Source organism: Marmota monax, unplaced genomic scaffold (genome assembly GCF_021218885.2).
Source record: "Marmota monax isolate L192 unplaced genomic scaffold, Marmota_monax_Labrador192_F-V1.1 WCK01_AAM20220418_F8-fsc00001, whole genome shotgun sequence".
Lineage (NCBI taxonomy): Eukaryota > Metazoa > Chordata > Mammalia > Rodentia > Sciuridae > Marmota > Marmota monax.
In genome coordinates, this window is record NW_026693777.1 from 28,295,349 (window position 1) to 28,439,527 (window position 144,179).

The following is a 144,179-nucleotide window of genomic DNA, read 5'->3' on the forward strand; positions in this document are numbered from 1 at the left end:
AAAATATCTTTAGAAGAGAAAGCACTATTTAGTTTGAAACTTAAAATATTTTGGAGATAGTTGAAAAACAAGTTTAAGGCACTTATTTAAAGTGTACAAGTGACTCATTTTTATTATTACTCATGCACTATCATAGTCTGGAGAGCAGCAGGTTGCTTGAAGATGCCACAAATATTCTTTGAACACTTCAATAAACACAATGTAAACACTCACTTTAATAATGTTTCCTTTGTCAACCAAAACTGAGTGCATTTTTTCCCTGCCCCAGGCTGAGCCATGACTAGCTGTGTAGCAACAGCAGAGTGCTAAAAGAATTTTTCAACAGTAATTTGCTTGTTCTAATTTACTTTTCAAGGTTGATGATCAGAATCATTACGCTGCTTGCAAAAAGATCTATTTCTATTAATTTGATCCAGTCATTCCTCTTGTTCTCATCATATTTAGTTTCCCTGGCAGCTTCACCAAGTAAGTTAATTGAATCAGAAGTGCCACCAGCACTCCAGTTCTAGTTTCATATACAAATGAATTTCTATGTCCTTTAGAAACAAATCTGCTACTCCCATTGAGAAAGTATGGGTTTCACAGACATGAATGACTCAGGTACTTCCACACTATGGCGATGAAAATGTTGCTTTTTGCTCTTCAAATATAAATATTCTTTCTAGTTGGTGGACAATAATACCAACAATAATATTGAAGTGCTATCTGTTCAATCCTTTTAAAAAAATAAGATATTTTAAGATGTTTTTTTAAGCCTGAACACAAACATCACTCATAAACCCAATCAAGAAACTGAAGTCTCACATAATTTTACATGATGCATGTGGACAAAGCAAGGCTTATTCCAATGTACACTATTCCAAATGCAACAAGAAATAAACTAGCCTCAAAATCTTTAAAACATTTCAAAGTACCTAAATGTTTTCCCAATCTTCTTTCTGTGAGAGAATGTGTTATCATCAAATATTTATAGGACCCTAGTTAAGTGACATGGAAAGCTCACAAGAATCACATTTACACTAAACACAACAAAACATGTACAGAAAAGAAACTCCTCCTTCAATCACTGGCAAATTAAGGGTTAACAATATAAATTGGATCATGCTTGCTTTGAGATTAGACATAATGGGCTCTGCAATTTTGAAAGGGAAAAAAATCACAGGCTCAAAAATAGACATAGTCATTAATTATCTCTTTATAACCTGCAGAGGGCACTCAAGTCCCTTGAAGGAAAAGGTAAACATTTTAAGAGGGATAATAATAATTTGAACATTTTCATCATTATGTATTTACTAAATAATTTTTAGAGAAACCATCATTTAAAAGAAGGTCATATAAAGGAAGCATACAGTTTGACTTTAAAATTTTTTTAAAAATTTTTTCTAGTTGTAGATGGACAGAATGGCTTTGTTTTATTTTTACATGGTTCTGAGGCTTGAACCCAGTGCTTCATGAATGCTAGGCAAGCGCTGAGCCTGAGCCACAGCCCCAGCATTTAAATGTTTAATGCATTATTCAACATGCAGATTTTCACTTCCTACTGGAAAAATGGCAGCAGGTAGTTTCCATTCGTGCACATTCATCAATCTGTAAATGCTTGTGCATGTGTTCTGCCACTACACTGACGTCAATTACATAGATTAGCCAGGTCCTTAGAGAAATCAACCTGGATTCCAAAGTAACCTGCTTACAAGGCAGGACACCAGTGAGATACTCATGCCAATTTTTTTGCTCCAAGCAATATGTGGACAATAATATTAACTCTATAAAACAGTTGATGAGGAAAATTAGAAGCTAGTTGAAAAGCTTTTAGCTCTTAAGAGTTTTAACCAATTTGTAAGACTAATCTCATGAGATCCTTGACAATTTTCATTTTAATGAAATTTTAGTTAATTAATGAAATCCCTTCATTAATTAACTAAAATTGTGTTTGGGAAGATATTTAGATATTTTACTTTAAAATATGTTTCTTCTTCTGACATAACATTGAAATGTTTCACAGGGAAACCTGCCAACTCAGACACACTAGCATTGAATGCATTATATAAATACATACACTCATACATATATGTGTACATAAATATATTCTATGAAGGCATATTTTAAAATACACTGCAACGTTTTATTAACTAGATACTTAGAGCATGAAATAGTTAATTATTAAAAACACTTGTTTCTCAGAAACAAAGCCATGGGATCCTGTATTCCTAATGCCATCTTATTATTTTTTCTGATCCCCAATTTTGTTGTGATTCAATAACTTGCTACCAAAAGGTATTTAGAAACTGGTTATTAAATTGAAACTAGAGAAGGTTGGTTTGGCATAAACTTAGATATAGTTTTTTTTTCTTGCATCATTGCAATTTATAAATTAGAACACAAAAAGGTTTAAACCAAAAAAAAAAAAAAGTGTTAAGAAGCGGTCTGAACACAACTTGTGTTGCAAATTGCTATTAGGATGATGAGCAATTATAAAACATTTCTAAAACTGCTTTATTTATAAAAAGAAAATTTATCATTAGTAAAAATTTAATCCTTAAAAATAAATTTGTTACAAAATACATAAATACATTTAAAGGTCTTGTAATATACTTCGATAAATCCTCTAATTTAACATCTTGCAAAAAAATACTAATGTTAATAATAATTTAAAAAAGTGAATTGAGAAACATAGCATGAAAAATCTTGACACTTTTTTGTCAAATTTCAGAGAATATTTCAAAGTTTACATTTATGAGAGAAGAGGTGTCCAGAAAAATGAGAAAAAGGCAGAAAACATTTAAAATAATTAATATATAGTATTTTGGCAATATTATTTACCTTTCTTTTTGAAAAAATCATTCTGAAAATGAATGCAATTTTTTAAATGGGAATATAACAAACTCTCCTAAAAGAAGAAAAATTTAATAAGGATAGCTTTCAAATCAGCAGTCTTAAGATGGATCTATGTATTACAACGTTTTCCCCAACTGGATTTCTTCACCACATACCATGACATTTTCTAGTGGCGGTGGAGGTGATGGGAGGGGTGAGAAACTATGCAGTTTAAGGAAAAAGAAGCATTTTCCTAACTGCAGTTGTAGCCACTCCTTTGATTTTTAAGTTATCTCAGGGCCAGTAAGTATACACTCTTAATACATGAAACAAAATAAAAAGCTATACTTGGAATGTATTCTTTGTTTCTTCTTTCTTCAAAGCCTATGCTTCCTAATATCATTGTTAGGTAAAGCAAAAAGAAATGTTTGTTCTATTACGTAAGAAATAAACTTCATTTGGTATTCAATTGACTTTCTAACTTAGCAGACAGGACTTTACATCTTCAAATACTGAAAATAAATTGCATTCTTGGCCCTTGCTTTAAAAGGTTATAGAGAATAAACGCACACCCTGGTAGTGTTCTAGTGATCTCCCTAATCTCAGTTGCACTTTGTCAGAACGAGGTAACTGGTAGTTAAGTGAAATACCCTAGATCAAAGGGGGATTAATCACCAACTGAATCCTTGCTGAATAAACCTGTCATTCAAGAAAATTATTTCCACTGAACTTAGCAGAGGATTGAAGGTATTTGCATAACAGGGACCAACGTACTTCAGCCAGGTTAAAAGGTTCAGAATTCATCCCATGTTTAGCTTTTTGCCTCCTTTTCCTTTCAGCAGCCTGGTACAATGGTTTCTAATCTGATAATACAGCTAACTATCTAAATGATGTCAGAACAGGAAAGTATTGCAAAGTTTGGATGAGGGATGGATCAATTTCACTTTCAGTAACTCCTAAATCTGATTTGTTGGAATTTAAGATGTAATCCTAAAAAAGTCCCTTAAACCTGAGGACTGTTTATTAACATCCCTTTTTTGACCTTTGTCTTAGGAACAACTATTCTGCTGTGGCAGCAGTCCCTGAAGGTTTTGGATAATTCCACCTACCTACTTCCCAGTGGTAGCAGAGAAATCTATGAATGTATATGAAGTATTAAAAATACTAGAACCAAAATGAGAAGACAAATATTAACACTTTTTTACTATGCACAATGTCTGCTGTTAAAAATCTTAAATCACACAATGTATAAAACTATAATAATTTAAATATAGTGGAAGTATTGAGTCGTCATGAAAAATTTTAAATATTTTATTAGGCAGAAAGTTTAATAAAAATAATAAAACATTCTCATAAGAATTCCTGATGAGCCTATTTACTTCAAACTTGAGTTGATTATTTTAAAAGTATAAAATACCACCAGGATATTGCCTAACTTCAATATTGCTGACTTTAAAAAGTTTTAAAATATTGTTTAGTAAGAAAAGTTTTTACCAGAATCACGAACCATCTTTTCTGGAGTTCATTTTCAGAAATTTAGCTATTTTTCCTTTTGCCTTTGGGATTTAGGGAAGAATAATTACCCATATGATAGACATCAGATTTCGTAATCATATTTTGGCACTAAAAGGGAATTTAGAAATTTTCTATCTAGAGCAGGACTGACACCATCCAAATCTTTCACTAGAAGTAGTTGCTCATATTCACTGCAAATGCAAAGCATCTTTCGAGTTAAAAAATGCAAAGAATAGTTATCAAAGAAAATGAATAAAATCCGTAGTGAGATAATTTTTTAGAAAATGATTGAAGTTTTAACCCAAGAAAGGACTCTTAGAGTGTCTTATAGCTTAGAATAAGAACATGTCAATCACGATTAAGCTTCTGGAATCGGAATCCCTTTGAAATGCAGCTGTTTCTTCTTTAATTGTGGCAGAGGACTCTGAAGAAAAGAAAGGTCCAGCCTTAAAGATGAGTAAGGAATACAAAATAGCTCAGGATTAGTTGCGGAGTTCAAAGGTCGCTAATTACACTAAGGAGTTCCCAGACACAGGGAAAACATTAAACAGGTCACCTACCAAACGGGAAACAGACTTTGTCTTCAGAAATTATCCTGAAGTGACAGGTTCCTAGACAAAATCAAAAGCATCATAGTGTGCCCAGCTGATCTTGAAGGGATGAAAACATGAGTTGGTTTAGTTCTGTAGTCTTGCTGGAATGGAATGGCAACAGATGGCATGGGGTTCTCCATCATCTCTATACTTTTCCAGTACTCCTCAGATTTTCCTTAGTTTTCTATAAATGTCAAATCAAAGTCTATTGGTTTTTCTAATTTGTTCACGAAGAAAGTTTTGCTTAAGGAATTATTATGTTGAATCTCTGCCTACTCACTAGATAAATGCCTCTTGCCTACCTTAGTGTACTTTGCTAATAAGAATTTGAATAATTGAAATTTCCAAATGGCTCTATTAACACAAGTACAACATTAAGCCTTGAGTTGAAGAGACATAAATAACTTATGGGGAAATGTTCTTTCAAAAGGAAAGTTTTTACTACTGATTATCTATGATTAAGCTACAATAATAAGTTAAAGTCCTGGTCAGACAGTTATTCTTCTTTGTTACTTGGGATAATTTTGAACATAGAACTTTATGTATGATAATGCTTTGCAGAAAATGAGGGTTTATAATGAGTAGGATTGACCTTAATTAAAAAATCAAACTTCAAATCCTAAGTTCATATGCACTATCCCTTCAAATTATTATAGCTCTCTTTTGAGGAGTTAGCAGCTTTTTCTAAGCCTTTTCTGAGAAGATTCATTAAAAAACAGAACCCAGAATATAGTTGAATTGAATATTAATCTGTAATGCATATTTTTTATAATGCTTTTAAATTCTATTCTGTAAAAGAACTTTGACATGAACTAAGTTCTTAGGATCTTGAGATTACTTTTTTCTTGGTCATTTGGAGTCCAACTTGACAATGAACTGCTCTGAAAACAGAATGTCACATCTAATTATAGAAACAGGTAGAGAATAAAGAATATGGCTAATGGTTTCTGAAAAAATAAAAAAAATTATAATAAGAAAATGAGAAAGACAAATTTAAAGAAAATACACTATTATGTAAGACCAAGAGTAAATAATACTCTACCCACAGAAAGGTTTTTGAGTTTTTACATGAATTTATTCATTAATGGATTTTAATTTAGTAAAATAAGGAAAAAGCAATATTATATCTACCTTTATTTTCAGAAATTGGCTGAAGACATTATATAATTGCAAAACATTACATTATTCTGCAGGTATCCCACCCATCTTTATTTTTTAAAATATACTTATAGACATCCTAAGCAAAATGTTATTATGGCAGATTAACAAGCTTACTTAAAAATAAACTCTAGAACAGGGATAAATAGAATTATGCAGATTCTTTATTAGTCAATGGGATAGTTCTGATTAACAACAGGTTACTATTTAAGCAAGTCTCCTTTGTCTACATTGGCTGATTTTTCAAGAGATTTATAGTTGTTTATAATTTGGTTGCTGATATTCTATACCAGCACAATGTACTGGGAGATAAGTTTTTTTTTTTTTTTTTTTTTTTGTACTGGGGATCAAACCCAGGGACACTCTACTACTGAGCTACATCCCCATTCTGTTTTATTTTAAGACAGAGTTGCTCTAGATTGCCAAGACTGGACTCAAACTCATGATCCTCTTGCCTCAGTCTCTCAAGTCTTTGGGATTACAGGTGAGTCCCACCATGCCTGGCTTAGTACATAGGTTTGAAAGAACAAATAGTTATCTTACATGTCAGGTACAAACCATTGGAATGGCTGCCTGAAGCTCTGCACTGAGAAGCCTGAGCTCTTACCCAGGAAGGCTCACAGTAGGAAGAGGGTTGTGATTGATTAGCAGTTATCTGCTATAGGGGTGGGAAGGAACATGTACAGCATGTTGACCCAGGATGAGTCTTCAATAAGTCAGAGTGAATCACGAATTCTTTGTATTCTGAATCACAGTGACAGAAAACGAAAGGGTAACAAACACAGGAGATATTAGCCTTTACAACAATAATATTATATAACAATAATGATATACTATAATATAATATATAATTATATATTAATGCTATGATATATAACATAATATGCAATATATTATAATAATGTTATATGACAAAAATATCATAATATATTATGACATTCTTTCAAACTATATCAGATTAAAAAATTTCAAGTATGAATATTTTATAATTAAAATCCTTCAGATTTTTTCACTTACAGGTTATATGAATACACAATAGATATAAAAACTATGATTTCATTTATGCTGTGTTACTATTGTATAAATCCCATTTAAATATTAAAAAAATCACAGTAATAATGATCCATAGGTTACTGGAGCAGGGGCTTTAGAATTCCAGATGTAATAATCAGAAGACACTAGTTTCCGGTCTAAAAAAGGAAAAAAAATAAATAAACAAAAAAATAAACTATTTCATCTTAGCAAAAAAACAGGAGAGCAAAGTCATGATTTTTTTGACATTGTTCAGTGCAATCATTTCATGGCAATCCTTTGAAATATTCATTTTAATTTTATTTTATCAAGGCTTTATTATTAATTTTTACCACTTAAAAAATGTAAGCTCTTTAAATCTTTGAACAATCCATCTTTAAGCTTACATAAAATATCTCTTATTGATGCCAAGTCTGTAAATTTTTTCCTCACATTTCTCCTAAATACTATTTCTTATGAATCATTAATTGTAAAATATTTAATTTTTTTGTTGGTTTCCCTTCTCTAACTTCTTCACCACTGTCCTGATTCTGGTCATCTTATTCTTTATTAATTCAAAGTGTCAAAGATGTAAACCAACAATCAACTTTCTAGCAACATGATAAAAAAAGTGGCTTTGCTGGGTTTTCATTATAGTTCTGATCAAATGTAAATAGCTTTGCAACTTTAGTGAAATGGCAATCTCTTTGAACTAAACTTTGCTGATATGTGGAATTGAGATAGTAATGCTTCTTTGGATTTAGTCTCAGGCAAATTATTATTATTGTGTATATGTATATCACTAATTATTTAATTCAGCCTTTTCTACCTTTCTTCTTAATAATGCAAAGAATAGTTTGATCCTCATTTCTGCCATCATTACTAGCTACGTGACCCTCTGTTTCATCAGTGTCCTTATCTGTAAAATGGAGATAACTCTATATAGGATGCTGTGAGGAGTAATGAGTTAGTACACATAAAATAGAAACTATGCTGAGCACCTAGTAAATAAAAAATATTAGCTATTAATGAAATTAGCATTATTACTATACTATTTTCAGAACAAAGCTGTTAATTGTGAATATAGACTTTATTGCCAAGATGATGGCAAAATAAAGATTTCACATGGCTGCACAATTTGGCTGTCACTGTCTGAAATAACCAGAGTTAGGAAATAAAGACTAGTTGTAATGATCCATTTAAAATGAGCTCTTTCAATATTTTGCATTAATAAGCAGGTGTATTAGTGAAACTTATTCTGTATTATGCTCTCTGAATATTACATGTTTAGTTAATCCTGACAAAATACTTAAAATGTTCTAATTATTAAAAGACAATATATTTCTCATAAATATTTTAAAACATCGGTCTATTTGTACTTAGGCAAAGATACTGGTTGTCCAATATTATGCTTTCATAAAACATAAATGCACTATGAATACTCTTCTATGAATTCATTTAAAAAATACAAACAACAACAAAACTGATGAAAAAATGAGGGAAACGCCAGGGAGGTGAGAAATGAGCTTTTTCTGGTTTTACTAGATAGAATATGTTTCTGAAATTCACAAGAAATTGCTTAGATTCCATAGTTCCAAGTTCTTTAATTCTTTTGAAATATTCAAATACAAAGTCTTGTCCTATTCTTTTTATTTTAGGGACCTTAATTCTTAGTTTAAAAAATATTTATTTAAATACAGAAATAATTTTTATAAATTAGCATCATTGTTATCTAAATATATACATATAATAGCTTTATTCTCCTCAATTTATAAGGCAAAAGGTTCTCCTTAACTTTATCTAATTATACCTCATTCTAGCTACTTTTCTATATCAGCCATGTGTATTTGATCTGAATGAAATAATTTTGAATTCATTTATAAATTTCTTTTTGTCTAGCTATGTTTTCATATAAAGTATACATATATGTATGTATAAGATATATATACATATATATATTTCACAACCAGTAAATCCATTGAAGACAGGAAATCATCTTTACAACTTGCCTAGTGGTAGACTAGAGAAGGTGGGAAATAGTGTTTATTGATTATAATATTTGCTAAAAATTACTTAAGTTTTTAAGTAATAATCATACTTACCATCTATTGAATCTATATTATATGCTAAGGCTTGATCAGTATAATCTTACTTAAAGCTCATAACAATTCTAAGGTAATTTATTTCCACTTTAAAGATAAGAAAACGAAAACGTCAGAAAGTTCATTGAAGCAACACAGTCAATAAAATGTTGGAGCCATAGCCTGAATCCTTGTTTGTCCAATACCAAAGTATATAACCTTGTGAACCACCTTTAAATAAGAGTTTATTATAACCAGAACAAAGCAAATCTAATTTTATACTAAAGCCCATCCCATCTTAATCCTTGCTATTCCAGATTCTATTTTAAACTGGAAAAGACTGAGGGCCATACAAAGTTCACAAAGTGTTACGCTGGGGTGGATAAAGTCAAAATTTTTACAAATTGGGATTATTCTCCAATTTCTAAATTCTGTTATATTTTAATTTTACCTTAGGTAATAACAACACACCACCATTTAAATCTCATTAAGTTAGTTTGAATCTGTACAACTTACATGAACTTATTTTTGGTTTTCCTGATGCGAAAACTTGAACTGAATGTTGATCCACATAACATCCGGTGAGTGTGTAATCTAAGATGCTAAAATGAAGCTAGGAAGAGAAATGTACTAAACTGAAGTGATTAGTTGGTAAAAATGATGATCACATTTTTTTCTCTTGATATGACTTTAAAAAATTCATCTCACACAGTTCATAAAATAAAAATCATAAAATATTGAACTTCAATTATGAGTATACATATGTTTAAATATGTACACACATACTCTCTTTCCTTTGCTCTGAAGCCATTTCTTTGTAAGTCTTCCATTATAAAGTGCTTAACACAAACCAGGCACTTCACCAATATGGACTCTAATCCATACAGTATCATTTTACAAATAAGGGAACTGAGGTTCTGAGATGAAAGCAATTAATATCCCAATATGTAAGCAGCAGAACTGGCATCTGACCTCAGACACGGCTGACTACAAAAGCAGATGTTCCTTCTGCTAGGTTGTCTAGTAAACTACATACTCTCTTCTATCCCAAGGGCTATGTGATTGTGATATATTTTACATCATAATTCTTTTATAGGTGGGAATATATATACCTTTTAGTGAAATAAGAATGTAATTACTAAAACAGAAACATTAGCTTATCTGGTCTTTGGAGAGAATGAGCTGCACTACTTAATTTTCTAAGAAACTGAAATTTAACTCTTACAGAATTGAGCTTAGAAATTTTCCCTTCCCTCACATAAAAAAACTTACAAAATGTAATCAATAGTTCCTAATTTCATTGATAATGTGAGGTTATCACTGTAAATGCCAATTATTATACTGTACTATAATAGAGTGAGGCAGTAGCTTCTTTGAAGATATGATGCCTGAATCAAAATCACATTCACAGAAAAAGGTTTATATCTTACATAGTTCTAGTCTCCTTTTGCTGTGGTTCTCTTCATCTCTGCTGTTAAATGACCCTGATTTTGCAATACCATGTTATCTTTTCTATGCTTTTATTTTTGGCAGTGCTGGGGATCAAACCCAGGATCTCATGTGTGATAGGCAAAAGCTCTACCTTATATTGATTTTTTTTCCTTTCTTGCCTGTAAATTTCTCCCATTTTTCAAGTTTCTTCTTTAATTGCTAAACTTACTGATCACATGCATATGATGTTATTTTTAAATCTTAACATATTATTCCTGCTGCAACTCAAATAATTTTTTATATGTATTTTTTAGTTGTAATTGAACACAATATCTCTATTTTAATAATTTATTTATGTGGTGCTGAGGATCGATCCCAGGGCCTCTCACGTGCGAGGTGAGCGCTCTATCACTGAGCCACAACCCCAGCCCCTCAAATAATTTTTGATAGTACGGGGTTTATGCTTGCTTGTTCAGTGTAATTCTGAATGCTGGAAGTTATTTATGACAAGGTTGACTTCCACACGACTAAGATAACATAAAACACATTCAGTTCGTTCACTGAAAATAAATATGAATTGGAAAGTGGTTAAGTGATGGAAATTAACAGAAAAATGATAATATCTACCTTTGAAGAACATGCAATGTGGTAATACCCCACATATTTTTTTCTGAAAAATTAGGACCTTTTATAATAATCTTTGAAACAATGCTAATAGATGTAGTTGAAGACAACATGGGGAAAAAAACCCAAATTATTGCCAATATTTTTCTGATTTCATCACCAATTCCTCTAATTGCCTTTATGGTCAGATTTCAATCTCCTTTGATAGCATTTTACTTTCTTGTTACCTTTTTAATCACCCCATTAATTTTCCTCAATGGTTTTTCTGAATCTTTACCATTTTTCTTATTTTTTTCTGATCTTAATCATTTCCACTACTTCAACTATTTCTTCTCTGTAGGTAACTCCTAAATCCTTATATGCAGCTGAGCTTTTCCTTGAGAAATCAAGTTTTAGGTTTTTAGCTATCCACTGGACACTTGAATTAAGATATGTTGCTATTATCCAGTATCATATATATAAAGCTCACTCTTTCCCAATGTTTTCAATATCAATACTTTAATTCATGTATATTCACCCATTCAGAAATATTTATTGGTAGATAATGGATTAGGTCTTAGGGATAAAACAATGGATAAATGAAATTCATATCGTCACTGCCCTCTTGAAGGTTCAAGTCTGGTTTAAATGACATACTTTTTTGAATAACACCATCTTTTTAAAAAAATTTTTTTCTTAGTTGTTGATAGATCTTTATTTATTTTTTAAATTTATTTATACGTGGTGCTGAGAATTGAACCCAATGCCTCACACATGCCAGGCAAGTGAGCTACCACTGAGCCACAGTCCCAGCCCATAACACCATCTTTTGACTTGTTATTTTTTTCTTGTCTCTATATTAGTGACTGAGATTTTACAATCAGTATGGCTTAGAGTAGCCCATTCTTTTTCTTTCTACTGATACAACACTAGTTCAACATCAACTTAGTACCTTTCATGTGCCACATTAATGTAACTATAAAATATTTTTGATGTCCTTATTTTTTCTCACTTATTTCCTTCACATTCATTGCAGATTAATATTCACAAAGTATCACTTTGTACAAACCACTCCTCTATTAAAAAAAATATCCAAAGTTTTTATAAAAGAGTCACACCTTCTACATTTCAAACCTAAATTATGCAGTCAGTCTTATACAGTATGACACTTTTTAGCACTTGATCCTAAGTGTGTCTTGCTTATTCTTCACCCCTTTAAGTCTTTTTAAATTAAATAAATACAGTCAATCTTCAAGTTTCCTTATTCATGCTTAACTAGGCCTCAGAGTTTGCTTTAACTCTACTTTCCCTTGACCACCTTGGCCAGAAAGGCTCACTTCTTCCTTCAAACACCAAAAGCAGTTAATTGATGTGCATTATTGAAAAATCCATAGAGAGTAAAGACTATATTTGACATTTTTCATGAATAAATTTTTAATTTGATGATTAAATGCTGGGTAGTTTAAGTTGGGTTATTTAGATGTATTTAATGATCTTAGTTAAGTTGGGGTATTTAAGTATATTTAATGTTCTCCCTTAAAATTTATATTAATCAAAATAGAAAAATGACTAGTACTAACCAAAAAGAATAAAACAGAATCTAAAAAAAGCACTTAGGCAGTCAAAAAGCACAGAATTAAAAACAATTTGCTGTAAAACACTAAAAATCAATTAGGTAAATGCAATTTAGAAACAAAGGAAGAAGTTCTGATGTAGTGAATCATGCAAATATGTTTACCTTTACATATGCTGTATCTCCAATACAAATCTGGTCAAATGGTTGTTTGTCATGGCTCTTGGCTCCAAAGGTTATAGTTCCAGAAAGACTAATTTCCATTGATTTGGGGAACTTCTGGCCTAAAAACACAAATTAACTATTTTAAAAAAAGTAGAGCCTATAGCAAATGAAAGGGAAAAAAGATCAACAAACAAAATCTTGCTCACCAATAATCCAGATCAGTAAGCTTTTCTCTCGAAATACTTCAAGCTGGCCAAAACTAACTTTGTATTCTAATTGTGTAATTGGACCTCTTTACAAAGAGAAAATAGAAAAAAAAATGATCACAAATATAACAGCTTTAAATCAAATCTTGTTACAGTTACTTAATACAAAGACAGCAAAAAGGCAGATATGAATTCAAATTTGTAGAATAAAACAGAATAATAAATACCTCAGAAAATACTAGAAACTGCATAAACACTTATGATATACATTTCATTGCTATTGACTTGTATGCAAAGTACAGTGAAATTGCTAGAAATAAAGCCAGTAGTAAATAATCTTCATGGAGGTTAACTGGTTTCTTTATAATTTCCTAACAAGTTTAACCACAAAAGTAAAGACACATTTAAAGGTATCTATTTTTATGATTATGTTTTGGTTCAGAATCAGCATTCATTTGAGTAACAAAATTATTTAGTTCTTGAAAAAATAAGGTAAAAAGCAAATACAATTTGCTAAACACAATTAGGGGACAGTGGGAATCTACTACAGAAGGCAGACATCACAACATCATGTTATTTATCCCTACCTATTGTAAAAAGGTATATGAGCTTCACAGAATTCAAAATTATTTTTCACACTTTCATGAAGTTTTAAATTAACTTTTATTTTTAGTTGTATTTCTTCTTCTTTCATTTGATAGAAACCCAAAATTGGTGGTACAGGGACCTGAAAACAAACATAAATTTTTATGAAATTCTCAGGTTAATGGGTCTAAAATACTAATGGTAATGGGGGAGGGAGTTCTTGTGTATATTATACACATTACATTATGTGAATGTGCATATATACACACACATATACAAACCTAATCATTATATACAGATCTGTCTATGATACATAGTGAGTTACTCCAACTGTTTTGACAATAGCAATAATGGGTCTATAAAAGGACAGAGATTCTTCTACCCCTTTCTGTTCCTAGACGAGAAAAGATGCCTTATAAAGGGGTACAATATATTCTTCCTCCTCTTGCTCTTCCATATTCTCCTCTCCAAATTAATTGACCTAGAGCACAGAACATGTACTAGACATACTGATAACTGCTGCCCTGCCCACAGTTCCTGATGTTCCATCTGTATTCTGTAATTGCATTCTTCCCACGTTCCTCAACTCAGGAGTAACTCAGAAGTAGCTTGACTGGTCATCAATAACTGACTAAAGGAAAAAAAAAATGTAGCCTGGAGTAAGCCAATCATTCCTATTAGTACATCAGAAGTAAGACATTGAGACTCTGCTTATATAATGTGGATCTTAGAGCTTTAAAATCTTATACAAGCATAGAAAGTTGAAAGAGGAGACAGAAGCAGAGATAAGACGATGTGGACTTTCAGTATAAAGTGATTTTAATTTTTCATATCCAATATGGTCTGGGTCTACCTCTTTTCTTGAATGACAATGAAGACTGCCTATTGTCTTCTCAAAATAATTTTTCCTAACTAAGGTCTACTAACATACTGATTGATAACTAGGGCAGAAACAAATAGCACATTATAGTAAAAAACAGTTTGGACTTTGGGATTCTGGAAAATCTGGGTTTAAATTAAAGTTCTGCCATTTATCAGTTACATGTAAAACATGACTAAATCATATCAAAATCTATTCTGTGAGTGTGGACTTCCTCTTAGGAATAATAATAAAAAAATTTCCCCGTCAAAAGAAGAATGGATAAAGAAAATGTGGCTTCTTACAAGAAGAAGAATGTAATTGTGGCATTTGCAGGTAAATGGATGGAGTTGGAGAATATCACGTTAAGCAAAGTTAAGCCAATCCCACCAAACCAAAGACTGAATGTATTGAGATGTGAATCTAATTCACAATAAAGGTGAGGTAGCTAGGGATTAAACAGAGGGGAGTAAATGGGGGGGGGGGATGGAGGTAAGAAGAACAGTAGAATGAATTGGACATTATTACCCTATGTGCATATATGACTACATGACCAGTGTAATTCCACATTATGTACTACCAGAAGAATGAGAAGTTATATTCTATTTATATATGTTGTGTCAAAATGCATTCTACTGTCACGTATAACTAATTAGAACTTACTAAAAAAGTAAAAAAGCTTTTTAATGTTGTTACAGACACCAGAGATTAACAGGTAGTCTATTTGAAGAAATGAATCTTCATCTTCATCTTCATCTCTCAATTATTGTCTGGTAAATAACTTCTGAAAAATTCTTGTTTGCACCAAGTGTACAAATGATTGCTTATCAATAATATTTATAAAGATCAGGAAAGTCTCAAACTTTTCCAAGATTATTTACCTGGGAAGTATAGTAGCATAAATTGAATGACTCTAAAGGTGGAGTGAATGGAAATTTATAAGGCCCACTAAATGCAGAATCATTCACTGCATCAATGCTGCTAGAGGTCAGAATGGCAGAATCAAGAGAAGTCACACAAGGATGAACTAGAATATCTTGAAGTGGAGATCCATTGGTGGGGAGGTTCAAGCTGATGGTGACATTTGGCATGATTCCTTCTAAATCACACTGTAACACAAGCAGAAATGGATATTACCAAGATATTGGAAACATACACCTTCTATTTGAGGCTTTTCTGAATTTATCAAAGTAATTTCCCCCAACTGAACTAACTTTTTTTTCTGCAGGAACTAATCTATTTGCTTTCTGTTTTCTGATACTTGTAAGATGCTACAGTCAGGTACCAAGAGAGCCTTCATATACCCCTCTGCTTATCACTATATCTCTGAGAAAGAAATGTTAAAAGGATGGGGATGTAGAATACTTGCTTAACACCATGCACAAAGCCCTGGATGCCTTTCCTGGTATGGGGAAAAATGTTAAATCTATTCACTACTCTACATTCCTTTTGTAATCATATTTTGTTCAGGGCTTCAATTTGTTATACCTCTAAAAATGTATCCATTTGTTTTCCTTTCATCAATCCATCTTCCATCAATGTCAGAGCTATCTTAATGAACCATAATTTTTATTATATTGTATCCATGCTCAAAATGTTTCATTGTTTGGTCCCTGTCTAACTCTTTAATCATTTTCCACCCTATGAACTCTGTTGTAGACATAGAGGATTCTTGCATTTCCCTGAATAATTCATATTGTCATACCTTCATATGTACCATTGCATGTGCTGTTTCCTTCAGTTAAAATGTTTTTTTTTCCTTACTATAAACTTTAACTCTTCATGTCTAGCTCATTTTGTATGATGCCTTACATTCTGAATCATCACGTCTACAGCCCACCTGTGCCATGTAGATGCCTAGAACCTTCTTCCATACATGACTTGGGTTAGACTATCAGTGGGAGTTAGTAATGAGACACACAGAAGAAAGAAGGGAAAGGAAAGCCATTATTCTTAGGAGGTCGTGGAAACCAGATATGACAGTTTCACAGACCTCTCCCTGAACACCAGATGTAGCACATTCACAGATCTTTTCATGAATTCCACTTTGTGGTTGTAACAGATTGTGACATGGCAGCTTCTAAGACTTCTCTGTGAATTCTGGTTTCTCTACTTATTCTAGTCTCCAGAATGAAACTGTTACTCTTTCTGGAAGGTTGCAACCAGAGGAAGACTTGTATTTCCCAAGCTCCTCTCATACTTGAATAAGCACTAATATCTTTATTTCTAGATATCTTATAGTACACACTGGCCAATTAAACCATATTGTGCCAGGCACAGTGGCACAGCACATATCTATTATCCCAGAGCTTCTGGACACTGACGCAAGAGGATCACAAGTTCAAAGCCAGGCTCAGCAACTTAGGGAGGCCCTACGCAACTTACTGAGACTCTGTCCCAAAGTAAAAAATAAAAAGGGCTAGGGATGTAGCTAAGCATTAAGTGCCCCTGGGTTCAATCCCTGGTATGGGGGCTGGGGGAAAGGCCATATTAATATCTTTTTTTGGCTAGATGTACACAATATTTTGAGAGTTAGTGGAACTCAGCAGGCAAAATGCTTAGTTCCAAATGCACTATCATATACACCATCTGCACCATGCATTAATTATCTACCGACAATAGGTATTTCTCTGTACCTCTTTGTTTCCCCTTTGAAGCTAGTTCTTTGAAAAAACTATTTTTATCTCTAGTGCCAACCCCACTACTATGCATAGGAAATACTAAAAAATGTTTATGAGTTTATATCTTTTTCTAATTATTGACCCTACTTTAAAAAATACTAGGGGGGAGGGGGGAGGATGGGAAAGGCAGCGGAGCACAACAGACACTAGTATGGTAATATGTAAATCAATGGATGTGTAACTGATGTGATTCTGCAATCTGTGTATGGGGTGAAGGTGGGAGTTCATAACCCACTTGAATCAAAGTGTGGAATATGATATGTCAAGAAATTTGTAATGTTTTGAACAACCCACAATAAAAAATTAAAAAAAAAATACTAATATATTTCTTTTCTAATGCTATACCTAACAATATGTGAATTCATTAATGTACCTGTTATATTTAAGAATTATACTTAAGAGAGAAAGCAGGCATTATGAATAGTATTAGATAGAATGAGTGTCTTATAAAGGTCTTTTGGTAACAATTACATTATGTCAAACTCAATTACAAACAGAAATGCTAAATAATCTTACTAAAATGCTTAAAAATATGTTACTGTTTCAATTTTTTTTCCTCCTTCAGTGCTGGAGCTTGAATCCAGGGCCTCATGCATGCTAGGCAAGTGCTCTACCACTGAGCTACAACTCAAGTCTCTCCAGTGTTTCCACTTTGAAATTATCTGCTTCTTTATTCTCTATATGTAAGCTAATAAGAATAAAAAGTAGTTGTGGTTTTTGATGGATATTTATGAAGATAATAAAAAAACATTTGATAATAAGTACTATTAAAATTATGTTCAGTTTTTGATTATTAAATTATCCTGTAGCAGTCTAACACCCTTAAAGAGGTCAGAGAACCAGCATCTTATAAAAACCTCCAACGAATTATCCACTCTTCAAGCACTTAAAAGACCAGATTATCAATCATTTACTATAGGATGAGGATATCCTTTCTAAAAGGGATGTGTGTATTACCCTTTAAATCAGTCAGGCTTATATAAATGTGAATTTTAAAAATACATGTTTTAAAAACAGAAGGCATCTAAGTGCTTGTCTCATTTTAAAAATGACAAATGATTCACAAAGTTGTGTGACGTTTCTGAAGATACATAGAAAAATAGTGGCAGAGTAAGAATTAGAACTTCAGAATTAGAACTTAATTAGTTCTAATTAAGAATTAGAACTACAGGCTTTCAGTGCATCAGGTTTTCTACTAGACTAAGATAAAACGAGGATAGTTATTTCCATTTATAATGGACTTCATAATAAAAATCTTCCTTTAAATATTTCTTTAATCTTCCCCATAAGCAATCTACTAGGGTCAGCTTATCAATCAGTGGAGACATTTAAATATTATTATATTAATTAGCATTTCATTATAAACAATTTATTCCTTGTTTATTGAAACAGGATGAAAAACACAGAAATGGTGAATTATCCTATTTTCATTATACCAAACTTACAAAAAAAAAGAAAAAAAAAGATTTTTGACTATTTTAAGATTTATGAATGACATAGTCCATGATTTTATGACTATTTACAATAGTTCTTTCTAATAGAATGAATATATTTTGACCTTGATAGAAGTACATTTAACATAGACAAAAGTTTTCAGTCACTTTTTTTTTTTTATGGTCCTGGGGATTTAACCCAGGGACACTTTTACTACTGAGCTACATCTCCAGTCTTTTTATTTTTCACTCTGAGACAGGGTCTTGCTCACTAAGTTGCTCAGGGCCTCACTAAGTTACTGAGGATGATCTGGAACTTGCAATCCCTCTGTCTTACTCTCCTGAGCTACTTTCATTATGATTAAAAGGGAACTGAAAAGAAATACCCAATTTCCCTGTCAGGACTATTCTGATTCTCTGTTCTTGAAATCTACTTTAATCCACAGGATCTACCTAGCCACTTAACATTAAAGGATGATGGAAAAATAAAGACATCTGAGAAAATTATTAATACATACTGATAAGAGTTTACTTGGAGGATTTTTATTTTTGGTCATTATTCAACATGGCATTAACCACCTGCTAACTCTATTAATATTTCCATTCTTTCCCCATCTTCTAACTTTAAACCACAGAATCTGATACTGATCTGTTACTTGTTTAAATAAAAAAAGAGCACTTCAAAATGATTTTAGCTATCATATCAGAGAATTAGTCAATTTCATGTGTTAGAGAAAATGGAAAATAGGGGAATTTTAAAATATGTTCACAAATTCTCTCTTTGTTCCAAAAAGTGGAACAAATCCCATACCTCTTATGATCAGACTTAGTGACTTGCTTTTAAACAAACAGAAAATAGTGGAAGTGATACCATGTGATCTTCCAGTCTAAGTAATAAAAATAATTATCTTCTGATTCAATCTTTTTCTCTCATATCATTTGATTCAAGGGGAGCCAGTCCCCAAATTGTGAGGACACTTAAGCAGCCTGTTTAAAGGTTCACATGTAAAGGAAATGAAGCCTCCTTCCAATAACCAGCACTAATTTGCCAGCCATATGAGTGAGTCAACTTGCATGTTCCAGCTTTCAAATGACTATAGACCCAACCAAAATCTCGACTCTTATCTCTTGACTTCTTCTACATTAGAAGTTCCCAGCTAATCCCCAACACCACAAAACAAAACAAAACAGAAGTTCCCAGCTAAGCTACTCCTGAAGTTATGACCCACGGGAACTATGAGGATAATAATGGGGCAATTCATCACATAGTTATAAGTAACTAAAATAAGTGGTAAGAAATACAAATAGAAGACATCAAATTTCATATGTCTATCATCTAATTATACCCTAAAGATTAAAAAAAACAAAGATATCACTTAACAATGTAAAATACAAGTAATAGAATTTTACTTTCTCCATATATGTTAAATGGTATGATAAAGCAAATACCCAAGAAAATCTCACCTTGCAAATGACTGCTCCAACAACTTGCCATGTATCTGCTATATCCTGTTTATCATATTGCATGGATTTTACCTTTTCAGTAATAGAAATAGAAACCTGTGGTTTTCCTTTGTATGTTCCAGCTTTCCAAGCTGGCTGTTTCTGTGGCTGTGACACAGAAGCAAAATTAATATTATCCAATGAATTCTGTAAGTTGGCATCTAATAAAGTACCAAATGGACAAGCCTGAAGAAGCAAATTAGGCAACTGGCTCAATTTTGTATTTAGCTCAGTATCATTTTTTTGACTAGAATAAAGAAAATCCTGTATACCAAAAAGAAGTTCCAAGCCTTGTGAAATTCCACTGATGCTAATTAATGGTGGATGAGGGGAGAGAGTTTGTTCAACAAGTGGAACACTAGCATATATCATGCCATTCTTCAGAAAAGCAACCACTGGCCAGAGTTCTTCACCTCCGAATGAAAGTCTATAGATGGTTGTTTTATTGATGTGTGTACAACTATCACGACGCTCTACAAAGTCCTTATCATCATCCAATAATCTAAGTTCAAAAAGGAGTGCTTTAAGAAAGGGACCATCTTCAGGAATAGGCACATAACTTGCTCCATTGAATACTTTGGCTCTCTTTTCAACGGTTGGATATCGTCTGCATTAGGAAAACAAGAAACATTATAAATGATTCTTTCAAATAAAATAAAAATGGAGGAATTAAGAAAAAACCCTAAAACACAAGCAAACAGGAATAACAATAAAACATAAAATAACAAATATACATACCCATAAAAGCCAAAATCCCCAAAACATGTTAAATTCCTATCAGAATAACTGTTTTACATTTGAGGTTGTTCCAAATGATAAAGTGTCATCTATTACTGAAAATGCTTAGTTATTTAATTTTTTAAATAGGTAAAGTACACCAATTCTAATTTAAAAATTTGTCAGGCACTCAGATTCCTTCTTGGTCGACAGAGTATATACCTAGACCATTCTAGGCATTCATAGAATTTTTTTTTTTTATTCCATCCTAGAGGAGTAGGACTAAAGAAGTTATTCAATTTACCCTCCGAAATTTTGGATCCACTAGTTAAGATGATATGATTAAAGAAATGTTCTATTCTACTTAGTCTATAGTGAATAACACCCTGAGTCTACTTGCTAAACTTTTTAAAAATACGGAACATTGTTTTATTAATAATAGTTTAACTCTATGGCTCTGGAAAACACTATTAAAAAAAGAAGTCTGAATATTCCTTTATGGTTTGCATGTCTGGGTTAAATGGTAAGTTAGTAATTTATTTTCTTTTTCCTTCTTTCAGGAAACAGAACAAAAGATGTTTTTGCTCATTTATAGAAATCTGTTAGTCGTATTTTCTTAGTTTAAAAAAATGTATTTTTCCCTGTTCTTTCCTGCTCCACTTCAAAGTCTAGAATGAAGCTGTCTGTTAGCTACTGACTTTTGAGTAAATCATCTAACTTTCCTATGCCTATTTTCTTATTTATAAAATAAATGGGAGGCTTGGGGGTGTAGCTCAGTGGAAGATCACATGCTAGTGTGAGGCCCTGGGTTCAATCCAGCAAGAAAAATAAAAGGATGACAAAAATCAGCAGTTTTTAATCAAGAGTCAAAAACATACTTACATAAAAGTTTTTTCCACTAATAAAATTCTGATGTTGCTAATAATTTTTAAAAGAAAAATAAGTTACATTCAAAGTTAACCATTTATGAACAAACCTCACTTTTTAAAATTATAATGTATTTTCTTGACTGAGGAAGGGGAAGATTCAGCCAGCATATCATTTGTGATGCATCTTATTCTCTGTTTACCTAGAGGACAAAGTTTTTAAGTGTAAAAATTTCATGACTGAATGTAAAGATGGTTAATATGGGATCTTATACATGTCTCTCTATGTGTTCAATAAATATTTTGTTGGGTTACTTGACCTGTCATTTCAAATTTATTCTGAGCTACTTGTAAAACATGACTCAAACCTTAATTGGCTCTAAAATTAGGGATACAATAGCAACTGAAGCCAGACTTAAGCTGATACCATTATTATCTGGACAGCAAACCTTTCCAGAATCAAAACTAATTTTTGCTGTGGGAAATAAATGGTTAGATAGAGGAAAAATCACTTTTCTTATTAAATCTTAAACAATAGTTATTATCCTTTGTTGTACTAATTAATAATATGCCAAAGCATATCTCTTTAGTCCTAACAGTAATCCCAACAGATCAGGAATCTGAATAATACAACGTTACCAATTCATTCAAATAATAGAGAACTAAAGTCATAGATGTATTATTTGGTCACTTTGCTGCTTCCATGGAATTGTTGAGAAGCTCAATCAAATATATCTGAGGTTTCTTCTAAAATAGTATTCTGAGCACACTGAGAAAACATTTTTTGCATGACTTCTTCAAGGAACATATTTTCTTAAGCAATAAAAACTTTCACTTCTATATTAAAATACACTACAAAGCCACAGACATAAAAACAGTATGGTACTGGTACAAGAAAGACAAAAAGAACTGAGATAGACCAATGTTTTTATGGGGGAACATAATAACTATTATTAGTAATTTCATCACTCAACAAATAAAAGATATACTGCTTTGAAGATGTTAGGAAAACTGGTCCATGATAAGAAAGAAATAAAATGGGATTCCTGCCATCTCTAAAGATGTTCTACAGATGGATTAAACTTCTAAATATAAGAGATAAAATTGCAAAATTCAGAGGAGATAATGTGGAATGATATCTTTGGGAAATAAGGGTAGAGAAATAGTTCAATAAATTCCTGAGGAGCTTACTACTCCAATTGCATTAAAATTAGTGATCTGTTTAACCAAGAACAACATTAAATTGACAAAAGATAAATTTAAAAATCTATACTAACAATGACATGAATTAGTATCAAGAATACATAGCAAACTCCTACAAATCAACAGAAAAAAACAGTAACTTTCAAAGGAAAACAAGGACGGGCATATATATGAGGCTATTCACAGAAGAGGAAACCCAAAGGACTAACCTTTATTGCTACACAGAGAAATGTCAATCAATTAGAATAAGTGTCAAGAAAGAACAGATATAGGAACCCTCACTAATCATTGGTGAGTCTCGATGGGTGCAATTAGCATTTTGAGAAGCAAATTAATTATTTGGAAATATTTATTCAAAATCAGCATATGTATGCACTATGGACCTGTTTGATGATGTCTACTTGAGAATTGTTCAGATGGCTATGAATTGGAAGCCACTTTGTAGATTATCACTAGGGAAAGGAGATAGGTAAAATGTGGAGGTAAATCATGGAGTACTACAGAGCAAGTAGAAGCAACAGCCTAGATCTAGGGTACAATAGAGACACTAAACACATGAAGTTATTTAAACTTATATTAAAACTAAGCAAAATTAACAAGTGAGTTTCTCAGATCAGCCACAGTTCAAAAGCTCAATACCTACACATGCATGTGGCTATATTAGCCAACTCAGGTTTAGAACATTTCCCCTTTCCATCAATAGTAGAAAAATTCTATAGGATAGCGCAGCTCTAAATGAACACAAAGTAATATGATGTTTCTAACAGCACTGGGAAGTCTGACAAATGCAACAAATGGAAATCTAAAGCACAATTAATTATATAATTTGACAAATACATATAAACAAAAGGATAATACAGAACATGTAAGAGTTACCTGCTGGAACAGGAGAATGGCAGTTAGAAACAGGTAACCAAAGGGAATATATTAGTAAAATGAAGATATCCTGGATGAATAATGAGGCCGATGAACCATGGACCAAAGAATAATACTAATTTCTTGTGTTTGAGGTCCAACAACAATAAATGTAAGCCAAGTGTTCTGAAAGAAAATGGTAAACTCCAACCCTGATGCCCTCAGTAACAAAAATTGTTTAGGCTGCAAAAGCAATGTCTCATATCTACATTGCCAATTACTTTAAAATTACATCCTTCTTTATCTGGCTCAATCTCATTTCCATCAGGCTATGTCACTATAGATGGAAGAATGAATAAATAGCAAAAAAGAACTCTAAGTGGTCACCGAGAATAAAAGGTGAAACAGATTACTTTCCCTAACATTTTACAATGAATTATTGTATACAGTTTTCTTCATAAAACTATCTTGATAAAATATGGAGAGTTGTAAAAGTGGGACCAGATCGCTTACACGATCTAAGAAAAAAGTGAATGCAATTTTTCATACTTCCTTTTCTTCATCAACCGGAACTAGCAATGTGTTTAGTAATGACACAAAATAAGATGAAAATAAGTCATACTGCTTAGCAAGGATTTTTTATGAGTTAAAATGTCCTTGATTTTATCAATGAGAGTCGAAACTTTTAAAACGTGTTTTTTTCCTTTATCATCTCTGTATCAAGCCTAAGCAGATGGAGTTAATTTTAAGATGCAATAATACTTATACTAGAAAACGCATGTAATAATCTGTCAGGCAACAATTCGTTTTATTTTTACAACAGTATAAAATATTCACTTAATAGGCAAAACAGAGGTTAAGTAACTTGACCAAGATCATTCGTGGCAGACCTGGGATACAATGCATCACAAAACAATGCTATATCAATGAATCTTCGATTGATCATTCCTGGGGATTCAGATTTGCATTTACCTGGAGAATCTCACGGTGCCACAAAGTGGAGTTCCTGGTTCGTGGCGTATAAGCCACACTGCTCGCTGGGCCATAGTAAGCCACTAAAGCATAAGCTCAGCTCCTTACCAAAGTCGCCACCAAGGAACAGCGCAGACCGGCTTTCTCCGCGGGATTCTTAATTGAAGTCCCGAGATTCGCCCTGCGCCACACACGAACTCACTAGAGATGCTGGCTCTTTCAAGGGAGGCGAAAAAAATCTCTGATTCTATCCTGGTCAAAACATATCACAAAAAGTTCTAAAAATCCGCACCTAGAATCTTGAGAAACTTATCCCCAGCAAACCCAGTATTTTCTTCCTCTAATTTCCACTTCCGGGATGGTGGCCCGCAAGGATCAAGGTTCCTCACTTGCCCAAGCACCCAGCCTCTCTCCCGTTCGCCAGCCGCTAGCTTCCCTCGCCTGCCCCTCCCGATTCCTTTCGGGCGCGCGCAGCTCCACTTCCGGCGTATGAGGCGGTGACAATGGGAGCGGCGCGGGCGGCGCCGGGAGGCAGCTGACAGGCGTCTGCGGCTCCGCTTCATGGCCGTTCTCTCGCTCAGCCTGGGTTCTGTAAGGACTGGGGAAGCCCGCGGCGGCTCGGAGTTGGAGCTGACCAGCCAAGCAGGGAACTGTGCGCGGCGCCGCTGAGGCGCAGCATGTGAAGAGGAGACGGCATCCAGCGCGGGGCGAGCCTCTCAGCCGGCCGGGATGGCCACGACGGCCGAGCTGTTCGAGGTGGGTCCCGCGTCCCTTCGGGGAGTGGCAGGCCCGGGGTGCGGGCCGCGAGGTGCGCGGGCGGAGAAGCGGGCGTTCTCCCGCCGCCCGGAAGAAGCCCTGGGAAGGAAGGTGCGAAAGCCAGGGTGGGGTGGCGTCTTCGGCGGCGGACGGGCGGAGCGTGCGGTGGGGGAGGGGAGGTTTGGGACCGCGGGAGGGCGGTCGGTCCCTGGGCGCTAGCCGGTTGTCCCAGGAGAGGGTTGGCTTGGTCCGCGGGGTCTGAGGGGCGTCTCGGAGGTCCCTCCTAGTGAGGGACGATGTCCATTCGGAATAAGTCGTGGGAAGGGCTGACTCCGGAGGCGAGTAGAGGAGCCGGCAGCTCCAGGTGGGGCGAGCCTTGTCTTGTCGCGTGACTCTTCGTGACAGTATTTCAAGGGGACCACCTGAGACTGCGACTCTTGGGGGCTTCTCATTGCGCCATTAGTAATACCAGAAGTGGCACTCATGTGCTTACTCTTAACATTTGGTAAAGCTGGGAGTCTTTTTTTTTTTTTTTTTTTTTTAAGGACAGTAAAGGCCTGTTTAGCCTACAACTGAAGGGAATCAAAACTGAAATGATTATGTGTTGGAATCTTAAGAAATTTAAGGGTGTTATAAAAACCACCTAACTGCGAGCTGGAGCATCGTGAACGTGCGCTTGACAGTGTGCATTCTAATGTATTTCCTTGAATATATTCAGTCTCCTAAGCCTGAAAATTTAACTTTTTGAAGTCCAGTGTAAAAGTGTGTCTTGTTTGAAAGGATAGGAAAGCCGCAACTGAACCACGAAACAATGAAACATATAAAATATTTCCTTGTGTGAAAGAAAGCGGAGATACGCGTGAAAAGAAAGGAAAGACCCTTATTTGGTGTGGCTATTCTTTATTGAGTTACAGAAGTATAAGCAGTAGAGCACAATGCCATTCACAATTGAGAATTTCTCATCAGGGAAAATTGTATCCCTTTTCTACCTGAGATTCAGCAGTTTGTGTGGCTTAAAATTTAGATGACACAGTTTTTGTTACAATTGGAACTTTTCATTATTACTTTTGTGAGTATTATGTCTTGGCCTTCAGTCGTCCCTTGCATAGATAACGCTTTTTTTGAGGGGGATGACATAATATTATAATGAATTGTAATAAAACAGCAAATTTTGAGTGAAGCATTATAATTAGATGAGATTTAAGAAGTATTAATTGTGCCTTCTCAAATTTAATTGTTGGAGGATACATTACATCAGTTTGTCCAATTATAAAATTGTGCCATCTGCTTTTTGACACCAGAGCAAGGAGACATTCTTGCTGAGAACTTTTACTGTGTACCTGGGCAGAATACTAGGTAGTTCTGTAGTTACTTGTTTTCTTTTTCACATCTTACAAAATTTTGTGAAGGTGTGAGATTTTTAATTAATGTATTTTGTGACAAACCAGCTGTTAACAAAAATCTGTTATATTGTCGTACAGTTCATAAGACACTTTTGAATTAATGGATCCTCCTTGACATTCTCAGTTGTGTCTTGGACATATTTTAAATATATCTTTTCTTTAGATGAGTGACCACATGAGTTCCGTAACTTACTTGAAAATATATTTGGGTACTACCTTTTTCCCCAGGGGGAAAAAAGGGGGTTGTGGTGAAATATATATTTTGTTCTCTAGGGTCTTGCCATTTAGTAAAGTAGTTAAGCCAAATTAGGGTTTACCTTATCTTATTGTCTCCAGTTAAATGGTAGCTGGTGAGATTTAGTGGTGGTGACAGAGACAGAACCTCTGACCAGAGGGTTCTTAGACCAAACTTAAACATATTTATAGGTCTTAACTCAAGTGACTTTTCCCTGGATATATGTAGCTGTTGCATCATCAAAATCAAAGGCATGTTGTAATAATAGTTATAATTATTAGTTAAATGTAATTAAGAAGTATATTTATCTTTTCCTGGATGCCTATGAGTCTAGCTCTATAGTGGACTCTGCTGTTGAGGAAGTTTTCATTTTCAAGTGAAAAGTTGACCTCTTAAGATTTTAGAGGGAAAAAAAAAAAAAAGATTTTAGAGGGAGAAGAAAGAAAAAATCCTCAGTCACTTCTGCCATTTCCTGCTGTTACTACCGTTGATCTAGGTTGCAGAATAAATCAGGGAGTGTCTTTTTCTCCTGCTTCCCTTTCTTAGTCACAACTGGGGAACTGTGGAAAACAGGGCAGGATGTAGTCAAGGATATTTTGTTTTTATGCATCCTGGTTTTCATGTACTGTTAAATAGAATTGTGCTTTCATTTTCCACATTGAAGAGATTATAAAAGGAAACAACATTAAACTGTTAACTGTGCTTTTAAAAAAAAATCTCTGACTTTTCCCTTTTAAACAAAGACAACGTTATGCAACAAAATCAAACTGCAGGATATTTCCTCAGTTGGCAGAAATGATTTATTAATAGATGATTCATTTATTGTTATAATGTATATCATAGAAATCTCCCAGTTTCAACTCTTGTTGACAGATCTTTCTGAAGGTATCATCTGTAGTGTTTTTAAATGATCACCTCAGGATGAACTTTCTGAACAAGATTTCTCTGGTTTGGATTCATTATGTATTCTACACATAAATAATGACTGGAGTGGTAAAGTGCCTCTGGGTTCAATCCCTAGTACAACTCCCACCCCCACCCCGACCCCAACAAAAAAGAAAAGAGTAGAAAAGAAAAAAGATGGTGAGTTAAAATTATAGTTGGGGTAGAAAAATGTGTTAATATGGTGCAGTGGAGTCCAGGATCTTTTCCTGGGATGATTAGGAATGCTTTCATATAGTAATGACATTTCAGGGCAGACACAGACGCTAACTCCAATTTGTAAGGGGGTGTGTGTTTAGGGAATATTGAGATGAAACAAGGTGTGTCTGTGCATGGTTTAGAAATAGGGAGTGTTGTGGCTGGTGGTTCATAGTAAGATATTGAAATTGAGACCATGGGGGTTTGAGGAAGATTTGAGAAAGCTTTTTGTAGACCATATTAAGGGGCTGAGCTGACTCCCCTCCCCCCACCCATCTCCTTTTCTTCAGTACTAGGGATTGAACCCAGGGGCAGTTTACCACTGACCTACATCCCTAACCCTTCCAGCACTTTTTATTTTGAAATAGGATCACCCTAAATTGCTGATGCAGGCCTGAATTTGTAATCTTCCTGTCTCAACCTACCAGAGTGCTGGGATTATAGGTGTGTGCCGCTGTGCCTGGCCTGATATGCTTTTTTAAAAAGGGGATGTCGGGGGAGGCAGGGAATCTTAATGTTCATGTGAAGAATGGCCTTCAATGGATAAGAGATTTTTAGCTAGGAAAACAGGGGTCATGGGCAATCTGCCTTAGTTCTTGTCATTTGGTAATTATTTCACAATTGTCTGTTGATTGATTAATCAAGGCAGGGAAAATTTTAGCATAATTTAATGGAAACACAGAAGCCAAGAAATCTGGAAAGATGTGTTGGAGGAAGAATCAAGAGTTCTGTTAATGAGGAGTTAATTCCAAGTTTATGAACTTTGGAAAATAGGTGGTTGATGATGTACTAACTTGTGACACAGAAATTGGAAGAACCCTTCAGGGGTAAGGAATAATGTGCTCATTTAAAAATATATATATATATATATATATATATTTTAAATTTGAGTTTTTATTAAAGTATTTTGGTGAAGAAGTCCAGAAGGCAATTGTAAATATGAATTGGTTACTCGAAAAGAGGGCATAGCTAGTTAGGAGTTTAGGAATTACTATTTTAATTGGATGGTTATTTAGACCTGGGAATGAATGACATCTCTTAGTTCTACTTTTTAGTAGTTATGTGGTCTTGGGCAAGTTACCTAACATCTTTGTGCCTCAGTTTTTGTGTTTGTAAAGTAGGGAAAAATAGTTTCTACCTAGAGAGTTATTTTACTTAGATGAATCTCAATTAAAACATTCTCAATTTAATTTTTAAAATTAAGTAGTAGTCACTTTCAATTTAGGTGGATTAAGAAAATGACATCTATCAGAGAGGAAAAGTCTTTCAGTGCAGACTGAGAAGAAAACGATACAAAAGATAGGAGATTATGCTAGGAGAGAATTAAAAAACGAGACTGGATGCCCAACAAGATCCGCAATCCTACAGTGTGACTGACACTCATCTCCTAGAGAAGAAGGGTATTTATTTCTTGAACCTGGCCAGTAGAAGTGATACTACATAGTGTTTTCCAAGGTGGTATCCTGGTTCTCTTTTAATACTCTTTTGAAATCTAGCAGCTGTTCCAAGTAAAAGCCAAAGCAGCCCTTTCAAAGAACCAAGGCCCTTGGCCCTCAACTCTGGCTGAACTCCCAGCTGACAGTAAATACCAATTTTGCCATCCCAAGTTGAGCAGCCTCAGCTGATGTCACATAGCCTCAGCTATGTTTCCTTACTGAGCCCTGCCCAAATTGCAGATTTGTGAACAAAATATTATTGTTTTTTTGTCACTAAGTATGGGGATGGTTGTTACATAGCAATAAATAATTGGAACAGAGACTACATCATTAATAGGCTTCAACCACTTTTAATATTAAGAATGGTAGAAGCAGAGGTAGATGATTAAGAGTAATGGGTTTACGTTTAAGTGTTATGCCTTGAGTTCTCTAGTCAAATCAACTTGGAACTGAACTTCTGGAAGAACAGTCCTCAAATTGAGGATGATTTTAGACTGCACTTGTGTGTGATTAGTGTAAAAATACTGACTCCTCCGGATTCTCAGGAAATTGGATAGATGTGTGTGTGTGTGTGTGTGTGTGTATTTGTTAGATTTAAAATTGATTTGCCCTGTTCTCTTAATAGTGGATTGCAGTTTTATATAGTACTCTATAAACAAATAAAAACACACAAATTAATTGAAAATTCTAGCTAGTTAAGTGGCATGTTTTTTTTTTTTTTAAGTTTTTATTGTTAAAAATTTATGTAAGCCGAGTGTAGGCCTATAATCCTAGCAGGGAAGCTGAGACAGGAGAATCATGAGTTCAGAGCCAGCCTCAGCAACAGTGAGGTGTTAAGCAACTCAGTGAGACCCTGTCTAAATAAAATACTAAGTAGGGCTGGGAATGTGGCTCAGTGGTTAGGTACTCCTGCGTTCAATCTCTGGTACCAAAAAAAAAAAAAAATAAAGTTTATGTAAAAAGTATTTTGAAAACCTGACCTAACTTTTCAGATGCTGTTTTCTTTTCTTGGAATTGCAATATGAAAAGAGAGAATAGTTTAATATATATGCATATAGGTATATACACGTATGTACATGCATACATACACAACACACACACACACTTGCTTACTCTGGATACAATAAAATGTATTTTACAGGAACATCCAAAGAGATTAATGATCCTTGAATTCACTTGTTTAATTTCATCCCAGAGGCATTATTAAGTGCATGTAAATATATTTAATGTCTTAATTTGCAAATACATTTGATTTTTGAAATACTAATGGTAGATTTTATTAGACATTTTCAGTAACCACTTCTAAGCACTTTATCAACTTAAGGTAATCTTCAAATTAACCTTCTGAGCTAAAAAACTTAATTTTCCCCACTTTACAAATAAGAAAACTGGAACATAAAGATGTTAATTTGCCCAGAACCACACAACTACTGGGAGATAGAACTGAGAGATGTCATTCATTCCCAGATCTAAATAATCATTCATAGTTTTTATTTTAAAACACTCATAGTAGAGTGAGAAAAACTTTTTTTTTTTTTTTTTTAAAGAGAGAGGGAGAGAGAGACAGAGAGAGAGAGAATTTTTTTTTTTAATATTTACTTTTTAGTTTTCGGCGGACACAACATCTTTGTTTGTATGTGGTGCTGAGGATCGAACCCGGGCCGCACACATGCCAGGCGAGCGCACTACCGCTTGAGCCACATTCCCAGCCCCAAGTGAGAAAAACTTTGTGTTAGAATGCTGGTTTAGTTCTTTGACAAATTGCATTATTTTCTTCAAATGTTAAAAATAAGATGATAACTAAAGGCCATTCTTGCTTTAAAAAATTTTGAAATTTGGGCTGGGATTGTGGCTCAGCGGTAGAGCGCTCGCCTAGCACAGGCAGGACCTGGGTTCGATTCTCAGCACCACATAAAAATAAAGGCATTGTGTTGTGTCCATCTACAAAAAAAAAAAAAAAAGATTCATTCTCTCTCTCTCTTTTTAAAAAAAATTTTGAAATTTAATTCTGTTATTTCCTGAATCTTATGCAAGGTACTATAACATACCATTATCTCTGAGGCATAGAAATCAGATATTTATTGTCAGAAATTAGATATTTTCTCTGGGAAAAATATTTTACTTCAGAGAATGAAAGAAGAATATTCTAAAGTACGTATTGAGATCATCTTCAAAATAGTTCTAATAATATGAAGACTTATTGGCTAATTATCTCAGTTTAAAGAATCAACATTTCCTTCAGGATCACATTTTAAAATAGCCTTTATTTTACTTATTGTTTTGGGGCGGGGACACGGGGATTGAACTCAGGTACACTCAACCCCTGAGCCACATCTCCATCCCTATTTTGTATTTTTAGAGACAGGGTCTCACTGAGTTGCTTAGAACCTTGCTTTTGCTGAGGCTGGCTTTGAACTTGAGATCTTCCTATCTGAGTCTTCAGAGCTGCTGGGATTACTTTCAGACTTGTGCCACCATGGACGGCTCAGCCTTTAATTTTAAAAAGAGTAAAATTATTCATCTTGTACTGTTGCAGGTAGTTTTCCCAGATACTTTTCCAAGTTTGTTTTAGTTTCAATATGCTTTATCTTTCTATTTCCATGGAAAATTTAATATCAATTTTGCTGGCTTGAGACAAAAGATTTAGTAGTGTTTTATGAAAAAAAATCAAGTCAATAATTATAATTTATTTATTGACTTATAGGAAACACAAAGAATCTCATTATCAAATCAAATATGGCTAAAAAGAGAGGACAAATTTGTTTATTTTCAGTACTAGAATTATTAGACTCCTATATGGTTTCTGTTAGAATCTCAGCTTAATAGCACTATGTAATGCCTATTTTTTATCTTTGTGTTATGGGTGGTGGTCTTGTCTTTTTGGTTTTGGATATGTGAATCAAGGCATGATGTTTCAAGAATTTTTTCAAGGGATTCAGCCGTATCCCCAGCTGGTTAGTATTTTGTTTTGCGCAGCATTGGTCTCTTCATAGTTGGAAAGCAAGAGCAACCTAGGATAGCTTGCCCTGATTGTCAATTAAAGTGTGAAACTTACATAAATTATTATAAAACAATAAGTGACAATTAGGGATATATTGCTCTGCATAGGGATATGAACTTTGAAAGTTCATAGTGGGGAGAAATCGGTAGAGATTATGTAGAGAAGGAACTCTTTAAGGAAGAACTGAACCAGGTTTGGAGTAATGGTACAGTGGTATCCTTGTCTCTTTTGTATTATTGTCCAGAACACCACAGAATGGGTTATTTATAAGGAAAATAAATTTATTTCACATAGTTTAGGCGGGGGTTGAGGAATTCAATATCAAGGTGCTAGAATCATTTGAGTTCTAGGGGGTCTTTTAGCTACAGCATCCCATGGTAGAAAGCAAGAGGTGGAGGGGACAGTGGGAGAGTGAGGATACCCTTGATGCAAGGAACTCAGTCTCAGCCCCTTTTAATTGGCATTAATCTAGTTATGAAATTTTTGTGACCTAAACATCTCCCATTGAGCTGGAACCCCCCAACACCTACGTTGTGGAATTAATTTATTTTATTTTATTTTTTTGCCGCAGTCCGGCTGCAGCAAAATAACCGGAGGGTGACAAGCAACTTGTGTAGATTGATACAGCAGGAGTAGGAGCCGTTTATTGTAGGACCGGAGGGGTATATATCCATTCCACACAGCTTATCTTAATTAACATAAACTAGATACAGCAGTCAACCAATAAGGAATCTCCACACTTAATGGCTCACTGGCGTCACCTCACAAACCACTCCCCCTGGCAAAATGCCAGGCGCCATCCTGACTTGTTTACAGACTCTAACATTTCCCCCTTTTGTTTAATTTAAATAACGACCATAGTGGTTTTTACACAAACACCACAAATAATCTGCTACAAGCTGAAGGGGAGGATACAAAATGCCACAATACCAAGCCAATTGATGGCTCCATGCAAGAAGCCCTTGGAAAAATTATACCAGCAATGACACCGTTAGCAAAGATACCGAGTTACAATTTGTTGTAGATTACAGTTTGTTGTCTCAGTCCAGGTAAAGCAGTGTCTCAATAGATTAACTCACAGTCCAGGTAAATCACAGTCCGGGTAAGTTCTGCAGGCAGCTAGCTTAAATCACAGTCCAGGTAAGTTCTGCAGGCAGCTAGCTTGATCCGAAGTCTCGTCCGGTTCTCAGCAACACTGGAAATTCTTCCACCCTCGTTTTCACTGGCACTGGGACGAAGGCAGGAACTCCGGCAATGTTGGCTAAAGAAAATCCTGTAGTATTCCAGCAGGCACTAAGAAAACAACCTTCTGAACAATTTAGTACATTATCTCAAGGTTTTTTTACATTTGAAATAAGCCTTAATGGTGCTCATTATTCATCAGCCTCCAGGTGTGGGAGAACCATTGTAGCTACTGGCCTTGGAAATGATCAAACTTCAGGGACACTTTAGTTATACATGACCATATAAAGTATTTTGATATACATACAGGTAGTATAACTTCCCATTCTTGTGGTTGTACATGATGTGGAGTTACACTGGTTGTGTATTCATGTTCACATAGGAAAGTTATGTCTGATTCATTCCACTGTCTTTTCTATTCCCATCTGTCCTTACTTCTCTATTCCCCTGCTGTCCAATCTGGTGATCCTCCACCCACTACCCTGGACCTGTTATGAGTCACAACACATTAATTTTTAATACATGCTTTTGGGTGAATATACTCAAGCCAGTAGCAAGTGGTGTTTGGATTTGTTGGAGGAGAAAAGGTATTCTGTAGGGTGAGTTTTGTGATCATAGGCTACGAAGCAGGAATAGCATGTATTTGAAGAGTATACTGGAATAGGCTGTTGGAAGTATGGCTGTTTATATTAGGGTACAGAAAAATTGAGGTAGGTAGAGCAAGATAAGAACCTTATGACATATATATGTGTGTGTGTGTGTGTGTGTGTGTGAACTTGGTAATGTAGGAATTGCATAGGGAAGTTCTAACTGAAGAGTTTTTGACAATATTCCTAATAAAGGGAAAATACCTTATAGATAGTACTAGAACCCATGGTTCATTTGGTTTAATGGGATACAGAACACCTCTCTGAAATTCTCTAAGTTTTATTCTTTTTCCTTGACTGGTGAAAATATTGTAGGTTCTTTGAGTTTGTGGGTGGTTCTAATACATTGTTTTGGATGTATTTTGGGGAATAACTATAGGAAAATATAAAAAGTTAGTTGAAATTTTCTCAGAAACTATATTAAATTAGGAATTTATGTTCTTGTGCAAAGAATTGGTGTCCAAGAGATTTTCAGTGGGAATGACCACAAACACCATGTTTTATCTTACAGTTGGTAACATTTACAAAGAAGTAAAAACAGTTTGACACATCATGGCAGTAACCTAGTATGTAAAGGCCAATTTAATGTGATAGTATCTTAGTGCATAGTTTGTATCAGTTTTGGTAATTTTTGTTTTTACTTAACTATAGTAAGTTGGGTTTCATCTTAGAGGAAAATTAGAATATTAGTGGAATGAATTATGGCTCCCAGTCCTATAACTGCCCTCAGGGTTGAAGTTGATACTGTCTCCCTCCTGTACTATCCATTCTAATTGTACCTTACCTTCAGCTAGTTGCAGTGTTTATCTGTGTATTTTCAAGAGTTGATTGTGGAGTTGATCTCCCAAGATCTCTTGTGTGTCAGGCATACTGTTCTTTGCCCCTGCTATGTAATAGTAGCATTGCCTCATGATGTTCAAGGTCAGTTGTCCTTACCAAAGATAGTCATTCTTTTTACCTTTTATTCCCTGGATATAAGTGGCCACTGTGACCAGGAAGTATTGGTAGTTTTAGGTTAAAGGGACTTTTATATGTGCCTACACAAAAATGTTCCCCTTCGGTTGACCAACATCTCTTTCATTACAGACTTCAAAAGTTGCAGGGAGAGTATGCACAAGTTAGGCATCATGATAAGTAAGGCCATTTCTGCTTTTACTCCTTGTTTCTGACTCATGTGTTTTTCCTGTAGGGGACACAACATCATATAAAGGTTTTTAAGGTGAGAATTTACACTGTATCTTGGAAGATAGTGCTTCAACTTTATAGAGTACCGCTTCTGAACTGCTGCTTCAGCTATATCTTCAACATAGATCTAGTTATTTTACTATGTTAAGTCTTCTGTTTTCTTATTTATTGTCTGTCTCTTGTTCTATCCATTCTTCAGAGTTAGGTTTTGAAGTCTCTGTTGTTCTAGGACTGTATGTCCATTTAGTTCTGATAGTTGGCCATATATTTGGATGGTCTCTTATTGGGTGCATTACATCCCATGGGAGAAGGGCTTGCAGAAGTGTGTAGAGGTGTAACAAAAATGATGGCCACCAAGCTCTGTGTACCTCTTTGATCAGAAGCTATAGTCAGAGATTGGATGATATTTTTTGTGTCCACTCTGGCTTCTGCAACTGAGTGTGGGTTGTTTAGCAGTAAATGCACAGCTATCTCCCAAGGGCTTGGAGATGGAGCTTGGGCAGTTGCTGTGCCAAGAAGCCAAATGTTTATACTTTATTTCTTGCATTACTTTGTTCTTTTGTGTTTAGTTCTTTCTTTATTTTATTTTTTTTTGTAGTGAACATTTAAATTCCTTTCTTATTTCCTTTTGTTGTTACCATGGGGATTGTATTATAACACCCTAATACCATAACTTAATTTATAACACTCTAACTTGAATTTATAACAGCTTAACTTTAATAACTTGTAAAACTGCTCTTCTACTCCATTCCAATTCTTTTGCTTGTTGATAGCACTAAGTTTCATCTTCATACATTGTATGCTCCATAGCACAAACTGATAGTTTTTAAAAATACATTATCATTTTAAATCATGTACAAAATCTGGAGTTAGAAAACAAAGTTTCAGTACTACTAGCTTTTAGACTAATAATTTTTAAGAGTTATTCTCTTAAATAATGTAGGGGGGAAAGTATAGTTAAAAACCATTGTTACAATATTAGCTTTTATAATTGCCTGTTTATTTCCCTTTGTTAAGATCTTTATTTCATGATATGGCTTTGAGTTACTGTATAGTGTACATTCATTTTACCCTGTACTACTTCCTTGAACATGTCTTGTAAGGTAGGTCTAATGATAATGAATTTTCTCAGCTTTTTTTTCTGTGAATACCTTAATTTCTCCCTTGCTTTTGAAATATGATTTTTGTGAATATAGGATTCATGTTTCACTTTCTTTTTTTCTTTTAGCACTTTGAATTTATTAACCCTCTAGCCTTGAATGTTTCTGAAGAGAAACCTGCTGATAATCTTATAGAGGATCCCTATTATATGACAAGTCACTTCTTTTGTGCTGCTTTCCTGAGTGGTGTTCTTCTTCTTCTTCTTCTTTTTTTTTTTTTTTTTGGTATTAGGGATTGAACCAAGAGGCACTTTACCACTGAGCTACATCCTAGCCCTTTTTAAAATTTTTTTCTTTTGAGACAGACTCTTGCCAAGTTGCTTAGGCACTCACTAAATTGCTGAGGCTGGCCTTATTATCCTACTGTCTCAGCCTCCTAAGTTGCTGGAATTACAGGTGTGTGCCACCTTTTTTCTTTTGAAAGATTGATTGTAATCTGTCTTGATGTGGATCTCTATGATTTCATCTTATATAGTTCATTAAACTTCTTGTGTGTTTATATTAATGTCTTTTAGTTGAGAAATCTTCAGCCATTATTACTTCAAATATTTTCTTGACCCCGTTCTTCATTTCTTCTCCTGAAACTTCCACAATGTGTATATAGGTCCACTTGATGGGGTCTGTTCACTTTTCTTCAGTCTTTTTTTCTTTTTGTTTCTCAGACTCAGTAATTTCCATTGTACTATCTTCAGGTTCCCTGATTCTTTCCTTTGCTTGCTGAAATCTGGCTTTGGGTCCCTCTACTTAATTTTTCATTTCAGTTATACTCTTTAGCCTCAGAATTTCTTTTTAGTTTTTGTTTTTGTTAATCTATGGGGATTTTGTTTATGTATCATTTTTTGACTTTCTCCACATTTGTCCTCATTTCCTTGAATATCTTTAAGACAATTGTTTCAGAGTTTGGGTCTTTCTCAAGGACAGTATCTGTTGATATCTTTTTTCTTTGAAAAGTCCTTGTTTTTCTATTACTTTGTATGCCTTGTGATTATTTTGTTTAAAACTGGACATTTGAATCTATTTTTTTTTAATTTTTTTGTTTTTTATGTTATTTATTTATTTATTTATTTATTATTTATTTTTTTTGGACATTTGAATCTAATAGTCTAACAACTCTGGAAATAACAGTCCTCACCTTTCCCAGTTTTGCTAGTCCTTGTTACATAGTTGTTTTTGTTTGTTTGTTTTAATTATTGTAGCTTATGAGGGTCAGCCTGAGAAAAACTTAAGGTCTTCTTAGATTTTCTCTTCATGTACTTTTCCCTGGGAACATTTTCTAATTTCCCCTGTAAGTGTGGTTGTTTTTGAATGTCTTGGTCCTTAATGTCTTGCTGCAACATGACTAAATTATTCAGGGTCACTCCAGGTCAGTTTGGGTTAGCATGAAATAATTACACACAGACACAGAGAGTACCTTTTTCTTAGGGTCAAGTGACAGCTCTCAACCTTAGGGGTCTGTTGGAAAGAGAGAGCTTGCATGGGGATTCTTTATTTTTTATAGGGGGCATACAAAGGGAGGGTTTGATGGAATGTTCTTTCCAAATAAGGCAAAGGGTCAGGTTTCAGGGGGTTGAGTCTAGCTTTGTGGTCAGTAGAATGATTTTTTGTGGTCAGTAGAATGATTGACATCTTGGCAAGTCACACCCATCTCAGGTGCTGTGTGGGATCAAAAGGCAGAGCGAGCCAAAAGGACACATACGTGCACAGCCCAAACAGAGCAGCAGCGTCAGCCCAGTCCGCTCATGTTCTCAAAATGCCCACAGCTTACACACACAACCCATGGCTGCCTTGTGACTATGTCTGACTCCACAAAGGAGAGAAGAGAAAAATGAAGAAAGGAATTTTAAAAAGAGTGCCAGCCATTTAAATCCTCTGGAAGTCACTCCATCCCGTGGGAGAAGGGCTTGCAGAAGTGTGCAGAGGTGTAACAAAAATAATGGCCACAAACTCTTGTATACCTCTTTGATCAGAAGCTATAGTCAGAGATTGGATGGTTTTTTGTGTCCACTCTGGCTTCTGCAACTGAGTGTGGGTTGTTTAGCAGTAAATGCACAGCTATCTCCCAAGGGCCTGGAGGTGGAGCTTGGGCAATTGCTACTGTGCCAAGAAGCCAAATTGACAGAAATTAACCATATTTTGCTGTCTAAACTTTCTCTTGGGAAGTTATAAGCTTTCAATAGTCTCCTCCAGAGTTCTAAAATAGCACCAGACAGATTCTGACAGTATATTTCTTGTCTATGTATGGAAACATATTTCTCTTGTTTCCTATCCCACTATCTTCCCAGGAACCTCTTTCCTTGTAAAGTGGTAATGGGACATATTCATGCGTGTTTGTTTATGTATTGACTGTGATTGCATTTATACCACCATGGCAGAGATTAATGATTGTAACAGACACTGTGGTCCACAATCTTAAAAGTATTTACTCTCTGGTCCTTTAAGAAAAATGTGTTAATTTGTGCATTAGATTCTTAAGGGTAGCATTAATTTCTGCAGGACAATTTAATTAACTACTTTTGCTGGAGAGAGACAGTGTTATGGACTTTGACTTTGGCTTCCTCACTATCGTAACTCTTACTGTATAGACCAAGTACACACTGTTAGAGTTGCATCAGCCATCCAATATATCTATTCCTGTTATACATTTGGAGATTGGGAAAATGGTCTGTAGGTGGGTCATGGGCCTGTTGGACCAATGGACTGTTCAACCTTGGTCAGGAATCTACTTATTACTTAGTATCCATGTGGCCTCACTCAAACAAGATCCATGATGCTTTAGGTCAATCAAGTATTATTATCCACTTGGCCACTGAATCCAGCATACCTCAAAATGTTCATTTTCCCATTCCTTGGTGTACTAGAGTAAATGATTGTAACTCCTTTTGGGAGAAAGAATAGAAAAATCATTACTGTATATATTTGCCAACATATTTCAGGGTTCTTTCTCTTCATAATCTGGACTTTTCTTCATTTAACAATAGAGAATATATCATAGGATATCCTAAGATCTTAGTACAAACTCTGGACCCTAGCTCTTGATGTCATTCACACCTCTTCTCCCCTTCAATCACTCAGTTTTAATCACACAGGCTGTTTGTCATTTCTTGCATACTCCTGTGTATGGTGTATTCTTCCCTTGATGGCTTCTTTCTTAGCTGCATACAAGCTTTTGTTCAAAATTTATTTTCCTATAAATTTTTTCCTTGATACTTCTAGCAAAAATAATCCCATGCTTATCCATCATTCTGTGTCCCTTTTAGTTTTCTTCATGGTTCTTATTGCCTTATCATTTTTCTGTTCGTTTGTGGCTATCTTCCACTAGGAGCAGAAATTTTCTGTCCTTGTCTACCATTTTCCAGGTATCTAGAAAAGTCTCTGACATATAATAGGCTCTTAACATTTATTGAATGAAGAACTACTTTATTCAAGAGACTTCAAAGTATTTATGATAAAAATGTTATTTTTTGCGGTCAGTAACATTTGTTGATTTATAAGTTTTGGGGTGTATATCATTTATAAAACTGACACAAAATTGATGAACAGTATAAATTTGTTTAATTGAACTGTAACTACTCAATAATATAAAATTAATAATACATAAGAACTTAGATTAGCTAGACTCAATGGCACATGCCTATAATACCAGCAACTTGGGAAGCTGAGGTAGGAGGATTGCAAGTTTGAAGCCAGCCTCAGCAACTTAATGAGAACTTAATTTAGCGAGATCCTGTTTCAAAATAAAATATAAGGGCTACAGTGGTAGCTCAGGGTGGAGTGCTTGCCTAGCACGTAGGAGGTTTCTATCCTCAGCACTGCATAAAAATAAATACATACATACATACATAAAGTAAAGGTATTGTGTCCATGTACAACTAAAAACAAGATTAAAAAAGAAATAACACATAAAAAGGTTTGGGGATATAGCTCAGTGGTAAAGTGCCCCTGGGTAAAATTATTAAGTATTGATACAAAAAATTATAACCAGGAAAAGATAGGGCAAAAGAGCATGATTTTTTTTTTTTTTTGAGAGAGAGAGAGAGAACATTTTTTAATATTTATTTTTTATTTTTCGGTGGAACAACATCTTTATTTTTCTGTGGTGCTGAGGATCGAACCCAGTGCCCCGCGCATGCCAGGCGAGCGCGATACTGCTTGAGCCACATCCCCAGCCCCAAGAGCATGATTATTATACGAAGTTTTTTAATGGGAGTATTGTGGACTGTTGGAAGCACTGACTACTTCCTAAAGTAGTTTAGCTTCTTTTAAAGAAAAAGCTCTTCATTTTGCCTATAGTTAAGATTTGGGCCTTGGAATCTGGTAAGTCACAGTGGTTTTGTATTAAATTACTTTTTTGTATCACAGTTATAAAATAATCAGTATTAGTAGGATTTACTACTTATCATGGTATTGAATGCTATATAGTGTGTAAGTACTAAGCACATGCCCAGCACATAGTAAGCACTTAAAAATTTGAGCTATCATTATCATTTTATCATCACTGTGTTTTATGTGCTGTTAAGGTTTTCTAAAATTATTTTTTTTGTGTGTGTACTGGGGATTTATCTTCGGAGTACTCTACCACTGAGCTATATCCCCAGTTCTTTTTATTTTTAAATTTGAGACAGAATCTCAAATTAGCTATGGCAGGCCTCAAACTTGTAATCCTCCTGCCTCAGCCTCCAGAGTTGCTGACATTACAGGTGTGTGCCCAGACAGGTTTTTCTGAAATTTTTTGATTAGCTTACTTTCTAAAGTTCTGAGTAGCTTTAAACATAAATTCCTTTATCCTGAGTTAATACTTCTCAATTTATATATGCAAAATAAAGATTGTTAGACACACATCAAATTTTTGACTTCAGGAGAAGTAAGGTAAGCAAGAAGTGTGATTATCTAAATGATTATATGTTTCCTAAATAAGGTCATTTTAATTTAGGATATCAAAAAGTTTATTTTGGATGAATATCTAATTCATTCTTATTAATTAATCTTATTAATTTTTAATTAATAAGATTCTTATCATTTTTAAGCATGTCAGTACTTACAGATAAACTGAATTTTTATTTTTAAAGTAGCTAGTAATTTCGTTTACAGGTTATGTCTTGATTATATCAGATAGTGTTTTGGTCAGCTTTTTCACTGCCCTGACTACAACAACCAACAAGAACAATATTAGAGGAGGAAAAGTTTATATAAAAGCTCACTGTTTCAGAGGTCTTAGTTCATAGAAGGCCAGCTGCATTCCCCAGGGGCTCCAGGTGAGGCTGAATCTCATGATGGAAGAGTGTGGTTTGAGGGAAGCAGCTCACATGGTGATCTGGAAGCCGAGAGAGATTTTACTCTCCAGATCCAAAATATTTACCCCATAGCTACACCCCTAATGGATCACTTTCCCCAGCGCCACTCCCTCCAGCCACAACTCAGTTAATCCCATCAGGAATTGATTAACTGATTAGGTTCAGGATGTTTCCCAATCATTTCTCCTCCAAAGCTTCTTGCATTGTCTCACATGTGAGCTTTTGGGGAACACTTCACATCTAAATCGTAACAGATAGTTTTCCTATAATGAAATTCTTTTGAGATAACTGGATTAATATGACTATTCATTTTCAATTATTTGACAACTCTTTAAAAAGGCTTTTATAGTAAATTTTAAAAACCTTTTCTTAAAAATTTTAGTATCTTATATTGATTTCTGTTTTTTTGGGGGGGTTGTTGCCTATTTTTCTACTGATTGATGATATGAATAGTCATAAAGGTAAGATGGTTTTCTAACAGAATGTAACACTTTATCAGATGTCTGAAAAATTACTGGTTTGCATTATGGATTTCACATATGATTAATATTGATTATTGTAAGTAGAAAATGTTAAAGGCAAAATAAGTAATGTGTATATGCCTTCATATGGCAGTTTCCATTATTTTAGCTTCACCACTTATTCTCACTGACCTAGCTTTCTAGGTGCAATTAGCTAATTATAGTTTACCAAATTTGCCATTTAGTTTACCCAATAATACTAGAGCACAGTGATTTTTAAATCTCACCATATGTTTGCAACATACAGTGTGGGTTTTCTTGGTCAAGTATTTAACCTCTGGGCTGGGGATGTGGCTCAAGCGGTAGAGCGCTCGTCTGGCATGCGTGCGGCCTGGGTTCGATCCTCAGCACCGCATACCAACAAAGATGTTGTGTCTGCCGATAACTAAAAAAAATAAATAAATATTTAAAAAAAAGTATTTAACCTCTCAAAACCTAAGTTTCCTCATCATAAAGTGGGGATAAAATAAGACATTTCTTACAGGTCCTATTGAAAATAGTAAATGAGATAATGCTGGGTTACACCTCCAATACCATCATAGTGGATCGAAAAGACAATGGATGTGAATGGTTATTCTTGTATCATTCCTATCTTATACTGATGGTTATTCTTATTCTAACTGAAGTTCATCCTCTTATTCCTTCTTATCACATCAAACTGGTGAACCATTCTCTCAAGTTCCAGTGTGATGATGGTAAGAACATGCTTGTAATCTATTCATCTTAATTGTCATCCCCCCTCAAGATTTTACCAGTGATCTAGTCTGTGTTTACTTCTTAGTTCCTCTAATGAGTTGAACTGTCTTACTTTTTCCTTTTTCTCAATGCTCTAGAAAACTATTTGTTCCAAGTTTGTCTGGCTGATTTTTCTTTTTACTTCATGTCTCAGTTTAAACATGGCTTCCTCAGAGTTTGCCTGTCGTAACACCTTTTCTGGCCAATCTTCTTTGGTCCTTCCCCATAGTCTCATTACCTCTGTTCCTCTTTTATATTCTGTTACAGCATCCAGCACTTTTCTAGCCATGATTTTTATCCTAGTTTCTTCTGAGTTACTTCTGTGATTGCTTGTTTAGTTGGCATTCCTACTTAGATCATTTCCATAGGGCTTTGTAGGGTATCCTGGCTATTGAATTCGTATCTGTATTCTCAGTGCCCAGCATCTTGTGTTTAGTAAATGTTTGTGAAATTAATGAACAACTTGCTTCTACCCCCCAATCTCCCTATTGAGCTAATAATTCACTTAGGGGTATTAATACTAAAGTTTATAAACATTTTATTTATCATTCATTATTTCATTCTTTATATTCCTTTCTCCAATTAGGCCATGAGTTAGTTTCCTCAGGGTACATTCTGTGTTTTATATATCTTTTTATTCTAAAGCCTGACAGAATGCTTGGCATAGGAAATTTTTTTGTTTAATGAATGCTTATCAGTGAAAATGTTTTTATTTAAAACATTTTATTTAAAACAATGAAATTTAAAGTACAATTGAAAAATGAAATATTCAGGGGTTAGAGTTGTGACTCAGTAGTAGAGCACTTGCATAGCATGTGTGAGGCACTAGGTTTGATCCTCAGCACTATATAAAAAGAAATAAATAAAAATAAAGCTATTGTGTCCATGTATAACCCAAAAAATATTTTAAAAATGAAAAATTTTACAGATACTATCTACTGCTACAAGTTTAAGTTATATGCTAAAGGGGAAGCAATATATATGATATTTTCATGAAAAAGGTAATGTGAAAGTGTATAAGTTAATGTGGAATAGTCTAAAAATTGTTGTCTGCTAATAATAAAAATTAGAGTGTTTATTTTTTGACTGTGCCTTCTGTTCTAATATTTTTTGCTAAAAATAATACATGTTTATTAAAATATTGAGTATTCTGCTTTTTCATCAGATATTGTGTTAGGATTTTTTTCTTATTTCATTAAATGTTATTTTACATGATTTTAATAGGAGCATAGTTTTTCTTCCAAGAGGTTTGCCAATAATGGCTTTGTTGAATATTTATGTAAACAGTTTTTTAGTATTACATATAATAATGTACAATGAACAACTTACCAAAGATTTTTTTTCATATATGCTTTTCCCTTAGAATTTTAAAAGCAAACTTGCTTGTCATTCTTAGCATTGATAATATTACCAAATACTAATAGTCCTCCAAAAAGATTATACCTGTTGACATTTCTAATAATAATGAGAGTACTGATTTCAGTTCACCTTTTCCTGCATTGTATAATGTTAAAAGTGAAGTTTAAAAGAAGTGATGTTTGACTTTATTGATTATTAGTAAAGTTGCATATTTCATTTTTTGGCCTATAAAATTGCCTGTTTATGTCCTTTGCTTATCTTCTGTTGGGTTGTTCCAATTGATTGTTAATATTGCTCTAATATTTTAATATTTTAATTTTCATTAAGCAATTTATTCTAATTGTTGAAGATTTTTTTTAATTAAAAGAACTTGGTGCATTTTTATAATATAGACAAATACTAATGCAATTCCATTTTAAGTTCTAACATAGTGGAGTCTTTTTTAGTATGTGTAAGTAATATTGTCATTTTCTGTGAAACTTTATTAAAACATATTTATTTTATAAACCAGGAGCCTTTCGTGGCAGATGAGTATATTGAACGTCTTGTATGGAGAACCCCAGGCGGAGGTTCTAGAGGTGGACCTGAAGCTTTTGATCCTAAGAGGTGAAATAAAAAAGTGTTTTTCTTTTTTGCATAGCCCCAATCTAGTACTACAAATTTGTATTTAGATAGAGATGACTCTTGGAATTCAGCACTTATATAAAAAGATATTAATTAGTTAAAAGATGCCCCTACCATTCTTTGCTAAAAATAATACATTTTGACAAAGAATTTGTTATGCTGGTGGTGCATGTCTGTAATCCTAGCTCCTTGCGAGGCTGAGTCAAGAGGAATGCAAGTTCCAGGCCAGCCTGGGCAACTTAGTGAGATTCTGTTTCAAAATAAAGATTAGAAAGAGCAGGGGGATATAACTCATTGGTAGAGTGTCTCTAGATTCAATCTGTAGTACCACCACTACCACCACAACAAAAAAATTGGCCTCCAAAAGATACATCAGAAATTGAAATTGTGTTTTTCAAACTTTTATATTCCTTTTATTTTAGGGAAGTACTTTAACTCTCATAAGGGAAGGAATTTTATTGAGAATACAAATTTAATATTCTCTTTAATTAGTAATAAATTAGAAAGGATTGTTTTATATTTATTTATAAATAAAAACATGATCAACATGTTCTTTTAAGTAAATTGGAGAAACAAAGTAACTGAACTCTGGAATGAATAATAGTATTGTGCAATTACCTTCTTGGATGTTGTAAATAAGCTGTAAAATTTGTTTCTGTTCTGAAAGCTTAATGGGGATCTGAGTAAGGTTTGCATTCACCTCATTGAAAAGTTAATAAAAACTGACTATATTTTCAAATGTCTTGTTTTTTGGAAAGTTATGTGACCTAGATAAAGCAAAGAAGAAATTATGACATTGCAGGAAGACTCCATCTATAGATTGAAGAAATTCCTGCCAAGATATGTTAAGAGAAAATTAACATGATCATTCCTGTCAAAAAACTCTAAAATTTTCCTTAAAATTATAAATGAATCAGTCATTTCCTCTTGATTGATAATAGTAGATTGATTCATGTTCTAATTTTCTCTATTAGATTATTAGAAGAATTTGTAAATCATATTCAAGAACTCCAGATAATGGATGAAAGGATTCAAAGGAAAGTAGAGAAATTAGAGCAGCAGTGTCAGAAGGAAGCAAAGGAGTTTGCCAAGAAGGTACAAGAACTCCAGAAAAGCAATCAGGTAAACATTTAGCTACACAATGAATCATTTATATAGCCCCAAAATCTTTATTTCCTTTCAGCTCTAAGCTCTTAAACAAGTCAAATTGAATTATAACAACTGTTGATGTTTCCTTCTACCTGTGTGGTCCCACTGAGTAAAATATTCATGAATTGTTATCATATACTCTCGACATTGGCTTGCTACTGAATGTTGGTTTGGGATCACGGTATTCCCTTTTCAAGATGGAGTGGTATACAGTTTAGTGTACTCCCTTGCTCTACCTTTGATAATGTAATCAACAATTACTTCTTAGTAGACCTGTACTTTTGGAGACTCTTAGAATGGATATTTAGGTAGTCATTTCTGTTCTCTTTAATTGCAAACCAAAGTAATACCACCAAACAAATATCAGGCCTGGATCAGGTTTTTCCCTGTAGAAACCCGGTCTAGGAAGTATCACAAAAATAATGAAGTGTATGCCTCAGTGAGAATTCATTGGAGTAATTATGGGAGAAGGGGGTAGGTGGAAAACTTTTCCTCTATCCATTTTGGAGTAAAACCAAAGCACTAGACTGGCCTTAGGGTTAAGGAATCCAAGCTGCATCTTTTTGGGGGAGTACTAGGAATTAAACCCAGGGGCACTTAACCACTGTTCCACATACCCAGCCCTTTTAATTTTTTATTTGGAGATAGGGTCTCCCTAAGTTGCTCTGAGCTTCACTAAGTTGCTGAGGCTAGCTTTGAACTTGTAATCCTCCTGCCTCAGCCTCCTGAGCTGCTGAGGCATCACTGCGCCCAGTCAAGCATCTTAATCACTCTTAGGCCTTTGAATTAATATGAAATCTCTGAATCCCTTTATAAGCTGGGCCTAATTTGGAATTCGATTTTCTTTTCCAAGTGCATTTTGAGGAACATTGTTGAACTTTGCTGCCTCCCAGGGGTCGTTTGGGCATTGGGATTAGCAAACTGATTTCTGGTAAAATTTCGTTTATTTAGATTCTATCACTTATGTATATATGGCTGTGAGAAAATAATTAATAAAGTCAGTAACTTAAATCAGATAGGAAATGTGTTTTTAAGTAGTTTTGGTGGCAGTTTCCAAATATTCTTAATGTAGTTTTCCTTTAGTAATTGAAATAGTTTTAATAAAGCACACAATTTTGTAACCAGTCTCAGTTGCAGCCTTGATACTTAGCTGTGTAATCTCAAGAAAGCAGTTTAGTTTCTGTGTCCCTCCATTTTCCATTTATAAACTGGGTTTTGAGGATTAAATACATAAATACATGTAGTATACTTAGAATAGTATCTAATACAGAGAAAGTCCTCAGTAAATGTTTAAAGCTTTTTTCCCTTGAATGTTAGCCTACAAATGAAAGTACCACATTGAGTTATCAACAATTCTACTTTTGGCAGTTTAAAGACATTCATTGCACATAGTTTTCATCTGCCACAGGACAATCAGTGTACCCTGGGGAGAAGGGAATCAACATTCTGGGAAGTAATTTACCTTTGCCTTAAAGTAATTGCTATAGTCTTTCATGTTTTCAGAACTGAAAAGGACAATTTTACTATAGATATTAGTATCACTTTTTTAAATATTTAAAGTTAGGTGTTAAATATTTATTTATTTATTTATTTATTTTTGGTGGTGCTGGAGATTGAACCCAGGGCCTTATGCATGCGAGGAAAGTGATCTACCAGCTGAACTATTCATTCGTAGGCTAACATTCAAGGGAAAAAAGCTTTAAACATTTACTGAGGACTTTCTCTGTATTAGATACTATTCTACGTATACTACATGTATTTATTTATTTAATTCTCAAAACCCAGCCCCTAAATATTTTATTTTTAACCAATATCTTTTACCCCTGACATATTTTTTAATCTTTTCAAGAGGGTTTTTTCAAACATCTGTTCCCTTTTGTACTCGGTTCTTTTTTTTCAAAATCATTACTTGATAGCTTTATATGATATCAGGTGCTCTGTTAAATAGGATGAATAAGTGGATTTGCTTTTGTTAATTAACTAGTATATTTATAATAAATATGGTTATTATAATAGTAAAAGGGTAAAAGTTTGCAACATGGTTTAAAAAAACAAGATTTTCAAATCATGTCATGATAATGAGTATGAATTGGTTTTGTAGACTTCATAATTTCTATGTTATCTTTAGTTACATAAGTTAGAGAGTAGTGGTGAGATCGATAATTTAGTTTTTGTTGGCTTTATTTTTATAAATAAGTTCATAAATTGTAAATTATATTTATATAATCAATACATGATTTATATTATTTGTTGTTAATTTAATTTTTCTTGGTTTTATTTTTATAAATAAAAATTTATTTATTTACCGTGGTGGGGATCAAACCCAGGACATTGCACTATCCAGGCAAAAACTCTTACCATTATGCCATTAGCTGGTAGTTTAGTTTTGATATGTCTTAACTTATAAAGTGAGTTCTCTGATTGTATTTTATGCTTATGCACATTTTTCCTAGGTTGCCTTCCAACATTTCCAAGAACTAGATGAGCACATTAGCTATGTAGCAACCAAAGTGTGTCACCTTGGAGACCAGTTGGAGGGGGTAAACACGCCTAGACAACGGGCAGTGGAAGCTCAGAAATTGATGAAATATTTTAATGAGTTTCTAGATGGAGAATTGAAATCTGATGTTTTTATAAATTCTGAAAAGGTAAGCACTATCAGAGGATAAAAGCACATCACCACATTAGTTACAATGCTCTAATTATGAGCTAGAGTTAGTATAGTACTTCTTAGATTCATACTTCAAATCATTGAGTAGTTTGTTTTTATTATTCTGAAATATATATGTGTGTGTGTGTGTATTTTTTGTGGTGCTGGGGATTGAACCCAGAGCCTTGTGCATGCGAGGCAAGCACTTTACCAACTGAGCTGTATTCCCACGCTGATATCTATATTCTTAATTGGTTTGCTTGGTATTTTGTTTGTGAAATTTTATGTGGTTTAGAAAAGCTGAGGTAATTATGTTCATTAGTGTTTCCTTATCATATTTGACTTTACAAAGTTATATGCCATTGGGCAGTGGTAGAGTGATCTGACCTAAATTGTTGATAAACTGAAATATCTTTTGTAAAAGAATTCAGAACTTCTAATTTTTATTGCTGGAATAAAGACCTCTTATAAAGAATTAAAGCAGTTTGGATCAAGGAGAATTGAAAAATCGGAATTGTATATATTATTCCCTTTTATAGCAATAATCATTTAATCCTAGTCTTAGAGTATCTGGTATTGGCTATTGTATAATCTTAAAAGAAGGTAATTTAGCTTGCTTTCTTTTCTTGAGGGGAAAAATTTGAAATGCATGAAAAGTGGACATTTTTATAGATCATATATGCCCATTCATATTGAATACAATCTTTCTGACTTGTTCTACATTTACTCTGTGAAGTATCAGATAACAGAATATTAAAAGCTAAGTATTATTGAAGCTAAGTATTATCACTTTGAATTAAGCAACACATTTTTTGTTTGTATAAGTTAGATTCTGTATGGTTATAGAACTTACAATTTTTAGAGATTTTTGAAAAATGGTTATGAAGGTAGAAAAAATTTCTCAAAGAAAGATACTATTTTAAAGAATGACTTTTAAGAATTGTATTTGTGGTAGAATTTAACACTACTAAAATTAATGTCCAGAAAAATGTGATACTTAAGAATTTGAAAAATACTCGTAGAATCTTTTGTATTTATATGTGGTTTATTTATAAGAACATATGTACAAATGGAACACCAGTGTGAGTTTTGGATAGTTTATGGAATATTTTACTTTTTGTTTTCCAATTATAAATATACATTTATCATATATTATGAAAGTGCTTGCTTGTAGAATATATTATCCAAATTCTGTTTATAAGCCAGGCATGGTGGCTCATTCTTGTAATCCCAGCAACTCTGGAGGCTGAGACAGGAGGATTATGAGTTCAGAGCCAGCATCAGCAACATCGAGGTGCTAAGCAATTCAGTGAGACCCTGTCTCTAAATAAAATACAAAATAGGTTTGGGGATGTGGCTCAGTGGTTGAGTGCCCCTGAGTTTAATGCCTGGTACCTCCACCAAAAAACGTTTCTGTTTACATATTAAAAATTGGATATAATTAAACCCTGGGTACTTTAGATTACTTTGCATTAAATCTGATGAATGGTGTAGTGTAGTTATGCCCTGTTATATACAAAATGCAGATAATCGTACCTACTGTGATTTAGTGTATTTATTTGAATGTAGCTGAAGGTGGTCATTTAAAATCTAGAGAAAAGCACATGTTTTTAGATTGATTTTATTTATTTTTAACATGATTTATATTATTTCTATGTTTATACATTAAACTTTTTTACTTTAAAATTTTTAATTACCCTCAGGTAATTAGGTAATTCTTGATTTTACTGCTTCTCTCAATTTTTCACATCCTAATTGAAAGAAAAATGTCTTTATATACTTTCTAGTTCATTCACTTAGTTACATAGACATCTGCAATGTTGGAGGGGCAAACAGACTCACAGAATTTTTAAGTTTTTTTCTCATCTTTTATTTATTTCAATTCATAGTTCACATATAGAGCACAATTTTTCTTGTCTCTGGTTGTAGAGTTACACCATTCGTGTCTTCATACATATACTTGGGGTAATGATATCTATTGAATTCCACCATCTTTCTTACCTCCCTGTCCACTCTCTTTCACTCCCTCCCCTTTACCCTATCTAAAGTTCCTTTATTTTTCCCATGCTACCCCTGCACATCCCTATTATGGATCAGCATCCTCATATCAGAGAAAACATTTCCCATTTTTTTTGGGGGGGGGGGATTGGCTTACTTCACTTAGCATAATATTCTCCAACTTCATCTATTTACCTGCAAATGCCGTGATTTTATTTTTTAATGCTGAGTAATATTCCATTGTGTATATATACCACAGTTTCTTTATCCATTCATCTATTGAAGGGTATCTAGGTTGGTTCCACAATTTAGCTATTGTGAATTGTGCTGCTATAAACGTTGATGTGGCTGTTATATTTTAGTTTGCTGTTTTTAAGTCCTTTGGGTATAAACTGAGGAATGGGATAGCTGGGTCAAATGTGGTTCCATTCCAAGTTTTCTAAGGAATCTCCATACTGCTGTCCATATTTGTTGGATAATTTGCAGTCCCACCAGCAACGTATGAGTGTGCCTTTCTATCCATATCGTCGCCTACACTCTTTGTTGTTTGTCTTCTTAATAGCTGCCATTCTGACTGGAGTGAAATGAAATCATAGAATAGTTTTGATTTGCGTTTCTCTAATTACAAGAGATGTTGAACATTTTTTCATATATTTGTTGATTGATTGTATGTCATCTTCTGAGAAGTGTCTGTTTAGGTCCTTGGCCCATGTATTGATTGGGTTATCTATTTATTTTATTGATTGGATTATTTGTTTTTTTGGTGTTGAGATTTTTTTGTTCTTTATATATTCTAGAGATTAGTGCTCTATCTGATGTTCATGTAATAAAATTTTTCTCCCATTCTGTAGGCTCTCTATTTACCTCACTGATTGTTTCTTTTGCTGAGAAGAAGCTTTTTAGTTTGACTCTATCCCATTTATTGATTCTTGATTTTATTTCTTGCACTATAGGAGTCTTATTAAGGAAGTCGGGGCCTAATTCGACATGATGATGATTTGGGCCTACTTTTTCTTATCTTAGGCGCATGGTCTCTGGTTTAATTCCTAGGTCCTTGATTCACTTTGAATTGAGTTTTGTGGATGGTGAGAGATCGGGGCTTAATTTCATTTTGTTGCATATGGATTACCAGTTTTCTCAGCACCATATTTTGAATAGGCTATCCAATATGTTTTTGGTGTCTTGTCTAATATAAGTGTATTTTTTTAAAGCTTTTTTTAGTTGTAGTTGGACACAATATCTTTATTTTTATGTGGTGCTGAGGATCGAACCCAGTGCCTCACAAATGCAAGGCAGGCACTCTACCAATGAGCTACAGCCTTAGCCCAAGATAAGTGTAGGTTTGTCTCTGTGTCCTCTATTCTGTACCATTGGTCTACAAGTTGATTTTGGTGCTAATACCATGCCATTTTTGTTACAGTTGCTCTGTAGTATAGTTTAATGTCTGGTATAGTGATGTCACCTGCTTCATGCTTCTTGCTAAGGATTGCTTTAGCTATTCTGGATCTCTTACTTTTCCAGATGAATTTCATGGTTGCTTTTTCTATTTCTGTGAGGAATGTCGATGGGCTTTTGGAATTGCATTAAATCTGTATAGTGCTTTTAGTAGTATGATCATTTTGACAATATTAATACTGCCTATCCAAGAACAAGGTAGATATTTCCATCTTCTAAAGTCTTCTTTAGTTTCTTTCTTTAGCATTCTATAGGTTTTGTTGAAGAGGTCTTTCACCTTTTTTGTTGATTCACATTTCATTTTTTTTTTTTTTTGAGGCTATTGTAAATGGAGTAGTTTTCCTAATTTCTCTTTCAAAGGATTTGTCACTGATGTACAGAAATGCCTTTGATTTATGGGTGTTGATTTTATATCCTACTTTGCTGCATTCATTTATTAATTCTAAAAGTGTTCTGGTGGAATATTTTAGATCTTCTAGGTATAGAATAAACATTTGCAAATAGTGCTAATTTGAGTTCTTCTTTTCCTATCCATATCCCTTTAATGTCTTTCACCAGTGTAATTGCTCTGACTAGAGTTTCAAGAACTATGTTAAATAGAAGTGGTGAAAGAGGGCAACCCTGTCTTATTCCAGTTTTTAGAGGGAATGCTTTGAATTTTTCTCCTTTTGGAAAGATGTTGGCCTGAGGCTTATTAGCATAGATAGCCTTTATGATGTTGAGATATGTTCCTATTATCCCTAGTTTTTCTAGTATTTTGAACATGAAGGGATGCTGTGTTTTGTCAAGTGTTTTTTTTTTTTTTCTGCATTTATTGAGATGATCATGATTCTTACTTTTAAGTCTAATGATGTCATGAATTACATTTATTGATTTTTGTATGTTGAATCAACCTTGCATCCCTGCGATGAACCCCACTTGATTATGGTGCACCTGTCTATTTGATATGTTTTTGTATTCTATTTGCCAGGATTTTATTGAGAATTTTTGTATCTATGTTCATTAGAGATATTGGTATGAAGTTTTCTTTCTTTGATGTGCCTTTGATTTTGTTATCAGGGTGATTTTTTGGCCTCATAGAATAAGTTTGGAAGTGTTCCTTTTTCTATTTCATGGAATAATTTGAGGAGTATTGGTATTAGTTCTTCTTTGAAGGTCTTGAAAACTCAGCTGTGTATCCATTTGGTCCTGGGCTTTTGTTGGTTGGTAGGCTTCTGATGGCAACTTCTATTTTATTGCTTGAAATTGATCTATTTAACTTGTAGTATATCATCCTGATTCAGTTTGGGCAAATCATGAGACTCTAGAAATTTGTCAATACCTTCGATATTTTCTATTTTATTGGAGTATAAATTTTCAAAATAATTTCTAATTATGTTTTCTATTTCTGTAGTGTCTGTCATGATGTTTCCTTTTCCATCATGGATGTTAGTAATTTGAGTTTTCTCTCTCCTTCTGTTTGTTATCATGTCTAAAGGTTTGTTACTTTTATTTATTTTTTCAAAGAACCAACTTTTTGTTAATTTTTTTCAATTGAATCTTTTGTTTCAGTTTTATTGATTTCAGCTCTGATTTTAATTATTTCCTGTCTTCTGCTTTTGCTGTTGATTTATTCTTCTTTTTCTAGGGTTTTGAGATGCAATGTTAAGTTGTTTATTTGTTGACTTTTTCTTTTAAGGAATAAACTCCATGTAATGAGCAGCCTTCATAGTGTTCCAGAGTTTTCGATATGTTGTATAAGTGTTCTCAATTACCTCTAAGAAATTTTTAATCTCCTCTTTGATATCTTTTGCAACCCATAGTTTACTCAATAACATATTATTTAGTCTCCAGTGTTGGAGTTGCTTCTATTTTTTATTTTGTCATTAACTTCTGATTTTATTCGATTATGATCTGATAGAATTCAGGGTAGTAGCTTTGTTTTTTTGTATTTGCTAAGAGTTGCTTTATGCCATAACATATGGTCTATTTTAGAGAAGTATCCAAGTGCTGCTGAGAAGAAAAGTGTATTTTGATGGATGAAATATTGTATATGTGTCTGTTAAGTCTAAGTCATTGATTGTATTATTGAGTTCTGTAGTTTCTTTGTTTAGCTTTTGTTTGGCAGATCTATCTAGGGATGAAGAGGTGTGTTAAAGTCACCCAGAATTATTGTGTTGAGGTCTGTTTGACTCTTGAACATAAGAAGAGTTTCTTTGATGAATGTAGATGCTCCATTGTTTGGGGTACATATATTTATAATTGTTATGCCTTGTTGATGTATGGTTCTCTTAAGCAGTATGAAAAGTCTGTCTTTATTCCTTTTGATTAACTGAGAATGGAATAATTGCTTGTTTCTGCAGTCTATGTGAGTGGTATGTTTTTTTCCCTGTCTTTCACCTTCAGCCTGTGGATGTCTTTTTCTATGAGATGAGTGTCTTGGAGGCAGCATATTGTTGAGTCTTTTTTAAAAATCCAATCTATGTCTTTTAATTGGTGAGTTTAGGGCGTTGACATTTAGGTTTATATGTGGTGCCGAAAATCGAACCCAGTGCCTCACACATGCTAGGCAAGAGCTCTGCCACTGAACACAACCCCCGCTCATATTTGTTTATTTTTGGTATTTAACTTCACTTGGTTTCTCCTTTGATTTATTTCCTTTAGTGTAATACCTCCCCTTGCTGATTTTCATTGTTGTTTTCATTTCCTCCTCATAGAATATTTTGCTAAGGATATTCTATAGTGAAGGCTTTCTAGTTGTAAATTCTTTAAACTATTGTTCATCATGGAAGGTTTTTATTTTGTCATCAAATCTAAAGATTAATTTTGCTGGATGTAAGATTCTTGGTTCGCATCCATTTTTCTTCAAAGCTTAGTATATGTTGTTCCAGGATCTTCTACTTTCAGGGTCTGAGTTGAAAAATCTTATTTGGTTTCTACCTATATGTAATCTGATTTTCTCTTGTGGCTTTTTAAATTCTGTCCTTTTCTGTATGCTAGGCATGTTCATTATAATGTGCCTTGGTGTGGATCTGTTGTGATTTTGTATATTTGGTTTCCTGTAAGCCTTTTATTTGATTTTCCAATTCAGTCTTTGTATTTGGAAAATTTTCTGATATTATTTCATTGAATAGATTGTTCATTCATTTGGTTTGGAATTCTGTGCCTTCCTCTAGCCCAATAATTCTGAAATTTGGTCTTTTTATGTTATCTCATAATTCTTTAATGTTCTACTCATGGTTTCTTACCATCTCCACTGTGTGTTCAACATTCTTTTCAAGATTATATGTTTTGTCTTCATTGTCTGAGATCCTGTCTTCCAAGTGATCTAATCTGTTGGTGATGCTTTCTGTTGAGTTTTTAATTTGGTTTATTGTTCCTTTCATTTCAAGGATTTCTGTTTGTTTGTTTTTTTCCCAGAATCTCTGTCTCCTTACTGAAGTAATTTTTGCTTCCTGTGTTTGCTTCTGTAGCTCTTTATCAAAATGATCTTTTACTGCCTGTATTTGCTCTCTTGTATCATCCTTTAATTCACAGAACATTTTAATTATATGCATCCTGAACTCCATTTCTCTGTCATTTCTTCTGTTTTGCTGGCAATGGATTCTAGTAATGTAATATCTTGGTTTGGTGGGGGCACTTCCTTCCCTTGTGTTTTCATGTTGTTCGTGTGTGTTCTCTTCTAGGACTGGGGATCCAAAGCATTACAGTTTTTACCTTATAGGCTTACAGTGTCCCTGCAGGTTTCTGGGACCTCTCCTTTAATGGGGAGAATAATGTAAACAGATCCCAATACAAACAATATACAGCCTTAAATCAAATAGCTGCTATTAATATGTTTATGATTTTGTCAAAATATACAGAAATAGTAAGTTGAATTATCATCTATATTATAAACAGTAGGTTTGCAAAAGGGCCTGCAGTTTCTGATGTTGGACAAAGAACTGGGGGTGAGGTGTAGGATGAGATGCTGGGGGTAGGAGGTGAGGATATAGTTATTAAATCTTAGAAAGTGTGCAAGAGGAATCTAAAGAGGTTGGTTAGTAGCAGGAGAGAAGAGACAGAATGTGATGTCTTTGGGGAGACAAGTAAGTGGGAAGACAGTAGAGTGCAAAAAACAAAGAAACTTAAATATTAAGAAAAATAAAAATGTAAAAATAGGAGGTAAAAGAATATACAATATCACTGTAATGTACTATTCAGATATCCCAGTCCTCAGTAGACTAATTCATGAAAAGTATTTGGTTTCACAAATGTTGGGGATGTGAAAAGAGAGGAAAAAAGTTTCGAAGATAGATACAAAGATTGTTTTTGTTGGAGATCAGTATCTTTCCAACTTCTCTTCTCATCTAATAGGGTTGTCTGTGTTTGCTGGTATCTCTACCCTCAGGATGGTGAAGGTTACTAGGGTGGGAGTGTTGGTGTCAGGAGCGTAGCTCCTGGAGGTAGGGTATACCACTTAGCGGACCCAGGATCTCCTTTGGAGAGCTGTTTTATATTGGGCAGTTCAGGACCCGGTTTTACCACCCAGTTTTGCAAGCTACCGAATGGCCACTAGCTGCAGGAAGTGTGCCGGGTTAACGGTACAATTTTGGAGTACCTTGATATTGTTTCTAAGCTCCAGCCCGTGTTCCAAGCTGGGGGTTGCCCCAATTAAAGATGGCAAGAATGGTGTCCCAAGATGTAGGCGGCTGCTTTTAGCATGGGGTGTTGGGTCCGGTGGGGTGGGGCCAGGTGGTGGCATTGAGAGGCGTGTTCAGAGATACAGCTTTGTGGCATGCAGTCTTGTGACTGGTGGCTGTCACCAGACCCAGTGCAGTGTCCCCAGGTACAGGCTACTTCATGTAGGGGACTGTGGCAGTGGTTGCAGTGCCCCAAGATGAAGGCCACTGGGGAAGCCCCACATTGGTAGATGGGGGGTCCACACGGGAATGGCAACTGGATCCTGTAGGTGGGCTGCAGCCAGGTGTCCTGTATGGGTGCTAATGCTGATGGTCCTGCTCGGGCACTTGGAGGACCTGCTTGGACCAGTAGCCAGGAGTCCTGCACTGACACTCCCCCTTTTTCTTTTAACTTCTTTGTTTCTTATTTTCTTATACTTTATAAATCTTTAAAAAGAAAAAAAAAACCAAAACAACAATAAAATGTAAAAGTTAAAAATCACTTTTTTATATTTACCCTTGTCCTTACATGCATGTCGCTCATTTATCTTAGAATTATAGCTTATTGTTGTTCAGTAGACAATGCTTGATGACTCTGATTATCTTTAAAACTGAGTAGTCTCTCAGTTCACTCTATAATCAATAACAGACGTAAGTATATTATTAGATAGTGGTTTTGACACCTTTTGCATATTTAAACCTAATACATTACATCTTTAAGGATTACTTGTGTTCTAATTTTAATAAAATAATTAGCTTTGAGAATTCAGTAAAACCAAGCACTCTTTCTATTACATACTACATTAAGTGAAGTTTGCAAACAGCATGCTTATGTCTCTTAAAAGAACAAATACTAAGTCCTGATGGAAACAGAGCTTGCTGTTTACCAGCTATTTTGTTTCTGAAGGGATACTGGAAAGGAGAAAATAATAGACTGCTACTGCAACTAAATGGCATGGTGAGGTGTGATACTGTAGTAATACCTGTACCTATGTTCAGCAGGGTAGCGTGAATGAGTGGTGGCTGAAATGACAGTGACCTGCTGAATAGTAGAGGAGAGATATTGAAGCAGAAATGCTATATTCACTATCATTTGGAGTAACAAGTAGAAACAAGCCCTGTTGTTATCCACAGTTGTTTGCTAGTCTTCACATAAATACTCAGAAAAATTTATACTAATGTTTTTAGCTCTTCCTTCATGTTTTTTTGTCTCTCTTTTAATGTATGGGAAAGTGAATTATCACAAAGCAGTTATTAAAGTTATGCCAGGTTAAAAATCAGTAGTATTTTGAAATTTAAAGAAAAAGTGAACATGATATAACTCCCCTTTACAATGTTGTATAAATTAACACAGAATCTGCATTTGAGGCCCTTTGCCTAAGTGCCTTCATTTTACAACTTGACAAACTCTACAAATTGACAAAACTATACAACTTGACAAACTATTCAAATTACTTAAAAGTATTGCTTGGGTTTTAAAATTATTGTTTCTATATTTCATTCAGGTGACTTTATGTTAAACTTTTATCTTTGCTTTTAGAACAAGTGTTTTATATGCTTACTAAATGACAGGAATTTTTGTTACTGTTTTATTCATTTAGAGTAAAGTATGTATATGAAGCAATATGTTCTGAATCATTTTTTAAATCTTTATCCTTTTTGGGTTTATAAACTTAGAGGATATTTATACTTTGCTTTCAGCAAGCAATGATTTTAACTTCTTTATAGTAAACTTGGACAACAGATTTCATTAGGAAGGTGTTATGGCATCAAGAAAAAAAATACATACAATATATATCAAAATTTTAGTACCAGAAAGACAAATCTTTGGGTTTTGGCTCATTGTGGTCATACCCCAAATGTATTCTTGTTGGTCACAAAATTTTATTTGTTGTGTGTTTTTAAAGAAAATTATTTGAGGGAGGGGATTTGAACATATATAGGAAGATAATACTATTTCCAAATATATTGAAGTGTTTATATCATGAGTTATTTACTTATTTTTTTCCATATTTTTATTGGTATATTTTAGTTGTAACTAATGGTGAGATTTGTTGTTACATGTTTGTACATGCACACAATATAACAGTATTGCTTGGGTTTTAAAATTATTGCTTCTATTTATTTTTAATAGATAAAGGAGGCAGCAGACATCATTCAGAAGTTGCACCTAATCGCCCAGGAGTTACCTTTTGATAGGCAAGTTTATTTCTCAAGAACTAATTTGGAAATGTGTAATTTATAGAAAAAATTGGAAGTTTTGTCCCTGGATGATTTTCTTTCCCCACTAAGTCAACAAGAATATTTTGCATGTTTCCTTCATACAAGATATGGTATAGAATAGTTCATTGAAAAATAGTGTACTTTAATATCTAAATTTAATTGTATACTTTCAATCCCTTGTCTTTTAAAAAAATATTGATGGAGATTTTTGAAGTTGACCGAAGTAAAATTTTGAGTTTTCCTGTCTTGGATTTTGAGAACCAGGGTGATAAGAGACAAGAGTTCAACATAAGGCTACTCAGTTGCTTTTTTCTAATTCTAGATGAAAGATCTTAAGTCTTGGGCACCTTTGAAATGCTAGTAAAAGATATAGAGTTTCTTCAAAAAATTAAGATATACACATATTATCATATAATTTTAGGGTATTTAAACTCTTTACCTATAAAATTCTTCCAAGAGACTTTGGGTTCTGAACCTTGTTCTATTTATTTATTTATTTATTTTAAACATCAGAAATTTATTCATTGCTCAAAACATTACATTGATCTTGACATATCATATATCATACATTTGATATATGATATCATACATTTGATATATGATACATTTGATTCAAATGGGGCATGAATTCATATTTTAAATACAAATCCCAGGGTCATCACTAACTTAAATTTCATCCTAAAATAAAATGCCCTCTGAGAAGGAATTTTTTTTTCATGATTTTCATTAGTCCATGGAATATCAAACGTTTTAATAAAATGTGGTAATAATAGTTCCTCCATGTGACTGAAAGAAATATAATTTTGTTTAACAGATAATATATCTGTTATTCTTTTGTGGATACTTGAAGGTTTTAGGTACAGATGGAATATAGGTATATTGCTGTGCTTAAAATATGACCATTATGTTCCAGCCATAGTGAATCCCACTCACACATTCATTTTATTCTCAACTTTGTATCATCATAAAAGATAAGCAGTAATAATTTTTTAAATCATCCACCAAAACTTCTATAACTTTATCCCATTTCAGAGTTGGACCATTTACTTAAATGGGTAACATAATATAATAGTTAGCTATAGCCCTCATTCCTCTCCCTTTATTATATTTTTTCCTTCCAGAACACATTTGCATTGTCATTGTCTCCAACTCTTAAGTTTATAGTCCTCTTATAGTTTGTTTTGTTTTGTTTCAGTGCTGGGGATCCAATCCAGGGCCTCACATATGCTAAGCAAGCCCTCCATTACTGAGCTATATGCCAACTTTCTCTTACAGTTTTCTTTTAACCTCTCTAAGAAGCCTTAGAGGCTTAATCAGACTTGTTTTTTTCCACACACATCAAAACAGCCTTATATGTGTTTTGTCATCTACCATGACTTGGTTTTATCTTTTTTTTTTTAATAACTATCTAAACTTTTCTTTCTTTCTCCGTCTGTCTTTGGCATCTCTTTTGCCAATCATTCTTTTTTTTTCTTCAAATAGTTGCATAGAGTCTCAACGTCAGTTTTCTGTGCTAGATATTCTCTCTTGATATTAAGAGATTTGGAGATTCTAGTGAATGGTATTTTAGTTTTTGAATTTGTAAAGATGGAATGGTTGTTCTCCTAGACACATTGCTGGATTCTTCATAAAGCTCTTTTTATATTTTTTAGTTTTAAAATAATTATATATGTGTGTGTGTGTGTGTGTGTGTGTGAGAGAGAGAGAGAGAGAGAGAGAGAGAGAGAGAAAGAAAGAGTGTGTGTGTAATGCTGGGGATTGAACCCAGGGCCTTGTGCATGCCAGGCAAGCACTCTACCAATTGAGCTGTATCTGCAGTCTTATATTAGTCATCTTTAGTGTGTATTGATTATTATATCATTTATCGTTAATATATCATTTTATCATTGTGTTTTCTTTTACATAAGAATTTAAAACTTTATTTTAAAAATCCCAATAGGGAGCAGATTATTGTAATTATTATTACAATCAATATTATAATCCAGTGACTTTAAAATGTCATTGAATGTGAATTAGTGCCTCTTGATTTTCAGTATGAGTTTCCTAAATGATAATTACATACCCCATCTGAATTTCCTACATTCAGTTTTGTTACCAGGAGTGCTTTCTGTCATTATTCTCTCTACCCTCTGGCTTTATCTTTTTATTTTTTATAATAACCTTTGTTTCAAAATTGTTTTAGATTTTCAGAAACTTGAAAAGATTATACAGAAGGTTCCCCTGTACCCCTGCATTCATTTCCCCCCTTTTTAACATATTAGCATGGTATGTTTGTCATAACTAATGAATCATCATTGTTTTTTATGTTTCAGATTTTCAGAAGTAAAATCAAAAATTGCAAGTAAGTGGAGTCTATTAAATTAACTTTTTTTGGAGTAAAGACAATAACTATTGTATAAAAGAAAATAGCAAAAGGAGAGAAGTGAAGCATACCATTCTCCTACCCCATCCCTGTATTCTTCAAGAGTACTGTGTGGATATACGAGCAGCATAAGACTTCCCCCTTCCCAATTATTTTATATATAATTTTATATAATTTATGTATAGATTTTATATATAATTTATATATATACACATACATACATATATACACTTAGATGCACACACTTTTTTTTTTTAATAGGTGGTAGCTTTTAGGCCTTGTGTTTTTAATTTAACAGTATATTTTGGAGATTGTGTTCATACACATATCTGTGAATATAGCTCTTTTTTCTTTTTAACACTGATACGATGAGTATTGCAATAACTGTTCATCTCCTTATCTTAATAGTTTGATTTTTGCCAATAGTTTAGACTAGGTCATTCTAGTTTTCTGGAAAAAAATCAGTTTATTTTCAGGTTCCATTTATAATAACCTGGCTACCTGTTTGTTATGCCAGTTCATTGAAAGTTCAGAGACCTACCTATATTTTCAAACGTCATGTTGTTTTTGTAATTCTTCCAAAAGGAAGGCAGATCCATAGACATTATATTTGTAAATAATTTAGATGCTTGACATAATTTTGATACTTTGAGAGCCTCAGGATAGCCGGATGACTTTATTTTTTTTTTTAGGTAAATATCATGATTTAGAATGCCAACTAATTCAGGAGTTTACCAGTGCTCAAAGAAGAGGTGAAATCTCCAGAATGAGGGAAGTAGCAGCAGTTTTACTTCATTTTAAGGTAAATATTAAAAATTTAAAATGTAGATCAGTCTTAAAGGTTTTGAAGAGTTTACAAAATCCATGTTATTATTTCTGATGTTCCCCTATTGGTTGTATAACTAAATTACATCAAAATGTAAAAAAATGTAATAATTTTCATTAATTTGTATATTTTATATATTTCTCTATAAAAATGTTAAACATTAGAATTTAATATTTCAATAAGGATTTTATATTTAGTAATATCAATACATCAAGTTTTCATATAGTTTGATAAAGAATATCTTATAGTTTACCTTCTTGTTTTTTAATAAATCCTTTTCAATCAAACATGTTAAGAAATTAATTCAAAAGCAAGAAAACATGACCATGAATATGTAATGGAATGTAGGAAACAAAGAGTAGATGACATATTACATAGAAAAAAAAAATCCACCTACCGAGGTTTTAGTGTTAATATAAAGAAATGTTTTATGTAGTTGTCTTTCTGGAATTTGAATTGGAGAGAGAGCATGGGATTGTATCTCTGCAAAAAGGTGCTTAAACAATAGTTCTTCCTTCATTTTGTTTCTTCATTGCATCAGATGTTAAAAGTATAACCTATCTGTTGGGCTTTTCATTTTTGTAATATCTAAATGAGTACTGAGAGTGGCTTTTTTGTTGTTGTTGTTGTTTTGTGGGAAAGGGTCTTGTGGAGAGTAAACTCAAGGGCACTTTACCACTGAGGTACATCTCAGTTCTTTTTATTTTGAGACAAATTCTTGCTAAATTGCTGAAAATGGCTTTGAATTTGCAATCTTCCTACTTCAGCCTCCCAAGTCACTGGGATTATAGGCATGCATTACTGTGCCTGACTTGAGAATGACTTTTAAGACAATAGAATACTTTATATTGATTACCTTACTTTTTCTACCATATGATTTATTACTTTACTTGTTTTAATGTATAATTTATTAATAGGCAAAAATCTCATTGTGTTGATTTGTTTTAAACACATTTTATTGTAGTAGGTTAAGTTTTAAAAATACACTTTTATTTAATATGGAAGCATACCCATATTAAGTTACTTTGATTTCCAAACCGATGGCTTATGGCCATATCTGACGCTTGCAAGGGAAAGGAAAAGATTTGAATCCAAGACAGGAAAGAAGATATCTGTTAATATTAGATTTTGTACTAGAATTATGCAAGCAGCATTCTTAGTACTTTAACGTGGGGAACTGGATATTATGCTTTATTCTAATGTACTAAGATAGAAGAGTATACACATATATGTATACACATACTTTCTTTCAAGTACTTGAGTCTCTATGTGTGTGTGTGTGCGTGCACACGTGCATGTGTGTGCATATGTGTGCATGCATGTGTATTGGAGTTGAAAGAGATGGCTAGATGGTCATAAGGCAAAAATTACCAGGCTGGGAATGTGGCTCAGTGGTAGAGTGCTTGCCTAGCATGTGTGAGGCCTTGGTTTCAATCCCTAGTACTGCCAAAATGTGTGTGTGTGTGTGTGTGTGTGTGTGTGTGTGTGTCATTAAAAAGAACTTAGCTTACCTCAGCTTTCTTCTTTCATCTAAAGTCCAAAAAAGTTATATAATAGCTGTTCAGCTTCATCATAGTAAGGGGGGAAGCATACCCATATTAAGTTACTTTGATTGAAACACACCCATTTACAGTTACTTTGATTGAATTCCAACAACTGTTAGCCATTTGCTAGGACATAAAACATAACTTTATTACTATAACACTTCTTTTATTGAAATTATTGTAATGGAACCCAAACAATGTTAACAATGTATTTCTTCTTTGTAGGGCTATTCCCACTGTGTTGATGTTTATATAAAGCAGTGCCAGGAGGTAACATAACAATATACTTTATTGAATTTTATTTTATGCTGATTTGTATTTTAAAACCATTAAAAATATTATGTTAAATGCTTCTATTTAGGGTGCCTACTTGAGAAATGATATATTTGAAGATGCAGCGATACTTTGTCAACGAGTAAACAAGCAAGTTGGAGATATTTTTAGTAATCCAGAAACAGTACTGGCTAAACTTATTCAAAATGTATTTGAAATCAAACTACAGGTAATTTTAAATAGTAACAAATAAAATAATTCTTAAGAAAATATGTGATTTTTTTTATATTTTAGAAATTTCATTTTTAATTTAGCTTACTTATATGATGACCTTAGAAATAATAATCTATTTACTTAAGGGGAAAGGAATGTCAGTATTATGCTTTTTAAAAAATGGTTTGTTATTCATGAAGGAAAAGATGTTGATCACTTAGTATTATCACAGCATGTTCTTCAAATTTGTTACAGCAATAGTAGTAGTAATATAATGCATTAAGGTAGCTTAATGTTTTGTTTTGATTTGGGTTTTGGTGTTCACCACAACTAATAATAACAAGTATAGTCTATAGATTTTTTTTTTATGATGTGGTAATATCATAAAAAGGAAAAGCAGAAACTTAATTTATAATCTTTACTCTTCATAACATTATACTTTCAGATATTTTCTAAACTATGTTTACCTCTGCATTAAGCATTATTCAATAGTGTTTGTTTTTTAAATACACCTTTGTAGCCTTTAAAGTTGCTAACATGTGTTGTGGTTCTCTAGAAGTAAGAGTATAAAGTGCAACATTTCCCACATTTACTGACCAAAGAACCTGATTTTAGACAAATGCTTATTAATTTCTCAAAGGACATTACTGTTTGTTAGACCAGTTTGAGAAGCTGTTCTAAAGAATTGACTCTATTGGTGTTTCAAAAGAAAAGGTATTCTAAATTCTTAATACTTATTCCCAAGATTTATATAGATTGTTTATAGGCAAATATATGAAACAGTAAAATTTAGAAACCTGTTTTAAATTTTTTTTAATGATTTGGTCTATTTCTATGCACTGCCTTGTTGATTAGACTTAAGTCAGAACTTAAAACTAATTTTAGAGGAAAAATATTTTGAGAATTTATGATTTAATGTTTGTTTAATAGAATGTTAACTTTCTTTTTTAGAGTTTTGTGAAAGATCAGTTAGAAGAATGTAGGAAATCAGATGCAGAGCAATATCTCAAAAGTCTCTATGATCTGTATTCAAGGTACATTTTTAATTATTAAAAAATAATATTCAACTTTATTTTTTTAATGGAAAAAGGGGAAATATTCAGTATTTTTTGAGTAATAGCCTACCAGATAGCAGTATACAGTATTAAATACTTGGCTGTGTGGACTAGACTTGTGCAAAAGCAGCATTCTTATTACTTTGAGGAATTAGATGTTCTGCTTTATCCTGATGTACTAAGAACCATAAAACCTTCTGTTTTTAAACTAATCCTAAAGGATTTCGCTTCTGATTTTAATTGTAAACTATTTCACTTCTTAAATTTTTTCTCTAAGAATTAGTATAATTACATTTATCTGCAGTTAAACTTTACAATAGGAAATGACATATTCTTAACAAATGATAATTTCAGCCTTAAGTCTGATGTGAGAGTTTGTCTTGTGCTCTTGTGATGGTAGGTAGTATTGCTCTTAAAGACATTATTTCAGAAGCTTTATTTTCCTTGATTTTTCCCAATTCTATTGCCGTCCTTTTAGTCTCTTTATTTAAGGAGGTTTTTAAAAGTTACCATAACAACAAATTTCATCTCAAAAATACTATCTTCAACAATAGGAAATGAAAAATGAGAGGAAAGTTAAATGGACGTAGACAAAACAGGGTAAACAGAGAGAGTAGACGTCCCAGTATTTTGTTTTGGGTACCTTGTGATGAATGGCATTAAAGCATTCCTGAATCCATTCTGTCACCATTGCCATTTCTGGACTGGTTCTTTGTCTCATAGTTTTTTCTAGAGTTTCTGACAGTTCTGAAAACCATAATGTTACTTTGCAATATTCCATTTTATCTAACTCTGCATTCTAAGTACTCTTCCAAGGTTTAAGAAACGGTGGTTTAATATAAGTTAAAAAAAAAAATCACATTGTAAAATATATATTCCTTAACATTGTTGTTATACCTAAAATATACATTAATCTTTTTCTCCCCCTTTTCCATTGAAAAGAACCACCAATCTTTCCAGCAAGTTGATGGAGTTTAACTTAGGTACTGATAAACAGACTTTCTTGTCTAAGCTTATCAAATCCATTTTCATTTCCTATTTGGAGAATTATATTGAGGTGGAGACTGGATATTTGAAAAGCAGAAGTGCTATGATCCTACAGCGCTATTATGATTCAAAAAACCATCAAAAGAGATCCATTGGCACAGGAGGGTGAGTTTTTAAAGTTAAATATTATATTGAAACTGAAGACTTTTTTTTTCATTTCAGATGCCAATAAGCATTTCTTTTTATTGCTAAATAATATTGCATTATATGGATATATGATACATGTTGAGTAGACATTTAGGTTGTTTAGAGTTTGGGTTATTTGGCTTTTTGAGTTTTTTATGCATTCTAGATATTAATCCTGTGTCAGAAGAGAGGCTAGCAAAGATTTTCTCCCATTCTATAGGTTTTCTCTTCACATTCCTAATTGTTTACTTTGCTGTGAAGAAGCTTTTACATTTGATGCTATTCCATTTATTAACTCTTGGCATTATTTCCTGAGGTTTATGCGTCTTATTGAGAAAGTCATTGCCTGTGCCTATATACTAGGGCATTAACCTACGTTTTCTTCTAAGAGTTGCATGGTTTCTGGCCTAATTCGTAGATCTTTGATCCATTTTGAGTTGATTTTTGTGCAGGGTGAATGATAAGGGTCTAGCTTTATTCTTCTACATATGGATAACAAGTTTTCCCAGCACCATTTATTAAAAAGGCTGTCTTTTGGGGCTGGAGTTGTAGCTCAGTGGTAGAGCGCTTGCTTAGCATGAATGACGCACCGGGTTCCATCCTCAGCACCACATAAAGATAAGTCACGTAAAGGCATTGTGTCCATATACAACTAAAAAACATATATATATATATATATATTTAAAAAAAGGTCTGTCTTTTCTCCAATATATGTTTTTAGTACCTTTGTCAAGGATCAGATGACTGTGGATGTGTGGGTTTGTCTTTGTGACTTCTATTCTGTACCACTGATCTATGTGTCTGTTTTTATGCCAACACCATTGCAGTTTTTGTTATTATAGCTCTGTAGTATAATTTGAAGTCAGGTATCTTGATGCCACTAGTATTGCTCTTTTAGCTTAAAATTGTTTGGACTACTCTGAGTGTTTTATTCTTCCAAATGAATTTTAGGACTGGTTTTTCTAGTTCTGTGAAGAATGTCATTGGTATTTTGATGGGGATTGCATTGAATCTGTATATTGCTTTTGGTAGTATGGCCATATTTAACAATATTAATTCTGCCTCTCCATGAACATGGGAGATCTTTCCATCTTCTGAGGTCTTCTCTAATTTCTTACTTCAGTATTCTATACTTTCATTGTAAAGGTCTTTCATCTCCTAAAACTGAAGATATTTAAGAACATTATTACATTTGGGCAAACTTAACAAATATTGACTGTCACAAATATTTTCTCCAAAGAACTGTTTTAACCCACATTGTTTGTACTACTGACCAAATCCTGCTCTTGAACCATGTTTTGGGGGGAAAAAAAAAACCCTAACGTGATTAAAATATGTAAAACAGACACTTGACAAAAAAATGTGTATCAAAGACCTAGGAATTAGACCAGAAACCCTGCATCTACTAGAAGAAAAGGTAGGCCCAACACTTCCACATAGTGGTTAAGCTATGGAATTAACTTAGATGCCCATCAACAGATTAGAAAGAAATTGTATATATACACAATGGAACATAATTTGGCCATTAAAAAGAATGATTTTATGACATTTACTAGTAAATGGGTGGATCTGAAGACTATTATGGTAAGAGAAATAAGCCAGTCCCAAAAAACCAAAGGTCAAATGTTTTTGCTGATATGTAGACGCTAAACCACAGTAAAGGGGGGAGTGGAAGAAGGGAAGTTCTGTAGATTAAACAAAGGGGAACAAAAGGAAGTGGGTGGTAGAAATAGGAAAGACAGTAAATCTAAAATAATTCTATGAACATATATGCAAATACCGTGAGCACCACCATTGTGCCTACCCACAAGATGAGGTCATAAGTAGAATAAGGTATATCCTATGCTTGTATAATTTTATCAGAATGGCTTCTATTGTCATGTATAACTAAGAAGAACCAATAAAATAACATTTGAAAATATTTTAATATAAAACAATATCAGTGATATCAAGAGTTCTGGTTTCATTTTTCCCCCCCCAGTGGTGAGGATTGGGTGCTTCTACCACTGAGCAACATCTCTAGCCTTTTTTATTTTGAGACAGTGTCTTGCTTAGTTCCCTGGGCTGACCTAAAACTTGATATAGTCTTGCCTCAGCCTTCCAAGACACTGAGATTACAGCAGGTGCCACTATACCTGACTTTTCTTTTTTTCTCTTTTTCCCAGAGTAAATTATTTTAGGTCATTGACTAAGAATCACATCATTTTTGTTATTGTTATTGTTGCAGGTGGAGAACAAAAAACAAATAGTTTTCAATTTAGTTGGTCCTGAATTGATAAGTTTGGGGGGATCCCTTGAGTATAAAACTATTAAATTAATATTTTAGAGCCTGCGGCTCTTCACAAACTAGAAGAAAATGACTTGAGTAGGTGGCATCTCAGTTGTCCATACCTTAACTACCTCGAACCTAATTGATTCTAGAAGGAGGCAGAATGACTTCTGGGTTGCCATACAATCAGAGTCGAGAGTCCACACTCTATACACCTATATCATTTTCATGTTTCTCAGTTTGTGTATTAAATAATGACCAGAGAGAAGTATAACTAGGAAGAAGAGGCATAATCTGAAAGGCAGTAGAGAACAACTGATGAACAGTCATAAGACATTTTTTTAAAATTAAGTTCACAGGAGCTATATATAGTCTAGGAAAAAAAAAAAAGATACCCCATATAATAAATGTTCCAGGTAATCCTTGATCACTAAGAGAAGCTAAATTATGTTTAACAGATCTGTTTAATGTAGTGAAGAAATGTGTCAAATCTTTAAATGGTTGAATATATTAAAAGTCATTAAAATTTTGGAAGTTTTATTTTTAAACAGGACTATTTATCTTTTACGTTTACTTATTTGGAATAGCTTGCTTCCTGGTTGATTTAGAATTGCAAAGCTGAATAGGATTTTAGCGATCCTAATTTCAAGTTTTATTTTTCAGATGAAATTTTTCACAGAACTAATTTTTGGAATTAGAATTTAGATTTTTCGGTTATTGATTTTGTTGTTGTTGATGATGTATACTAAGTTTGAGAATACTTGAAGTTAAAATCCACATGTTCTTTTTTCATTTGTCCATACTAGTATTCAAGACTTGAAAGAAAGAATTAGACAACGTACCAACTTACCACTGGGGCCAAGTATTGATACTCATGGGGAAACTTTCCTGTCCCAAGAAGTGGTGGTTAATCTTTTACAAGAAACCAAACAAGCCTTTGAAAGATGTCATAGGGTAAGATTGATTGTAAATTTATTTTACTCATGATTGGTGTATCTATTTTAAGTTTTACCTTGTTGATACAAAGATAAAATCTATTCTCTGATTAGAAGCAACTATTTTTTCTTTGCTTTTTAAAATTTTTTTAATTGACATGTAAAAATTGTACATACTTATGGGGTACCATGTGATATTTTGATACATGTCTACTTTGAGGAATGTTCAAATCAGGGTAAGCATATATATCCCCTCAAACATTTCTTTTTTTTTTTTTTTGGTAATGAAAACATTCAAAAGCCATTCTTCTAGTTTTTTTTTTGAAGTAGAAAGATTATTTTTATTACCTGTAGTCACCCTAATAATTGCAATGGATGCAACAGAACACCAGAAATGGGTTATCTTTTATCTAACTATAACATAGTACCTGTTGACCAACCTTTTCCCGTGCCTTTCTCCTCACCACCCCCTCAGCTTGTGGTAACCACTGTTCTACTCTTAATTTCTTTGAGATCTCCTTTTTAGATTCCACCCATGAGTGAGATCATTCCTGGCTTATTTCACTTAACATAGTGTCTTTCAGTTCTATCCCATGGTTGCAAATGACAGGATTTCATCCTTTTATGGCTGAATATTATTTCCCTGTTTATATATACTACCTTTTCTTTATCTGTTCATCAGTTGATGTACACTTAGATTGATTTCATTTCTTGGCCATTATGAATAATGCTGCAAGAAATATGGGAGTGCAGATGTCTCCTCAATGTGCTGATTTCATTTCCTTTGTATGTATACTTGGTAATGGATCATATGGCAATTCTAATTTTAATTTTTTAAGGAACCTCCCTACTGTTTTCCATAATGGCTATACTGATTTCTATTACCACTAATAATGTGCATGGTGGGTTCCTTTTTCTCCACATTATTGACAACACTTGTAATTTTTTTTTATAATAACTATTCTAATTTGAGAAAGGTGATCTCATTGTGATTTTTATTTGCATTTCTCTGATAATTAGTGATGGTCAGCATTTTTTCATATATCTGTTAGCCATTTATGTAATTTTTGAGAGAAGTCTGTTTGGCCTATTGTCCATTTTTAATTTTATTTATTTTTGCTATTTTGTTGTTTTGGATCCTTATATGTTCTAGACATTAACCTCTTATCAGATATATAATTTGCAAATATTTTCTCCTGTAGGTTGTCTCTTCACTCTTGATTATTTCTTTTGCTGTGTAGAAGCTGTTTAGTTTGATTAATCCCGTTTTGTCCCTTTTTTTAATCCCTATGCTTTCAGGGTCTAATCCAAAAAAATGTTTGCCCATTCAAATGTCATGAAGTATTTCCCCTGTATTTTCTGTTAGAATTGTTATAGTGTCAGGCTTACACTTAACTCTTTAATTAATTTTGAGTTGATTTGTGTATGTTCTTTTTTAAATGTGAGTATCCATTTTTTCCAGCACCATTTATTGAATGATTTATCCTTTCCCCAACATGTGCTCATAATACCGTTGTCAAAGATAGTTGGCTATGTGTGGGTTTACTTCTAGGTTCCATTGGTCTTTGTGTCTGCTCTTATGTCAACACCATGCTGTTTTGATAAAACTTGGTAGTATATTTTGAAATCAGGTACTGTCATGTGTCCCAATTTTTCGTTTTATTCAAGCTTGCTTTTGTCCTTTGGAGTTTTGGTGGTTCCATAAGAATTTTAACATTGTTTTTTTCTAGCGCTGTGAAGAATGTCATTGATAGTCTGATGAGGATCATATTGAATCTGTAGTTTAGTTGGGTACTATGGACGTTTTAACAATATTGATTCTTCCAGTCTATGAACATGGGCTATCTTTCCATTTTTGTATGTCCTCTTTAGTTTCTTTCATCAGTGTTTTATAGTTTTCATTAAAGATATCCTTTATCTTTTTGGTTACATTTATTCCTAGATATTTATTATTTTTATTATCCTAGATATTTATTATATGCAGCTATTATAAGTGGGATTGCTTTTTGTTCTTTTCTTTTTGGGGAATTTACTGTTGGTCATATAGAAATGCTATTGATCTTTTTCTTTTCTTTCTTTTTTTTTTAAATCTTGTGACTGCTGAATTTGCTTATTCTAATAATATTTTGGTGGATTCTTTGGGTTTACTAAGTTTAAGACCATGTTGTTGGCGAACTGTGAGGATTTGTATTTTTCAATTTTTCAAACTTAACTACTGTGTTGAATAAAAGTGGTGAAAAGTCTGAATCCATGCTTTGTTCCAGATCTTAGAAAGTTTTCAACTTTTCCCTGTTCATTATGAAATTAACTGTGGACTTCTTACATATGGCTTTTATGATGTTGAATTATATTCTGACCTTGTCTAATTTGTTCAGAGATTTTAATCTTGAAGAGATATTGGATTTTATCAAATGCTTTTTCTGCATCTACTGAGATGATCATATAGTTTTTATCCTTCATTCACTTGACATGTTGTGTCACATTTACTGATTTATGTGCGTCAAAGCATCTCTTAGATGAATTCCCTTGGTTAGATGGATAATCTGTTGGATATGCTGTTGGATTCAGATGGCTAGTACTTTGTTGAGGATTTTGCATCTGTGTTCAACAGGGATATTGGCCTAAAGCTTTCTTTTTGTTGTTGTTGTAGCCCTTGTTTGGCCTTGGTATCAGAATAATGCTGGCCTCAGTTTTGAAGAATTCTAGGATTTGGAATTATTTGGGCAATGTTCGTATTCATTTTTTTTACATATTTGGTAGAATTCAGAATTGAAACCATCTGGCTCTGGACTTTCCTTTTATGGGAGGCATTTTATTACTGATTTAATCTCATTATTCATTATTGATCTGTTAAGATTTTTCTATTTCTTCATGATTCAATCTTTGTGAGATGTATGTGCTCAGGAATTTACCTATTTCTTACAAAATATGGACTCTTAGTATACAGTTGTTTGTGATAATCTCTAAGATCCTTTGTATGTCTGTGATGTCAGTTACAGTGTCTCCATTTTATCTCTGATTTATTTATATACAGACATTTTCTTAGTGTAGCTAAGGTTTTTTTTAACTCTTCATTTTGCTGATTCTTTATTGATTTGTGTGTGTGTGTGTGTGTACTTTATTTATTTTTGCTCCTCCTTCTAAATCTTCTACTAATTTGGAGTATGTTTTGTTCTGTTTTTCTAGTACCTTGAGATTCAAGAATAAATTGTTTTGAGATTTTCCTACTTTTTTGACATTGGCATTGGCTGTTATAAACTTCCCCGTTTTGCTTTTGCTGTCCCATAAATATTGGCGTTTCCATTGTCATTTGTCTTAAGACGTTTTTTAAATTTTTTTCTATATTTCTTTGTGGATCAATTGGTGATTCAGAAGTCAATTATTTAATATTCATGTATTTGAGTAGTTACCAAAGTCTTTCTTGTTGTTATTTTCTAGTTTTATTACACTGTAGTTGTAAAAAAAAATACTCAATGTGTTTTTTAGTTTTTCAAAATTTGTTGAGACTTGTTCTTTGGCCTACCATATGATCTGTCATGGAGAATGTTCCATGTACTTTTAAAAAGAATATGTATTCTGTAGTTTTTGTGTGGAATGTTCTGTAGATGTCTATTAGGTTCATTGGTCTAGAGTACAGTTTACTATTTGTTACTGTGTTAATTTTCTGTCTGGATGATCTGTTCTTTGCTGAAAATGGGGTGTTAATGTCTATACTATTATTGTATTGGATTCTAGCTCTCCTTTTCTATTTGCTTTATATATATGGGTACTCTGATATTGGGTGCATATATATTTGTAATTATTATTTTCTTTTGCTGAATTGAATCCATCATATAATATCTTTGTTTTAATTGCTTTTGATTTAAAGTCTACTTTATCTAAGTATGACCTTTCTTTTGGATCCCATTTGTATGGGATATCTTTTTCCATCCCTCCACTATAGACTATGTTCATTCTTAGAAATGAATGAATTTTTTTGTAAACACTATATAGTTAAGTCTTATTTTTTTAATTCATTTACTCTTTTAATTGGATAATTTAATCTATTTATATTTAAGATGATCATCAATAGGTAAAATCCTAGTACTGCCATTTTATTACTTGTTTTCTAGTTTTTCAATAGTCTTTTTCTTTCTCCCCCTTTTATAGCCTTCCTTTGTTGTGAAATGTTTTCATTCTTTGCATATTATTTTTGGTGTATCTGATTACAGGTTTTTCTTTTGTGGTTACAGTGAGGCTTATGAAAATCTCTTTTGATTATTAGAAGCTATTTTGAACTGAGAACTTAATTTTGATTGTAAGGATAGGAAAAGAAAGAAAAATAGTAATTTAAAAACTCTATACTTCCTATATTTTGAATTTTTGACCTATTTTGCATTTTGTATTATATTTTTTTTTTCTTTTAGTCCCAAGGATTGAACCCCAGGGACACTCAACCCTAAGTCCTTTTACTTTATTTATTTATTTTTTATTTTGAGACAGGGTATCACTAAGTTGCTTAGGGCCTTGCTGAGTCCCTGAGGGTGGCTTCAATCTTGGAGTACTCCTGCCTCAGTCTCACCTGCCGCTGGGATTACAGGCATGTACCACTGCACCCAGCTTATCTTTTAACATATTAATGTGTGTTTTTTGTTTTTGTTTTTGTTTTTGGTGCTGGGGATTGAACCCAGGGCTTTGTAAATGTAAGGCAAGCACTCTACCAACTGAGCTGTATTCCCAGCCCCTTAATGTGTCTTTTTTCATTTTTGTTTTGTTTTTTAAATTTCATACTAATGATATAAATGGTTTATGCACCAATTTACAATATTAGAACATTCTGAATTTCTTTGTGTATTTGCTCTTACTAATGAGTTTTAAACATTAGAGCACTTTCTTCTTACTTATTGGCATTGCTTTCCTTCAATTTGAAGAATTCCCTTCAGCATTTTTTGTAATAAAGATGTCATGGTGATAAATTCTCTCAACTCTTTTTGTCTAGAAATGCTTTTTCTCTCTCTTCACTGCTAAAGCACAGTTTTGCTGAGTGCAGTAATCCTGGCTGACAATGCCCCCTGCCCTTTAACTGTGAATATCTCATCCTATTTCCATCTTAAATGTTAGGTTTCTGCAGAGAAGTCTGATATCAGGCAGACTGGAAGACTTATATGTGTTATTTTGTTTTTCTTGCTGCTTTTAGAATCCTTTTTTTTAATCTTTAGAAGCTTGCTTATAATGTAACTTAGGGTTGAATGTGATGGTTGACCTTTGACCTTCTTACACCTGGACATTTGTACACTTCCCTGAGTTTGGGGAATTTTCTGATAGTTCTCTTTGAATAGGCTTTCTATTCTTGGCATTCTTTTTTTTTTTAAGAATTTTTTTAATATATTTTTTTTTTTTTTTTAGTTTTTTAGTTTCGGCGGACACAACATCTTTGTTTGTTTGTGCTGCTGAGGATCGAACCCGGGCCGCACGCATGCCAGGCGAGCGCGCTACTGCTTGAGCCATGTCCCCAGCCCCATATTCTTGGCATTCTTGAGTCCTCTTGAACCCCAGTAACTTGAATATTGTTTTCATTTAATGCTATCCTATAAGCTTTGTTCATTCTTCTTTTTCTCTCTTGATTGATTATATTCAAATAGCCTGTTTTGAGTTCACTGACTCTTTGCTTTAATTGGTTTGGTAGTGATTTTATCATTGATGCCTTCTATCACATTTTTCATTCTATTTATTGTAGTTTTCAGCTCCAGGATATTTAATTTTTTAAAATATTTTTCTTTAGTTGTAGATGGACACAATGACTTTATTTCATTTATTTTTATGTGGTACCAAGGATTGAACCCAGTGCCTCAGATGTGCTAGGCGAGCGCTCTACCACTAAGCCACACCCCCAGCTCTTTTTTTTTTAATATTTCAACATATTTATTAAGTTTCTCTGATAAATTACTGAATTGTTTCTTTGTATTTTCTTGAAGTTGGCTGAGTTTTCTTACAATATCTATTTTAGTTTTATCTAAGGGATCATACATAGTCACTGGGGTGGTTTCTGGTGCCTTATTTTGTTCATTGTATGTGCGTTTGTGGAGGGGTCAAGGTTCCTTGAAAGTTTTTGTTGTATACAGCACTATCTCTATGTTGAAAGTTCAGATATTTAGTCTAATCTTTGTAATTGGTCTGTTTGTATACCTCCTTCTAGACTATCTAAGCAGGCTCTATGTTATTTTTTACTGAGATTGTGGTTACTACCATTGTTTTAGCACTAGAGGGCACCTGAAGCACAAGTTTGTTCCAGATTCACAATGGGTGTGTTATTTAAGGGTGAACTAGGGGAGTACTTTAAAAAGGTAGTCCATCCCTGCTGGTCCTGAAAGTCTCCATTTGGGATCAGGGTGGTCTCAGATATACACCAAATTGTTGGACCATGGTCGGGCACAGGGCCTCACCATGTTTGGCCTTTAACTCTGAAGCCACAACTTAACCTACTTTCCTCTTCTTCGGTCCAAACAGTGACTGTGTTGTGCTGCCTGGGGTTAGGGCAAGGACAGGGGAGGCAATCTTGTAGCTATCGTGGCTACTGTGAGGTTGGATCTCATCCAGAGTTCACAGTTCATTAAGACAGGTGCATCCTATATGCAGGACGAAGTCCCACACTGCTGTGGCCTCCTAGGTGCTATGGTCTGTGGTCCAATACTACCATAGTGGATTTGATGTTTTATGGTCCAAAATTAGGCTGTGCCACTCAGTCTACAGTTCTACCTGGAAATGGAGTAGATTTAGAGGTTCTGTTTGTGGACTTTGCCTGGAAATAGAGGCCATTGGATTCTTTCTAGTGTTGAGTTTCACCATGCAGACCCACTACTGAGTTCTAAGACATAGTCCTGTGCTTATTTCCCTGTCCTACCCTCTAGCAGATGAAGTCTGTCTCCATCCTCTATTGCTTGAGGTTGAGGTATGTGCCTGAACACAACTCTGTTTGCAGGTTTCTTCCTGACTCCAAGGCAGTCCAGAAGCTCCATCCACAGGCACTGGTCTAGGACTAGGGGCAATGGGGCACTGCTTACCCCTGGATTTCAGATCATGGTCCAGACACTAGTCTAAGCACTTTAAGAGAGAGAGAGAGAGAGAGAGAGAATTTTTAATTAATCATCATAATTATCATCATAATAATCCTATTTACAGATGAAGAAACAGACATGATTCTTAAGTAGTAGAATTAAGAATTGAGGCAATGTGAACTTTATTTATATTGATGTGTATAACGTATGAATTTATTTTGAGGGTCATAAATTATGCACTTATATAAATACAAATCAATAGAAATCAAGTCAAAGAATATACATGAGCAATTTACAGAAAAAGAAATGTAAAATATTAATATGATATTCAGTCTCTTTAATTGGGAAATGAAACTTAGGAGAAATGCCATCTCGTTTTCATTAAGTTGACATAAGTTAATAAGTCTGACGCCAAGTATTGGTGACAAAGTGAGGCAACAGGAATTGTCACACACTGCCAATGTGAGTAAAAATTTCTATAGTTACTTTGAAGAGTAATTTGGGAATTCCTTAGAAAAGCTCATATGTGCAAGTGGTATATCTAATATAACAGTATTGTTTGCATGGCAAAAAATTAGAGCAATTCAGTGAAAAAGAGAAATTGGAAAACTGGCACTGTTCATACCCTAGAAAAACAACAACAATTTAAATGAGTCAACTGGAGTTACCTGTATCAGCATGAATAGATCTCAAAAATATTTGATAGTGATATGACAGAATCATAGAATATTTTTAAGAAACTATCAAATAGTGTGTATAGTGATATCTTATGGTTTTAGCTTTAAATTTTCCTAATGAAATGATCAATGTAGAACATCTTTTCGTGTATATATGTGCCTTCCATATTTACTCCTAGATGAAGTGTTCATTCATATCTTTCATACAATTTTGGGGTTTTTTGGGGGGGGTGGAGTTCTATATTCTTGTTACACTTTATTAGCTATGTGATTGGAGATTTTTTTCTTTTCAGTTTGTAGCTTGTACATTTAATTTCTCAACAATATTTCAAAGGATAGAAATTTTTAACTTTGATAAAATCTAATTTTTCTGTTATGGGTGATATTTTTTATATCATATATTTTTATCTAAAGGTCATACAGATTACTTTTTAGGTTTTCTTTTAGTACTCTTAATTTGAGATTTTACATTTAGGTCAATAATCAGTTCATAGTTAACTTTTATACAAAATATACAATATAGATTGCAGCTCAGTTTTAAAATTATCCAGTTTTTTCATCATTATTCATTAAAAAAACTGTTCTTTCTCCACTGAATTGCTTTGAGCTTTTTGTAAAAAATTAGTTGACCACTTATTTGTGGGTCTGTTTCTGGACTGCTCTGTTCCATTTAATATATTTTGATCATAATGTACTATAAATGGTGTTCTTAAAATTTATGGTTTAACTTGGTTGTTAGTATATATTCATCTTACACCCTGCAACCTAACTAAACTTACTTTTGTAATTCTAATAGACTCCACTAAAGTTTTTATATAGACTATCATGTTTCTGCACATAAGGACGGTTTTATACTTTTCTGTTATAGATACTTTTATTTTGTTCTTTTGCCTTATTCCCTGGCCCAACTTGTATGATTTTGAATAGAGATGGGGAAAACAAATACTTTCCATTTTTCCTGTTCTTAAGAGTAAAGCATTTTGTCTTTCACCGTTATGTATGAAGTTAAACATGGAGGTAGAAAGACAAATGAGGGGTAAAAGTTGGGGTAGTTATTAAGAAGACCTTATATTAGGGTTCAGCATCCCTAATCTAAAAATACAAAAATCTGAAATACTCCAGATCTGCAATTTTTGTGTACCAATATTACACCACAGTGAAAAATTCCATACTTGTTTTGAGAGGACAGGTAGGTCTCAGTCAAAATGAAGGCACACTCATGAAAAAGAATGACTTCATGGGCTGGGGTTGTAGCTCAGTGGTAGAGTTCTTGCCTGGCACATGTGAGGCACTTGGTTCAATTCTCAGCACCACATTAAAAAAATAAAGGTATTGTGTCCATCTACAACTAAAAAATATTAAAAATTAAAAAAAAAAGAATGACTTCATGACTTTTGTTGGTAAATGGATGGATCTGGAGATTGTCATGCTAAGTGAAATAAGCCAATCCCCAAAACTAAAGGCTGAATTTTCTCTGTGATAAGTGGATGCTAATACACAATAAGGGGTGTGGCGAGAAGAATAGAAGTTTATTAGATTAGATAAAGGGGAATGAAGGGAAGGGAGGGAGGATGGAAATAGGAAAGACAGTAGAATGAATAGGATATAACTTTGCTATGTTCATAGATGAATATGCAACCAGTATAATTTCACATCATGTACAACCATAAGAATGGGTTCCTAATTAGAATAAGTTATACTCCATATATGTATAATATGTCAAAACACAGTCTGTTGCCATATATATATATACATATATATATATATATATATATATATATATATATATATATATATATGACACACACACACACACACACATATATATAAAAAACAAATAAGAAATTTTTTTAAAATGCAGGCACACTAAAAATATTCATGTTTAAACTTCTAGTTCTATTCCCAAGATGTGTGCATCTGTGTCTTTCTCTCATGTATGTATGTGCCTGTCTGTGTGTGTCTCTCTTATACACACACACACACTCTCTCTCTCACTTTTTTCCCCTAAAATCCAAAAAATTCCCAAATCCCAAATAGTTCTAGTCCAAGCATTTCAGAGAAGGGCTGCTTAGCTTGCAATAAGCATTACCCTGAGAGTTCACATGAAACAGCTTGACAAAGGTAGAAATGAATTTATAAATAATTTGAGAAAGCAGTTAAAAGAAGTTAAGAGTACTTTTTTAGTTTTTAAAGGTTAGATTTCATTTTGTCAGAGTAACTACTAGTTTTTTTTACTAGTTTATGAGCAGCATGAAAATGAAAAATTTCAGCTTACTCTGTTAGCTGTGTTAAAAACACAATACTTTTCATGTTTTATTCTAACCTTAAAACTAGAAAGTGAGTACTATTAATATTATTCCCATCTTACAAATGAAAAAACTTAGAGTTGGTGAAGTTAAATTTTAAATTGAGGGCTAATGAGGTTAAATTTTAAAGGTTCACTAAATCAGGAAATTATGGAATTATTTTATGCATATTTTATACTGCATATATTAATTTATTTTCCATAAATAAAAAATCCTTTTTGTTCTGAATGTTACTAAATAGCCCTTGTTCAGTCAATGACTCTCAAACCTCTTTGACCTTCACCCATTATAACAAGAAATGTATTTTACATGTTATCCCACTATATTTTTTTTTATTTGTGTGCCTACAACCCCCCCCCCCCACACATATATATATGAATGGTATAAGGTGTATATGCATGTATTTCTTAAAAGTACAATTGGATTTCACTAATACATTGCAATCCAAGTTTAAAAAACATTGCTCTAAGGCAGGAGAAGTATAGATCAAGGGTACATTGCTGTTGTGTGTGGACATTGGGAGGTGGAATATGAATCATACTGTGTCTTTGATAGTTAAAAAAAAAAATCACTAAAAAAAAGAGTTGGCTTTTTTAAAAGATAAACCTGAGGAGTAATTTTTGTTTTGTTTTGTTTAAAAGCTCTCTGACCCTTCTGATTTACCGAGGAATGCCTTTAGAATTTTTACCATTCTGGTGGAATTTTTGTGTATCGAGCATATTGATTATGCTTTGGAAACAGGACTTGCTGGTGAGTATATTTGTATTAAACTTTCTGCTAAATTCCTTTAATCCTGCTTAAACTGTATACATAATGTTGTTTCATGTATAATCATCTCTGTACATTGAATTTGGTTAAGTGCAGTGAATTTTGAGCTTCTACAATGCAAAGATTTGCCAAGTGCTGCAAACCATGCAAAGACATGGTTCTCTCATATTGTTTACATCCAGTGAAGTAAGGTAATAGGCCACATAAGTCACTACAATGTATGGCAGAGTAGATTGCTTTGCTATATATTGTAAAATTTCAAGGAACAGAAACAAAAGAGAACCATTCTGACTGGGAAATTGGTGTAAGGTTTAGAAGGGAAAATATTTTAAAAATAAGTCTGGAAGAGGATAGATTGACATTAACTTTTTTCTTTTACTTTTGATCTTTTGAGCTTACTGGTTAGTATAAATAGTGTAATAATGAGTTCTTCCCTGGATTACAGCTTCATTAATCTAGTTGCCCTCCTGACCTCACCACATTTTCAATGGTCGTCTCAAATTTAGCATATCCACAACAAAACTCTTTTTATCTTTCTCCTAAACTTGTTCCTCTCACATGTCTTTAAAAGCATTGCCATTCACCTGTGGCTCAAGTCCCAAACCAAGGAGTTGCCCTAATTCTTCCTTTTTATCAACCCTGATAGTCAACCTATCAGCAAATCCTGTCAGTATCTTTCCAAAAAATAGTAAAAGTTCATTTACTTTTTTCTATCTCCACTGTTGCCACCGTAGTTCAACTTGTCATCACTGGTTTTCTGTGTTCACTCTTGCCTTTCCAAGTTACTGACTTTATATTATAGCCAGTTTAATTATCATTTCCTTGTTTAAGATCCTTTAGTGGCTTATTACTCTTAGAGGGAAAACAATAACAAACTCTTTAAGAAGCCTGACTTTTGATCTGCCTCTTCTGTATTCATCCTTTCCACATACTGCATTTCCCCACACTATTCCAGACACTCTGGTCTTCATTCTTTTTCCTAACTTAGGCTCTTTGCAGTTAACATTTAAGGGATGGGAATGGGAAACTTGGTGTTTCCCATCGCAAAAAACTTTTTTCCTCAGCTCATCTCATGGCTGGCTCTTCAGCCATTTGATCTCAACTAAGATGTCACCTTCTCAGGCCTTTATTGATCACCCTAACTGAAGTAGTACTACTGTCTCGCTTATTGAATTGTCTCATCATTGAAGTAACTGTTTTTTAAACTGGGGATTGAACTCAGGGGCCACTGAGCTATACATTCCTATCCTTTATTTTTTTTTTTTTAATTTTGAAACAGGGTCTCACTCATTGCCCAGGCTGTCCTCACACTTTTCGGTTTTCCTGCCTCAGCCTCCCAAGTCATGGGATTGCAGGCGGGTACCACTACAACCAGATAGAATTAGCTTTTTAAAGTAACATTTATCACAGTGAAATTTTTAAATGTTAAGTGTTTGCCTCTACTTCAGGATTTATTCACTTAACCCTTATATGACTACTACCAGACCCATGGAGTTTATATTCTTGTGGAAAGATAGAAAAATGATTAGGAAGTGCAATGAAGGAAAATGAAACTGAGTAAGAGAGATAGTAATGGAAAGGTAGGGTGAACAGTGTAATTTGAAGTTGTTTTTTTTTTTTTCTGAAAGGGTGATTTAAAAAGGTATCTCTGAAAAGATGAGATAATGAAGTGATAGATATACTAATAAAATAGAACATTCTAGGTAGAGATAACATTAGGAACCTTTCTTTTATCTAGTGTTGTACCTTAGCATCCAGAAACTACATAGATGCTCAGAAAATCTGTATAGGCTGTATAAAATGACATTTTGTAAAGTTTTTAACAATGAACCAAAATTAGCCATAATTCAGTCACTTTGGGTTCACTCTGCTTTATCACTATCCATTTTTTTCATGTTGTTACTCTTATGATGTAAAAAAAGCATTTTTTAAATTACAGCTTTATAGTTATATATAGTAGCTGGGTTCATCCTGACAAACTCATAAGTGCATGGAGTTTGATTTCAGTTCATGATCCCCCCTTATCCATCCCCCTTTTTCCTTCCCATCCTTTCTCCCTTCTCCCATATTCCTTCCTCTACTCTACTAGACTTCCTTTCACTTGTCTATTTATTTATCTTTGATTGGTTTTACCTGTGTATAAAGGTGAAGTTCCCTGTAGTACATTTATATATGCACTTAACATGATTTTTTTAAAAATTCATTCTGCATCACCTTCCTTTACCCACCCCTTCACTCTTCCTCTCAGTCACTTACTACCTTACTGGCCTTGCCTTTATCTTTATGTTATCCTATCCTTTCTTTTATATATAAGCATTTTTTAACTTAATTATGATAGACCCTTGGCATCAAATATTTAACCCTTGTCACTTGCAAATGACTCAATGTAATAATTTTTGTTGGGATAATAATACCTCAAAGATGAAGAATAAAGAAAATAATGAAAAAAGTAACATGAATTTGAATCTGTCTTATATAAAGGATTTGTTATTCAGCAAGTATGGAAACCTAGCATCTTCATTTTAATGGCAATATTCTTTTTTTGGAATGGAAATTTTCTTGTAGAATGGGAAGATTCCTTATATGCATAAGTGTTTCTCATGCATCTAGTTAATACTCAACTGCTATTATCTCTAACGATTGCATAAAATTCTGTGGAGCACATATAAGGTTACTATGTCTTATTTTGCATCGTTTCCATTTTGTAGTATAATAATGCTGAAATTAACCTTCCAGAGTTCATTTTCCTAATATTGAACTATTTTATTTCATAAAACCCAAACATGAAATTACTGGATCAAAACATGTTTTATTTATTTGTTTTTCTAAATTTTGATACAAAATTTTTTACTTTTTAATTTTGATATAAACTGTTTTCCTGAAGAGTTTTTTCTTACCAGTATATACTGCTACCAACGTATATGCATGTACCAGTTTTTCCATTCATTATTCAATATTTCTTAAAAGCTTCAATAATTTAGGGATTGGAAACATACATCAATATTGCCTTAATTTTCTTGTCTTATAATAAAGGATATTTCCTACTTCTGTTGTTGGTATTTTTTTTTTTTTTTTTTTTTGCTCTTAAAAGTTTGTGTCGGAGCCTGTAGCTTTCTTACCAATTGATTTTTTTTTTTTTTGTCAGGGAGAAAAACACTTTTATTTTTCATTATTAAAACTGAAAAGATCATTGTCCTATAAAGACTTCTATATTTTAAGCTTCATATTGTCATTAGCTATGGATATTTTTCTTAGTCTCTATTTTCTTTTTAAGTTTACTAGAAGAACAAACAATAGGGACCTTGAAATTCATCAGTTATTCTTTAAAGAAAGGAGGAAACTGAAATCCATAGAGGACAAGCTGACTTTTTTGACTGCTGCTTTATCAGTGGACTGGCTTGATTATCATTCTGAATATTAGGAATTTGCTGAGATTGGAGGTTTTGAGTATTTTTGTGGAAATAGTAGAGAAAACGAGTGAAATGTTAATTTTAGGCACATTACTGACAGCATTATATAGGATAGACAATAAAAAAAAAGAGGCTTGAACAAGAAAGATCAATAAAAAAAGTATTTTAACTATTATCAGAGATAAAGAAACTTGTTTTTTTGTTTTTTTTTTTAAATTATGGAAAGCTGGGTGCAGTGGTGCACATTTGTAATCCTAGCTGCTAAGGAAACTGATGCAAGTTCCAGGCAAACCTGGGCAACTTAGTAAGAGCCTGTCTCAAAATTAAAGGAAAAGAAAAAAGACTAGGGATATGATAGCGTACTTGTCTAGCATGTACAAGGCTCTGGTTTCCATCCCCAATATCACCAAAGAACAAAAAGAAAAGAAAATGGTGGGAATATATTCATATCACATGTGAATCATGGGGCACCAAAGAGTTAGGAAAAGTAAGGAGAAGGTAGAACTCAAGAAGAATTGTTAATTGATTCATTTTTAGGTTTATCTAAGCAAATCATGAATATGATGGTCATTTGGGCATAAAATTTAACTTTGGGTGCATTTTAAGCTATTAACAAGCTTAGTTTTCCTTGTCTGTAAAAGTCATTGCCGTTTATTAAAATAACAGTTACTTTTATTCATATTGTATATATAAAACCACATCTTTTTTCTGTTGCTAAGATGAATTTTTTTAAAGATAATTTTCATTTATCTGTGTCTTTCAATTTTAGGAATTCCATCCTCAGATTCTAGGAATGCAAATCTCTATTTTTTGGATGTTGTGCAACAGGCCAATACTATTTTCCATCTTTTTGACAAGCAGTTTAATGATCACCTTATGCCACTAATAAGGTAAGTTACGTTGTCATATTTTTATTGGTATTTCAAAGGATATTTAGAATAGTTTTATTAAATTTTAAAAACAATACATGTTCATGAAAGCATCAAATAGGATGGAGGTGTGAAATGAAAAGATCTTTTCCTTCTTCCTTGCATTCTTGTTTTCTCTTTCTACTGTGCTATTATATTTTGTTGCATTTGAAAAGACTTAATCTGTCCTAAATCTAAAATTGAAATCTGATGTTAAAGAGGCCCTACAGCTTAATGCAACTCAGCATATTTACTCCTTCCAAGGGTCTAATAGACACAATCCACCTGTAGCTGCTTGTTATATAAAGATGTACAAAAAAATTTATGAGATTAATAGGACAAATTTCAATGAGACACTAATATCTGGTTTATATCTTCAAATCAATTTTATGAACTTTTAAAGAATATGAGAAATAAGAAATATGTATTATGTGAATATGTTTTACCGATTTTTATGTAGTACCATTCTTGACAAGAGAAACTATTCTTATAAAAGAAAAATTTTAGATATGTTGTTATAAACATTGATATACCAAGACTGCCTCAGAAACAATCTCAAGAGTGAAGTCATTTGTGATCCATGAATCATACTTTGAAGGGAATTTGCTTTTTAAAGAGCTGTTGCCACATAGCAAAAAACTCACATGGTGTTTGGGTTGCTTATTCTTTAATATTTCAGGTGTTTTTAATATTTTGGCAGCATTCAGAAGGCAAATATAATTGTCAGGGCTTTTTATTATTGTTGCTTATTTTACTTTAGGGACACTAAATACAACTGGTTTGGCTGTTTCTCTCCAAATTGTTGTTAATGATTTACTATATTCTTAAGAGTCTAGTGATACCTTATGAATTTTCTGAGTGTTTTACCAACTATTTACTTATAAATTAAACCATATAGTTCCAAAATTAATCATGTTTGTATTCTTAAGGGCTGTTTCCTCAGAGATGAGAATAGCAAATTTAACTCTTCTTCCTTTCCTTTTAATGGATAATTGTTTTCTTGTGTGACTACTGTAATAAACTGGGCATATGAATGTAAATAATTATTTTATACTTCTTGGATTTATGATCATGTCTGTTGGTATCGTATACATATGAATATGAAAAACTTAGAAATTAGGCTATTAATGCATTTTTTTCCTCCTTTAAATCTACAATAGCTCTTCTCCTAAGATATCTGAATGCCTTCAGAAGAAAAAAGAAATAATTGAGCAAATGGAGATGAAATTGGATACTGGCATTGATAGGCAAGTTGCTGTTTTTCTTTGGAATTTTAAAAAATTATATAAATATTATAGCAGCAAAAAAAATTTTTAGAGAAACATTTTAATTCCACCATCTTGCTGTAACATTTGATGTTATTTTTGTGAACGACTTTTAACCTTATTAGAATGTTAATTGAACTCCCAAGTTATTTTATTTCTGAAAGTAAGTATATTTAGCTATACTTTTAAACTAGATTCCTTTAAAAACATTTTTTGTAAGCACCCCATCTCCACTCTAGATACTCACAAACTACAAAATCCATTAAAAATGGTGTGTAATATATAGTATTATATTTATTTAGAACTTCCAGGCTTATGTATGAAATCTTTTAAATAAATACAGTAATTTTCTAAAAGTACTTCTAATATTTGTTAAAGATAATTACCTGCTCATAGTACAGAGTCCAAGGGGTCTGTCTGGGTTTTTTTCTTTTCAATTCCCTATATTTTTTATTGGTACATTAGTCTATCTGTTTTGGGGATGATGATGTTCATATATTTATTGATGATGATAGTATCTACCGATTATCAAGCATTTGCTATATGCCAAGCACAATATAAGGGCCTTTACCTATATTATTTCATGTATTAGGTAGGAACTACTATTTCCATTTTACAGATGAGGAAATGGAGACTTTAATAAATTTGCTCAAAACCACACAGATAATGATGGTAGAGCTGGAACTCTTTAAAACCCATGGTACTAAGATTTGGGTATAGATTTGTATTTCTGTAATTCTACTTTCTCTTGTTCAATAAAGCATATTTGAATGTAGATTTTTAATAGCCTTATTTAAAAGATAACTGAGAATCTAACTTATGCAAATATCAAACATTTTTACTTTATGAGTAATAAGAAATTCCTTGCAACTCACCTTCCAATTCACTTGCAATTGACCTTCACACTAAGACTGAGAACTATTGACTATATGGTATGTGATAATAAAGGGGAAGAAAAAAATAGAATAAAAAGTTGGAAAAAGAAAGGGTGTTATAAAATCATTCAGAGTAGTTTACTGAGGAATAGGTTTAAAAGAATCTTGAAAATTTGTCTTACTGTTTTTCCCAGTTTTACTGAAGTTTAATTGACAGATAAAATTTGTTTACATGTAAAGTGTATAATAATTTTGGACATATTTGCACTTTGTAAAATGATTACCACAGGGGTTGGGGTTGTGGCTTAGTTATAGAGCTGAGGCACTGGATTCAATCCTCGGCACCACATAAAATAAAGGTATTGTGTCCACTACAACTAAAAAAAACATTTTTTAAAAAAATGATTACCACAAGAAAGCTAGTTAAACATTTCCATCAGTACATGGTTACCATTTTTTTCTTGTGATGAAAAGGCATATGATCTACTCTTTCAGCAAAGTATGAAAATAGTATTATTATAGTCACCATATTGTACTTTAGATCTCCAGAACGTATTAATTCTGCCCAGCTGAAACTTTGTACCCTGACTCCTTATTTCCTCTACCACTCTCTCCCTCACAATTCTTGGCATCCACCATTCTATTCTGTACTTCTATGGGTTTGATTTTTTTTTTTTAATTCCACATATGAGATCATGTAGTATTTGTCATTCTGTATTTGACTTATTTTATTTAGTTTAATGTCCTCCAGGTTCATCCATGTTGTCACAAATGGCAGGATTTCTTTATTTTTTATGGCTCATTAGTACTCTGTGTATAAGTATACACATTTTCTTTGTTCATTCATTTTTCACTGGAAATTTAGGTTGTTTCCATATTTTACCTATTAGGAATAATGCTACAGTTAACCTGGGAGAGCACATATGTCTTCAAGATATTGATTTCATTTCTGTTGAATATATACCCAGTAGTGAGTTTGCTGGATAATAAAGTAGTTCTACTTTTAATTTTTTGAGGAATTGCCATACTATTTTTCCATGATGGCTGTATCAGTTTACATTCCCACTTTAGCATGCAGAAGTTTCATTTTCTCCACATCCTAGCCAACACTTAGCATCTCTTGTCTAAGCCATCCTGGCATGTATAAAGTGACATTGTGTTTTTTATTTTCATTTTTCTGATGACTAGTAATGTTGAGGCATTTCATATATCTCTTGGCCATTTGTATGTCTTCTTTCGAAAAATATTTATTCAGGTCCTTTGCCCTTTTAAAATTTGTGTTATTTGATTTTTTTCTCCTATTGAGTTGTTTAAATTCTTTATATATTCTGGATACCTTTACGAGATATATGTCTTTGAATATATTTTCCCCTATCTGTAGGTTGTGTCTTCACTATGTTAGTTATTTTCTTTGCTAAAAAGAAGCTCTTTAGTTTGATGCACTCTTACTTATATATTTTTGCTTTATTGTCTGGCCTATCAAAAAACCATTGCTAGAACCAATGTCAAGGAGTTTTTGCCTATGTTTTCTTCTGGTAGTTTTACATCTTAAGGTCTTATGTTAAAGTCTCCATTTTGAATTGATTTTGTGTATATGGGAAGATAAAGTTCCAGTTTTATTCTTCTGTATGTGGACAACCAGTTTTTACAGCACCATAAAACAAAGAGGCTGTTCTTTCCCTGTTGTACATCTTTGGCACCCTTATCTCAAAGATGAGTTGAATTCAGGAAGTGTGATGTCTCTAGTTTTCTTCTTCTTGCTCAAGATGGCTTTGGCTATTCAGGATTTTTGTGATTCCATATGAATTTTTGAGTTGTTTTTTTTTTTTTTTAATTCTGAAAAGTGTCACTGGAATTTTGATAGGAAATATGTTGAACCTATATATCAGTTTGGACAGTATAGACATTTTAATGATATTAATTCTTATAAGCCATGAACATGAGATGTGTTTTCATTTATTTATCTATTTTTTCTTTCAGGAAAGTTTTATAGTTTTTATAGTACAAGTCTTACTTCTGTACTTAACTTAATTCCTGAGTATTTTATTCTTTTTAATACTATTATAAATGGGATTTTCCTTTTTGGATAATTCATCAATAGTGTACAGAAACACAACTGATTTTTGTATATTGACTTTGCATCTTGTAACTTTACTGAATTCAGGTTCTGGCAGTTTTTTGATGGAGTCTTTAGGGTTTTCTGTATATAATAACATGTCACTGAAGAGGCAATTTCTCTTCTCCCTTTCCAGTTTAGGTGTCTTTTATTTCTTTTTCTAGCCTAAATTGCTTAGGCTAGGACTTCCACTACTACAGTGAGTAGAAATGGTAAAAGTGGATATCCTTGTCTTTTTTTCTGACCTCAGGGGAAAAGCTAGATTTTCACTGTTAACAATTATATTGTCTATGGGTTCATCATAAATGTCTTATATTATGTTGAGGTATATTCATTCTATACTTAAGTTTGTTAAGAATTTTTGTCATGAAATGATGTTGAATTTTGCCAACTGCTTTTTGTATCTCTTCAAATTATCATAATGTCTACCCTTCATTCTGTTTATTTGGTATATCATAGCTATTGATTTGCTTATATTGACTCATTCTTGCATCCCAGGGATAAATCCTGCTTGATCATGGTGTATGATTCTTTCAGCATGGTGTATGATTCTTTCAGTGTGCTTTTGAATTCAGTTTGCTAGGCTTTTTTTTTAAGCAAAGTTCGTCAGGGATATTGGCCTGTAATTTTCCTCTAGTGTCTTTGTCTAGCTTCAGTATCAGAGTTTGCTGGCCTTGTAAAATGAGCTTGGAAGTGTTTACTGCTCCCATTTTTTTTTGGAAGAGTTTGAGAAGGATTGGTGTTAATTCTTTAAACGGTTGGTAACATTCACCAGTGAAGCCATCTGGTCATGGGCTTATCTTTGTTGAGAGGTCTTTGACTGCCAGTTTAATCTCCTTTTTCATTACTGTCTGTTCAGATTTTCTAATTTCTTCATCATTTGTTTTTAGTAGGTTACATGTTTCTACGAATTTACCTATTTCTTTAATTTGTTAGTATATAATAATCTTTTGTTTCTAGTCAAGATCACAGCAGATTATACATAAATAGAACTTCATTCACTATCATTATAATATGTATACATATATATTATAGATGTTACAAACATTACTTTTGACAAGTATGTATTTTCCTAACCTAAACCCTTTACATTAATTTGTTTCTGCTTGCTTTGCCTCAGAATACCTAAAAAAAAAAAATCACTTTTGGAAAGTGGGGAGGTTAGATATATGTTAAGTTTTCAAAAGTGTATGAAATATATATTTCCTGTCTTATCAATACATGAAATATTCTCTTTTTGTCTTTCCATATAAGTCATAATCTTGGTGTTTTCATTACTTAATACATTAAAGGCATAGTGGTCTGTGAAGGTCTCTCAAGTGTGACCCTAAATATAGGCTCAGCATTCCCTTGAATTCCTAATGATAATTTTAAAGCAGTATCTATCCATTAGGCCTAAATGAACATCTCTTGCCTTTGAAGCTCATATCTTTCCTTTCTTGTTGCTTCATTTTCAGTCTTTTATTTCAATGCTGTACATTTACTGAGAATTTGGGGCATCTGTCTCATAATTTTTCTTTTTACTTTAAATCAGGTTCTTTTTTTGTCTCTGTGTGTAAACCATTCATCTTATCAATCATCTCCACTTAAACATCTACTCATATGCCTCACTGGATTGTTATCATTGGTAATAAAAACCTTAAACCCAAATGCCCTACTCTACAACCTACTTCTTTTTTTTTTTTTTTTTTTTTTTTAATACCAACTTCAAACCTCCAATTTTACCAACATCTTAATTCTCCTCATGCCTGTTTTCTAACCTCAGCAGGACTTCTGTCCTTTAATCTTTTCATTTTGGGTCATTCTGTTATCCTTTTCCTAACTTTACTTCATTCATTATTGTGCCCAAATCATATGGTCCATCTCTTAAATTACTGCCTTATATTTACTCTAAATCTACTTCCTTCAACCATGACTGTCTCACAGACCCTAAATTCTGGATCATTCTGGTCTCTTTTATTCCTATAATTGGATGGCTGTTTGCTGTTGGAGAATATCACATAATTAATACATCACTAGTACTGTTAGAAATTCATGCCCTCGTTTCTCAGTTGGACCTTTAGTAGAATTTCTTCATCTTCCTGATTATCCCTAGATTATGAGACTCATGTTCTCCACTTGCTCTCCAAAACCTTGGTCATTCGTAAACTGATCTTTCCATTTTCTTAAACATTCTCTCTGTCTCATTTTGCCTTTGAAGATGTCTAGTAGTGAGGAAATAAGTCAGCGACCGATTTCTAAGGTCTTAAAGACTTCCTTAAATAAAGCATTGGGCAAAGAATTTTTTTCCCTGTTTGGGGCAGGGAGTCAGTAAAATAATGAGCTTTTTGATATCAAGACCTAGATTGACTTTTTTTAAAATCTAAACTTTACCAATTACAAGATAGTTTTATGGTGATATGAAAAAATTTAGTACAGAAAACATAAATAAAAGTCAATATTGAATAAATTAAATGGATCAAATATGTTGTGTTCTCAATTCTCTAGGACATTAAATTGTATGATTGGACAAATGAAACATATCTTGGCTGCAGAACAAAAGAAAACAGATTTTAAACCAGAAGATGAAAACAATGTTTTGATACAGTATACTAATGTGAGTAGTAGAACTGTTCAATTTGTTAATAAAAAGTATCTGTTTTGTTAATTATTTAACATTTTTATCAGCGTGTCTTACTATGCCTTAAGTTTTTTTCTTTTATACTTAGAAATTAATGAAAAACAATGTGTATTTTCTCCTTAATTAAACTGATGCACATAAACTACATAATAAGTGTAGTAAAACTTTTACAGGCCTGTGTAAAAGTCTGTACGTATGTAAGAAAACAAGTGGAGAAGATTAAAAATTCCATGGATGGGAAAAATGTGGATACAGTTTTAATGGAACTTGGTGTACGTTTTCATCGACTTATTTATGAGCATCTTCAACAATATTCCTACAGTTGTATGGGTGGCATGTTAGCAATTTGTGATGTAGCTGAATATAGAAAGTGTGCCAAAGACTTCAAGGTATGTACACACAAATACCAAACTTGTAAATAAGGTTAGGAACATAAGTCAGGCCATTTAAATTTTATTGTAATGATTATTAAGAAATTTATAATGTTTATTGAATTGTAATGAGATGAGATCCATCACTTTCTGCCTGAAAATAGTTCTAATCATATTTGCAATGTTAATATTTTTTGTGTGTGTTTTATTTTAGACAATGTCATATTTCAGTTGCATATTTCAAATGGTCTTATTGACAGCCATGACTAATGCTGTGTCTGTTACATATCAAGAAAATAATATATATTATTTTCATGTATGTCTCTCTCAGATCATTTTTCCCTAAATTTTAAAAATTTAAATTATTTTTAAAAGTGCTATATTATTGATAACTAGTTGTAGTCTTTCAAATTACATAGTATGAGAAAACTGATATAAATCCTTTCACAAGTTTGTAGAGCTTTTGTAACTTCTGAAATATTTTAACTCTTTAGGAGGCTTAAAAAATCTAATATTTTGAACTTCCATAATCCTAAGTCCTGACAAAACTGTATATAAGAAGAATTTGCCAAACTCATTATAAAATGGGAAATTGTTTTGTCACTGTTATTTTTTTTCCTTCTCTCAATTCAGATTCCAATGGTATTACATCTTTTTGATACTCTGCATGCACTTTGCAATCTTCTGGTAGTTGCCCCAGATAATTTAAAGCAAGTCTGCTCAGGAGAACAACTTGCTAATCTGGACAAGAACATACTTCACTCCTTCGTACAACTTCGTGCTGACTATAGATCTGCCCGCCTTGCTCGACACTTCAGCTGAGGTTGAATTCACAAACAAAGTGTGTTGTACTTCATCAGGCCTCGGTTGATAGAAAGCACAGGAGATTCCTTATGACACAGCCAACATTTTATGGAAAAAATGACTGGAAGAAAACAGCAGCCATACTGACCTTTGAAGTTTTATTTGAAATTTGGACACCCCTAGCTGTATTTTGCTTTTTTTTTTTTTTTTTTTTTGAATTTTAATTCCATTCTTTATTTTATAACTTTCAAATTCTGTAAAACTATGTCACTGTTTTCATCCTAGAAAATGTTGGTGTCAGAAGGCAAACAGAATTTACCAGTGTTCCTGTTCGGGTTCTTTAACATATTCCATCTTGAAAATTTACCATCCCATTTTTCATTAAGAATGGGTGAAATACAACAAAACCACATTTATTTATTCACCAATTTTTATTGGCCTTTTCAGCACTGGCAATTGTTAACCAAATTATTTTAGGTTTTCCTAAAGAATCTTTTGCCTTTTTTGAAAGTTTAACAATTAAGCATAATTTCTGTAGTTGGTTGATTGGAGTGTTTTCTAAGATACAGCATCAGTACTATTCCAAGAAAAATGTTATAAACTAAACTAAAATGATGAAATGTTTTACGTAGACCTAGTGGATCAGAATACATCTGTTTTCTGGGTAAAAGTAAAGTTTACTATTTCTTATTTGGTAAATAAATCTTAAGCCAATTCTAGCAAGAAATTAATAAAACTACCTTATTTTATATTTCACTTAAGGTTGAAGACCTTAACTAAAGGACCATATTTATTCATTATTTTAATATTATAATGGAAGTAAAAAAAGTAAGATGTAGTGAAAATGGTGCATATGAGAAATATTGACAATGTTTAGCAAACACTGCAATCCTTTAAGATTTCTCTCTAATGCTAAACTTGAATAAGATGGGATAAACATGCAAGTAGTCTACTTTAAGAGGAATTGGGAGTTGATAGATAACATTATATACTGTAAGTCTGGAGACAAGCTTTACAAATACTGTTTACTTTTCAGGTCTCTAGGTTTTTTCATTGTCCTTTTTCAAGGCATTTCTGAAGTTATTCCTACTTAGATATGATTACTCAAATTGGTTTAATATGGTGACATAATAAATCACTTACAAAATTTTAAAGATCAAGCATAAATTTAGACCATTACTTTTAAGCCTTAAAACTTGCTCAGTGAGAATGCATTCTAATTATATGTAGTGTTTCAGCTTCCATTCTGTTGTTTATAGTCTTCTAGAAACCATATAAATTTTCAATTCGTTCTTAACATTTTTTTTTCTTTCATATAGGCTTTTTGGCCTAATTTTGAAAAACTGCTTTTCTTCTAAGAACCTAATTTTGAATGATCAACTTTACCAAACCTCCCAGGCCCAGAGCTAACTACTATTTAAGTTACTATTGACTGAATTTTCTTCATTTTCTGTTTAGCCCAGTGTTATCAAGGTAAGCAAGGAAAATGCGGTATGCCAACTTTCATTAAAGCATTTTAGGACATTGTGGTAACTTTAAAAGGCTTTCCAGATTTCTATTTCTTAGCCAAGGGAGAGCCAAAAGAGGTTTTGGATACCAGAAAAAGTCATATGCTTGTGCTATTGCCATTTTAGAAAGCTCTGATGTGAATTCAAATTATACCTCTGTTACTTAAAGCCAACTTTTAAGGCAGTAGTTTTACTGGCCATTTGAACTCTTTGTACAGTGTCAATTTGTAAAAAAAGAAAAAAGAAAAGAAAAAAAATCTCAAATAAAACACGAGATAACACTTTAAGACTTCCGAGTCAGAAGCACTTCAGGTTATTTTGTTTGAATTAATTTTTAAAATGTAAAGCATATACTTGTTGCTTAGATATTTTGTTAATTATCATTTCCTTGCTTGAGTTCTGTGCAATATTTTCCATTATGTCCATTGAGAGGACAGTGACAAAACTCATGAGTGAATACTTAATTTAGAAGTGTTAACATTAATGCTCAATAAACAAATTCCCTGTGATTGTTTACTTCATTTCACTATATATTTTAAGGACATCCATACTGAATTTGATAAATTATTTTTTAATTTAAAATTTTAAGGTATACCTTATTTTTCATAGCTCATCCCCCCCCTCTTTTTTTTTTCTTAAAGCAGAAAAGTACTTGACTGTATAACCAAGATTAGAAATTTAGCCTAAACATAAGGCCTTTCTCTAAGAAGAAGAAGGAAAAAAAAAAAAGATTTTGTGTGAAGCAATGTGTGTTCCTTGTGTTCTGATCTTTAAAGTATGTTCATGTATAATGATCACCAAAATAATCATAATCCAAAATTTATGACTTAGAAGAAATGATTAATAAATAAAATGTTTTTATATACACACAGTAAAATTTTAGTTAGAGATAATTAAACTTAATAACTTTTACCAACACTTAAATGAGGGGAATCCTGCAGTATTCCAGTTTCACATGAGCTGTATGTGTTATCTAGGTAAAGTGTCAAAGTTGAAAATATACTCTAAAACACAGCAAATTGTTTTTTTTTTAAACATGTTTTATAAAGTACAGTACACAAATTTAAGGAAGAAGTAGGAAGTCTAGCCTCTGTAAAATTATGATACTGCAAATGACAGTCAACTAGAGTGGCTAAAGAGTCCTTATGAAGAATTACAACAGCTAGATGAATTTTTTTTTCTATTTTTTTGTGGGAGGAGGATACTGGAGATTGAACTCAGGGGCACTCAACCACTGAGCCACATCCCCAGCCCTTTTTTTGTATTTTTTTTAGAGACAGAGTTTCACCCAGTTGCTTAGTGCCTTACTATTGATGAGGCTGCTTTGAACTCTTGGTCCTCCTGCTTCAGCCTTCCAAGCTGGCAACTAGATGGATCTTTAGACAGGTGACCGTTTGACCATTCCAAGACAATTATTGGTCTCATTTTGAGAATCATCATGATTGCAAGTCCTTATGATCTTCTTTGTTATAAAAAAAAAAAGCTGCTAAAATAGGTTAATTTAAAGATTAAGTAAAATTTTTATTTAAAGCAGATTAATTTATTTTTTGAATCATTTTTCTTCTTTCACTTCTAAATATTTTACTTTTTGATTACTAGCCTTTTGGCTCACAGTGAAACAATTAACAATCAGTAGATTGATTCCAATTGGTGAATTTACTGATTCCTTGTGATGCATTTCTCTCACCTGTGAGAGTGAATATTTTTATCCAGATAAAGTGACATTGCTTCCTGTAATGTCACAAAATCCTTAAAACAAATAAGGCATGCCTAGTGGAACTGTATGTTGGAGACAGCAAGGTTCACTCAGGGCATATTTTTTTGGTGACTATATAGAAGCTCACATCTGGAGATTAACATGTTTTTAAGGCAAAAGTATTCTGTCATTGCCCACAGTATATTTATTTTCCAGAAGCATACTGAATTCTGATTTCTAATGGAGAATTTGACATACACAAAGAAAGCAGTTGATGCTTTCATCCAATTAGATTAACTATTTTCAGTTCCTGTACTATTTCTCTCTCTTTGAGAAGGCTTATCTGTGATACATTGTCTATTTTGGAAGAAAAGACCAGTCCATATTGTTAGACTAAATAATTCTACATGAAGTGAATGTAGCAATTTAAAAATTTTTAATGCATAATGAAGATAATTATTGCTACATTTATTGGACTTAAGTCCTATGCACAATGCTATATCTTTTGTATATATTTGATTCCAAAATAACCCTAGGATTTGGGTACTGTTTCCATTTGGTAGGTGAAAAACTTGAGGCATAAAAACTATCAAGGTCTAAGACTGTTAAAAGGCTCAGATTTAAATCTTAAGTCTTTTTTACTGTTAGGTTCTATGTATTATTTTTCTTATGGAATATTAAGTAAGTACTTTAATATGGTGATTTATTAATGATGATTTTTGCTTAATCTAATTTTCTCTTCATCCAGTATTTGACTCTCATTCTGAAGTATAGATTATGAAATTGAATCCAAGATCAGTATCTAAATTACTACTGAGTTTTGTTTTTTAAAGAATTTAACATTTATTTTATTTATTTGTATGTGGTGTTGAGGTTCAAACTCAGTGCCTCAGACTTGCTAGGCAAGTGCTCTACCACTGAGCACTACTGGTTTTTTTTATATGTTCAGCATGTGGTCATACTTTTTCTATTGAGTTTTTTAAAGTAGTCATGAAATTTTAATATAATCTTAAGTTTTTACCTAACAGAAATCTGTCTATCCCAACGTTTTCCTTAGTATTATTTTTTATAACCATGACAGTGTTTTTGCTTAGTAATTTCTATAATATATAGAGTCCAAGTATTTTGTACCATTTTTTGAAACATGAGAGAAAATAACAGCTTTTCTTGAAAGATAAGAGGAAGTCAGTATTTTATGTTTAAAAGCAAACTACTTTTAATGTCATAAGCTTGCTGTTTCTCTTAGCTGTTTAGTGCACTGGTAGTTTTTTAATGGTTAATGTAGGGCAAAAAATATTTAGTGTTTTAGCAATCAGAAGTCATTTTTAGGTAATCAAAATTATTATATGTTAAGTTTTTTAAAAATTGCTTTAACTCTACCCTTTGTTGCTACTATAATTTCTCTTTCTAAATTTAGAGAGGAAATAACTTTTCAAGTATGTATAGGACAGAAACTTGACACATTAGAGGTTAAGAATTTTAATTGGTGAATTGGAGTAGTTAGGCTGATAACCCTGGGCTTAACAAAACTAATTTTTAAACTAGGCTCTGTATATTTTATCATTATTGTTTGGTGGGTACCAGGAAACTTAAGTTCTTATGATTAGATATCTGTTGAGGGGGTGGGAAGGAGACAAGTAATTAAATACCACCTTATTTTTTTTCTAAGTGGTTTTAGAGGGTTGCAGTATGCATCACCATTCAAAGCCAATTTAAATAGGAATATATCACATCATACTCCAAATAGCAAACAACCTCAGGAAAGTCATTTATTCAGACGGCATAGATTTGTGCTAGACAGCAGTGATGCATTACAAATATATAATTATTTGCACTAATATTTGAGCAGGTGGAATGGATTAGAACATGGTCAACATTATGCTGCTGATAACATGTATTTTTCTATATTAATATGTACTGTGCAACATGTATTAAAATTGTCAATAATTCATTTTAGCCAAGATACTAATATTTATATTACTGTGTTTAAGAGACAGTATCCAACTGAGCCACTTTTAATTTAAAAGTCTGAAAATGGAATTAAGTTTACTTTCAAAAACCACTTACATTATTTTATAATCACTGAAAGGTCAGTGAAACATGGAATTATCATTGCCTGGTGACTTAATAGGAAGAAATATGGAAGGTTAAGAATGGGAATAGGAACCTGGAATGAGGAAGCTACGTTGAATTCATAACTCAGATGAGTGACTTCCTTTGTTTTCACCACTGGAAATCTCAAATGAAGAAAATGTTCTTCCTAGTATATCTTTATATTAATAAGCTAAGTGAAAATGGGATAGAACCAGTTCAAAGAAATTAATTTCTGAAGGTGGACTTTCAAATTCTTAAAATTAAACTTTAAGAGGTAAGAAACCTTAATTATGTCCCTATAATCTCATATAGGTAGATGTCTTTGAATGAGGACATCTCTTCTTGTCTACCTGTCATGTTAATCTTTATACTGTGGGTTACATTGATTCCTTTGAACTTTTGTTGTGACAGTTCTATCAGAGCTTTTTGCTGTAGAGGATATTATCCAAATTGAATCTGGACAATGCTGACCTAAAAAAAAACAAACCTGAAACTACCTCCTAGTATATTGTTTGCAAATATAGTATATTATTTAGAGGGTAGCATAAGAGATTCACATGAAATAATGTGAAAATAATTTATAAGAAAAAATACAAAGTGCCTATTAGTGTTTTCCAGTAGAATGTATTTTCAATTTTTACCACAAGGGGGAGACATTATTTTTATAGTAATATATAAATTTTGTTTAATTTTAAAAATAGAATTCATATAACTATTCTCTATTGAACAGCACTCTGTGAACTTGTGTCTCATAATTGTAGGGATATGTGTGAATTTAAATAAGATTATGAAAGTCATAAATGAGAATTCTGGGAGAATTAAAGACAGAAAACTAAAACATGGAATCAAAGTTCATAATTAAAATTGTGTTTTTTATAGTTGCATGTCACATTGAATTACTTTATCAACTCTTTAAGAATAATAAGAATCTATTGATTAGTTTTCTGCATTTTACTTATTAAAGAAAAGCTTTTGAAACAAACTACAGAAGGATTGTCAATACTATACATACAAAAAAAATTTCCCTTTGAGAGTAAGTTGCTGCTGTGATGTGAATCACCCAGCAATACTTTTTATTTACAAAAAGAAGTAGTTTTCCTCTGTAACCAAAATACAACCATCAAATTAGGAAGTTAATGTTGACATATTACTACTGTCTAATCCTCAGACTTTACTCAAGTTTTACAAGTTATTCCAATAATATATTATTAGAATCCAGCTGAGAAGTCATATTGCTTTAGGTTATAGTGTCTTTATTCTCTTTTACTCCAGAACAGTTCCTCAGTCTTTCCTAGAATTCTGTAACCCTTGGCACTCCTGTTGATTTTAGGCAAGTTATTTTGTCCCCACATTTGGGTTTCTATTTGACCATGATTAGAATCCACTAGTGCTTTGGCAGGAGTATTGCAGATGCTAGTCTGTGTTCTCATTGCATCCTATCAGGTAGTGCATGATTTCAGTTTGCCCCATTTCTGATGGTATTCATTTTGATAACTTGTTTAAGTTATCACTTGTTTACAGCCTTCTCCACTGTAAAACTGCTATTTTTTTCCCTTTGTAAATTTTTTGTGGGGAGGTACTTTGAAGCTATTGTATATATCCTCCTAATTGAAATTTCAATTTATTGATACCAGTATGGATTCATGGTTTTCTATTCAGTGGTTTATAATTTATTTTTCTGGATATCATGTTGTCCCAACTTCGGTCAGTGGGAGCCTCTTTGGGTTGCTCCAGTTTTCTTTTGACATGTTCCCATCATTTTTAAAGCACTGTCTTACCTTAGGCACAACAAGATTTTCCAAGTTTATTTGGTCTTGCCCCAGCTCTAGAATCATCCCTTCACCTTTCGTGGAAATTGATAATTAGAAGCCAAGATTTTTGTACATAAGATGTGCTTATTTTGATTGAGATGTTATTGCTCCCATTTCTTGTTGGATGGAGCTAGAGTGCTTTATGTGTGTAACTCATACACATGCATATTTTAAAAAAATTTTTTTTAGTTGTAGATGGACACAATATCTTTATTTGTTTATTTTTATGTGGTGCTGAGCATTGAACCCAGGGCCTCACACCTGCGAGGCAAGCACTCTACCACTGAGCTGCAGCCCCAGCCCACATGCATATTTTAAATATATAAAGATACTCCCATCCCTGTGTGATACCTTTCTCACTGTACTTGAGCTTCAGTATCCATACTGGGTTTTCCTCTTCATCCTGCTCAGCTACTGAAGTTTGGCTTTAGGACCAAATTGGGGGAGTGATAAGGGCTATTGCAGAAATCATGTAAAGATTCAAAGTTCTAAATTTTAAAATTACTCAATTTTGTCACTGTGAAACTACTATATTTTGCTTTTTTTTTTTTTTAACAGTAGCAAGCAAATTAGTAAAGCTGAGTTGAGGAATACAAAGTGTTATGCCAAAGACATCGAAGTTAAATTTTGAAGGAATTAAATTAAAACGCATACAATTTTTTTAATATTTCCTTGCTACTGTTAATTGCTATAACAGAAACTATGTGAATGGAAATCTGACCATTAAGTACTGAATACCAGTAAGATATTTTTGCTAATAAAATTGAAAGGAAAAAATAACTAGGTTTTTTTTTTGTAGGCTTTGTTAAAAAATACATGTTAGGGCCAGGGATGTAGCTCAGTGGTAAAGTGCTTGCCTAGCAAGACCGTGGGTTTGATCCCCAGTTCTACCAAAAAATAAAAAATAAGTAAGATAAAATTCATGTGACAAAGGCGTATATGAGGGCTAAATATCATATTAAGATAAACTTCATATGAAATAGGAGTCAAATTGAGACAGACAAGTTAAATAACTTAACCAAAATTATAGATTTGAAGGGTGATAGAATCAGAATTCAAACTTATATCCTCAGGCTTCCAGGGCCAATGTTTTAATCATTTTGTACCTCTTTGAGTTCACAAAAGAAGTTAGATTTCGTCTGCCTTTAAAAAGGCAAGTGTGGGTGGACAGGCTGAGGAAGTAACTCATTGGTAGAGTGCTTGCCTAACATGCATAAGGCCATGAGTTCAATCCCCAGCACCACCACCAAAGAAAGAGAGAGAGAGAGAGACATGTAGCATTTCACAAAGTAGGACAGGGGAAGGGGGCAGAAGCACCCTTTTATATATTAGTCACTGTTTTATCCCTTGAATGAGAAGACTGCTATTGAAAGTGGAACTCAGGGTTTGTGGCCCATCAAAAAAGGCAAGTAAAATTTGAATAATAGTTGGTTTGAGGTAATTTATTAAAAGTCTTCAGAGGTATGTCAGTTAATTTGTGCCTTATTAAAAAGACAATAGGAAGCTCTGAAATAGGCTAATGACACAAAAATTCTGTGTTTTAGAAAAAGACAAGTGGTAGGAATGTATGCAGTGGATTAGAGGAGAGCAGAAACCAAGCTACTACTTTGTTGTCGATGGTGAAGGACTAACCTGGGGGATAGTGCAAGACTGAAAATGAGGTCATGGATTCAGGGAACATTTAAAAGATTAAACCAGTAGGATTTATCTCTTGTTGCTTTATTCACGGTGGAGGATGAGCAAAAGAAGAAATTGAAGATGATTCCAAGATTCCTAACCAACTTATCTTGAAGAATAGCTAACATTTTTGTCTTATATCCAGTAGGAAAAATAGGTTTAGGAGGAATCTCTATCAGTGCTGAAAGAATATCTACCCTTACACCACTACTTGGTTTAGGTTATACAAAAAAAAAAAAAACTAAACTTTTTTTTTTTTTTTTTAAACAGAAATACTAAAAACTTGTGGCAGGAGAAAAATCATTTCTTCTATAGTTTAAAACATAGGGGACTGATCTTGAGATTTTAGTAACATCATTTCATAAATGTGTAATTGTTTTAACTTTTTTTACTTAAAAAAAGCTTCCTAGCATTTCTGTGCCTGGATGTAATGGGTAGCCTCAAATGTAGTAATACCAGTTGTCCTTGAAGTCAATCTTTTAGAAAGTGTCAATTGGGAATTCTAAACAACACACCTTCTAGCTGAACAATGTTCATATATTCTAGAAATACTTTACATTCCCAGATTCTAATCCAGAATCTTTCACTTTAACATCCAGGATGTGGAGCTTTACCTTCTGGAAAAGTACTGCACATCTATAACACAATTTCTGCCATTATATTTTAACTATAATCCCAAAGTTACATGTTTATCTTAGTAAAGTCAACAGAGGTATTCCTTGGCAGAAATATGTGGAATGTGTAATTACAAATTATAGCTAGATATACCACAAACTAGTTTTCTTTGATTTTCAGACAGTATTTTGAAAGCATCTTTTTTTTTTTTTTTTTTTGATCATTTGGAAATTCAACATAACAAAGTGTTTAAAGTAGCCTACTAGCTAACCAAAGGATTAGAAAATTTGAAGGTAATTTTATTTCTGAATCTAGTGGGGAAAATACATTGTCATCTTTATATTACAGGTGTTTTCTAATTCTATAAGAATTTTATTAACAAAAAAGTGATTTTCATTCGATTACTAATGGCTTTGATCAAAATAGTATGTACAGAATACTGAATGTTTTAATAGCCCTGAAAATTATAGATACAAATTTCAATAAAATTCTGAAATTGCATTTAATAAAATTTTAATGCATATTTAAGTTTCAATAATAAAGAGAAACATGACTTCCAAGATATTTTAATTCTTTATTTTTTGATGAGATTATATAAGACTTAATGAAAGTCACATGTAACAACCACAGAATAATTCATTTCAAGTGCACATGAAAATTTTACAAAATTGACATGTGCTAAACCATAATGTTTCAATAATTTTCAAAAACTGAACTCACTGTGTGCTATGACTACAGTTGAATTAACAAAAGTTTACTAAAAATGTTTTATGCATCTGAAAATTAAATAATGAAATTCTAAATAACCCAGGAGTCAAAAAATTACAATGAAAATTAGAAAATATTTGAAGAGAATCTTAAAAACACGATTTCTCAAAATGTGGGACGCAGCTAAAGTAATGCATACAAACATTTAAAGCCTTAAGCATGTATATTAGAAAACAAGGAAAGTTGAAAACAATGAAAGTTGAAAACAATTACTTAAATTTTTATTTCCAAAAGGTAGAAGAAAGCTTTAAATTAAATATCAATGAAGAAAATTATAAAAATTAGATCAGAGGATAGTAAAACAGATAAAAAAAACACAAAACTGATAAGCCTCTGGCAAGACTTAAACAAAAGAGAAAAAATACAATAAAAATTTCTCCAGACATTATAGGGAGAAATGATACTAATTTCATTGAAACTCTTCCAAAGAATAGTAGAGAGAATTCCCTAACACACTTTATGCAACCAACATAACCTTAATGCCAAAAACTAACAAAGACACTGCAAGAAAGGAAAATAACAAAACTTTTCTCATAAACTTGGATGCAAAAATCCTAAACCAAATATTAGCAATCCAAACCCAATGATACATAAAAAGGAAAATATATCAGATTTTATTTCAAGAAAAGGTTAATCATTTAAAAATCAATGGAATTTACCATATTTACTGAATTAAGGGGAAATTATTTCAATAGGATAAAACTGTTAAAGAAATTCAATACCCATTGATGATTTTCTTTAAAACTTAGCAAATTAGGAATCAAAAGGAATTCCTTAAGAGTATCTTTTTAAAAAAGTGTGTGACAGACATAAAAAAGTGAAATAAATGTTAAGTATCTCTAGCAATTAGAGAAATGCAAATCAAAACTACTCTTTAAGATGTCATCTCACTCCAGTCAGAATGGCAGCTATTAAGAATACAAACAACAAGTGTTGGCAAGAATGTGGGGAAAAGGGCACACTCTTACATTGCCAGTGGGACTGCAGATTGGTGCAACCAATCTGAAAAGCAGTATGGAGAATCCGTGGAAAAATGGGAATGGAACCACCATTTAACCCAGCTATCTAACTCCTCGTTCTAAACCCAAAGGATTTAAAAACAGCATACTACAGGGACACGGCCACATCAGTGTTAGCACACACTGATAGCACATAGCAGCACAATTCACAGAAGCTAAATGTGGATCTAACCTAGAATACCCTTCAGTAGATGAATGGATAAAGAAACTGGTATATATACACAATGGAATATTACTCAGCATTAAAAGAGAATGAAATCATGGCATTTGAAGGTAAATGGATAGAGTTGGAGAATATTTTACTAAGTAAAGAAACCAATCCCAAAAAAAACAAATGCCGAATGTCTTCTCTGATATAAGGATGCTGATTCATAATGGAAATGGTGGGGAGCATGAGAAGAATAGACGAACTTTAAATAGTGCAAAGAGGAAGGAGGAGATGTGGGGGCACTGGGGTAGAAAAGAGTGGAATGAGTTGGACATCATTACCCTAAGTACACGTATGAAGACACAAATTGTGTGACTCTACTTTGTATACAACCAGAGACATGAAAATTTGTGCTGTATTTGTGTAATATGAATTGAATTGCATTCTTCTGTCATATATAACTAACTAGAATAAATTTTTAAAAGTTATCACAAAGTATAATGATACCTAAATAAAGATTTATAGAGAAAATAATAGTGAAATATTTAAAGCTTTCTCCCTAAAATCTAACAAGGCTAGGAAACTTGCTATCACTTCTCTTTAACCATTATATTTAAGATCTTCACCAATGCAATAGGGCATAAAGCAAAAATAAAATCGCATTATTTGTAGATATGTCTACATAGAAAGTTCACAGAATACTGTAGTAATAAATGAATTTAGCAAGGTTGCAATATAAAAAGCAATGTATGAAAGATTAGCCATGAGGCTAGGGTTGTGGCTCAGTGGTAGAGTGCTTGCCTAGCATGTGTGAGACTCCGGTTCAATTCTCAGCACCACATATAAATAAATGAATAAAATAAAGGTTCGTCAACATATTTATAAGTATATTTTAAAAAGAGATTAGCCATATGTCCTTACACCAGCAACAAGCAACTTGAAAGTAAAATTTTAAAACATAAAAGCAGTTATAAAAACATCAAATGTCTAAGAAAGATAACAAAATACATGCAAGACATCTATGCCTAAGACTTTAAAACATTACTAAGTGGAATTAAGTGAAAGGCTATGTTCATGAATCAAAGGACTGAATATTGTAAGTCAGTTCTCCACAAGTGATATCTACATGTAATAAAACCCTGACCAAAATCAGCAAGTTTGTTGTAGAAATTGACAAGGTGATTCTAAAATTTATATGGAAATGCAATAGACCAATAATAGGATATTCTTGAGGAAGAAAAGATAGTGTGACATTAATAAAAGGATAGGAAAATAGACTCACAAATATACAGACACTTGCTTTTTGATAAAAAAAAAATGACACAATGCAGTGGGGAAAAGGGCATAAATGGTCAACTGTCATATATATATCAAATGAATTTTGACCCTCTCCTGAATGTCATACATTAAAATAAATTCTAGGTGAATCATGCACCCAATTGTGAAAGATGATAAATCTTCTAGAAGGTAACATAAACAAATGACTCCATTATGGTGTTTCCAAAAATATCTTTGCAGGTCATGAAAAGACCCTTAAATAGGGTTACACTGAAATGTAATGTCTAAGTTACACTTAAACATTAGTCATTTTGTTGACTCACCTGAGCTTTGAGGAATCCATTCTTTTGGACTGTGGGAATCAGCTCATCCGATGGGTTGGATAGAAGCTTTCATCTGGAAGGAGGAAAAAAGGAAGTTCCTATTCTCATTGATGATAAGGCAGAAAATACATGGACTGTGGAATTAGGAATGAGAAGGTGAGGAAGAAAGAGCCTGAATCTCTGGGGCCAAGAGATTGGGGAACTGGATTTAGAGGTATGAAAGTTCTTGAAAAGTTTTGTTAAAGATATTGAAAAAATATCTTTAATGAAAAAAAATAGTAGGAAAAAAGTCTTTATAATATCAATAATTGACAAATGATTTGCATCCGAAGTATATGAAGAACCTCTACATATTATTAAGAGAAAAACAATTCAATAAAATGGGCAAAAATAAAGAAAATTTAAAGCTAAAACATGATCCACAATGAGGATATTCAATACCCAATAGACATGAAAAGGTGATCAACCTCATAGCTCATCAGAGTTAAAACCCACAATGAGTACCATTACACATCCCACATAAATCCTGGGGCTAGGGGTAGCTCAGTGGCAGAGTACCGAGGCCCTGGATTCTATTCCTGCAACTACTATATGACCCAGCTATCTCACTCTTTGGTATTTATCCAGAAGAACTGAAATCAGCATATTATAGCCACTTCAGTGTTTACAGTAGCACCATTCACAATAGCAAAAATTATTGAATCATCCCAGATGTCCATCAATAGACAAATGGATCAAGAACATGTGGTATACATACACAATGGAGTTTTACTCAGTCGTGGGGAAAAAGGAAATAATGGCATTTGCCAATATATGGATGGAAATGGAGAACACCAAGCCAGACCCAGGAAATCAAAGGTTGAATGTTTTCTCTCTTGTGGAAGCTAAAGCAAAATAAGGGAAAGAAAATGGGAGGGGATGAGGAACAGATATCATAAATATATAGAAAATATCAGTGGAATAGAGGAAAATGAGAGGGAGGACAGAAGGGAAAGGGGATGAAACATGGAATGAATTTAACAAAATCATGTTGTATGCATATATAAAGTGTCAAAGGGAATTTCACCTTTATGTAGAAGCTACCAATCAAAAATCAATAATTGAAGGAGTGAAAGGAAGATCAGTAGAATAGAAGGGAGAGAAAAGAGAGGGAGGAGGGAAGGAAAACAGAAGAATGGGGACTGAAATCAAGTTTCTTGCATGTATGATTTTGTCAAATGAACCCAACTACCATGTATAACTATAATGCTCTAGTAATAAATAAAATTCATACCATTAAAATAAAAAAAAGGAGGAGGAAAAGAAATCCTGACAGTTCCATCTGTTGGCAATTTTGTGAAGCAAGTGGAACTCATATATTTCTGGTGGGAATAGTTAATACTACTATCTGGATAACTTTTCTTTTTACTACTGAATATAATATACCCAGAAATTCAATTCTTACCTTTGAGAAGGAAAGGTAGCATCTGAGGAGGGCAAGAGAGTAGCTTCTAATATGTTGTTTTATTTTTTGACCTGAGAACAACTATGTGAGTGTATTCACTTTAATAATTCATTGAGAGTACATTTACAATTTGTACATTTCAAAATTTAAGTTATATATTCTAATAAAAAAATTATATTAAAGTAATTGAGTAAAATGTAACTACTTCCATTTTTTTATTCATTGCTATTAATGATGCTGTTTTTAAAATGATAGAATCCAGAACCACATTTTCTAGAACTTTCTAGATATAATACAACTTCCAGCTTGTGTTTATTAAATAATTAACATCATTTGACCTCAAAGGATAAGACTCTTGTAGTAATTTTTGTTAGAAGGATGAATACACGTTTATAATCCATCCTTTTCTCATCTCTAAACTAACATACACATGCTATAAATACTGCAAACATAGAAACACACAATGTAGTTTAAGAAGAAATATTAGTGCTGTATACTTTTGCTTTTATCTGCTTGGGCTAAACATGGTTGTTATTTTAGAAATATTACAATTATAACTCCAATCCAACATATTGAATCCAACACCAAACCTAAGATCATAGCAATTAATAATGCTATGTTTATGGATGCTTGAGCTAGAAACAAAGAATAGCTCCAAAAATACTTTACTGTGCCATTAGCAGTGATTTTTCTCATGTGCATGAGCCCCAGATTCAGTATCAGGGACCCAGTGGAGTTTCTATCAGGCTCCAGATATTGAGGCCAATTTAACATCCATTAATAAAATTCTCCAAGAATTTTTGTACTCCAAATCCAGTCTAAAAGAGGCACTCTCTGCCCTACTCTCAATCCTGATTTCAAGGTGCATTTTGCTGCCTTAAAATGATTAAAGGTGAGACCAGAAGGAGAGTAGATTCTTAAATCTCAAGTTATTGCATTTTAACAACACCATATAAAAGCACTGAGATCCCTAACTAAATCTATACCTAGGAAAACAGTTCTTCAATGCTTCAGTGGCCCAACACAGCCAATCACAACATTTTGTTATGATATAGAACTGCTAATAATACTAGCTAACACTCATTGAGCACTTGCTCTGTGCCAGATACTATTTTAATGATTTCATATTCAATCTACACAAGAACTATGGGGTAGCTACTATTGTTATAATTACTATTTTATGGATAAAATAATTAAAGCAGGGAGAAATCCTAAATCCATCCTGGGAAGGAAAGGGAAAGTCAGGATTGAACATGGGCACTTGTACTATAAAACACTAATGGTATATTTCTTGCAAAATCAGTTGGTCAAAAGATAATATTTGGCTTTGTATTTTTGATGATTTACAAGTTCCTCCAAGATTAACAGATAAACTCTTGCATTCATTTTGTGTTACAAAAGAGCCTCTCTTGATAATTTTCCCCACAGGGAATTTCTCAAAACTATACAATACCCCCTGCCAAAAAGTGGTTATTTCATTTAAAAAAATTTTTTTAATTGAAAAGGCCCAATAATCTACTTCTTGCAGTGGAAGCCTGTTGATCATGCCATGGAATTTGATTGGCCTAGTTTCTGACACTTGTTCTTAATCTTGAAAAATCAATACTTTTCATGTTTAAATTATGCAGTACGTTCAATAGTGATGTAGCTTTTCATAGCATGAAAAGAGGTTGCAAATACCTGAACCAACATGTAGAGCCCGGTGAGTGAGACTTTTCTTTGTCATGCTGAACCTATAGGTAAGAATTCAAGGGCCAGTTGAAATTCTGGGGCTACACTAGCCCCAGAGCCTGGTCCAAAGCTGGCTTTATTGACTTGCCAGATTTCAAAGCATTATCCAGCTTCAAAGATGACCAATGAAGACAATTCAGACCCATTTTGAATTTACTGTTTTCCCTAAAAACTAACAAACTAGCTAATGGTAACAATATTAGTGCATAGAGAGCCCTTTGATGTCTGTCTTTGGTCTCCACAGAAGAGTACCCAAAATTCAGAAGTCAATGCAGCATGTTTCCAGGCAAGAGTCATTCCAAAACTTCTCATGGGATTTTACTAATCTAGGGTAGATTAGTAAAAGGTTTACTAATTTAAGGTTTAGTAAATTAGTAAAAGGTTTACTAATTTAAGGTTTTATTTTCTCATTCATTCAATTTAAGAAATATTAAGCACCTACTATGTGCTAGGCACTACTCCACACACATGGATAAAGTCACAGACATCATTCAACTTGCATTCTAGTAGCTGAAAGCCAATCAATATAATCACTAAATAAATTTATAATGCATTAAGAAATGAATAAATGCTATATCAATATGTTTCTCACAATTTAATATTCAAGTGACTATAAAATATCAGAACCAGTTTAAAAAATTATTTCTCCCTTTTATTCATTGACATAGATTTTTCTGGCAAACAACACTATTTTCTATTCTTATGTTCAAGAATTGTGACAATAATAAGAATAGTAAATATAACATGTTAGCCCTCTGTTATGTGTCTCAGACTTTCTTAGAACAATTGTTTATTAAAACACTGGGCAGATTAGAAGAAATGATAAATGCTTTAGGGTGAACTAAAAATCAGGGTATAGTGGACATAGTTTGGAACATAATGTTGAATCCCAATAAGGGTTCAGAGAGTACCATGGGGATACAGTATAGGAACAGACTAAAAGTTCAATTCTGATAGAGATTCACAAGGTACACTGAAAATTTTATCATGTTGTTTTTTTTTCTTTTCAGAAAAACAAGAAAATCTTTGAAGTATGCAAATTACAAGGTTATGTCTGTCCCTGGGAACTCATCCCTAGGTACATAATAAACAATTGGGATTATTTTAAGACAGGATTTAAAGAAAAAGAAATAGTCATCCCACACACCCACCCACACCCACCCCCTATAACATGGCTTGGCCCCAGTATAAATTAGAGAGTTAAAAAGTGTGACGTAAAATAGGACTCTGAATTTTGACACAGTATTTCAGCTTGACTTGTTCAGGAAATAAGAAGAAAAAGTAGAGTTCTGACTTTTTCTTTTCCTCCCTGCTATCCTTTGAAGAAAACTGTATCTCAATCACTTATTTAAGGGCTAACTCTCAAATTCACTTGGGACTAAAAGAGAAAAGAGTAGGGGATTTTCCCCTTTTGAAGGCCCTAAGGCAGGGGTAAACAGCAGTGAAGATCCATGAAGTTCTTTCTCATGGATGACAAATAGCCCCCCGAACAGTTGCTTCAGTGCCAACCATGATTGGTAGACTCTTCCCCAAATATTCCCAACTGTACAGGCCTCCCATGTCTGTGTCCTTTATTCTATAATCTTTCTTTCATCCCTATTGCTTACTGTGTCCCACGATAGACATCTGTGACAGGCTTTGTTTTGATTTCAGAAACTCTATTTTGGATTATGAACTGATTAAACTACTACAGTGATCTTTTTTATGGTATCTAAAATCCTGTGGGCTTTGTTTCTGTTTTTGAAACTCTAAATATGGTAAGTGCTTTGTTTATTACTCATCTGTAATTCTCTTGTTCCAAACTCTAAGGATCCAATATCTATTCTAAACAAACTTAAAAAAAAAAAAAAAAAAAAAACCAAAACCTAAAAACCTGTCTTTGTCTATCTCTTTTCCTTTTCTTCTCCCACAAGATACTTTCTTTTCTGCTTCTTGATGAAAAGGAATATCTGGCCCATTGGAAACTCTCTGTAAACAAATCCCTAAAAGCCCTAGCATTGACTCTTGCTCCAGCCAACAGAAAATCCTCTAACAACAGCATTGAGCATAGATTTTAAAAGGTTTGGAAAGCTCAAAGAAAATTTCCAGGTTAGGTGGGCATAGAAACTACTTTTTGCCCTACTCACTGAGGGGCTCCATCTGATTAGAAAATGAGTTAGGTCTGAAGAACTTATCAACTAGAGAATTTTTCAAAATATGATTTTCCTAAGTCTTTGTAAAATAAATTTCCATTTGTAAGGGGCTCTTCCTCTGTTGATTAGTTCTTAAAATACTTGCCTAAACTCCCCTGGATGTAACCACAATTAGGACCTTTGTTTACATACTTCTTAAGTTCTTAGCAAATTTGTATCTTCCAGATTATAATAGTTCCATGGTTAAGATGATGGCAATACAGAATTCCAACCCATGTCAACTCCCTCATCCTAAGTTGAAGTCCCCCTTTCCAGCATTCCTCATACCTCCTCAGTGGCAATGTGATATGTGGTCCAGGCCTGATTTATATAACAGAGGTGGGCTGGGGATGTGGCTCAAGCGGTAGCGAGCTTGCCTGGCATGCGTGTGGCCCGGGTTCGATCCTCAGCACCACATACAAACAAAGATGTTGTGTTCGCCGAAAACTAAGAAAAATAAATATTAAAAAAAAATTCTCTCTCTCTAAAAAAAAAAATAATAACACAGAGGTAATGGTTTTCATGCCAGTTCAATAAGGTTTTCAACCTTATCAAAAACTATAACAGACATAGTCAGCAGAAAGGAATAGGCCAGTACTCAGAGATGGAGAAGCTAGACGAAAAGTACGAGCAACAGCTTCATGGATAAAAAGGCATGGACATTCTAGACTAAAATGAAGTGGATACAGAGGTGTTTGGTATGCTGCCACTTCCTACCAGCATTTTGCAGGAAACGTGGTGACTTATGGAAGGGTTTCAGACTATCAAGGCTAAGCACAGACACAGGAGTAGGTGTGGCAGAAGTGGGACAAGACTGAATCTAGGACTGTGATTCTATGCACCCTGGACTAGAAGAAAATACCTTGCCTTTGAGAAACTAGACTATAGTGAATTAGTTGTATCTCAATCCAACCACTTTAGTGGGCCCACATGTCATTTCTTTTCAAATAGGATGTGTAAGCTTTTCATTGCTGTGACAAATACATGAGAAAAACAACTAAGAGGAGGAAACGTTTCTTTTGGCTGATGGTTTCAGAGGTTTCAGTTCATAGTTGGCTGCCTCCAAGGAAGAAACATCATGGTGGAAGGGTGTGGCAGAGGAAAGCTGTTCAGTTCATGGCAGTCAGGAATTGGGGGCAGGGAGGGGCCAGGGGCCCCAAGGAGACATCCCCCAAGAACCCAGCCCCTTCAACCAGGTCCTACCTCTCAGCCTCCATCATCTCCCAGTAGTTCATTCAGTGATCACTGGATTAATCCACAGATGAGGTCAGAATCCTCATGATCCAATCACTTCCCCAAGACCCTACCTCTGAATGTTTCTGCACTGGGAACCAAGCCTTCAGTACATGAGACTCTGGGATCCAAACCATAACACTGTGGTTGTTTCTTATTTATTTGTTGCTTACAGTGGCCTAGAAGATCTTCATTTGTGTGTTAAAATTGAACAGAAATGAGAATCTCTGCATTTAACTAAAACTTACAAGCCATTGGTTCCTACCAGGACAATTTATTATTTTTTATTATTTTTTTAATTTTTAGGACACTTAATTTTGTGTAGACCTTTGTAGTTTTGAGGTTATGTGAAGGTAAATAGAAGGCTTTTGTTTGAATCCAGGAATGATAATACTATACTTGAATATTCATTTTCAGCTGAGCATTAAGTGAACTACAAGCGGAAAAAGGGTTAAATATGTCAAACTGCATGCTCAAATAAAAAACAGGGGAAAAGAAATGTTATCAGCATATTTTTAAACAAAAGACATGAAAATGGCGGCTCTTTTGGGTATGGAAAAAAAATTCCCTTTTCATATGTATTGACAGCCAGAGGGGGTTATTATTGAGAATATGGGTAAAGTTACTGCCAGTTTCTGCTGGTACTCATGTTTAAAAAGAAACTATGGAAACCAAAAGAAGGAATATTAATTAAGTTCAAATTTGGAATGTCTGTGCCAGGAGTGGATGAATGAATTTAATGGAGCAACCTGTTGGGTTGTAATTCAGTGTTTTGTTAGCATTTTAATAGAATGCTGAACTTTTCATAAATTAACACTTTGTTTTAATAATCTTATTAAAAGGTTATTTTTTGATAAGATTAGTTCTGGAATGTGATTTTTTTAAATGTAAGGAACCAGTAGTTTCTTTTTCACAATGTAAAATAAACACATTATTGGTTATAGCTGAAAAATGTTTAATATATTTAGAAATGTGAATACATTCACGTTTAAAAAAGCACAAAATAACACAGACCTAAGTAAATGTCTTTCCCCCTCAGACTTTCAGTCTCTTATTCCAAACTGAAGAAACCTGTTATCAGTTTCTTATGGACATTTTAGCAATATTATTTGCACACGCTAACTTCTCTTTCATACAAATTCACACAATCTATGAATTTGTGAGGCCTATTACACTCCTTTTAAAAGTTCCCTGTTCCATATAAAATATTTCAAGGCCCTTTGATGATTACATCTTTTAGGTTTAATTTGCAACATATGCCACTTAAGAGAATGTTTTGTAATAGTGAACTTAATGTAGATGCCTCAAGTGGGTAATGCTAATGAGAAAATGCAAAATGGGGAAATTATTCACCTGAATAAACCTAGAGAGTCTGCAAGTAAAGCTTCGCTGGTCACTGCAGGGTTTAAAGGAAGTTTCCACTTTACAATGTGAATATGTTGTGGCCGTCTTAGTTCTTAGACTAATTTGCTTCTTTCTGCTGGGGAGGACAGCAATGTTGAGAAAACACTGACTAAACTGAAAATCAGCTCCATTTAAATGGAAGCTGCGTTCTAAACACAGCACAGGCTGCTGAAGGGCTCTGAACATTAAGCCGCATGCCTTGCTGAGTTTTATTCCAAATAGGCGACAGCAGATGGTAACAATGCACTTCTCATAGATGGTAGGAGGGAGGCAGTCTTGTTTCAAGTAATACTATTTCTGGGCGATAATCCAAAATGCGCAGTAGGCAGAAGTTAAAAGGAAGCGCTTGCTTTTAGGTTTTTAAAATATATCCCTTAATCCTGGGTGATGATTGACAATCATGATTTAGAGTATGAGGGGCCTCTCTTTAATCCGGCAAGTTTGATGTTATTTGCGTATCTAGTAGGGCTTTTATTCAACTAAAACTAAGTGGAAGCCTGTGCAATTGATGCCACATTTCAGAATTGATTCTTGGCCTGGTACTCTATTTACAGATTAGTAAGTACACAGGATCCATCCTTCTCATCTTTTTGAAATTTAAAGGTTCTGAAAGGCACATTTACAATTAAAATGTTTTTTTTGCTGTGTAAGAGTATGACCAGGAGATGATGTTTTCCCCCTATAATTTAATTTCTTGAGAAAAGTAGCAGTCTGTAAGATTATATTAATACTAATTTAATTATCAAAATATAATATTAGCTGTTGGTATTTGTAAATGATTAAATTATTGTCATTACTGGCTTTGTACAATTTGTTATAAGTACTTTGGAAAAATTTTAGTGAATTATTTTCAAGCCTCTGAGGTTTCTAGTGAAGCTTTTCTAAGGACTAGATCAATGTTCAGAATTGTATGCCTATTATTTTTATCAGTTGGCACAACAATTGGACTTAAAAGCACACATTATTAAAATATAATTAGTTGAATCATGAACTCCAAAACAAGATATAGCCAAGAAAAGAAAATGCACGGGAATGAAAGTTAATGGGTGAATTTTACTATAGTGACAAAAGAGGGATAGCCTTTGAGGCACTTGAGCATCTGGGGTACTGTTTCTGCCACAGTTGCACCAAATAAAGGGAAATGGGTTTATGAGAAGTGAGACAGGGATTATGTGAAGCCCAAGTGATATAGAGCTTGCTCTGTGCTTGCCTGGCATTTTAAATTATGTAGTTTTTTGAAAAATTCTAGGAAGTGAAAGTCATTAAAAAAATTTGGAAAACAACAGGAAAGCATTATAAGAAAATAAATGCCATTCTCGATCTCTTTATTATTTTTTCCTTATTGTGATGCAAGGATCCATATTTAAGGGCTCAAATATGCTTCCCAGGAGACGGAGACATTTTGCTAAGAGTGTACAGAAGTGATCAAAAATGTGCCTTGTAGCCTCTGAGTGAGGAGGTGAGTGTCACCAGGAGCTCCAGTTTGGGCCTGTGTTTTATAGCCATGTGAGCAGAGCTTTCTGCCTATAGAAACCCCAGCAATGGGATCCTTTTGTATTTGGAATATATTCTAACCTAATGGTTAATGTTAATAATATCTCTTTCTGTTAACATTTCCAAAGCCCATTTTTGCTGCAGAGTCATGCATTTGATATTAAAAGGCTAATAAAACAAATCCAAGTGATAGAAAGATAGTAGGAAAATCCCATCTGCATATCCATTGCAAAACAGTGATTAAACTCAAATTTCCTTTTTGCCTTTGGGCTTACAGGTTTTGGTCATAGATGATTGACTGATTGCTGCAGTGAAAAAACTACTTGCCTACAGCTCTGTTGAATTGATTCGTAAGAACTGCTTGGTAACACATCAAATCTTAACAAGGATTTTCTGAGACGTATAGTAAGTGGATCTAAGTCTACAGGCTCAAGAATTAAATCCCAGCTCCTTAGACTGTCAAATCCAGGGAAAAGTCAAGACACTCCCTCTCCAGTTAGCAATGGCCATCATCCTAGAAACCTATGCTGTCACAGGTTTGTCACATGATTTTTTTTCCCTCTGTGTAGAAGGTTCTTTCTCTCCTCGTCTTCCACTCTGACATCATTGGCTGTGGCTCAACGCTACAGTGCTTGCCTAGCATACAGGAGGCCCTGGGTTCCATCCCATGAAAATAAAAAGATGTGACTCAAAGGTCTCCTGTGCTGCAGAACCTTTGCCTGCACACACGGGTACACACACACACACACACACACACACACACACACACCCTCTGCACTGCAGCTCTCACTACCTCTAGTTTCCATTATTTGTTTACTCTGTCTCCCTTTTACCTGTGAGCTCCCACAGCCTAGCACAGCATTTAAAAATGGTTTATTGACTGATAGACTTACTAAAGATGAATAAACAAATGGATGGATGAATTTGCTCATGAGAGCACCTAGCACATAGTACATATTGGAGCAATAACACTCTTTGATGCTTGTTCCTCTTACTGAATAGTTATCAGAGGTTGCATCCAATGCTTCAGTGAATTATTTGTGTATGATGATCTTATTATTATCCATATTTTATAGACAACTCTGAAGTTAAGGACTAAATCACTTATCCAAAAGCATATGATCAATAGCTCACAGGGCATTCAAATTCATGCCATCTCATTCCAAACTGTGTACTTACCAATATCAAGTAATGCCCTTTTCTTTCTTTCTTTCTTTCTTTCTTTCTTTCTTTCTTTCTTTCTTTCTTTCTTTCTTTCGCAGCAGGCAGTCAATACTTGTTGAAATAATGAATGAATGTTCTTCCTATATGAGAGAAGCTATAATAAAAAATTATAGTAAACGTCACTAGATACATAGTAAGTGCTCAATAAATAGTACTTTATTAGATATTGAATATTGGCTTTATTTTATTTTAGTCTGCCAGAAAACAAGCAACACAAATAGTATCAATTAAAATCCAATCACATATTAGAACAGGGTTAAAACAGGTGATCACTGGGAGTATTTAAAGTAGTGGTTTTGACATTTGTTTAATGGGAAGGCGTCATACTGGCAAGGATGCTGTCTTTTCTTTCCCCTTTTTTAAACTTTATTTTGAAAGATCATTTACTTTGGTGGAAATGGGACCATGTTACATTTTGTCCTTTATTGTAAAGTGCCAGTATCAAGACCGAGTTCACTGGCATCACATTTCCATGGTATTTTTTAACATTTCAAATGTATTAGTGCCATAGGCATTTGTCTGATTGGTCCACTCTGAAATCTGACATGTATAAAGTGCAATATTATTATGACAAGTGCCAAAAGATGTCGAAAGTGCCAGATGGTTTATGTGACTCAGTTGTTCTCAGCCCCAGTTTTGAATCACCTCATTTGAGGAGTTTTAAAAATCTTTGTATTCCCAGCACTCAATCTCTGAATTTCTAATTAAGGACATCTGGTTGTGGTTGACACATATTAAGAAGCTCAGCCCTGTGGATTGGGATGGGGCAGCCCATGTTCAGAACCAAGGAGACAAAGTATATAAAAGGCCTCTTCAGTGTCTGACATATAAACTTTCCTCTTCTTGAAACCTCCTAGTAATGAAATGACACACAGGGGGGAACAAAAAAAAGGAGGTATTTCTTTTAGACCTTGTAGGAAGAAAGGAATCTTTGGATATTCTAATAATTTTCACAGACATCGTTCTATGATTCATAAACTTGGCTTTTCATTAAAATCTCCTGGGAGAGTTTAAAAAATAATCTGAGGTCACTGATAACACATTTCTGTGAGGTCACTGGTGACACATTTCTGTGGTATTTTAGCACCCCTGATATGTTGATGCCATGGGCTCCTACCCCTAGGAATTCTGATATAATTGGTCTGGGCTGTGGCTTAGGTGTTAGGGTTTTTTGTTGTTGTTGTTGTTGTTTTTTGGTGCGGGGTGTTCTGGGGATTGAACCCAGGGGTGCTTAACAACTGAGCCACATCCACAACCTCATTTTATTTTTTATTTTGAGACAGGGTTTTGCCAAGTTTCTTGGGGCCTTGCAAAATTGCTGAGACTGACTTTGAACTTGTGATCCTCCTGCCTCAGCCTCCCGAGTTGCTGGGATTACAATGTGTGCCACCAAGCCCAGTGGTGTCAGGCTTTTTGAAAGCCCCCAGGTGGTTCTCACATGGAGAAGATTTTGAGGACCACTGTTCTGGTTGAGGAGACTACACAAGACTCTCTTTGACAACATCCCTTCAACAAAGATGTCCTCTTGGCCTGATCTTCTGCCACTCCCAAAGTCTAAATCTCAGAAGCAGGCCTCTGTTTCGAAGCCAAAGAGGAAGGGCTGTGGGCAGAATGACTAACATGTAGGAACCTCTGGTTTTATAGAAGCTCTAGATGGGATCTCTGAAAGCATTTTGTAGAAGAAGCACTTCTTGGGTATGTACCTTTTCTCTAACTTTATTCTTGCTCAGAAAGCTCCTGATCTTAATTTAATTTCCTGAACTAAGATATAGGCTGGTCAACAAGAATAGTCCATTTAATAAAGATCTCAATAAACCTGAGTACACTGGTTATGATTAGTCTGAGCCATTGCATGAGGGCCTGTTCACTCTCAGAGCCCATAAAGCTGAGAACCAGGCCCTGCATCCTTGGTGATCCTACCAAGCTGCCACTCCATGATCCTTGTCCACAAAGAAACAGCCATCTTTCATCCATCTCTTCTACAGGATGACCTGGGAATCACTCCCAGACACTTACCCTATTAAAAAAAATCAGGGCACCTTAATACCTTAAATGAATGCTGAAAATCATGGAATCAGGTGTAAGAAGGAAAATAATCTGTCAGCATGGTATCTGAGAAGCAAATCATTAGTTGGAATAATTTTAAGTCAAATGCAGGTGTCTGAAGGACCCTCTGATTGCTGGACCCACGAAGGTCACTAAGGAAGATGAAGAGCCTAGGATACCCACCTCTCCAAGGAGAAGTCTCTATGTAGCAGTTTTTTCTTCTCCCCCAACACTTCCTCTATGCTGCATCAATCTTATGGCCTGCCTAAAAATCCCAGGCTTTGTTTTATGATATAAAATATAGATGTTTTCAGAAAGGGTAACATAAACCTTTCCATTAATGTAGGCACAGTGATTTTTCAACCCTGGCTGCACATTAGAATCATTAGAAGAAGTGTTTTGTTTTTAAATATTGATATTGAGCTCCACTATTAGAGATTCTGATTCAATTGGCCTAGGATGGGGCCCAGGCGTTCACATATTTTTTAAAAACTGAAAGCCAACTTTAATGTGCAGCCGAAATTGGGATCCATTGGTCTAGAGTGTGAAAAATTTGATCATATCCTTTCTGGAGGGCAGATTTTGATTGGAAGGGACAGAAATCTGAGTCCTCGGCAGAAGGGAGGTGGGAAGAAATACCTGGGGTTGTTATAGGAACATGGCAGGGAGTGGGGAGTGCAGATTAGGAATGAGGGTGGGGGGCGGTTTTGAAAATAAACTTCTGTGTTTGCCTAAGGCTGGCCCTGACCCAGGACACAAGAGAGATAAGAAGCAAGGAGGAGAATGAGCTTATTCGAAAATTGCATCTTCATGAATACATATTTAAAGCTGTCTCAATAAGCATTCTCTACATCACTGGGTTTCAGAACTTGACCACCTTTCCCAAAGCTGTTGAGGGTCCAGGAGTCATGGTTCTTCCAGGATAACCCTAAAATAAAAACCTTAGTAAAATTGAGTCTTAAAATATGCCTATGGGACAGTGGCAAGGGAAGGGTCTGCTTTAGGATCCTGCAGGATAATTTATGTAAGATCTTTCAAGAATACTCTCAAAGAAATGTTTTAATCTGATATTGTGAAATCACTGTGTAAATGTGTTTTTTAAATCCAATTTTATCTTGTTTCTGTTTGCTTCTTCACCATCTGCTGGCCAAACAGCTTGCCCCTTGCCCTGCTCTTTTGCTGCTTTGCTTGGCATGAAGAATCTTAATTAGTTTTCTTAGTAGTTCTGACTCCTGCTCAGAACCGTTTTCCAGGTTGCTGCTGCTGTGCCTCTGCTCCATGGCCTCTGAGAGGCGCTGTGGCATCGTGCATTGAGTTTGTGTGACCTGGGTTTGATCTCAGTTCTTTGACCTTGGGGAAATCTCATTTCCTCATCTGTAAAATGGGAACCATACTAATGCTATGGAATGTGAGTACATGTAAAAGTTATTGCTCTGTCAACTATCATGTGCTGTGCAAGGGGTTCTCCTCCTTCATCGATCCAGTCCACAGCAAAGGTCTGTAAAGCTCTTTGGTGTAGCATGAAAAAAGGTTGGCCTATTTGGTTTGCTCATCACTTCAGCAGGATGTGCTGAAATTATCCACTGGCCTGTCTGAGGCCATAGCTCAAAGGTCGTCTTCACCAGCCTCTGGGAACCTCATTCATTGGATGCTGTGTCTCAGAATCTGACATTAGACAGATTTTTTTTTTTTAATTGTTGGGTTGGGGCCTTTGTCCTTGGGGGTAGGAGGCTTTAGAGTAAGTCATTTCTGCCTCTGATAATCAGAGAAAGCCGTGCAGCTTTTGAGAATATAGGACCAGAGTTTCCTCTTGAGATCATCATCTTACTGGTACATCCACCAACATCTCTGCCCTTCAAGTACCCTTTCTTGATCCAAAACTCCCTGGGGATGTGTGAGTCTCCTAAAGCATCAATCCAAGGCAACTCTGAGCCAGAGCTGTATTGGCTCAGTATTCTGTAATGGAATCTCATGTATAAAAACTGTTCAAGAGAAAATATAGAGGTTGTTTGTCCTTTTCTGCTCTGAGACTTCCCTAGTCTGGATCTAGATGGCCATTCTCAAAGTGTGATTCCCCAGATTATCAGCATCAAAATCTTCTAGGGATCTTGTTAAAAATGCAAATAAATAAATAGACTCACTTCTAGAACTCCCAAGATATAAATTCTGGGAGAAGGGTCCAGACATCTATATTCCTCAATTCCTCCAGGGGATTCTGATGCTCACTGATCTCCCAAGTCAGCTACCTTGCAAGCTGTGGCCACCTGTGTTCTCTCTTGGGTTCCTGAGAAGTACAGATGATCTCCAGGTGTTCTCTTAAGTAACTTCACTGTCGTCATCGCTTGGAGAATTGAGCTTTATTTGGAAGACAAGAGTAGGACAAAAAGTGAGGCATTCTCTGGAATTCTGCAGTTCAGGAATAGAATCTACTCCCAAGAGGATGGCTGGGATGCCAGAGAAGCAGTGACAAGTTGTGGGTCCTGTTTACCTGGATCCTTGGATATGACAGCTGGATTTGATGAATCATGTTTATAAAATTAGTTAATTTAATTTATCTTTGTTATAAATTGGTAAGTATAATTGTACATATTTATGAGGTACAAAGTGATGTTATGATTTATGATTGCATTATGGAATTAAATCATACTAATTAACACATCCATCACTTCAAATACTTATTTTTGTGGCTGCAAATTCAGAATTTACCCTCATCAATTTTGAAATGTACATTATTATTAACTATATTTACAATGCTATAAAATAGGTCTCACACACACACACAAAAAAAACCCCAACCTATTCTTGCTGCCAGAGACTCTGTACCCTTCAACTGTCATCTCCCCATTCCCTCCAGCCCCAGCCTTTGTCACCACCATTCAACTCTGTGCTTCTAGAAGTTCATTTTAGCTTCCTAATATAAGTGAGGATATTTGGTATTTCTCTTTCTGTGCCTGACTTACTAGCAAAATTTTCTCCAATTCCATCCATATTTTCACAAGTGACAGAAATTATCTTTTTTAAGGCCGATTGTATTCAACTGGGTATGTATACCACATTTTCTTTAACCATTCATCTGTTGATGGGCTATGATTTCATAACTTGGTTATTCTGAAGTGTGCTGCAAGGAACTTGGGAATGTGCAGGTATCTTGTGAACATACTCATTTAAAACCTTTTGGGTAAATTCCCAGAAGTGAGACTGCTGGATAGTATGGTAATTTTCTTTTTAATTTTTTGAGAAACTTCCAGCTTTTCATTATGGCTATACTAATTTATATTCCCATCAATAGATTCATAATTTGGATTCCATTCAGAGGTTTAGACATGAGGGAACCATATATAGGGCAGAGATCAGAAATGGTCCACTTAATTAAATTTTGTTTCTAATTGGAATATTATTTATGTGGAAAGCCTTTCCCTTCTTTCCTTCCTGAACTCGGGACAATGCAATTTAGTAGAAAGAGGACTGACCTATGGGCAGAGCCACATGTTTGAGTCCTGCCTTGCCATCAATTCGCTTTGTGTCCTGGGCAAGTCAACCCTCTGGATCTTTGTTTCCACAACTATAAAAAATGGTTTGACTACATATTCCCTCAGGTCGATCTCCCAGCTCTGAAATGGATTAATCCTCCACATCTCAACAGCACCCCATGATGATTTCAGTTGTTTACTTCCTTCTTGATGTCATAAACCATCTCACCCCACTTTTCCTCCCTTTCCCTTTTCCTGCAAGGAATGATGTTTAAAATGTGGGGAAGGGAATGCAAAGGGTCCCCAATGCTGCGTGCTGTCCTGAGGGCTGGCCTCATCTCAGCAGCCTTTACTGGTCCAGCAGCTGCAGGCCACAGTCTTGGAGCCACACACAGGATGGCTGCAGGAGCCCTAATGGCCAATGAAGTTGCTAGGTGCTGTAGTTTCTGGCTCTGTGCTCTGAAAGCATCCTGACTGGCTGCAGAGGCTCCTGGGCAGCTGTCCTCTCTGAGCTTTGTTTCATCAACTTCCTGGATTCAGCTGCTTTTACTTTCAGGACTCATAACTTTGGGAAGAAAAGCCTATGATTTCTCTTCCTGGGTAAATGTGCATTTTGTTATCTGACCTCAAGAAATAGCATGAAATTAACTTATTTCCCCTACCCTTGGTTAAAAGAAATGTAATTTTGTTCTGTGGCTCTTCACACGTTTGGTAATATCTGACCATAAATAGTTTTAGGACTAGAAAGGGTCAAGCAAATAAAACAGCCTTGCCCATAGGCTGGAGGGAAAAAAATTTCTGCCCAACAAATTTAAATTGCCTTTCCTTTGATCATAACGCATATTGGTGGCCTGAAGGAGGATAGTACCAGTGTGCTAACGGCTAAAATTTCCATTTCTATCACTTTTCTTTACCCAGTGGAGTGGCTATCTGAAGGACTGTTGGCCATATTCACTAAGTAGGGTTCTGTGTCACTTTTTGCTTTCAAAATGTGCTGGGGAGCTGGGTGACATGGCACTGTTTAACCAAGAGCTGGTAACGGATATTCTCTTTATTTTGCTTGTGATCACCACTCTGATATTAATATCTGAGAAGTCACATTAGGGAGGCATGAGAAAAATATTTTCCTTTTTTTAAGTCCAAAAAGATTATTTCTCAGGCTCTAATTGATATGGCTAGAGACATTCAGGAATTGTAAATTCAGAGGTGGTTTCTAAAGGTAATTCATCTCTAAGATTCTGTAATTCCAAGACTAAGATCCCTTTTTAGTTAATTGTGAATTCAAGATTCTACTGTGTGGCAATCAGCCCTTTCCAAAGCTTGAATGCTAAAATAAACATGCTTAAAGCAAGGAGACAGTGATCTGTGGCTTTTGCTTCATTTTAGCCTTTCTTCTGTCACCATTGCCCACGAAATTTGATAAGTGAGGGCTGAAAATATTGACTGAAATATGGTCACAGGGTCTCAAGCAAAGGACCAGAGCAGGCTTGATCACCTAGCTGCTGCGTACTGGGTAAACATGAACCAGCAAACTCATCCTTTGGCCAACTTCTGTTGGCACCACCTTGGTGACTTTTGCACTCTGTCTCACATATCAAAAGAGATGATTCTGGGTCTGGGGACTGTCTGGAATTTACAGGACAGTGACAATAATTCTGAAATTCACCCAGATAATTGCTTCTTTTTTCTTTGGCCCAATGGGGGAGACTGGATTGGAGGCTACTGGGATGTGGCCTCCCTTCTTCCCAACCTCCATTGTTTTTCCCTGAAGCCTCAGTGTTCCTACTACAGAATATAAGAACTTGAACCAGCCCCATCTGAGCATCAGGGCTGGGGAGAGACAGGAGCCAAATGCCAATCTCCGTATGTCCCAACCAATCAGGGTCTTCTCTAGTGAAACTGCTGCACAAAATAGGAAGACACTCAATTTATGTCTGGTGAATTGAAAACAGGTAACACTCTCCTGGGAGAAAATGTTAAATTAAACCTTTAACTTCATCCTCTACTAATTTGTTGCTGCAGCTTTACATCATGGTAGGTGTTGGGTTTCTTTTCATGATCTGCTTTTTTTTCTTTTTTCCAGATAAGAAAGCTAAGGTGCAGAGTAGGCAAATGGCTTGTCCCAAATCACACAGCAAAACAGTAGTGGAGATGAGACCTGAATAGCTGCTTGTGATTCCCAGCCCAAATTCTTCCCCACCTGTACCTTGAAGCAAGGAACATCAGACAGCACATCAGTTCCTTAATAGAGATACACAGGTTTCATTCTGCTCCCTCACTCCTATGACAAAAGAGTAGGTCAAACAATGCTCTAGCATTAATAAATAACACCTGTTAAAAAAGAGTAAAATGAACAAATGAGAATTGGATACAAAAGAAGATAGATTTGTATGTGCTCTAGCCTTCAAAGCTGGTTTTATTCATAGTCTTGAGCCAAGCACCTCCTTTATTAATTTCTTCAACACTGGCACAGTATGGGCTTGAAAGCTTCCCCTTTTATCTTCCTTACATTTACAGGTAAACATGTGCTTTATTTTGTTCATTATGTTTGTTTCAAAATTAATTTCTGGATGTAGAAGAAATTTTGAAGAAGCAGAAACCACTAACTTATAGACCTGTCTCATTATTAGCCAGACAAAAGCTATTTATATGAGCAATTATTGAAATTGGTTGGAAGCAATATTTTTTTTCTCTAAAGAAAAATAAATTGTTATCATTGTTTTCCCCCCAACTCCTCTTTCTTCACCCCCAAAAACATGCAGATATTCAATTCACCTTAGGAGTTGTTTTCAGTTCTTTTTCATTATTAAAATCAAACAGACCTTGCTAGTCTTAGGCAATGACAAGAGAATGACTTTATTTAACACTTTGAGTATTTGCTGGAGAGAGTTAACCGGTAAAATGTCATAGTATTTGAGATTGAGTTCTCAATGATTTCTCTGCAGCATATGTATACAAAGTTAGGAAGAGTCTGTCCTGAACTCTACACATCAGGCACAGTGTTTCTGCCAGCCTTGAAATAGACCTATCAAGAAGCTTCTTTTGGGTGGTTAAAATCTGTTGCAACCTGTGCCATATTATTTATCTACAGTGGGATTGTCAATTTTTTTTTTTTAATAAAGGGTCAGAGAGTAAATACATTAGTTTTTTGGTGTGTTAGCAGGGTACAGAGAGTTCTTGGTCACAACTGCTCAGCTCAGCTGTTGTACTGCAAAAGTAGCTGTAGATGATATGTAAACAAATCTCCATGGCTGTATGCCAATAAAACTTTATTTACAAAGACAGGCAGTGGGCCACATTTTGGCTCTTGGGTCATGGATTGCTGACTCCTGATCTAAGAGCTTCTTGTTGTTTTTCTGGACTGTGAAAAAATATATATATTTGAAAAAAATAATAAAAAGGCTAATTAGCTATAGATAAGAAATGATCACTCCACAATTCCAACTCCTATGATCCAATCTTCAAAACTGTACCTTTAGAAGGGGATTCTCTGCCCTCAAATTGGGAATTAGAATGAGTGATTAAGAGAAATTTTAAGTGTTCCTTTTAAAATACAATTTCTAAATGGGGAATGTTCCTCAAAGCAAAAAATACTTTACCTATGTACACATTTACATATATATCTCCATTTTATATTTTATCTATAAATCTAAAGTATCTATATCTGTGTGATAGTGTCTCAGTATCTGTGGGGGATTGGTTCCAAAACCCCATGGTTACCAAAATTCAAATTGGCATAGTATTTTCATATAACCCACGTACATCCTCCTGAATACTTCAAATTATCTCTAGATTACTTGTAATACCTAATATAATGTAAATAAATTCTGTATAAATCAGTTTGTATATGTACTAGTAGGGGAAAAATGACAAGAAAAAAAAAAAACCCTCTACATATTCAGTACAGATACAATTTTTTTTTCCAAATGTTTTTTGTCCATAACTGGTTGAATCCAAACATGCAGAACCCACGGATAATCTGCCATGAAACCCTACAGTGACTTTTTCAAACTTTGTTTTCAGTGGCTACTTTCACCAATAATGTGACCGATTCCCCTTTTGTACTTTGATAGACTCCAACTAGAACAAACATCCCAGATCCACCACATATCTGTTTGTGACTCGGGGTTGGTCTGCTCCAAGTGAGGGCAGGTTCACAGGAGCAGGATGTGGGCATCCTTGGCTTTCAGAATGTCCCTGCCAAAGTGGTTGTTCACTACATTGCTCTATCCACATGAAGAGATGTAATCAGAGCCCAGGTCACTAAGGCAAGGGCTGGAATTTGATAAGCTCTGTCAAACTGACAGGCTAGGTGAATGGACAGCAGAGGTTTTGTAAAGTGAAAGAGCGATGGAACACGGTATAAACACAGATGAGATGGCAGCTCAGAGGCAAATTCTGTGAACCCTGAATTTCACATCTTCTGGGCCGTCCCTTCTCAAAGGCAGCCCAGCCCCATTTCCTGGCTGGAGGCAGACTTTTACAATGACTAAATCCTGTGTGTTATGCAGTGACCCAGTTTAGGGATCTGTAGGATCCTGAGGGGTCAATTCATGTTACATCCCAGAGCATAAGTCAACTGACTAGAAGGAAGGCCAGTGGAACTGCCATCAAACCTGTATTAAGCACAGAATCTTTTCTGTAGTTGCATTTTCCACCTGAGTTAGGGGTTGTGGGATCCCTTGGAGGCAATCAAGGTTGAAAGTGACAAAGTGCTCTGAGATTCAGCCTTCAGGGTTCAGTGCCAGTTCTAGTACCTACGAGCTGTGTGATGGTGCTGTGTAAAATAACCAAAGTTTTCTACAATTGTCTCCTCTGTCCTACAATCTGTTCTTCTTTCTAAAATGCTACATGTGCCTACGAGCTCACTCCATGGCCCCAGCCCCCACCCTACATATTTTTCCTCTGGCTGCCACAAATTGCTGGATGGAATCATATGAATGCTAAATCACTTTTAAAAATTGACATTACTTTGCTGCAAGCCAACTACTTCATAAGCTGTGTCAGCGAAAGGTCTCCCCACCACTTAGTCTGAAGAAGTTTTTGCTGTCATATCTGTCCTGTTAATTTAAGCAGAAACTGTAATTAGATGTAAGTGGTCCTGTTCCCACAGAAATGAATGGCAGCATCTGTAGAGAGACAACCGTTCCAAACCCTTTTGGCTACCGGCGCTCTACAAGTGATCAGTATGGAGCGAGGCCCAGGTCCAGACTTCTGTCGGCCTAATTTTATATCTGTGGACGCACAACACTAAATCCAATATTCCTAATGCCTTGCTGTGATGGGTGCAGAGCCAAGTACATTCCAGACTTTTAGGCTGGTGGTTCCTCCTGGGAAGGACACACTACTAGGTTGTGTGTGTTTGTGTGTGTGTGTGTGTGTGTATGCATGGTTTCTATTTCCTTAATCACTTAGCATCAGGAGGAAAAATAGAGGGTTAATGATTAGCTATGTGGAAAACTAGAAAACAAGAAAAAGTAGAAAGTTGTGTTTATAACCAAGCAATGGAATCATAAAGATGTTTTTAACAAAGATTTTTTTTGTTCCTTTTTTTGCGGGGGGGCGGGTAAAGGAATATACTTTTTGTATCTTGAAAGTCTGGCTAATGATAGAGCCAAATGCAGGAGCCTCCTGTGTGTGAGGAGCTGACTTGGCCAGACAGGTTTGTTTCCAGGCAGTTAAGAAATCAATGTTGAGACATTCATTCTGTATTAAAGCTTCAACAATGCCACGAAACCAGGAGTTGCTGATTGTCTACCCTTCGTCCATATCACACTGGATTCTGTGGGTACACAAGCCACAGACAACATGATTGCTCTTCTCAGGGATTTGCAATTTGCTGGGCTCTGAGATAAGCAAACTCAAAAATAATACTGAATGGAGTTGAGAACAATGAGAAGCAGAACAAAACATTTTCATCATGGGAAAAGCATGGCCAAAAAAATCCACTTCCTTAAAATCTGATGACACAGTACAAGATTAATAAAGCGACCACAATGAGTTTGCCCAACTCGCCACCCATCTGGGAGTTCCAGGGGTCTGAGCCATCTAAATCCATCCAGGTCCTGGCTACAGTGTGGTGCCGCCTGGTGACAGCTGTCTACTCCAGCTTAAATGTACAGGGGAGGATTCTGGGACCTGCAGTGGGTGGGAATCCAGGAAAGCTGAGGTGATTCCAGGAATCTCCCAGATGGTTGGCCCACATTTCATTAGCTTGACCCAGGGCAACTGGGCTTCCCTACTTTCTGATGGAACCACCTCACAGGTTCCCCTTTCCCTTCCAAGCATCCCTCCTCCCCACCCACTGGTGTTTAGCAATGGCATTTGCAGACCATGGTAGCCAATCATTCATTTTGTCATGTCCAAGTTTGCTTTTTACCACTTTGTTTTTAAACTTTTCAGAATTTGAGAGAGTTGTCCAGTGTAGGGTGTAGCAGCAAACGTGTTTTGAAAAATGTTAGGCTTAGCCCTTGTGGAAATGTGACATTTCATTGTCTCAAAGGATAGAAAAAGAATTTTAGGAAAGACAACTTTATAATACCAGTAAAGAACATTGTCCTACCTGATTTTGTAGTTTTCCAGAAAACATGTACTTGATTTAATAAGTATTTGACTAAAATAGGATACGCTTTGGGGAACTTTGGGATCTTTTGGGGTGACAGCAAAGGACAAAAGTCTAGAATGGCACCTGATAGGTTTTCCATTTGTGTGTATGTGTGTGTGTATGGGGGGGTTTGTTTACTGGGGATTAAACCCAGGAGTGCTTAATTCCCAGCCCTTTTATTTTATTTTATTTTATTTTTGAGACAGCATCTCACTAAGTTGCTGTGGCTAGCCTCAGTCTTGTGCTCCTCCTGTCTCAGTCTCCCATGTCACTGGGATCATAGTCGTGTGCCACCATGCCTGGCTAGTACTTTCTGTTTATAAACTACTTATTGGCTCAGGAGCATTTTGGATGATTAAGAAAAAGCGCTTTCCACAGGTAGGCATTTATCTGTATTCATGCATGACTCAGGACACTGTCAACTATAACATATTTAAATGTGAAGATCAAAAACTGAGAGATGGAAGACAGAGAGACAGCCCAATGTTCACCTAAGAACTTACCTTTGATTTTCTAATTTTTAAAATGGGCTGGCCCTTTCACATAAACATAACAGCTTTGCCTGAAATTTTGATTTTAGTTAAGTCTCAATCAGGCAGACTACAGATACTCCAGGGATCAAGACAGAAAATCTAAGTTTCCAGCTCATTTTTAGTAAATGCTTACCTTCTGGTTGATTCACCTGTTATTACCTCTTCTCTTGGTGATTTTCCTATTCCTCCCTATGGCTAATGCTTTGCTTTTTCATGTAGTGCAATTTAATCTTTAAAGTACCATGCAGGCAAGAATTAATCTCTGGTGGAATTTTTCCGTTTTGTCAATGGAAGAGATAGTAGAGGAGATATAGGTAGATTGTCTGGGACTCTGAAGTGGGACGTTTTCAAACCTGGAATTTAGTGAGCAGTCCCAGCCTCAGAATCCTGAAACAGCATTGATATTTCTGCTTTTTTCTTTATTATAGGTCCTCGTAACCAAGTTTGTGTCTGTGTTTACATGGTAATGGTGAAGGGAACAAAAAATAACCAATGAATAGAGTCAAATGATGTGTTTCAATTGATCCGATTTTAAAACCCAACAACACCCAAGTTAAAAAAAAATAGCTGACAGTATCAAATATGATAGAAAGGGCTCTGGGAAATTATTTAACCACTTTCGGGGTGCAGTGGTCCTTACAAACAGAAACAAAGAAAAAAAATGCATACCGAGCTACTGTGCATTACCATATGCCTGAAACTGAGATAGTACCTTCATAATGGGCATAATGGGATTTCTCAAAAACCCAGTAACTTAGAAAAAGGAGATTAGGAGATATGTCATGACTGGCCATAGTTCATCTAACAAGCAGGAGACTGTACTCCTTGGATTTAGATCTGGTGCTCTTTGTGTCACATCTTGGCCTTCTAGGAGAATATGACTAGCTGATCTTGCTGGCCCTGTTTGGCTCTAAAGTCATATGATCCTAAGACATCTGAGAGGGGACGATTCAGTGAGCCTGAGGGGAAGACAAGGAATGATTAAAGAGTGGACACCAATCAGACTGGTTCACTGAGTCAAGACAGTGGTTCTCCATCTTGATTCCACAACGGCATCACCTCAGGAAATTTAAAAATCTTTTGATGCTTCAGTTAATCCCTAGACATATTTAAACATGGGAGAGGAGCCCAGATTGGTCTTTATACATCTCCCCTGGTGATATCAATGCAGCCGTGGTAGAGGACAACAGCTTTGGACTTAGAATTCATGCCAATGATCTTCTCATTCAGAGGTGGTTTGTAACAGCTTTCTCCCCTTCTCCAGCTCCTCACTGCCCTTTGGTCTTTCGAGCACATGGGAAGGACAGCTCCCTTACTCTTTCTCCTTCCCATTTACGACACTGCCTGATTGCTATAGGGGTGGGGGAGAAAGAAAATTAATAACACCAGGCATGAACAACAAACATTGGCAACAGGTTTATTCCTGACAAAGACTTAGCGGTGCATAATCATGACATGCCAAAACATTAGCAAGAAGACTACTCACGCGTGACTTGCTCGGGTGGCTTTGCCAGCAGATATCAACTGGCTCTTGGGAGCAGCTTCCACCAAAAGCTGCTCCCCAAACAGGCAATGTTGTGGGTTTCCTTTGGGGGGGCAGGGGGAGAGAAATAAAAGTGATGTGCAGTGTCAAAGCATTCCCATGTCCAAAATGACCCCACACCATATGGGATTCTATGAGCTAGAAAAGAGTTGATTAAAATTTCAACCCTCTCCACTGACCAAAAAGGAGTTTATCCCTAAATCTGGCATACTTAAACCAGGGCTACTTCTAGGGAGGGATTACATCCTCATGAAAACTGATGAGTTCTTGTTCAGAGTCAGGACCCTTGTTTTGGAATCAGATCTCAAGCTCTCTGATGTATAGAAAGACATACTTCTTAAAATAATAAACATGGCATGACAAATATGTAGACCATGTTATTTTAAAATATGAAATGCATCTCCTGTAATCCCAGCAGCTCAGGAGGCTGAGGCAGGAGGATCGCAGTTCAAAGCCAGCCTCAGTAACTTAGCAAGGCCCTGAACAACTTACTGAGACCCTGTTTCAAAATAATTTTTAAAAAAGGGCTAGGGATGTGTGTGTGTATACACACACACACACACACACACACATTTCAATACATCTCAATAGTAAAATCAGAAAAATGTAATTGGATGGTATTTGATAAATTATTTCCAGAGTTTTCTTAAATTAAATGTATGAAGAGTAGTTTTAAATTTGAACCAATCTTTTTCTAAATGTTCCTTACTGAGTGAGAAAGGGGTAGTGAATGTGAAAACCTAGATGTCTCCCAATTTAGAAGCCATTCCCCAATTCTGAGATGATAAGAAAAGATCGCTTTCACTTTTTTCACCATTTTGGGGGGCGGGGGTAGGGTGTATTGAACTCAGGGCCACTCAGGCACTGAGCCACATCCCCAGCCCTGTTTTGTATTTTTTTAGAGACAGAGTTTCACTGAGTTACTTTTGCTGAGGCTGACTTTGAACTTGCCATCCTCCTGCCTCAGCTTCCCAAACCACTGGGGTTACAGGTGTATGCCACTGTGCCTAGTACTTTTCCCACCACTTTGAATTTTACTTATTTGTGAACACACCAGAAATAAATGATTTCAATTTTTAACTCTTTAATTATGAAATATACCTATACATTGGAAAAATGCAAAATATTTAAAAAATTCAGCACATTGATTAGTCACAAAGAACGCATGTAGATCCACCACTGGGCCATGAAATAGAATGCTGCAAGCTCTCTTAGAGAACATTCAGATAGGGAAGGAGGATCTTTTTAAAATTCTGTCTTTCCTTTTGGAAAAGTAAGAAATGAACATTTAAAGTGAGCTCTGAAAGATCCCTAACAGGAAAAAGAAGTGAGCTTGTCAGTAGGGCTGACATCTCTAGGCCAAAGCAGATGTTCACTGTTGCTAGACCCACTTCTGTGCCCTTGTCCCTGACCTTCCCTCTGTTTGGAGAGCCTTCCCCTGTGGAATGTCAGATGTATCTTGATAATACTTACCCACCAAAGGCCTACCTCATTATTCAATTTAAATACAAACTGAGGCCCAAGAGGCCCAGTCTCTTTGTCAAATTCCATTTTCAGAAGTCCAGCCATCACAAGAAATGAAGGGAAGTTCAATTTTTTCCTGTGTCACTTAAAGGACATTTCAGGGGTATGTTTCACACGTGACAAAAATCCTCTTTTCCTCTCACCTTTTTCCTACATTGCATCTGTTTCTAGGTTACCAACCCTTCTCCAAAATAATCTTCTTCGTATTTAGCACTGTTTTTTTCTCTCTCTCTGTCCTTTCCTCCCCTTTAGCACTGTTCTTTATTGTACAGACCAATTAAATAGCTCAGCCTTCTTTTTTAAAAATTTCTTTTTAGTCTTACTCATCACCTAAATTTTTAACAGCAAAGGAAGGTAATGGAAGCAAGATTCCCTTTAGCAAGGTTCTTGTCCATTTTCCTCTTTCTCTCGGGTCCATTTCTGGTCTTCTTGTTTCTTGAATTCTATTTCACAGAGATCCCAGACAGGTTAGGAAAAGGCCAAAATATGCTTAGAGAATGAGAAAGTGGGGAGTAATGAACAATGTGCTTTTAGCTAGGGGAGAGAGTGTGACTGGAGGTGGAGATTGGGAATATTTACATTCATAAGCCTCACCCAGATGTGATTATTTAATTTAAACTGAATTTTTAAAACAACATATTGAATGTGGTAAGGGGTAGGAATGCTATACCTTAGCCTCATATCATGAGAAGAACCATCTCTCTGTTCATGGGTTAAAAACATTGGGAGAAGGTCCTATGAGAGTCAGAGTTACAGAAAGCATTGCTTCAACCCCAGAAGATTCCTAAAGACTGAGATGCAGGCAGTAGCTGGGGGTGGGGTGGGGAGGAATTGGGAAGGAAGGAAAAGGCTAAATTATATGTTGGGGTGGGGGTGGTCTTCCTCATAGTTCTTTGCTAAGATCTTCTCCATTTTTTTTTCACTCAAATCTGCAGTTACCATATATACTATAATTTGGATCTAAGGTGTACCCCCAAATCCCGTGTCTCCCCTGAAGTAGCATGTGCTAAAGGCTTAGTCCCCAGCCCATGACGCTATTAGGAGGTGCTGGAAACTTTAGGAGGGGAGGCCTAATGGAAGAAAGTTGGTCTTTGAGGGCGTGGCCTTGAAGGGGAAATGGGAACTTGTGCTTCTTGGCTGCCATGAGATGAACAGGCCTCCTCTGCCACGCACTCCCATAATGATGTACTACTGTGCTGCCCCAAAGCAAAAGGGCTCAGTGATGATGGGCTGGAATCTCTGATTCCAAATGGGCCAAAATAAACTTTTATTTCTCATAAATTGAGCATCTCAGGTATTTTGTCATAGTGACAGAAAGCAGGCTAACCCAATATCCAGACTGGGTTCATGTAGGGCAGAGCCGAAAGAGACTGAGACCAGGAAGACCAGTAGAACTGAGGCCATTGGAAAGTCAGTGAACTGCCATGATAGCCATTGGCTATGACACCCGGTGACTATGATGAGGGAGGAAAAATGACTAGTTGAGTCATAGATATGAGGCCAAATAGAGTAGTTGGTCCCTTTGTCTTAAGTATTGAATAACCTAAGAGAAAAATGTAGCATAGACACAAAACATAAGGAAATGAAGATGAAGTCAACTCAGGTCCACATAGCATAGGACAATGTCTAGGTATGTAGGTAAGCCAAGAAAAAAGGGAGTGGTTTTCAGAGAACAGATCCAGAAATTCTCCTTAATAATATTTGCTTCTAACAACCCATGGTGTGAATTTGTTATTCTGAAATAATGACTATATTTCTGAAATCTCGGTTCAAGAATCCCTCTGGGATTGTCCATGGTAGTAATACCTAAACCTGATTCCACCCAACAGAGCAGCTGTTCACTCCACCGCTGCTCTTCAGGGACTGTCCACACGTGGTGCCCCACTAGGAGGGCCCAGAGGCAATGCTTGGAGATGCCAAGTTCATCCTCCCATCATTCCTGACTCATGGTATGAATTCTGAATTCCTTTAGGTTTATGATTGATTACAGTCACTTATACTCATCAGCGTAATGGACAAGCTGCCCTCTCTAGCTTCCCTCCGCTAATCAGGAGGATCACCTGATTTATAATCATGTTTACCTTTAACATCTCCATTCCCTTTGCTCCCCATGTCCTAAGTAGATTTTCTATTAATGCATATTGAATCCAAGATTGCCAGTATCATTTGAGAGGCCCAAGTCAGACTAAAATAGTGACCCATAGATGTTATAATCTAAAGGTTTAAAGTTATAAAAATCCAGGGCTGGGCATGTAGTCTGTAGCGCAATGGTCAAATATTTACTTTGCACGGGCAAAGTCCTGGGTCCAATCCCCAGTCCTGAAAACACACACACACACACACACACACACACGAACACACCATCCTAGTTAATAAATTAGAGGTATATATGATAGGACTTTTTGCAATGTAGCATTTAGTGGCAACAAATTGAATAAAATCACAACAAAATAATTTGGAAGATAGAAATTCACATCTAAGTGTACACAGGATAACGACTCATAATTTTGTTGTCCTGACTAAGGAGGAGGTCTACTTTGTAGACCCAACTAATTTTAATATTTCCCTCAGCTCTGAAGGAGACTGCTAACACAGATTTATTCTAGAGCTAGCTTAGAATAAGGTAGGCAGTGAGACGCAGGTGAAAGAAGAGAGGGGGCCAGTTGGTAATGACTGAAGGAGCTTGAAGCATAGCCTACCTATCAGGCGAGTTGATAGGTTTGGTCAAGAATTCACATACAAGGAAGTCAGGTACAAAATATCACAATTTCTTTAGCCACAGGCGGGAGTTTGTGTCAATTTCTTTTTTTTCCTGCTTTCATCCATATGCAAGCAAGTGATAACATGTACTAAGTTAAATAATGCATGGTACTTCAACTATTCTTACTTTCTATCCTTTGGTTATTGTAATTACATGTAATTTTGTGACGGATTTTCTATTTTTTAAGAAATTGCACTTTTGTACTTGATCCAGCTAACAGGATTTTCTTACATTACTTCATAAAGAGACCATCTTTTAAACTTCTAATGTTATTTCTTATTCATTAGTACATTTGCCTGTGGGGTATGTTCATAAATGGGTTAAAGTTACAAAGTTATGCTTATAAAAGCTCATGGTAATTTGGAGTATCAGGAGGATTTATTAATTTTGAAATCTTAAAAGAGCAAAAGCTAAAATGAGATTGGATTAAGTATATTCTTGCATGCAGTTATTCTAAACACCCTTAAGGACCAAAGACTAACTTACAGAGGACATTATGCAAATGTGAATATATCTCTAAGTGCCTCGTAGGCTTGCTGATGTAATATTTTACATGGTTAGTTAAGTACATCAAGTAAAAGGTTTGACCTTGATAGAGTATAAAGGTGCTTATTTCAAAACAACTCTGTTATTTTCCAGGCCACTGCAGAACAATCAACATAAGATGAATGAAATCAAGAATCCCATCATCAGAGTTTTAGTCAGCCAGGCATCTGCTCCACAGGAAACCACATATATTCTTTAGAACACATCCATATCTCCTGCATTCATGTTTGGAATCTAAATATCACATGTGCTTGAATGCTCTTTAGAGACCACACAGTTGCAGTGTGAAGAAATAGTTGCCAAGGTGTGACAGATTCCAAAAATCACTTGGGGAAGGGTCTTAATAACATCAGTTCCCAGGTGTCATCAAGACTCACTTTGGATATTTTTAAGGGTGAGCCATGAAATTTTTTTAGTCTTCCCCCATGTGAATCTTAAGATCTGTTTTAGGAACTGCCAATGTACTGTCCTTTTTATGTTGGTGTCCTTCCTTTTGGCCACATTATCATCTCAACAGGATGAGGAGTAGACATGCTTTCCTGGGCTTCACAGCAAAACAAAGTGGTAATGGGGATATTATGACTTTGATTTGGATCACTCAGAACGAAGGGGCGATTCTGGTGCTCTTTGGCTAGCCCGCTGTTAATCGGCAGCATCTGTGGTACTAATTTTTTGGGTTGGCTCAAAGTAGGGAAAAATTAGGGAGAAGGAGACAAGAGAATGTAATGAAGAAACCTAAATATTCATTCTCTTATGTCTGCCGCCAATGGGATTTTCCCCAAAAGAACTTCAACAAATCTTTTAATGAATGGTTCATTAGTCACCAACTGATCACTAATGCATGCAATAATTTATTTTTAAAAAACTCACTCAACAAATATTTAGAGAGCCTTTACTGGGAACAAAGCTCTGTGCTCACCAAGGGGTCAGTGGATCTAGGAACTTGCTCTTCCTTATTCATTAGCAAGGAGGGTAGAAAGTGGATCATGAATCTGACAGGCAAACTTGTTTGAGAAGAAATTGTTCCAAATGTGTGGGGGCTGGGAGGGATGCAAACTCCTTATTCTGAGCCAGTTGCATTCTTCCCCCATCTTAATAAAAAATGTTGGTGTTTCTTTCTGATCATTTTAAGTATCACTAATGCCCCAGCAAACTGAAGTGGGAACAATTGGCAGGTGAAGAAGACCGATGATGGTAGAAGCAAAATGTAATTTCTTCCACTATAATTCTCCACAAGCTGTGTAAACTCTCTGCAGTTAAATAAACACTTTTAAAGACAAAGATTTTACATTTTCATCCAAACACTGCTGGTAACAACTGCTCACTTACATTCTTTTGGAGCCTTCCCAAATAGCCAGGAGATTTGCATTTTCTCTAATAATCTCAGCAGTATGCTTCCTTCCAAAAAGGAGAGAAAATGAGAACCTTGCATTTCCCTGAATGCTGAGTAAAATCACACAACTATATTCCAGGTAGCCCGGTGGATAAATATGCAATTACTATTATTATTTATTGATGTATACAGTAAACTTTCCCAAACGCTCGAACTTTACACGCTTCCAAGAAAATGACATCATTGCCTGCATACCAATAGAAGAGACCTTAAGCTGGTAGATCTTTGAGCATCTCTTTAAATCAGAGTCACTAGGGAAAATCCTAAACTTAGAACCACTGAAAATTAAAAAGGAATGCACATTCATGGAATGTAGACTTTTATTTATTTCTGAGGAAGGCGATGGGTTTCTAATTTCACACTTGTGTGAGAGAAAAGAGAGTAGTGTAGCTGGGCGCAGTAGGGCACACTTGTAATGCCAGTGACTCAGGAGGCTGAGGCTGGAAGATTGTGAGTGCAAAGCCAGCCACAGTAATTTAGGGAGGCCCTAAGCAATTCAGCAAGAACCTGTCTCTAAATAAAATATTTAAAAGGGGGCTGGGGATGTGGCTCAAGCCGTAGCGCACACGCCTGGCATGCGTGCGGCCCGGGTTCAATCCTCAGCACCACATACAAACAAAGATGTTGTTGTGTCTGCAGATAACTAAAAAATAAATATTAAAAAAAATATTTAAAAGGGCTGCCTCAGTGGCTAAGTGCCCCTGGGTTCAATCTTCAATCCCTGGTACCAAAAATAATAAATAATAATAATATAGATATTATTTTTCCTTAGAAAACATCAATCATATTCCTAAAATGAAGACCTAAAGTGAGCAAAATGTGAAGGAGAGGAATGGATTATGGGTAGCTGTGTATAATTACATCATCCCATCATGTCAGGGAGCAACAGTGTGGTTCAGTATGGGTTTCAGATCTGTTTCATTACTGACTGTGTGGTCTTTGAACAAGTCACTAAACGTCTCTGTACCTCACTTTCCCTATATTTTGGGGGGGTGGGGTGCCAGGGATTGAACTCAGGGGCACTTGACCACTGAGCCACATCCCTAGCTCTATTTTTTGTATTTTATTTAGAGACAGGATCTCACTGAGTTAATTAGTGCCTCACTTTTGCTGAGGCTGGCTTTGAACTTGTGATACTTTTTCCTCAGCTTCCTGAGTAGCTGGGATTACAGGTGTGCGCCACCTCGCCTAGTTTATTTTCCCCATTTTTAGGTGGGGAAATTAGCACATACCTCACAGAGCTTTTGTGAGGAGAAATAAATTAATGTGTGCATAATATTTCAAACAATGCAGAGTATATGGTTAATGAACAGTAAATTTTAACTATCACTTGGCACCATTTAACCTCGATTTAGTTCAAATAATCAAGAATTCACTAAAAAGTAAGAATTCTAATGGCCTGTAGAATTACATTTTTCCAACCTTACTGTACTTTATTCTGCCCTGCCCCTTGAACTCGGCATTTTCTCTTCCCATAGGCATTCTCCACACAGCCACCCAAAGCCCCAGGGTCAGAAGATCCATAGCCCTGAACTTGCTGGATGTTGGTCTTCACATTTAAAAGAATTAATGGTGCATTATAGTTATACATAAGAATGGGATTCATTATGGCCTATTTGTACATGCACATAATAGACCTAAAGTGAGCAAATTTGATCAATCTCATTCCCCCGTACCTTCTTCTTCCCTCTTTCTTGATCCCCTTTCTCTACTCTATTAGTTTCCCTTCTGTTTTCATGTGATCACCTGTATTTTCATACCAAGGATTTAACCCAGGGACATTTAACTACTGAGCATATCCCCAGTCCATTTTTAAAATTTAATTTATTTTTTATTTGGGGACAGTTTCTTATTAACTTGCTTAGGGCCTCCCTAAGTTGCTGAGATTGGCTTTGAATTTATGGTCCATCTGCTTCAGCCTCTGGAGCTGCTGGGATTATTGGCAATGTGTCATTGTTCCCAGCTATGAGATCACCTTTCTAAATTCCTCTTTCCTCTTTCCCCCTCCCTCCCACCCCTCTCTCTCTCTCTCTCTCTCTTGTTAGTCAACCCTTAACTTTCTGGGTCTGGCTTATTTCATTTAGCACAATGTTCTCTAGCACTATTCATTTACTGGCAAATGACATCATTTCATTCTTCTTAATGCCTGGGTAAAACTTCATTGGATACCACATTTTCTTTAATTCATCTGTTGAATGGCACCTGGGCTGGTTCTATAACTTGGCTATTGTGAAATGAGGTGCTATAAATATCTGTATTCACGTATCACTATAGTATGCTGATTTTAGTTCTTTTGGATAAATACCAAGAAAGCAATAGCTGCGTCAATGGTAGTTCCATTCCTAGTGATTTCCCAACTCACTAACAATGTGTAAGTGTATATTCCTCCACATCCTCATCAGCAGTTACTATTATTTGTATTCTAGATAACAGTCATTTTCATTAAAGAGAGATGAAATCTCAGTGTAGTTTTGATTTGTACTTACCTGATTGCTAAGCTCATTGAACATTTTTTCATATATTTGTTGGCCATCTGTATTTCCTCTTTTGAGAAATGTCTGTTTAGTTCACTTGCCCATTTATTGATTGGGCTATTTGGTTTTTGGTATTACACTTTTTGGTTCTTTATATATTCTCAATATTAATCCATTGTCAAAAAGAATTGCTAGCAAAGAATTTTTTTCTCATCTGTAGGCTCTCTCTTCGCATTCATAATTGTTTCCTTTGCTGTGCAGATTTTAAATCTGATACCCTCCCACTTACTGATTCTTGGTTTTATTTCTTGTACACATAGGAATCTTTAGGAAGTTGGTGAAGCTCTGCCAACATGTTGGAGTATTTTCTTCTTATAGTTTCAGTGTTTCTGGTCTAATTCCTAGGTCTTTGATCCACTTTGAGTTGACTTTTGTGCAGGGTGAGAGGCGGGGATCTGGTTTTGTTTGTCTCCAACACCATCTTCCTCAAGTTTTAGGTCATGGGTTCTTTTCTTCCCTCAGTAACTCACCTTCCTGGGGTGCTGGGCAAACTGCCAGCCTGTGGGGGTTTGTTTCTGCACTGCTATCCTTCCTGCCAGCCCTTTCTTACTTAGATAATTCCTTTCCCCCTCACCTTTGGGTCTGCCAGCACCTGATATTGGGATACAGGAGCATCACAATGCAAAATGACTGAGTGACCTGACTGGATATGATTAAGAAATTAAAACAAAGCCACAAAGGGTGAAATCTTGAAAGTAACACTAAAGCTCAAGAGTCATGAGGAGGAAGTAGAAGGATAGGTGCCTCCCAAATCACTTGTAATTAGTATCAGATGGTGCTTCTGTGTGTACTGTATGTGTCCACAGCATCAGAATTCAAAGTAAATCTTGAAGCTATCCTATAAAGATCCCATTAAAAGGAGCTCCTTGCTTAGTTGCCAGCACACTCCAAGTTAAACACTTTATTCTTTGGCTTACATTTTTATTTTTCCTGCAAGTTTTAGGTCCAGTGGACACCGAATAGGGATGAAATCTTTGATTCTATTCCCTTGGATCCAGCCTGGACTTATTGGAGCATCCAATGGCTCACTGTATTGTGAGGGAAATTAAGAGTTTAAAAGTCAGATTAGGAAAAATTAGAGGAGCAGGAACCACACAATGGAGGGTAATTTGTTCAAGAACACAAGGACAGTCCATGTCAGACTCTAGACAGTGGGTCCCACAAGACCTCCACCATGGCAGGCGTAACTATCAGAAAACAGTCGGCACCCTTGTTCTTAAAGGTGATTCTCTAAGAAGCAAGTAACTCAAGTAACTAGATATTCAGATTAGCTGGGAAAGGGCTGCTGTTGGATGTCCAGCAGATGTGACTCTTCTAGACATGAAAAAAAGGTTATCGTGTGTGTGTGTGTGTGTGTAATTAATGTTGGAAAGTCACAAGTCTTGTGTAAACTGAATTGGCAATTTTTTATTTTTCTGAAAATATGAAAAGGAACTACACAATGGTGATTTGCAAAGAACTCAGTCAAGCAAAGGAGAGATCAATGCAAACAAATGACAGCCCCAAGTACAGAGGGGTAAGCCACTTCAGTGGCCCTAACTATTGTCTTTCTTAACCCAGAATGACTCATTCTGTTGATTGCTTCTCCTCCTTTTTTTTTTTTTTTTTCGGTACCAGGGATTGAACTCAGGGGCACTTGATCACTGAGCCACATCCCCAATCCTATTTTGGATTTTATTTAGAGACAGGGTCTCATTAGTTGTTTAGCACCTCACTTTTGCTAATGCTGGCTTTTAACTTGCAATCCTCCTGCTTCAGCCTCCTGAGCCGCTGGGATTGCAGGCGTGCTCCACCGCACCCAGCTGTTGATTGCTTCTTCTTGCTTCATACCTACTCCCCGCAGTCTAAGAATGAATGTGTGAGTGGGGCCAGTTACATCCTTCCCCCACCCTATCCCCTGAGCCTACTGATGAATGGGGGTGATTGGGGTAAACCCTAATGAGGGGAGCACAGAGAAGGTTTTTGTCCCTGGGGCATGTGTGGGAATGCCACTTCCTGGACCCATTGCAGATTCTGTCCCTTGGAATAGAAGGTGTTCTGGCCTGTGACAATCTGCAAAGGGAGCAATCCTCCCAGTTGTGCATAGGCTGGTCTGACCCAGAATGCCCTTCATTCACACAGTAATTGTTTCTTGAGTTTCTACCTTGAGGCACAGTATGCCTTGTTACTATAGTAGTAAAAAATATAGACATTGCTCTTGTCTTCATGGAGCTTACAGTTAATTGTAGAGAATTTTAATCAAAGACTTTTGCAAATATCTTTCTCAACTTTGTTGTCATTTCCACTTTCACTCCCCTTGCCTACTTATTCACCTTTGGAACCAATCTGATCTTTTAAAAATGTATCAAATCATACCTTTCCCTTGCTTAAATCCTTCAATGATTTTTTTGTTTTTCTGAAAATAAAATTTTAGCATTTACTATGGCCCTCGAGGCCTTCCAGGCTCCAGGTCCAGTTGAACTCACTCCTGCTCTGTGCCCACTCCAGCCCCTTCCCAGACCTGGCACTTGCTCTTCCCTTATCTTTGTATGTACATGACCAGCTCCTTGTTTTCCTTCTGGTCTCAGCTCAAATGTCACCTCCTCAGAGAAGCATTCCCTGACCAGCCACATAAAGGAGCTTCCTACCCTCTTTCATACTGGAGTATTTCCCCCTGCACAGTACTGATCACCATTTGCAAGTTTTTTCTTTATTAATGTTTGCTTCCTCCCTAAAGCATGAATGCAGGGATGATGTTGGTCTTATCCAGGGTGTTATATCTGGTCTGAGCAATTGGTGAGCTCTCAGAACTGTGGGGTGAACGCTTTAAGGCCCACCTCCTCCTCCGTGAGGCCAATTCTGCTTTAGGCAAAATTGATTTCCTCCTCCACGATGCCATGTCTATAACTCACCTCACATAACACGTCAGTTACAGCACTTGCTATGCTAGACTGCAATTGCTTCTCTCCATGCCTGGCCTTTGCTAGCACACAGCACTGTGAGACCTGGAACTGCAACTTATCTCTGTCTACCCAAAGCCGAGCAGTGGTACCCAAGACATAGCAGGGGCTCTGATGTATATTGACAGAATGAAAGCAACCCCAACTAATCAACAACCCATATCCACATGCTTGTGTATTCACCAGGGAGGGGAGGGGCTGAGAACCACAGAAAGGACCTCAATTCCTTCAACTCTATTTGCCATACTGATGGGGGATGATTGGGGTGAAGGAAAAGCTTTAGGTGCAGAAGATGAGAATCAAGCGAACTTTCAAAGATAAAGCAAACTTATTTTTGAGCATTTCAGATTCAATTAATAGCCTCTGGTGTAGGTTAAAAAAGAGAAAACTACTGGGGGAGAAGCCAAAGACAGGTACTTGAAGCATTCCTTTAATGCTTTCCCTGTCCCTTGATGCATTGTCTTCTTGGGGAAGTATCAATATTGTGTGTGTACAGGGGGAAAAGCATCATCTTCAAATTGTAATGAATCTAAAATGAAAACAAGCCCACAGTTGGCCAACACTGCTTTAAAATTGCACATCAAGAACACTCCCGGTGACAAACACTTTCAAGGCAAACAAACCAAACAGAAATTAAAAAATCTCGGTGGGGTATAAATATGTAATTACACTCACACAGGGAGCATTTTATCAGGTAAACCATCCCACTTTGTTAATTGAAATGCTCCAGCACTGGGCTTTTTTGACAAAGCGTCTGAATATGTATGTGTACGGTGTAGACACGCTGTCTCGCCGTGGCCCTTCCTAGCTGGGGTTAACTGCCTCAAAGCCATTTTTCCGTGCAGCTGGGAGGTCGGTTTTCTAAGCCTTTCTTTTGTTTGTTTGCTTCTGTTTCCATCAATCTGAATTCACCAGGATGCAAACAGTTTTGGAATTCTAAATATGTGTCTAAAACACAGCATTTTTTAAAATAATTAGAGCTAATACTTGACTTTCGTATGTCTCATTTGAAATATATAGATAAGCGATTCTCTTTGGTACTTTATAAATATTAAGACAACTGAAAAGAGAGATGGTCCAAGAAAGCACATTGGTTTGGCTTGGTGGGAGAATGTCCCAAGTTCAGGCTCTGCTACCACCATGATGTATGACCTGAGGCCATCCATAAATGGCTGCCTATTTTCTCATCTGAACTAATGTTGATGTGTGATTACTAAAAACAAATCTTTT

The 144,179-nt window shown here is 34.7% G+C and overlaps 2 protein-coding genes across 3 annotated transcripts; one reads left to right on the top strand and one right to left on the bottom strand.

Annotated features, from left to right (window-relative positions):
* Positions 1-6,038: 6,038 nt before the first annotated feature.
* On the bottom strand, positions 6,039-25,332 carry Ap5m1 (adaptor related protein complex 5 subunit mu 1). The gene is made up of 8 exons (XM_046460854.2): positions 24,825-25,332; positions 20,173-20,818; positions 15,476-15,703; positions 13,738-13,877; positions 13,151-13,236; positions 12,945-13,063; positions 9,689-9,785; positions 6,039-7,270 (listed from the first exon to the last, which is right to left on the bottom strand). Exons 1-8 carry the CDS (start codon positions 24,896-24,898, stop codon positions 7,188-7,190), a joined length of 1,473 nt encoding a protein of 490 aa, XP_046316810.1. The 5' UTR covers positions 24,899-25,332; the 3' UTR covers positions 6,039-7,187.
* A 108-nt stretch (positions 25,333-25,440) lies between these two features.
* Positions 25,441-95,435, top strand: Exoc5 (exocyst complex component 5). Of its 2 annotated transcripts, none has more exons than XM_046460853.2 (18): positions 25,441-25,580; positions 45,387-45,481; positions 46,474-46,621; positions 49,102-49,296; positions 59,526-59,590; positions 61,927-61,955; positions 62,669-62,778; positions 64,572-64,616; positions 64,708-64,848; positions 65,784-65,866; positions 66,830-67,039; positions 70,136-70,283; positions 80,923-81,031; positions 85,229-85,349; positions 86,528-86,614; positions 92,111-92,219; positions 92,417-92,632; positions 93,248-95,435. In XM_046460853.2, exons 1-18 carry the CDS (start codon positions 25,554-25,556, stop codon positions 93,434-93,436), a joined length of 2,127 nt encoding a protein of 708 aa, XP_046316809.1. In that variant the 5' UTR covers positions 25,441-25,553; the 3' UTR covers positions 93,437-95,435. The 2 variants fall into 2 exon arrangements, with proteins under 2 accessions (XP_046316809.1, XP_058440622.1); XM_058584639.1 differs by having other exon boundaries at positions 25,554-25,691.
* Positions 95,436-144,179: the final 48,744 nt, after the last annotated feature.

Excerpts from the sequence above, each read along its gene's own strand:
- Ap5m1 (XM_046460854.2), bottom strand. The coding sequence starts at position 24,898 with ATGGCCCAGCGAGCAGTGTGGCTTATACGCCACGAACCAGGAACTCCA. Across the intron at positions 15,704-20,172 it reads TTGGAGCAGTCATTTGCAAG|TGTGATTTAGAAGGAATCAT; the intron begins GTGAGATTTTCT and ends CTTGTGTTACAG. Across the intron at positions 9,786-12,944 it reads GAGATACAGCATATGTAAAG|CTTCATTTTAGCATCTTAGA; the intron begins GTAAACATATTT and ends TTCTCTTCCTAG.
- Exoc5 (XM_058584639.1), top strand. The coding sequence starts at position 25,554 with ATGGCCACGACGGCCGAGCTGTTCGAGGTGGGTCCCGCGTCCCTTCGG. Across the intron at positions 59,591-61,926 it reads CAGGAGTTACCTTTTGATAG|ATTTTCAGAAGTAAAATCAA; the intron begins GCAAGTTTATTT and ends TTTATGTTTCAG. Across the intron at positions 67,040-70,135 it reads AGATCCATTGGCACAGGAGG|TATTCAAGACTTGAAAGAAA; the intron begins GTGAGTTTTTAA and ends TGTCCATACTAG.